The following is a 143,643-nucleotide window of genomic DNA, read 5'->3' on the forward strand; positions in this document are numbered from 1 at the left end:
TTCTCTCTACAGCTTAGCTAACATACAGCTAACAGCCATCTTATTGGACAGCACAGGTATAGAGCATTTCTATCACACACAAAGTTCTATGGGACACTGTTGTTGATCTAGAGGCTTCTAGAGACTTGTCTGTTCCTGGGCTGGGATGACTGGAAGGCTGGGCTTAGCTAGGACACACCCAAATGAGGCCTCTCCCAAATGAGGCTTGGCTTCTCCCAGCTTAGTAAATGGATTGAGAAAGAAGAGACAGAAAGAGAAAGAGGCCCTGGAGAAAGAGGATCATCCAGAAAGCAGGGCTTCCTCTGGTCTATACTGGGAGGGTACCTCCCCACATCACTTCTGTCCCCTTCAATGGTTTAAACAGGTGTCACTAAAGCCAGCTCAGATTCAAGGAGGCAATTCCCGTGACAGGGCAGTGGCAAGGTCACATACAGAGCACAAGGGACTGGAAACATCATCTTGGAAAGTTTTGGAAAACACCTCCTTTAGGACAGGGATGGCTAATCAGGCAGGACCTTGTCCTTTGAAGAACTTGGGCTTTTCTGTTGCATCAAACGGAGTCATGGAAGGGAGAGAAGGGTCTTAATCAGACATGGGTTTTAAAATATAGCATAAGGGGTGAAGGAAGGAGCAGGGGTGGGTATCTAGCACAGAGCGAGGCTGCGTACCAGCCCCTGGCAGGACCCTGAAGTAGGTGCTGCAGGGCCGACCCACGCTCCTCCCAGCCTTCCCCATGGACCCTTGCAACACACCACAGGGCGTCTCCATTTCCAGGCAAGTCACTTCCGGTCAGGTCCTGTCCCCTGCCCCTCCTAGTGGGACGAGGGCTTCCCAGTGCAAAAGGGGTGCAAAGCACTGCAGACACAAAGCAGACCTTAGGAAAACACTGTGCAAGGCCCGTAGGGACTCAGCAGGTATTTCCAGCATTTTCCTCTGCTGCCCAGACGGGATTTCCTGTCTTCTGGGGCATTCACTGAGCAGGCCAAGATCAGCTTCACGGAAGGACTGGGGCTTTATCCTTCGCCTATCTGCGCACGCTCCCTGGCTCCTTCTCCTCTGGCTCCCTGAGGATCCGGTTTCTGTATTCTTCCTCCTCCTGCCCCTTTGTCTGCCCCCAGACACAGGCTCGGCCACCTGGCTTCCAGCATGACCAAATTATGGGCTCATGTGATACAGCCAGCAGCAGCTCCAAGGAGCAGAGGCCCTGGGAGCCACAGCTGGAGCCAGCTGGAATCTCGAAGGCTGACTCTGGCTCTAAGTTTCCACACTGAGCAAACCGCTTTGCAGAAATCTCCCTTGCGCTGGCAGGACGGCAACGGGAGTTGTGACTTCCACCAACTATGCTAAGAATGACCCTGCCTATCAGGCCCAAATCAGGAATCACTGGTACTAGCCTAACGCCCCCAGCAGCACTTTCTCTTTGCTGTTCTGGAATCTTGCCTCATGTCTTGGGTTCATCATCGGGGTGTGAAAAGTTCCTCCTGTGGGTTTGTGGTGTGGAGGGGACACGGCAAAGAAAGGACAATCTCTCTTCCTCTGCAAACAACTCTAAAAGTGACGGGAGAGATCTGCGACGTGGCAGCTAAAAAAAATAAGACCTGTCACAGTTCCCGAAACACAAGCTGCCAGCCAGCTCCAGGCTGCACTACGTAATTCTGGCAGCAAAGTTCAGTGGGAGTCCTACGCCCCGACCTCCAGATGCCTCCCCTCGGAATTGAGGCTAAAAATCCCCCCGTAGTTTAGGGGGCACCAGATGAGTTAATGCAAGGGCTGGAAGGCAACTGTCAGAAAGAAAAATGGCCGTGGGCTGGGATCATGGGTCTCCCTTTTCCTGTTTTCAGTATTACAGGTCCCACAGTTTAACAAGCTGTAAGGAAGTTTTGTAAAGCGGAAAACTAAGACCCAATTAAAATTAAAATCCTCTAAAAATGGCCACTGACTTCATTCACAGTCTAAATTAACAAAACCTGTGCGGGGCAGGGCGGGACTGTCTCCTGACAGAGGGCGGGCAGTCAGTGGAAAGACAAGATGCCAGAGGTGTTCAGGCGGCAAACCCATGGCGATCAGTCCAGAGATACTTAGCAGCTAGGAACCTCCAAGAATCACAACTCTGGCAACCCTAAATTGTTTTCCATAAACAACACTACGTGTATGGCTCAAAAACAAACAGAAACCCGTCTAATAGCTTCTTAAAAAGTCTTTTGGTAGGGATCCCTGGGTGGTGCAGCGGTTTGGCGCCTGCCTTTGGCCCAGGGCACGATCCTGGAGACCCGGGATCGAGTCCCGCATCGGGCTCCCGGTGCATGGAGCCTGCTTCTCCCTCTGCCTGTGTCTCTGCCTCTCTCTCTCTCTGTGACTATCATAAAAAAAAAAAAAAAAGTCTTTTGGTAATCTCTATACCCAACTCAAACTTATGACCCCAAGTCACACACTTCCCACTGAGCCAGCCAGGTACCCCTAATAACCGACTTTTATAATATAGAGGACTTTCTAGTTTATACATACATGTATTGTTCAACATGTATATATTATAGTCTGAAATAAAAATCAGAAACAAAAAGCAAATACCTTTGGTGACAAAGCAAACTTCAGATGAGGAATCTGCTCTGCCCACCCAAAGGGATCCGTGCATTCAGGGGAGGAGATGTGAAAAGGGTTCTCCCGGCCTTCATTCTGGGTAGGTCACTTGGTCCAGCTCTGAATCACCTCCCCCATGCTCCCTTACCCCCACGCGTTACCCCACAACTTTGTGTGACACCAGTCCCGGAAGGCAAATTCCAGAACCGGAGCAGCTTCAGCAAGACATTGTCTTGGGTCACCAGGGACCAGAGGCCCACGTCCTGAAGAGGACTGCTGGTCTGGGAACACACCATCCAGAGTAACTTGAAATCTTTGGTCCCATGACATTTCTCTTCCTGCCTCAAGATGATCCTTTGAGCAGCCCTGCAGGACGACCAGGCTTTCCCCCTCAGCTGCCCCGAGGCCCCGCCAGAGGGCATGTGGCTGCCCTGGGAGCATCTGCCGCCTACAGGCGGAAGCCTGATGGTGCAAGGTGCATAACTTCCCAGTCTGCAGGAAAGAGCTTCCAAGTGAAAAGCCAGAGTTTCAGGGCTGGGTCTAGGCATTCTCTAACCTTGCAAACCCAAAAGGTGGGCAAGGCAAATGCTGACACTCAAAAAAAGAGAGGTGGGTCAAGTGAACCTGTGGGGAGGCAGCTAGCCCACAGCTACTGCTTAATGACCAAAATTTACAAACTATGGTGGTCTTCCCTGGGCTACCTGTAGGGAGGATGCATCACCTCTGAACAGTGGCTGCATACGCTACAATGCAACATCCCTGCAATCACTAGCGGTCAGGCTCACTGAACACCCCCACAGATCATTCTGAAGTGACCCCAATTCACCCACTGGGCTTACATTTTGAAATGCCCAAAGCCCACTGTCCCTCCTAGGTTCCTCAGCAGCTAGTCTCCCCCTGGACTTTCTCCCTGCAGAGGCCCACACAGAAGTGGCCTTCCCTTTGCTCTGTACCCCCCCTCCCAAGCTCTGCAGCTGAGTGACACACCAGCACACCGCCTGCCTTCAGGTTTCCAGGTGTCAGCTACTGCTGCCCGTCGGCCTGGTTCCTCAGGAATACTGAGCTCAAGACGGCACAAAGGCAGGGTTGGCTCTGTGGAAATACTCAGAACCCAATGGTCTCATGGAAAGGACTGGCAGATCCAATGCGACTCAACTATCCTTGAAACCAAGAGACTGCAGAAGGCGCACACCTGGAAATGTACTCAATTGTACTTGAAATCATTGGTATAAAATTGAGAGGTACCTGAAGAATTGCTTCACTCAGCATGCAGGGCCAAGACTGAGGACCCCAAGTGTCCTGGCTGCTTATCTGACACCCAACCAGACCTAGTTCAAAGTGCAACAAGGCCCCAGTGAAGCATGGTGGATCTACAGCTGGAGCTCCTTAGACAAGCTGTGACCCAGGGACAGTTACCCACCTCAAGCACACATAATAGTCTTTGTGCTACCATCAACAATATGGGGCTGCCAGGTAAGCAGGAAGACAAATGCAGGCGGAAATCCAGGCCAGAGCTACCGCTGTATATAAATCCACTCATTTTGTGTACCAAGCTGCCTAAATATTAACAGAGAAGCCAGCTAGGTCTGGCCCATTTAGTACATTTAGGTACCTGGCCAATTTTAGTTAACTGGCTGGGTGGGGAAGCAAGGCTTGAATGCCATTTAATAAAAAATGTTCCCTGTCGTGTTCAAGTATCAATATTCTGGTAACCCTCCTACCAGTTACAACTAATTAAAGAAAAGGGTAAAAGTGGTAGGTAAACACCTTTTAGTCTCAAAGATCCTCCCAATAGTTACTTACAAAGGCTAAGACGTGAAACTTCAGGGAACCCCTGGCAGGCACTACCTTAAAGAGGACAGACAGAACCTCTCTGAGGACACAGCCATCACTTACTCTAAGCCTGTCAAAAATGCAAACTTGAATCAAACTGAAAGCAAACAGACAAACCCAGATCTGGGGACCTTCTAAAAAACTGGCCATCGACAGTCTCAAAAAATGTTAAGATCAGAACAGAGGCTAGGACAATGGGCAGAGACCTCGGAGCTGTCACCACCATCAAGGTTTAGCACCAGCTGCATGCTTGGGGCACACCTGTGCTTTGTTTTCCACAAAAACACTCCATATGGTAACATGATTATTTTATTATACACTTTATAAAAAGTCCAAACACACACATACCCTCCTGTTATGATCAGGAAGGGGGCTCACATCTTTAATGTAGACTGCCCATCTTCTGAAGTAGGCCATATATTTGTTTTTACACAAGATACTTCTCTCCCCTAAAATATTTACAACCCAATTACACGCACGCGCACGCACACACACACACACACACACAAAATGACCTGTAAAGGGTATATAAAGACAAATGAAATTTTCTTGCTCTTGTTATAGTACAATCACTTAAGATGTCTAACATACCATAAATGTAAGAAGGGGAAAAAAAAAATCACCTTAATTAAGGAATGGAATGTTTATGTTACCTGCAACTAGCAGCAGGCATATTCGTTGTCATTGGCACCTACTCTAAATTTACTGGTTTGTAGGGACATGAGCACATGAAACAGTGAGACAACATGTGCCAGGCATTGCTTGTACTTGTTTCCAGAAGGCACATGTTTCCTGCACTCTTTAATAACTAAAGACAAGTTACAGGAAAACTTAGCATTTAGATTCTGCCCACTTTGAGGTATTAAATGCCTAAGGAAAATATTAGTTATGTCCAAGTAGCATGCAATAGAAATATTTTTAAACCAACATGGTTAAGTGTTAAGATTTTAGAAATCAAAATATTTATTCACATCATTTTTAACTAAAGTGAAAGGTAATAAATCTTCTGTGGTAATGATTTAAGTGCAAGTGATACTGGCTTTCTTTCACATTCTTGTCCTTCATTCATAGAAAAGGCAGATCAGTTGTTCTTGAACAAGTCAATGCAGCTCTGCAGGAGGGAGACATTGTTCTGAAAGAAAGATAAAAGGTAGACCAATGAATCTCTGGAGTCCAGACCTCCTACATATCTCTAAGAATTCAAATCAAAACCACTGACAAGCTTTTCACAAGAAATTTTTTTTAAAGCCAGTGCAAAACTGGGTTGGTCCTTTTCTTCATTAAATCACAACTGAACCTCAACCTACAACCTGCACCCTCTCCTTCTGAGGGTCTAAGACTGCAGCCTGGAGAGGCTCAGAGCTCCACCCAGGTTTGTTCTCAAATGCAGTCACACTAATTTTGCTTATTGTGACTTAACCTAAATGCTATTTAAGATTTGTGTTTTGAAGTTGAAGGCCTTGAGAAGACCAGATAAAAAGGTGCTAATTATAAGATTATAAATGATAAATATCCATACAGAACTTAGCACGAATACCGTTACAAAATTCTCTTTAAAGGAATTGAGAAAACTCAGAACACCCAGAACATTATGGGTACGATTCACGTATACATGACACTCTAAAACCCCAGATGAAAAAGTCGTAAGACAATAGGACTTGGACTTAATCAAAAAGTAAATGTTGTAGTCAAAATAAGTTCTAAGTACATATGTATGTTCAAAGTCTTTCTGCATAAACCAATGTTGATTGGTCAGTGACAGTTCTCTCCTACAGCAGCTTCCTGCTGATCCTGCTGCCCTGGGCCAGACAGCACTTCTAGGCTCCCATGCACTATACTGCAGGAGCCATGCCCAAAAACTGAGTGAATTGGTCTGTGCACCAAAAAGTCCTTAAAGTTCCTTAGTTTTAGTATGTACCCAACACTGAAGACCATTTTTCTCCATCTTTTCTGTACCAAATTAAGCTACACACATTAAATATAGAAAGTTCTCCCTTTCTAAATAAGAAATCGGTATTAGAAGACACTAATATGCTCTTCTCAAAAGCAATATTTCATCATTATCTTACAGAATTTTAGTTTGCAGCAGAAAAAAATATTCCAACAAGTAACTCCCACCTATGTCACAGGAGATTAAAACCACAAAGGAAACCCCATCTGCCCAATGACATTGATATGGTGAACTGGGAAATAACTTGGGAAGGGGGAAACCTAAAGTTTCTGGCTTAATTTGAAGGAAAACACTCACCCTGGCATGCTTTATTTCCAGTTCAGACATTTCAATTAGATTCTTTCTAAATGCTGCCACTCTCTTTCGTTTGAAATTGATTAGTTCTAGAAAAGAAAGTTTACCAATAAAAGCTGAACAATTCTTAGGCTTAACCCCAAATATCATTCTTGCATATAATCTCCAGAGGCAAACAAGTTAAGACCCATTCATCACTATGTTCTACAGAATAGTGTACTTTTAAAAAATATAATATACCCAAGTTTACATCTTTAATAAAGAGTATAAAAATCTAACACAGGGACAAATCTTAGGCAAGAACGACAGGCCTAAATTGTGCATTCAACTTTGCTTTGTTGCTTTTCTTTAATTTGAATTTGTCAGGGCTACAAAACTCTGGCCTGTATAATAACCTAAGATTTCAACTCAGTAGTTTCAAAGTCTGTTCTTTTCCTTATAAATCTTTCCTTTTTGCTGACACATCCGAGGGCCGCTGAGAATTGCCAAGCAGTGAGACCCCATTCCCCAAAGAGAAGACTACAATTTAAACTCCTGTTGTGAAAATGAAACACTATCTCCCAGATAAAGTCAAGACATATTCCCCTACTCTGGACTAGGGTAAGACAAGAAACTCCAGGCTATGGACTTGGATTTGGGTTGCCACCATGGACTCATGATTTCTGAACAGTGAGTTACACACCCCTCTATTCCCTCAAGGTCCTAGAAGCAGACATACCCCAGGAGGAATGAGCAGAGCACTCACATCTTGTCACAATTCTGTTAAGTAAACAGAATGTGGGCTTCTGGAAGAAATGGTGATTTCCAGGGCTAAGGAAGGACAGAAAACCTCTCTAGTCTGTTCAAAACACTGGGGGATATATCATAAGCACACACCAACCTAAAGGTGCTTCTAGAGTACAATAATGAATTTAAGAACTATTTTCAAAAATAGAAACCCACGACTCTAATAATGACAAGGAATGGAATGTGGGAAAGAAGGGAAGGCTTGCGCTTAAAGGGTAATGATGCCAAGGGCTTGGAAAGAGAATGCTAGAACTGGGGAAGGGGAATCACCTCTCCACAACCATCACAGTAAAGGCTGGCTAGGGCAAGAATCAACACAGACTAAAATTTAGGGAGAAGGTATGAGATGAAGGGCAGGCTATTGGCAAGGTCTTAAATTATTTCCCCATACATTGTTGATTAGTGACATGGGGGAAAAAAAACTCACTACCCAGTGGAGAAACTGGGCAACACCTTGATTGGGTAATCAAATTTAACACCACAAATAAGAGGAAAATGGAACAGAACATGCCTTCAGATATGACACCTGAGAGACACATTACTCATTACTCTGCTGGAAATGCATGACTACAACCTATCCATGAGAGAACAGCGCATCCAAAAATGAGGAATACTATTTGAAGAGAAACTGTGGTCCCCAAGAAGCGTTCCTTTCAAATTAGAGACACAAGAGCTATGGAAACCTAATGGGAACCCTATATGGGAGAATGTTATTGGGATAAACAAAATGAGACTATAGAGAACAGGCTGGAAATGTATTGTACCAAAGTTTACCAAAATCAGTAACTGTTTAGGGATAAAAGAATGATACATACAGCTTAACTTCAAGGGGTTGGAAAAAAAAAAAAAAAAACAACCCATGCCATGCATTTATAAATACATACGTGGCACCATGAGTGCATATACAAGTGATGAAACAGAAAAGGAAACTGGACAGCTAAGGGATTCGAATAAAGAATGCATGGGTGTTCTCAGCACTATCTGCGCAACTGTTCTCTGTAAGTTTAAAATTATTAACTAAAAAGCAAAAAGTAAAGAATAGCCCTGTTCAACCTTCTTTCGCAGATTCAGAAAGCTGTTCAAATTTCTGGCAGCATTCCTGCTGATGTGACTCAGCCAACTTGACATCTTTGCTTTTCAACCGGGCCTTATCCAAGGCTTTATTTGAGTTCTCATAGTCTGTGAGGGCTTTGGTGCGTCTATATAAGAGATCCTGAGAAGAAAATTAACAGATATGAATGGTAGTTAAACTTATCCTGGAAAACCGTCAGAGAACAAAACAGGAAGACTAAATATCTAAACTACTCTATTAAAAAGCAAACGATGAAACAAGGCCCAAGTACCACGGAGTCAATGCACTGCCTGAAATGTCAGAAGGCAACAATCTAGTTCACTTCTATTTCCCCCTTCCATTATGAGATTTTTTTTTTTTTTAAAATATCAAGATTAGCCTGGGAACAGCAATCCTCACTGCACTGTTGAGAGCTTTTTGGAATTCTTTATATGGACCAAAACAAAGACAAAACAAAACCCCAACAACTGAAATCTATAAGGACTAAGTCATTTCCATGATTCAATCATGGAAAGCAGTTTCAGAAAATTAATCACCTTATACCAAAAGCAAAGCTGGCCATGTCAAATGATGCTGCTAGAATGCAACTGGGCAGTGAGGCAGAAAAAAACACTCTACTAACCCCAACAGCCACAAGCCCATGTCTGGAATCTGTCAGAGGATTTCATCTGAAATAAAGACTATTTGCAGTCTTCAACAAAGTACAAGTTACCTCCGTATTTAAAGTAAATATGGGAGTTTGACATACAAGTTACGTGTTTCTGTGTACACTCAAAAAACTTGTGCATCATCAGCTCTCAATTCCATTACAGTACAAAATAAGAAATATAGTCTAAAGCACATTTAAAAAAAATACCCAAATAGAAGACTAATAAGGAAACAGACCAAAATGACAAATTAATTAAAGATGAAAACTATGCGGAAAATAATGAATTTCTACTTCCTAATGACATCTCTAACTTCATGTGGCCTGATTATATACATTTCATAGAAAAGTAATTTAAAGATTCCTGTTCAGGGCAGTGTTATGCCCTGCAAATGCAGGTTTCATCCCCAAAGGTCATCCTGCTTACCACTTCGTCTTGTTTTTGGTAAATAATGGTTATAGACTCAAAAACTGCAATTCAATAAAAACACACAAACCCTATCTTTTTTTTCCCCTCAGAAATAGTCCTTTAGGAACGTATTCCATTACACCCGTTTACAATAAAGTCAAATTCCCCAAATAAGTATCTGTCCACTTAGCACCGCCCCTACTGATGATACAAACTAGAGAAACAATGCCACAAAAACGTATGTTACTATAGAAAGCTTTCAGTCTGAAAACGGAACCACAGGCTATGAAATGGAGATTCTCATGCACATGCCCTCAAAAGAATGGAACCTAAAATCTAAAGGACTTGTTTACAAATGTCCAATTTATAGGCGACCCAGAAGAGACAGACTTATCTTCTGATTGATCAGATCACTCACTCACTTCTTGGTACAAACATCCTCAAGCCAATGATTGTACTCATCAGATTCTGGCTGGATGTCCCTCTCTTCACACTCCTAAACACAAGCCCAGGCCAAACCCTTAAACGCACGTGCCCATAGCTGATAGCATGTGTTTCGGGCACTGCAATTCCTTTGCTATTCCAGAATCAACTCAATTTCTGGTCAAACTGGTCTCAGTTTACCTCTTTATTCATTTATTCAATCAGAGTTTGTTATACAAACAATCCTGATAAATTCCTATCTTCTTTAATTTTTGACAAAAAGAAGTCCTCTCTAACATGAGACCTCTTCTGGGTCACAGCAAGGTGGTCTTGCCATTACTCCAGCAAGTTATAACGACTCCTGCCTTACCTTAGCAGCCTCTATGTTGAGCATATAGTATCGGAGAAGCTCTGTCAGCTTTAAGTCTTCATCTGAGGAGACTCGACTTTCTACTTTCTATTTAAAAAGAAGTAAAGGTCACCATCATCTAAGCAGAAATCTACAGATTAAATATTATGAAGACCAATATAAAAATGCTTACCCTAAGTTTTTCAAATAGCTCAGCAACCTTCAATAGGTACCTGAAAATATACACGTGATTTTAGTTTAAGGTCTTAAAATCATGTATGAAATAGGACCTTACAGGACCAGAAGACATGAATGAGTGAATGCAGGAGACCTAGCCTTTGGTGCTTTAGAATTATCAAAGCAATACTTCATCATCAATTGGCCCAACCTAGTAGAGATGATGGTAACAGAAAAGAGCACATTTACGTAAAGTGCTACACCTGCGGCTATCAGCCTCTCTTGGTAGCTAAGCCCCCCATTCACCTTGCCATGCAGTGTCCCAAGATGGTCTTTAACCAATGTCAAAGCTATGTTAACCAAGGACAGATTCTAGTGAGCTGTCAGAGCTGTCACTGTGGGTGTCTCAAAGACATAAACATGCTATTTAAATGAAAATAAAAATCTTTAAATTAAATCAATAAAATAAAGGCTTTGACAACAGCTATCCTGTTTGGTACAGAAGTGCCCCCTGATTACCCTACAAACACCTTAAATGTTTCTATGTTCAGAGGGTGTGCAAGATTTGAGTGCTGGAGACTATTATCTAGTCTTGATGAGCTGATACTCAAAAGTAGAAGTGAAACTATACAGTCATTCCTCATTATACCACCCAGGAATTTTCAATTAAGGGAGAAAGGAAATGCTTTTCCAACAAAAACCTACTTTTTGATGACTGTTGGCTCTTCTAAAGCCAGGCTATGCAGGCAGGCTGCAGTGTGGATATAGTCATCTGCAACATCTGCAGAAACAAGGACAGCCCTTTTTATATGAACAGAGCTAGCACATTAACAAAGCTAAGTGGCTGGTGGGTGAATGGTATTTACTTTTATGAGATCGAGTCATTTTGTCAGCTTTTGCACATGAATCCTTGATCCTATTATAATAGTTAATGAGGAAATTCTTCTCTTGCTCAAAGAAGTCATCTACTTCCTAAAAGAGGAAAAAAGAAATTTAAGAAGCCAAACTTTTAAAAATATGAATGTATTTTGTATTTGTATTAGAAGGAACATTAAGGAAATAAAATAAGTTCATGCATAAGAACTTTAACCTCTATGGACCAGGGAAACCCAAGCTGACAAGATAGCATTTCATATCCAAGATTGCAGAACTCAAGTGCTGTCAGGAAACGTCAACAGAGAAAACCATTTTCAAGAACCATTCAACAGTGTCCAGGAAAACTCTGGTATTCTCTGACATCCAGCAATCCTGGCAGATAAGTGATTCTGCCTGGTAGGCTGCAACCTAACGGTGGATACCCACATATGTGCATATGGGTGGGGGGTATACTTGGTGGGTGCCAGTCAGGGATGGATATACAGGTGGGTACAGGACAGCCCCATACACCTTAAGAAAGCACCAAGGAGAAATTACCCTCCAGTTTCCAAATTTCTGACAATGCCCTCTACTCAGGAGCACCTGTATTCTGGGCTCCTTGCTCAAGCCCTCAGCAAGTGGCAAAATCAGACACAAGATGGTAACTCACTTAAAAAGTGGCTGGGGGCTGAGAAGTGAGGAATTATCACCTATGAGGGTAATGAAACACTTGTATAGTAATTTAGTCTTTTAAAACAACTCTGTCCAACGGAAATAGGTAAGCCACATGTGCTATTTAGAAATTTTCCAGTAGCCACATGAAAAAGTGAAACTACTTTTAGTATCTTTACATTCTTTTCTTCACATCAGATCCTTAACATTTTACACATAAATAAAACTGAAAATCTGGTGTGGCTTGGACTACCAAAATGGACACTGTAGTTCTGAAGAATGGCATGAAATATTAATCTTCCCAGGGCGCGATCCTGGAGACCCGGGATCGAGTCCTACATCGGGCTCCCGGTGCATGGAGCCTGCTTCTCCCTCTGCCTGTGTCTCTGCCTGCCTCTCTCTCTCTCTCTCTCTCTCTCTCTCTCTCTATCATAAATAAATAAATTAAAAAATTAAAAAAAATTTAAAAAAATTGAGTAATCACTCTATTCACAGAAAAGGAGAAAACGAAGAATTAAAATTAAGTGTGAGAATGTTATCCCCTTCTCTTAAAAAACAAAAACAGGGATCCCTGGGTGGCGCAGCGGTTTAGCGCCTGCCTTTGGCCCAGGGCGCGATCCTGGAGACCCGGGATCGAATCCCATGTCGGGCTCCCGGTACATGGAGTCTGCTTCTCCCTCTGCCTATGTCTCCGCCTCTCTCTCAATGTGTGACTATCATAAATAAATAAAAAATTAAAAATAAAATAAAATAAAAAATTAAAACAAAAACAAAAACTAACCACAGGGTATTTGAAGCATGTAAGTGAAAATTCAAGGAATAGATAATAACTAAAATTTGGAAAATTTATATTTCTGTGAAGTTTTAATACCATATTTCACAAACATCTCTTGTGAAGAAATAAAAAAGCCACGTATTCACATGAAGTCAAAAGTTTCCTATAACAGCTAAAAGCCCTTACCTTAACTCCAGAAAAAAGGACCTCATCCGCACTTTTCACCACACTTTTGAAAAAGCCACCAAACATCTCTTTGGTATTTTTCCGCCTAACACTTAGCTGAAAAAAAGACATAATAATAATACTAAAAAAAATCCCCAAAGAACAGTTTATGGTACGCATGTTTCTCTAAATACCTTAAGCCCGAAGTACCTTCCAAGTGATACTGTCTACTACCATACGCACACACATGAGATACCTTTAATTTAGCCACCAGGTCTAAAATACAAATAAACAAGAGTGCCTGGGTGGCTCAGTCAGTTAAGCATCTACCTTTAGCTCAGGTCATGATCCTGGGATACTGGGATCGAGCCCCACATTTTGGCTCTCTGCTCAGTGGGGAGTCTACTACTCTCTCTGCTCCTTCTTCCCCCCATGCTCATGCCAACTCAAATAAACAAAATTAAAAAACAAAACAGAAAAAACACCCCATACTACAACAAAACAAAACAAAACTACAAATCAACAGCAAAACCTAAGCACAGTCCTAATTCTAAAAGCACGGATCTAAAGGTATTTTGGAAAAATAGTTGGCACCAAGTCTCAGTGGCTTTTTAAAAAAAAATCTTTTAAAGTAGGCTCTACACCCAACATGGTGCTTGAACTCAGATGCCAAGATCAAGAGTTGCATGCTCTTCCAACTGAGCCAGCCAGGCGTGTCTTAGTGGTCTTTAAAACCTTGGCTGAATTATTTTACTGTCCTATGCTGTTCATTGAACTTCATGGGTTAGAAGATACTGAGGAATTTTTTTTTTTAAATAAGAGCTTGCCTTGGGACGTCTGGGGGGCTCAGCAGTTAAGCGTTTGCCTTCAGCTCAGGGCATGATCCTGGAGTCCCACATCGGGCTCCCTGCATGGAGACTGCTTCTCCCTCTGCCTAGGTCTCTGCCTTTGTCTCTCATGAATAAATAAAATTAAAAAATATATATAAATAAGAGCTTGCCTCAAACATAATCTTAAAAACATTAAAAAAGAAAAAAAGGCAAAACCCCTCCCACTAAACAGGTAACCAGGAAGAAAACAAATGTGACCTGAAATTCCTCTTAATCCCAAAACTGGGTTGCTTGGGTGGCTTAGTCGGTTGGGGATCTGATTTCAGCTCAGGTCATGATCTCAGGGTCCCAACACTGCACACCCACCTCAGGCTCCCTGCTCAATGGAGATTCTGTATTCCCTCTGTCCCTCTTCTTGCTCTTTCCCCCTCTCAATAGTCTTTAAAAACAAACAAAAATCCCTAAATCAACGGAGAGCAAAAAACTGGTCCTTAGAAAGGAGTCCTTAGAAAGGAAAACAAGTAAAAATCTTTAAGCAGCATTTTATAAAAAGGTCTTAAAATGTATCTATGGGGGAGATGGAAACAGTATCTAAAAAAGGATTCCATTTGCCATTAAAAAATTCAGTTATTTTAAAAGTCAATTTTCCAGAAAATGTATCAGGCCATCAAGTATGTATTTTTATTTATTTTAAGAAAATCTCTAAAAAAATAAAAAAATAATAAAACTTTATTATTAGCACCCAATGTGGGGCTCAAACTCAGGACCCCAAGATCCAGAGTTGCATGTTCTTCCAACTGAGCTGAGCAAGCCAGGGACCCCTCAAGCATATTTTTAAAAAACAGTCATGGAGGGGGTGGTTACCTGGGTGGCCCAGTTGGTTAAGCACCCACATCCAGCTCTTGATTTCAGCACAGGTCATGATCTCAGGGTTGTGGGATCGAACCCAGCATCATGATCTGTGCTAGGATGGGAGTCTGCTTGGAATTCTCTCCTCCTGCCTATGCCCCACCACCCTCCATAAGGGAAAAAAGGAAAAAACTACAGTCATGTACATTTTCACTGGATCATGAAAATGGAACAAAAATGCCTTACATCCTGATCATATTCCAGGAACACATGGAAGTTGCGATCTTTACTGAGAACAGGGTGAGAAGAGAGCCGCTGCAGGAAGACTTCATGGGAAGATACAGTCTTCTTAAAGACCGCAAGATACTCACTGGAAAAGAAGCACACAAGGCCATCAGCTGGCACCACTTGACTAAATGACCAGTATTGGTCCAGGTTATCACCACCGTTCTGCTCATGCCACTAAGCAAAACCCCTGAACCAGACCAAAACATTTTGGTATAACCTTTTGTCTAATTAGTAACAAGGCATCTGCCATTTGGGAGCCTGTGGAATAAATCAAAAATAGGGAAATAGTAGTATTATAATTGGAGTTCAGAGAGCAAGTCTAAAAGCTCAAGCCTACATGCGATTATTGCTAGTATTTAGCAGCCACAGAACATTGGTTTCTGTAGAACAATGAAAATCCCTTTGTCCTGCAGTCACATACACAGCACTGAAGTCTATTAAGGCTTGTAATTAACAGACATTATTAAAGTGACTTTATCTCAATCTAGGCATTGAAAATCACTCAACTTCTCAATGGTAGGACTTCAGTCTGTTGCATTCAGTACCTTATCCTCAGAACAGGCCAATCAGGTACTACAGCATTTTACAGGATGACTTAGTACCTGGAGGCATGTGAACACTGGCTCTACACAATATGGAAGTGGGGCGCAGCACAGAGAACAACTGCTGCGATGGATACCACGCTGATGGTAGAAGGGGAGGGAGGCAAGATAAAGAAGTACAAGGCAAATTTCCTAAGCAACTTTAATGCAAATCTCCAACTGGGATACATTTTTGTTTGAAATAATTATAACCCAATTAAAATATGCTTCCTAGGGACCTGGACTTCTTTCAAATCATCACTATGATTATTATTCAGAATGCTTCTTTGTGACAGCATCATTGCAATCTAGTTTCAGCTATACTCCTGGTAACCAAACTTCACAGAATAAGCCTTTGTACATTATCAGCAGCCTGAAGAGTTCTTTATCTATAAAGACACAAAGGCTTACTTCTTCACTATGACAGACCAGCATTCCATAACAAGTATGGTCCACATGGGGGAAAACAATCAGTCTATGCAGTATCAGTAGCCACCGGGGAATTAACATCTGAAGTAAAACTGCAAAATACAGTTCTACAAGAAAGCACTAAGCAACTAGTTAACTGCCATAATTTAAGAAACTGCCAGGCTTTCCTGATTTCTGTACACATCACTACTTGTTCTCAAAAGATACAGCCTCATCAAGAAAACCCACTTACGCTTCCAGCTCTTGCTTCATCTTAGCGAATTCTTCTTTGGTCATAGATCCTTCACCCTCTCCCAACTTCTGCATTTTTTCTCGAGGGCCATCGAAGTCAGGCTTTGTAGGAGCAGGTGGGATCTGTAGGAGAGGCAGGTTAACTCGCGAGCATTCCTGCCCCAGCAACCATCTTCCACTCAGTGCCAGTGTATAAGGAGGCAGCCGCCAGCCCAGTGGACTAACAAGTCAACCTCTGTTTTTCTCTTAACTTTATCCCTTTTGGCCATTTAAAAGAAGTCTCCACACAACTGGGCACTCAGATTATAATCATTTGTTCAGGTCACCCATTATGGAGGATTTTAAGGGGATAACAGCGTTTTTAGCCTGGTCAATGTCAGTTACATATATACATATAGGTTTTATATATTATATATTAAAATATTATACATTAAAATAAATTAAATACTAATAATCAAAATCATTAAAATATTATATAATTATATATTAAGACTACATAGTAATACACATGTTTCATATACTATATATCAAAATATATAATATATAAAACAATCAGTGCTAAAATGAAATCGAAGCACCATCAAAATTTGTCTCTGCACACGAAGGTAATTTTTAATTCCAGACGATAATCAAAAGATTCCAATTTTAAGTGAACACAGTATTCTCAAACACAATCTTTAATACTACTCTTTTGTACTTTTGTCAGCACGACTGCTTCCTTTACTCCTTGAGCAGACTACAACACTTTTAATAAATCTATTGTACACCATCACCACTACTATTGTTTCCACAGAAATCAATTCTACTTGACGCCTGAGGTAAAGTACCAGAGAAATATCAAACCCAAAGGTAGAGAAGATTCAAACTATGAAACCATTTAGCCTCTTATATTGTACAGGTTGTAAGACTATGTGCTTCACCTCACAGCTATAACCCAATTCTTATGTGTTTCAGCCTTTACTAACAGCACATGCCCTAGCTGGTAGATAAAATCAGACAGTTTTCACAATCTATTATAAAAAATGTTTTGGTAAAAGTCTGTTTAACCAAAATGAATAATAAGGTAGAAGAAACTGGCTTGAGTACTTATTTGATTTTCCAACATACACTTACAATAAGCCCAGCATAGTCTGCAGTTTCAATAAGAGTGTCATGTAGCCACACAAAGTCTTCATGTTGCCTTGTAACAGAAAACTCTGGGCTCTGAAACGTGGGCAGCGTGGTCTGTAAAGAATAGAGTTAAGAAGTTAACTGGTAACCACCACTTTTTGATAAAGTGGTTTGGGTTTCCTGGGCTGCCCTATGGGAACACTCTGCATAACAAAACATTTCAGTGAGACCCAGTAAAGAACAAAGCAACACATGATCTCCCCACTAAAAGTCATCACAAAAGATTCAACATGTTCTTTTAAAGAATTCTTTTCACAAAACTACCTCTCAGTCAACTCAGGCAGATACAATCACGTAGCTAATCAAGCCACCAAGGCATTAAGAGAGGATCTTACAGATAGCAGGTCCATATGCTGGAGATGGCACGTAACCCAAAAGCTTTGTATAGCATCAAACTGCCTAATTCAAATTGTGCCTCAGTCATTTATTTTACTTAAACCTGAGGATAATGCACTATCATCACAAGGTTATTATAAAGAGAAAATTAATCTTTTTTTAAGATTTTATTCTTAGGAGATAGCGAGCGAGCAGCAGAGACACAGGCAGAGGGAAAAGCAGGTTCCCTGTGGGGAGCCGAATACCAGAATCAATCCCAGGACCCCCAGATCATGATCTGAGCAGAGGCTCAACCACTGAATCACCCAGGTGCCCTACAAAGAGAAAATTAAATCCATGCAAACCTTTGTAACAATGTCTGGCATAAGACAAAGATTCAATACATTTAAATTACATTTATTCTCCACATTTTTCAAATTGGCATATTGCCTTCCTCAAAAATGTCAATTTGTGTATGGGATACTTCGGTGGCTCATTGGGGGAATCTACTGGAGATTCTGTCCCCCTGCTAGTGCTCTCTTTATCTGAAATAAATAAAATCTCTAATAAACTTTGGAGGGACGTCTAGGTGGCTCAGCGTCAGGTTAAAGTGTCTGCCTTTGGCTCAGGGCGTGGTTCCAGAGTCATGGGATCAAGTCCTGAATCGGGCTCTGCTTCCCCCTCTGCCTAGATCTCTGCCTCTCTCTTTCTGGGTCTCTCATGAATAAATAAATAAAATCTTTTAAAAAACTGTGGATAAAGAACAAAGCGTTTTGAATCACAAAAAACAGGAGGGGGCAAAGGCCAGTAACTTACTAAATATGTGGGAAAAAGCAAGCACTTCTCACTCATGCAAATAAAAACAAAGGTGGAAGATTTCAGCTGTGCAGGTAGGTGGCTCTACACATCACTATGCCTAGTTTGTTTCCTCATGGAGAAGAGTATATATAAGCCACACAAACATCAGCAATACTCACAGCCCTAAGGCTTCACAACAGTAGAAAATGCTGAAGCAAGAGCTTATCTGATGCTCACTACAAGCCAAGATGAAGATGAGGGCTGTTCTCACTCAGCAGTAGTGCCATACTGCAAACAAGCAGCAACCATTTCATTCAAGACATCTCTTCTTGCCCACTATGAATCATAAAGTTGCAGTGTAGCATTGCTTTAATTATTGAAGTCATTCTGTCACTTACCTTGGTGTGCACTGTAAATTTGACCTTATCTCTCTCACTGAGTGCATCAGGTATGTCAATCTGAAGTGAGGGATCAACATTCAGGTCCACAGATACAGATCTCAGCTGAAATACATTTTTTGGCTATTAGTCTCAATTTTACTGTAGTGTTAAACCACATGATTCTATGTCTATGTGAAAAATATATTTAACCAAACAAATACTTCAACTAAGGTGGCTTAGAGCCAGAATGAAATCTTAAACTTCTCACATAAATGCCCCAACTACAAAGAATATTCAAGAAGCATTACCAGAGAGGACACCACTGAAAGAAGTCAGAGAAGACAGAACAGTCATGTGGTATGGGATTCTGGAGAAGAAAAACCAGCTCAAGAAAACCAATTTATATTCAGGAATTGTTTCAAAGAGAGAAAACTAGACACAAGGTGTGGATTATAAAAACAAAGGCCTCAAAATTAGGAGAATCCCATTGTGGTGACACAGGAGGACAAGTGTGAACACTGCCCTGAAAGCAAAAGCAACTTTGTGATTTGGTAATTCAGAGGAAAAGAATACCCAGTTTCTTTTTGCCAGTTTAAGTATTTTGGAAGAACTAGACTATTTGGGGGGGAAGGAGTGTTAAAACGATTTTCCTACTAAATTTAAAATATGATAAAATTTCCTAATTCTTAAAGCATATAAGCTGATGGTCACTCTGAAGATCTGACACACAGCATGACAGTATGCAGAACAAGCAGCTCATCTTCCTCTCACCCAACTAGTAAGTAAGTGTCACAACTCTCTACATTACTGAACCTAGAGAATGCCAAGTGAAGACTGGCATTAACAGGATTACAGAACAGGAAATATGAAAGTATTTCCCTTTGGATTCTTTGCTTCAAACTTAGAAGCTCAACACCAAGGTTTAACTTCTGAAACTAGAGTATCTGGTTCAATCAGGTCTTATAAACATATTCATATACAAAAAAATGGATTACTGCTCTATCTTGGAAGTAGTCAGTACTCTCCTTTTCCTGAGAGCACTGCAACTCAACTTTAAATTGCAAAAACCACTCAGCCCTAGAACAATAACTCTCCTCTAATAAGCCTCAAAGAATAAAGGATAAGTAATTCTTATTCAAAGAAAGACTTCAGGTATTAATAGGACCACAGCATACTTAACAGTCCCTGACATCTGAATCTCAATACACCTTCTAAATGGATTCTTGATGACTCCCATGAAATATTTGCTTGTTTGGCTTAATTTTCACATGTCCGTTTATGAAACCTCTGCAGAGATAAAGCCTCAAGGTCAGGGATACTTAATTTTAGCACATCTGTGACTCTAGCACGGACATATTTCTGATAAAAGCTTCCTTCCTTCTGTTCATTTCCTATTAGGCAAATACGTGTTGGAAAGAAAACACCTCAAAATACTCACAAAATTTTTAAAAAAGTACACACAAAATTTGATTGCAGAGAATACTGACCATCCCACCTATCTTATGTTTGTACTCTGTAGACCAGAAAATAAAGTAGGCCAGATGTAAAAGAGGCAAGAGACACTGCTGGAAAGACAGGGTAGCCCATGGGACCGGTCAAAGGTGCATTTAAACAACTGCTGTTGGGATGCCTGGGTGGCTCAGCGGTTGAGCACCTGCCTTTGGCCCAGGGCGTGATCCTGGAGTCCTGGGATCGAGTCCCACGTCGGGCTCCCAGCATGGAGCCTGCTTCTCCCTCTGCCCGTGTCTCTGCCTCTCTCTCTGTCTCTTATGAATAAATAAAATCTTAAAAAAAAAAAAAAAACCTGTTTCCTAAGATTCATGAAGAATCCCAAAGAAGTCACAAATACTGGTTCCTAGCCAGCTCTCAATTTCTGAACACACTGACGATCCCATTTTAGCTCACTACAAGTGAAGCCTACAAACTCCACACAAACTTTTTGAGTTAGGATTGAAGAGAACCCAAGAGGAATGTAATCTAGTAAAAATGGGGTTCAATTAAGCACCACAGTCAAAACTGCAATGGACTTTCCCAACTGCTTTTTGTTCCACTCAAATTATTCTGGTTTCCTCTCTTCCCATACTCTCAACCATAGAGGTAAAATCCCAGACTATTTATTACTACCTTCCTTTCTTGTCAGCATAGAAGTATCATTTTTTTTTTTGCAGTGAAGACAAACAGCGAAAACTACCAGAGGTTTCAAGGCTTTCCACCATAGCAGGATATCAAGCATCCAAGCTTCACCAGCCAAGTAATCATTTTTGCCAGGACACATCACCCTAGAAAGGGATTCAAACAAAAACCCAACCACCTGATATGATAGTCTTAGCCAAACACACACACAAAACAAAAAACACCAAACAAACAAACAAAAAAAAAACACCCAGACAATACATTAAATCTGCATTTGAGCCTTAAAGAACTGTTGTCTGAAAAAAAGATTCTAGCATAATTCTAAGCATCGAGGCCATCACCAACTCAAGAGGTCCCCCCACCCATTAAATGAACTTTCTTGTATTGAGGAAGCATAGAACTCTCCAGATAATAAAGCAGATACATCATTAAGGAGTAAAAAGTTCTGAAATGTTCAAAGTTCCTAAGTCAGCATTGTATCCTAACTCCAGAAGCACAAGTATGATTAAAAGGTCAGCATTCCTTCTTCTGCATAGTCAACAAAACACTCCACAGCCCCATGCCACAGTACTTGCTAAATAAACCACCAAGATGGAAGGTATAAGGAGATGGCATCTCTCCATAAACTTTCCCCCATTCACCCACCTCCACCCCCTACTCTAAATAAGTATTGAGAGTACTGCTTAGCAATGCAGGCCAACACTGTCAGTCTTTGACTTGAGCCACAGATATCAAAATACCTAGAATGGCTGTTTAAATCAGCAAGGAAGCAGACTTCAGAACTATCTGACCTAGGCATTATTTTTTGTTTCCCAGTTCCCTTAGGTACCTGAGAATGGAATTTAAAATGTATCTACTCTCAAACAATGTAGTTTTAAAACTTTCTTTTGAAAAAAAAAAAAAAGAAAGAAAGAAAGAAAGAAAACTTTCTTTTGTAGGTTTCTACTGCATCACATATCCAAAGTTACAGATAGGAGTTTCCGCCCCCAAAGTACTTCCCTACCAGATTCTTTTTTTTTTTAAACCAGATTAATTCTTACAATTAGGATTACAATAATCTTTATGAGAAGGGTAAACAAGCACTGTTCCATTTAGAATGCAAATTTTAGCTGTTTTTTTAAAAATCGGAATGCCTGGTAAAAGAACCTGGAAAGGAAAAAAACTGATTCAGAATCCCTGTGCATTCCCTCACCTGCTCATCACCTTTAGAGCTGGGGTGATGAGCCTGACACTGCTACAGGACAATTCTCCAGAGTCCTGAGATGCTAAGGACTACTTTTGGTCCAAATCTTACTTACGATTCACCCTGGTACAAAATACCACCATCTATCTGCAAAGCTCCTTCCTCAAATGGTTTAATGGCTTACAGATGGCAAAGGGTACCTATGTGACTGGACAACACAGAAAGCTGGATTCTGAAATTCAGAACCCACAGGGCGAATAGGAGAAAATACCTACAGAAGGTATAATAAAGGTTAGGGGGACTACAGATTCCAGTATACATTAGCGCCATACAACCAAAACGACAAGACAACACAATGGGAAAAAATTATCTCCCAGTAACTGTTCTGCTAGAATGGGGGCTAGCTGAACAGCCATTTACATGAAACTCTGTTGGGGGCAGGGAATGGGCTAAATAAACGATGAGTATTAAGGGAAGGCACTTGTGAGGAGCACTGGGTGTTATTCTAATCGATGAATCACTAAATTCTACTCCTGAAACAAAAGTTACACTTTATGTTAACTAACTACAATTTAAAAAAAACTTGAAAATAAATAAAACCTGTTTTGCACACAGGAAGAAGTTGAATATGCTAGCATATGTGACATGTATCAGGGAGACCTGTATCAGGGAGAGGGTCAATATGACCCATCACTCATGAATGATCTTTTAGCAGCATGGAGCCAATACAGAGGCAAGAAGCCTGCCTTGTAAACTAGATTTTAATTTTAATCATGAGAACCAAGAAACAGGCTATTTCAGCTAGAAAAGTATGCATACCTTGACTAACCCAATACTCAGTAGTGAGGAAATAAAAAAATGCTCAGCTACAGACTTATTCTAGATTTGCATTAGTTCCAAAAACAAGACTCACATGGATCATACTTATAGATGCTTTGCTACTGTTTCAATTCATTCATAAGAAGTACTGTATTAAATTCTATTACCATACCCTCCTTGAAAGCCCTCTTTAAGATTCAAGTATTACTACTCCCAAGTGTTTGTTACTGTTTTCTTCCATCCTGAAGGGTAACCAAAACCTGCTTATTATCCGTGTTCAGTTCCAGCTTTTTATCATAGCACTGGCGCATGAAAAACAATTCAACCAACTGTAAGCAATGTATAAGCACTGCTTTTACAGATACTTGTCTTCATCTCCTGTCTCCCTCCCCCACCAAGTGGATCTCCTCTTCCTGTAACTCAGGGCTGCCAATATTAGTCCTCAAAAATAAAGGAATCGAAGACTTCTGGAAAATTTCAGTCTATGAACACAGGTAAGAAGTATGGAAGTTAGTCAAATGCTTTAAAAAGTAGATAAAGGGCCGCAGCAAGTGATCAGATTTCCACCACTCATCTTGGTGAGATGGGACCCAGAGGGACCCCATCCCTACTGACACCAACCATTCTAACCAGTAGTCTACCAACACACAAGCTGTCCACGGTAGAACACCGCAAACTGCAGGGCATTTGGAGGCTACGTAGCCCCGAGTTCCTAGAACAGGAACCAAGGCTTGGAGAAGGTCAGTACAGTGCACTCAGCGAATGGATAAACTGAATCATCACTTCACAAAGCTGCAACCCTATGAACAAGTCAAATTCCAACAAGGAATCAGAGATTAAATTGAAATACTGGTGTAAATACATTCATTTCAAGAAACCCACCTATGTGCCAGATACCTGAATTATTTTTCAAATTAGTTCACAGAGCAAATGGGTTGAACTGTATGATCTGTAATGATCTTCTAGCAGAGTCTACTCAGAAGCAATACACCAATGCTGCAGAGGAGCACCAACAAATCCATTCAAAGCTCAAGTCCTCTGCCTCCCCACCAAGGCTGGGTCCAGCAGTTCCCAGGTCTATCAAGTCTAGGGCCCTCTGATACACACCTGACATTCTATACTTTAGTCCTGTTGATGAGGGTGTTTAGAAACATCCATTACCCAATCCTCAAGATCTTACTTTATGATCAACCCAAGATGAAATGGACATAGGTTCAAAAAAAAAAATTTACTTTCGCCACCAATGAAGATGGTTCAACATGGGCAGAGCTGAGTTAAGCTCGTGTCATCTAAATTTGAGATACAAATGCTAGCATACAAAGAGAAGGCAAAGGCAGCCTGTTTCATGGTTGGATTTCTGCTTTGAGTCAGAAGTAAAGCACATTTCCCAGATCGTTCAGATGTAAAGTTTACAATACCTTATTTACCAGCTCCGTGTTTCCATCCGCGTAATGTTTAAGCTTTGTAGTGCTCTCCACGATAGGTCAAGCAAAAGCCTTGGAAACTGGGGACATCTGCATTTGTACTCTTCACGATTTACAGACTAGAATGAAAACTTACAGGCCTGCCCCCCTTCCCCCCAAACAAGTAAATCATAAACTCTTCAGGCAGAAAATGTACACCACAGGTTAACATAAGCACCTATCTTGAGAAAATTACCCTCTCTCTCTCCAGACCACAAGTAGTACCTTAAAAGGTTACACCAAATGTGAAAGGAAAAGCAGGAGGGATCAAGCCAAACACCCAATTTCTTGGGACACTTGGGTGGATCAGCGGTTGTGTCTGCCTTTGGCTCAGGGCACGATCCTGGAGTCCCGGGATCGAGTCCCACACTGAATGGATGGTTGGATGGATGAGTGAATTATATTTGCCTGAGCAACACTGAAGTCTAATAGTTCTGCTGTAAATCTCAGTCTGCTTTGTGTGTATATATCTTTTAGGTATTTTTATTTAAGGAATATGATCCACTGATAGGCTTTAAAAAACAATAAGAAGGTTCAACTAATAAAAATGGAAGGATAGGAATGTAAAGTGGAAAATTCTATTAACAGGAGTCATGTTATTTGATCGTGTTCTCCCGTCACTCTAGTATATTTTAAACGCTGTATGTAGAGATTTTGAAAATGAAACTAATTTCTGTAAAGTTTAATTCTTTTACCAAAATCATGTTGTCCTTAACAATTTCATTATAGATCTATCCTTTACATGTTTAATGAGGATTATATATTGTTGTAAAGATAATTTTTGTATAGAATGGCAAAAGACCATGATCTTGCATGTATGTTAAGCATTCTTGAGGCCATCTTTGTCTGAAAGGAAATAAAACAGTGCTGATAAATGTTAAATGACCAAGAAAAAAAATCTATTCATTTAATAATAAAAAAAATCTTCAGAAAAAAAAAGACAAAATTTTTTTAAAAGACTATTTATTTATTCATGAGACACAGAGACAGAGAGAGAGGCACAGACACAAGCAGAGTGAGAAGCAGGCTCCATGCAGGGAGCCTGACGTGGGTCTCCAAGATCACACCCTGGGCTGAAGGCGGTGCTAAACGGCTGAGCCACCCAAACCGCTGGCTGCCCAAAAGACCCAATTTCTAAAGGGAAGGAAGTCCAGTCCTTTCTCTGTTCCTTAACTACAAGTTACACAATCCCCCCCTCCATGTATTTATGGTTTGCATTTGCGGTATGAAACCGCAGACGAATTCCACATCCCTCTTTTAGGGGGAAGATCTCTTAAGAGTAATCATTGGCCAATCATAAATAGGTGTTAAGAGATGAAGAAGCAGCTTTTTAGAAAGCTAGATCATGCAGAGAAATTTCAATTTATACTTGTGAGGGGCAGCCCCGGTAGCGCAGCGGTTTAGCGACGCCTGCAGCCCAGGGCGTGATCCTGGACACCTGACGACGCCTGCAGCCAGGCGTGATCCTGGACACCCTGATCGAGTCCCACGTCGGGCTCTCTGCATGCAGCCTGCTTCTCCCTCTGCCTGTGTCTCTGCCTCTCTGAATAAATAAAATCTTTTTTTAAAAATTTTATACTTGTGAGAAGTTTGCCACGTTCACAGGAGACAAGATGTCCTACAGCGGTCTTCTTACGGTTTCAAAGACTGCAGGCAGAATTTTATAAAGCTCTAAAATACTTTCCTCAAAAAAACTGGGTTCATTACAAGTTAGGTTGCTTCCTTAAATACTACCTAACTGTCATGAGCCTTTCACCATAGCCACTTGAAGCATGGAGTGCTAACCACCTACTGAACTACTCGTCTAATTTCCTCAAGCATTCAAGCCCCGACAAAGCAAAGATTTTACACAAGTTCTACCCACAGCACACTTCTCTGTGAGCTTGCATCCGGGTCCACAATGCTCTGAGAGCAAGTGCTGTGTCAGAGCCTTTGCAGTCTCAGGTTTCCAAAGTGGTATTGAACTCCACCATGGTAAACACACAGCTGACCTCATAACCTTCAATTGTCCAGAACCTGCTAAGAAAACCATATTTTACCATCTTTTGGTAAATATGGTTCCTCAAAACTGAGGAGAAAACTAATTCCAAACACGGTCAACAATGCTTGTTTCATACAGCATATTATTTCCTTAGGATTAATCAATCCTAAATCTGACAAAATTTGAAATGGGTTTACTAATAATTAGCCTCTGGGACATGACCTAACCCACACACACCATATCATCTTAGGGAGAAAAATTAACAAGTGATTCTCAATTAAGGGACACTTGACAATGCACAATTTTACTCACTACTGGAGGGAAGGGAGCAATCACCTAGTAGAGGCCAGCAATACTGCTGAATACACTACAATGCACAGGACAGTTCAGAACAAAAAATTATCGAGCCCCAAATGTCCACAGTTCTTTAAGCTGAGAAACACTGCTTTACACTAAAGCTCTATATTAGATGTTTAGGTCTCACCAAATGAGAATTCAATCTCAAAATCTAGATAATTCTCCCTTGGCCATTTCTTTTCATAGCCAAAAAACTTGAGCAGATTATGACCTACTAAACTAGAATTCACAAATAAGGATAAGACATGATGTACAAGTTACTGATCCAGAACTAAGGTCTGGGAGGCTCTGATTAAGTCCTACTTCTGGAGCATAGAAAATTAAGGGAAAAATGAAGTCAACCATTTACGTATTAACTTCAAGTCCACAAAAATTAGTAAATGCGGACTTGCTATATATCATTAAAAGTTCAAGACCGTTCCTTTTTGTAACACAAATTCTAAGTCACTCTTCACCAAAGCTGAGAGTAGGGTCTCTACAACTTCCACACCAGCTAAACACACACACACACACACACACACACACACACACACACACACACACACAGCACCTGGGAGGCACAGTTACACATCTGACTCTTGGTTTTAGCTCAGGTCATCATCACAGGGTCCTGGGATCAAGCCCCACACTGGGCACCACACTCAGGGTGGAGTCGGCCTGAGATTCTATCCCTCCTTCCCTTCCCCGTCTAAGATAAATAAAACTTTTAAATAAGTAAAAAAATAAAAAATAAAAATAAAAAAACAACTACCTGCAAGCTAGAGCAGCACCATAAACATTAATGACTGGCTGAGGAGACACCATCCACCCAAAGTCCACAAAACCAACTAGTGAAAAGGTCAAGCTGTAATAGCGGTAGTGGGGAGGGGTATCACCATGCACAGCTTTTCTTAGGTGTTAAAACTTAACCACTCCAGCAGCAATTTAAGATTAAAAAAAAAGTGGAGAAGCAATCAGGACCTACATTCAATTTACCATAGGTTTGCTAAACTAGCAGGAAAGAGATTCGTCACCTTAGAAAGATATACAATGAATCTGTTAGTAGAAACTCAAACATGCTGCCCACCTATTTTAAGGACTTCGCAAAAAGGCGGCCCAGGTTAACTATCTCGGCAGGAACAACTTTCTGCATAATCTTCGATTGTATTCCCCTACCCACAAAAAAATCCAGATAAATACAATCTTTCCTCTCAGTAGAGGAGTTAAAAAAAACAATCATGTATCTTTTCTCCCAAACTGCTTTCTGGGAAAAGAGATATATCCTTACACCCTCAACTAATGGATATAACTAAACGGAAGTATCAGGCTACCAGATACAAACCAATATGCCTTTTAGTTTTGCTAAACAAGCAGAAAAGAGTACTTACTACTCAAGCATTCAAAATACTTGATTATGTTCCCTACTTTATTAGTGAATCTAAACTCCATGAACCCCCATCCTCATGTAAATCCCTAAGTAATTAGGGGGGAAAGTTTATATGTAAGACATTTTTTTTGTAAAAATATAAAATAATTCAGTTGATTAACAAAGCTATATAATGGAAATAGTTTGCCTAAGATTTGACTTCCTGTTATTACACATTTGTCCCAAACTCCCTTTTGCTGAAGAGTGAAAACCACCTAGACTTGATCCACAGCACAGAGCTACTAGCATCAGATACAAGAAAGCAAAATGAAGCCAAGAGTTAGAGTAGTAGGGATCCCTGGGTGGCGCAGTGGTTTAGCGCCTGCCTTTGGCCCAGGGCGCGATCCTGGAGACCCAGGATCGAATCCCACGTCAGGCTCCTTGTGCATGGAGCCTGCTTCTCCCTCTGCCTATGTCTCTGCCTCTCTCTCTCATTCTGTGTGACTATCGTAAATAAATAAAAAAAAAAAAAAAAGAGTTAGAGTAGTATTTTATTAGGCTTCATTATTTCCCAATTTCTGTAACTTAAAAAAAATAATCCTTTCCTGTATCCACTAAAACAGAAGGAAATAGCCTTTACAATCCTTCAATTCTGTTGGGAGCATCACAGTGGTAGGAAAGTTATTTTAAAAGCCAGCTACAGGGGGTCCCTAGGGGGGCTCAGCGGTTTAGCGCCTGCTTTGGCCTGGGCGCGATCCTGGGGTCCCTGGATCGAGTCCCGCGTCGGGCTCCCGGCATGGAGCTCTATCATAAATAAATAAAAATAAATATTAAAAAAAAAAAAAAAGAAAGCCAGCTACAATATACTGTAGTAACAAAACAGTTAAGTCCTTTTAAATAGCTGTATGAAACAGATTCCGGATCAAGAGGAGAGGTTACCAGGTGGGGAAAAAAATATCGCTGTCCAAAATCCCTGAATTTCTATAGAGAAAACTACAGAACGCTACAAAGAATCATGATCTCGAGTTTCCACTTCTAGTTTGGTCAAAAACAAAAAGCAGAAAACACTACTTCAGCTTGGGGTGTTTAGATCTCCTTCGCACATAAAGTCGCATTTCCAGAACGCAGCACGGATACTCTTGTTGGAAGGATCCCGCTGGCCGCTGGCCGGGTTACCTGCGGCACCCACTACACGTGCGGCGGATCAAAGGTCGCTTTCAACCTCCGAGTAGATGTGACTAAAATGCCTTCCAGATTACTCGCATTTGAGAACGCTCTGTATTCTTAAGATTTTTTTCATTTTCTGTCAGGAACACTTCCCTGGTGATGATTTTGCACCTAACGTGGCTCGTACCCACCTCTATCAACCAATGAAAGTAGAGACCTCTCCTAATCGTTAACCGGCTATAGTAACCTAAGCTCACGCCTCAAGATTTAAGGGGCGTGCGGGCAGCTTACGTAAGCAGTTTTCAGAAGGAAAAAAATAGTCCAAATATTCGAGCACCTACTAAAAAAGGGCAGAATTCCCGCAGTGACGCATTTGGTGCTGATAAAGTTCTAAAGATGTTAACATGCTTCAGATTTGACTTGAGGTAATTTCCCCAGTATCTGGGCCAACAAGAGCTTCGGGGGGGGGGGGCACAGCTCGAAGGCGAAGCAACCAAAAGCTGCCATATACTGCACGTCAAGCGGGTTTCAGATTCCCCGCCCAGTCTTTACAAAGCCGGAGGAGTTTTCACAACTTTCTACGTGAGGGCACGTCCTCGAGCCCCCCGAGAGAAGCTCCGGAGACTCAGCCGCGCGCCCTCGTTAGCCGGATCCCCGGCCGGTCCCGCGACGCTGTTTCTCGCCTCGGGTCTGCGGCCCTCGAAGAGAAGGGAGCAAAGGGCGCGCGGGGTCCGGGGAACGGCTCTCGTGGGGGCCCAGGGCGGCACGACAGCCCCCGAGGCACGGGGGGGGGGGAGGCGAGGCTCCAGGAGGTCGGCAGGGCCTCCCGTCCTGGAGCGTGAGGGCGAGGAGGGCCTCACCTTGCTGCGATCCTCCTCTTGTTGCTGCAGCAACTCGGGAACCGCGGCCATGGCGACGCGGGCCTCGAGCGGGGGCAGCCTGGCTGTGCGAGGAAAGAAGAGGCTGGGCCGCCGCCGCCTCCGGAGAGCCTCACGGGGGCGGCCGCGGCCCCGCCTCCGCCAGCCTCCCTGCCCGGTGGCAGCAGGAGGCCTCCGGACTCCGCCACCATCCCAGCAGCCCCGGGAAAGGCCAGCAGCGCGCGCCACGTGCTCCCCCAGAGCGGCCTCCCCCGTCCCCGCAGCCGTCCATCTTGGAGCCGGGCAAAAAAAAAAAAGCTATGCGTGGCCTACCCTCGCTCCGGGCCACGCGGAAACCGCCGTCCGCAGGGCCGCGAGAAGGACTCGGAGCAAGGAGCACTCCAGCAGCAAGGCGCCTCTCAAGAAAGCCCGCGCTCTCGTGCGGGGGAATTTATCACTCAGCCAGAGTCCAAGATGGCGACGGGCTGTGACGTAAAGAAGATCTCGTGAGAGAGTGAGGGCGCGATTTGGAGGAGCCCGCGCGAACGCTCGGGGGGAGGGACGCCCCAAGGGTCGCGGGAGCGTCTCCAGTGGTGAGGAAGGGGCCCGCAATGGGGCGTGAGCGCCGCAGCGCATGCCGGGATCGCCGCCCCTTAGGCGGGGCCTAACTCGAGCTCAGAGCGCGGGACGGAGGAAAGTTGTCGGCGCTCTGGAAGTCGAGCGAAGTGCGGCGGCTTTGAGGTACCTCCCCGGGCCGTGAGCGGTCTCTTCCCTAAGCCTGACTTCCACACGAGGGGCCCGGCCGTCCTGTCCCGCCGCGCTTCTGCACGCTGGGCGGAGCGGGAGGCCCCTCCTGGGGATCGCGACGGTGGGCCCCTCTGACCCCCTCCCCCGCTCCTCCCTGGGGCGGCCCTTCTGGAGCTCAGTTTCCGCGACTGTAACGCGGTGACGGCGCGGCCCTCGTCGAACCCCCTGCCCAGGCGGACTGAACACCGGGGACGTCTGGCCGTTCAGCAAGTGCTGGTTCTTCCGGCTCTTTTTTTTTTTTTTTTTTTTTTTTTTTACTTATTTATGATAGTTACACACACACAGAGAGAGAGAGAGACACAGGCAGAGACACAGGCAGAGGGAGAAGCAGGCTCCGTGCACCGGGATTCGATCCCGGGCCTCCAGGATCGCGCGCGCCCTGGGCCTTTAAAGGCAGGCGCCAACCCGCTGCGCCACCCGGGGATCCCTCTTCGCGCTCCTGAAGAGAGTTTTGCTTTGGAAATAGCTTTGTCCAAACATGTCGAAAAATGTTAATGGAATGCGGTTGAAGGCACCTTGTACCGATGCGGCCACATCCTCGCCGTTCACGTATTTAATACACCTGGTATCTAATGACATTTTTCTCTCTCATAGGAGTGCAAAAATAAAACGCCTTCGATATTGCAAGTAGATCAGAGGGAAGTGAGAAAGCTTCTAAAGATGAAGGCGTTTCAGACCATCTGCAGGCAGCTCAGAAGCTCAAGGTGGTTTTCTCTAGAACCAACCGCCCATGTGGATTTCTCCACTTCTTCTTGCGCGTGTAGCCGAAAGAAAAAGGTGAGCCCTTATGAGGAAGTGGACCAAGGAAAGTACTCCGATTTAGTACAGTCTGTCTTGTCGTCCAGAGGCCTTGCTCAGACTCCAGAATCCTTGTTTGAGGAAGATGATTTACTGTATGGCCCTGTGAGTAAGTGTAAGCCCCCAAAGCAAGATGAGAAAGCAAGAGTTCCAGGAAACTGGTGTCCTCTCTTCAACCCAGAGAGAATAAAGCTAAATGCAACAAGTACTCCTACAATTCCTTTGAAAATCCCTCTGCAAAGAAATAAGATACCAAGTGTAACCAAGATCCTTCAGCAGACCATGACATCGGAACAGATTTTCTACTTGGAGAGGTGGAAAAAGCGGATGATTCTGGAACTGGGAGAAGATGGCTTTGAAGAATATTCCTCAAGTAATTTTCTCAGTCCTGGTTCTATATAGTTACTGTGTTTTCTAGAATATAGAGCACTAGTGTCAAAAAGAGTAAGGGTGTTTTTTGACCTGAACCAGGGAGGTGCTACCTTCAAATGATAATTAGCATTAAATAGCACTCTGTGCATATTTTTTTTAATTTTTATTTATTTATGATAGTTACACACAGAGAGAGAGGCAGAGAGAGAAGCAGGCTCCATGCACCAGGAGCCCGATGTGGGATTCGATCCTGGATCTCCAGGATCGCGCCCTGGGCCAAAGGCAGGCGCCAAACCGCTGCGCCACCCAGGGATCCCGCACTCTGTGCATATTAACTAAAAACCTCATGAAAGCCCTATAGGTATATTATTCTCATTTCACAGATGAAACCGAAACACGGCGAGCAAGTAATTTGACCAAATGATGTAGAAAATCCTTTTATAAACTGCAAACTTAAATATTAGAGCTGCTTGTTTTCTTTAAGGAAAAGAATCAATCACCTGATAAATGGAATTCTACTTGTTTGCCAGGCATTCTAGTCAGAAGGTAGTAAATACCCCTTGCTCTACTTATCCTCATTGACATGTAAATTTAAACACTAGCGATAAATCGGAACACGTGGTTTGTATTTCGATTTTGGTAAATTGAGATAATCTGATGCTCTTGATTAGTAACAATAAACTTCAGCTTTCAACTCCTAATTTACTAACTTGTTAGGCAAGGAGAATAGCTTCCTTTAAACAGGTTCCATTCAAAAACAAGGTGAAAGACCATTGGTACAAGTGAATTAGCTGGTCCCACTCAGGATTATATGGTTGTCTTTTGTTAAAGCTAGGTTTTACATTGATCAATCCGTAGCCCCATGCTTCTCAGCAGTACGTAATAACCCTAGTGGTTTGTACAGAGCACTTTTAATTTTAAGAGAAATGCACTTATTTTGTACCATCTTAGAAAAAACTGTCGGTAATACAGTAAATGTGTGGTCACGTGTTTCAATAAGTATTTATGTAGACAGCACCTGGATATGGCAAAAAATGGTCAAGGTCCGAACATTCCTCAGCTGTGAGGAGGGAGGAATCTATGCAGGAGCTAACTGCCTTTAGGTATTAAGTAGCAACCATTAAGCTTTCTAAACAACATAAAATGAAATCTTTTAATGGCATCTCACATTTTTTATTTGTACCTCTAAGACTTAGAATTGACGTTGGTTCCTCATGGGAAGTTGTTTTTGAGTTTCCTTAAAGCTGGGTTATCAGAACTTGTGGAATCCTGAGATCACTGAGAAGAAAAGTAAAGGCAGAAACCTACTTAGTACTTTGGGAACCTAGGACTTGTATGTAGCCCGTGGCACAAAGCAGAAAAGTACTCTGGAGGCCCCCTTGATATAGAGAGAGTTTCTTTTGGGAAGGTGAAGGTGCTCCACTATCCCAAGCAGAGAGAAAACTGGTTGTTTTCCATATAATCAACTTTGTTGATCTCGATTTCTCTGATGTGTTTCTCAGTTAACTCAAGATCAATTTTAAGAAACGGGCAGAATCACTTTTTCCCCCCCTGTAAGAGGCAGTCATAGGAAGATTAGTATCATGCTCTTCCCCAAACGATAAAAAAGGGAAAAAAAGAAAAACCATGTCACAATCCACTAAATTGATGAATAGGTCAGGAGAGACAGGTTTTAAAATACTGTATTCATAAATCCTGTCCTCCTGCTCTCCCCAAAGGCTAGATAGAGCATAGAGATATGCCCAGAGCTGGCATTCTCGAAACATTTAGTCAATATCACAAGCATCAGCTTACCTTTTGAAGATTGCCAAGAATAAGAAAGTCTGACTTGGATTTTATATTTAAAGTGTTGATCATAGTGGAAAGGGCTTGGGTTTATTTTTTGTTTTTTACTGCAGTGACTTTTTAATCTTGAAATATTATCCATCATGCCAGTTTATCAGAATCTTGGAGATTAATGGAATATTTTTTTATGCACTTTATAATGCTGGGACTGGAAAACATTTCACTTTCATTCCTTTTATTGAATGAGTATTCTGACTTGATGCTATCTGCAATAAATCTTGTGCCTTTTATTTTTTTTTTTAATTTTTATTTATTTATGATAGTCACAGAGAGAGAAAGAGAGAGAGGCAGAGGGAGAAGCAGGCTCCATGCACCGGGAGCCCGACGTGGGAATCGATCCCGGGTCTCTAGGATCGCGCCCTGGGCCAAAGGCAGGCGCCAAACCGCTGCGCCACCCAGGGATCCCTCTTGTGCCTTTTAAATTTTACTTTGATAAATTCAGTTATATTTAATGTTCTGAGCCTTACAATCTCGCAGATCCTATAATCTAGATTCCAGTGTTTGTTGCCTCTTATATGTGAAGGACCCAGCCAAGGGTTAAGCCTGCAGTGGAGAATGAATTGTTTTTTACTTGGCATTAGATAAAGCAGTTTGTTTTCTTCCTGTTTTGACTATGTTTGTGTTCTGCGTCATTAATCTAGTTTATAGATGAATACTGTACTTTTACTTAGGTTTTAATTCCATCTGTCTTAAATTTTTGTAGGCTAATAATCCAATTGAGCCAGGTAAATTTGGAGTGTAATAATTCAGTTCTTTAGCTGAATTTCATTTAAGTCCACAAGAAATTTCCCAGAAGTGATTCCAATTTTTTGCCAGTGGTAGAAGAACTGACCTTTCAAAATATTGGTAAAATAGTATTTGACAAATGTAATGTGCTTGAAATTACCCGATTAGATGAGATTTTCCTTATTTTCTGGGGGTCTTTTTCCCTGCATGAATATTTCCTACTCTGCTTCTGTATATATGTAAATGATGGTCCCTAATTTTGCCATCCTCACTCTGCTGTATGATGGACTGGAATTGAACATGGTCTCTATTGCCAGGCTGCTAGTCTACCTTTTTTGCTTTCAGGCAAATTAAGAATATTGTGTGGGCCTCACTCGTTAAACTGGGAGTAATGATTCTTATATCTTGCTGGATTGTTGTGTTTGAAAGTTAAATAATATTTTGAAAGCGCCAAGATCACTGTTTAGCACAGTGCCTCCTCTTTGTTTCCTTCCCTTTTCAGGGGTCAAGTGAATATGTAGAATTTCTTGGATTTGTTTGTGTTGTCTTCAGAGTGTATGAGGATATACAGATATCAAATCATTTTGTTGTATACCTGAAATAAATACAATCTCATGTCAGTTATACATCAAGTTTTTTTTTTTTTAAAGATTTTATTTATTCAAGAGAGACACAGAGAGACAGACAGGCAGAGACATAGGCAGAGAGAGAAGCAGGCTCCATGCAGGAAGCCCGATGTGGAACTTGATCCTGGGACTCCAGGATCACACCCTGAGCCAAAGGCAGACGCTCAACTGCAGAGCCACCCAGGGATCGCTCAAAAAAAATTTTTTAAGCATATGAGGAAAAATTTCAGGACAGAGCTACTGTTTAAGCTGTTCTAGTCCCCTCGAAAAGTACAGAAGAGTGTTACATATTTCCTCTCCTTGCCCCCAAGTCCCAAAACATCCAATTTGTTTTTAATTTGTATAAGCCTTGATTTTCATTCCTTGTCTATTAGTAAAAAGATTCCCTCTACCTATGTTCATTAACTCAGTGTTAGTCATAAAAAGAACTGTGAACAGAAGCCCTGTTCCTTCTTTCTAATAATTATCATAACTAGTTAAGTTACTAAAATGGATACTTAAATTCATAGTACCATACATTACGTGTGGTCTTGTTATCCCCAGATCTTCAACTGCAGCTTTGGCCTAATTCTACTAGAAATTCTTCATTTTAACTTATTTTTTTAATTCAAACCATTTTAATCCCTTTGGTTTTCTTTTTTTCTTTTTTTTTTAAGATTTTATTAATGAGAGACACAGAGAGAGATTGGCAGAGACATAGGCAGAGGGAGAAGCAGGCTCCATGCGGGGAGCCGGACGCGGGACTCCATCCCCGGTCTCCAGGATCACACACTGGGCTGAAGGCGGCGCTAAACCGCTGAGCCACCCGGGCTGCCCTCCCTTTGGTTTTCAAAGTATATTCTTAGATTTCACAGGCTAAAATGTGATATCTTAGCAGTTATCACTTAAAGATAATTTATGGAGGCAGCCCGGGTGGCTCAGCAGTTTAGCACCGCCTTCAGCCCAGGGCCTGATCCTGGAGACCCACGATCAGGCTCCCTGCATGGAGCCTGCTTCTTTCTCCCTCTGCCTGTCTCTCTCTCTCTCTCTCTCTCTCTCTCTCTCTCTCTCTCTCTCGCTGTGTGTCTCATGAATAAAAAAAAAAATCTTTAAAAAAAAAAAAACCCTAAACATCTAAAAAAAGATAATTTATATAATTTCTAATTTTATTGTTCAGAGGGTTTTAAGTATTTGTTTTTTAGTACTAGCTTTTTGTTTGTTTTTCTTTTTCCCCTGATTTCTTTTCAGACATATTTTTACAAGGGAAACGGTTCCATAAAGCCTTGGAAAGCATACTTTCACCCCAAGGGGACTTGAAAGAGAGAGATGAGAATCTTGAATGTGGATATGTTGAAAGTGTTCAGCATATTCTGAAAGATGTCAGTGGAGTGCGAGCTCTGGAAAGTGCTGTTCAACATGAGACCTTAAAATATGTGGGTCTACTGGACTGTGTGGCTGAGTATCAGTAAGTATCAGAATTTTTTTTCCATCAAAGTGTGGAGATAAATTAATGCGGGTAGGACAGATGATGCCTGTCAAACAGTATTTTTTCTTCTAACCTGCTGTTTCAAGATATAGCCATGTGAAATAAAAACATGTGATACTATAAAAGAGTTGGGTATGGGGCAGGAGGTAAAGACATACAGGAGGAAGAGCCTCATAATTGTAAATCTGTGTTCCAAAATCAAAGTGTGTGTATGGTGGAGAAAAGGTATAATTTTTCAATATCCAGCATGTTCCTTCTCCCCTAACCCCAAGCAAGCTACCAACCACTAGATCCAATTTGCTGGGGCACCTGGGTGGCACAGTTAAGTGTCCAATTCTTGGTTTTGGCTTAGGTCCTGTTCTCAGGGTCCTGAGATCAAGTGCTGTATTAGGCTCTGTGCTAAGTGTTGTATCTGCTTAAAACTCTCTCCCCCTCTCTCTGCTCTCCCATGTACTTGTATGCACACGCTGTCTCTCTCTCTCTCAAATAATTCTTAAAGATCCTATTTGATTTCTGCATTCTCTTTCCCATTTCCCTAAAAATAGCACCTTGATCTGTTAGCCCTGAAAATCATTTCTTTCCCTGGCTTCCATGCAGCGTTTGCTGTGGATAGGAACTCTGAGCTTACTTAAGCTTCCTGTGGTTTGTAAATTGCTGCTGTGTTACTATTTTTCCCACATACTCCAGATTCCAAAAAAAAGGTTGTAAGCCACACACCATGATAGGTCAAAAACCTGTGAATGTAACTCTTGGAACTCCAGTTAAAATTTAAACTAAAACAAATTGACAGTGTTCAAGCCCCCTAACAGTTTTGTGCCATAGCTGCCTCATATCTGAAGAACTCTATGTGCCTAGAAACTCAGTAAGCTATTTTTAGTTGCCCTGTAACCAAGGTGGCCATGCCATCCGTTCTACCCAAGGCCTACAAGAAGTTCGTGACACCAGACACTTCACACAGTGCTGTCCACAGTACCAATGTACCTCATGTGGGTGGAATCAAAATATTTGCCTTTTTGTGACTGACTTATCTTTATCCTGGCTTTTGATGCATAATATTTAAAATTTTTGCCTGTAAGCCAGTTTGTCTATTTTTTTGTTGCCTGTGCCTTTGGTGTCCTATCTGGTAAAGAGGAGGCAGAGACACAGGAGGAGAGAGAAGCAGGCTCCATGCCAGGAGCCCGACGCGGAACTCGATCCTGGGACTCCAGGATCGTGCCCTGGGCCAAAGGCAGGCGCCCTGGGCCAAAGGCAGGCGCCAAACCGCTGAGCCACCCAGGGATCCCCATTTAGGTCTTTAATTTCTTTCAGCAATGATTTGAAGTTTTAATTGTATAAGTTTCAGGATCCTTGATTAATTCCCAAGTATTTTATTCTTTTTGATGTTATTATATGGAATTGTTTTTGTAATTTCCTTTCCAGATTGTTCATTGTTTATGTATAGAAATGTAGTTGACTTTGTATCCTGCTATTTTGCTGAATTTATATAGTCCTACCAGTTTTTGTGTGGATTCTTTAGAGTTTTTAACATAAAAGATCATATCGTCTGTGAACAGAGATAGTTTTACTTCTTCCTTTCTAATTTGGATGCTTTTTTATTTCTTTGTCTTGCCTAATTGCTCTGGCTAGAACATCCAGATGCTGTTGAATAGAAGCAGTGAAAGCAGACAGCGTTGCCTTGTTCTTGATCTTAGAGGAAAAACTTCCAGTCTTTCATCATTGAGTATGATGTTTGCTGTGGGCTTTTTATATATGGTTTTTGTTATGTTGAGGTAGTTTTTTTCCTAATCCCTAGCTTGTTGAGTATTTTTTTCATAAAGGGAATTTCATTTTGTCAGATGGTTTTTCTTCATCAATAAAGATGATTATGTGGTTTCCTTCATTCTGTTAATAAGGTATATATCACATTGGTTGATTTTTGTGTGTTGAACCATGTTTGCATTCTAGGACTAAAGTTCACTTTATCATGGTGTATAATTCTTTTAATATGTTGCTGAATTTGATTTGCTAGTATTTTGTTGAAGATTTTTGTATCAATGTTCATAAAGATTAGTATTCTGTAGTTTTCTTGTGCCTTTTTTTAAAAAGATTTTATTTATTTATTTATTTATTTACTTACTTACTTACTTACTTACTTATTTATTTGATAGAGCCCTGCTGCGGGGCTCAATCCCAGAACCCTGGGATCATGATCTGAGCTGGAGCAGATACTTAACCAAGTGAGCCACCTAGGTGCCCCTCTTGTAGCATCTTTGTCTGGATTTGGTTTCAATCTATGCTGGATTCATAGAATGAGTAAGAATGCCCTCCTTTTCAATTTTTTCAGAAAAGTTTTAGCATTGTTATTAGTTATATCAATGTTTGGTGGGGTTCCCCCATAAAGTCATCAGTCTAGGGCTTTTACTTGCCAGGAGATTTTCGATTAATGATGAAATCTCTTTCTAATTACAGAGCTGTTTAGATATTCTATTCTTCATGATTTAATTCTGGTAGGTTTTGTGTTTCTAGGAATTTGTTTATTTCATTTAGGTTATCCAACCTGTTGGCATATGATTTTTCATAGTGCTCTCATCCTTTCTATTTCTGTAGAATTAGTAATAATGTCCCAGTTTCATTTCTAATTTATGTAATTTGAGTCTTCTTTCTTTTTTCTAAGTCCATCTAGGTAAAGGGTTGTCAATTTTGTTGATCTTTCCAAATAACCAGTGTTTAGTTTCATTGTTTTTTTGTTCTGTTTTGTTTTGTTTTCCTGTCGGTTTTCTCTTCTGAATTTCATTTGTCTCTTCTCTCATCTATTTTATTTCTATTCTACATGCTTTGGATTTACTTCTTTTTGTTTGTTTTGGATTTTTTGTTCCTTAAGTTGTAAGGTTAAGATGTCGAATTGATTCTTCCTTGCTTCTTAATGTAAGTATTTATTCCTATAAAGCTGCCCTAATACTGTTTTCACTGTTCCCATAAGTTTTGGTGTGCTGTGTTTTCATTTTTGCTCACTCCAAGTATCTTCTGATTTTCCCTGTGATTTCTTCTTCTTTTTTTTTTTTTTTTTTTAATTTATGATAGTCGCACAGAGAGAGAGAGAGAGAGAGAGAGAGAGAGAGAGGCAGAGACACAGGCAGAGGGAGAAGCAGGCTCCATGCACCGGGAGCCTGACGTGGGATTCGATCCCAGGTCTCCAGGACCGCGCCCTGGGCCAAAGGCAGGCGCTAAACCGCTGCGCCACCCAGGGATCCCTGTGATTTCTTCTTTGGTTGATTTTGTTAATTTTCACAAATTTGTGATTTTTTTTTTGTTTTACATCTTTTATTAATTTCTGACTTCATCTTGTGATTAGAGAGGATACTTTGTGTGGTATCTTTTTAAATATATTGAAACTTAATTTATGGCCTAATGTATGGTTTGTCCTGGAAAGTGTCCTGTGTCTACTGGAAAAGATGTGCATTCTGTTGTTGGGTAGAAAGAACTATATGTCCATTAGATCTAGTTGGCTTATTGTGTTGTTTTAAGTCCTTTATTTCCTTACTTACCTTCTGTCTGGTTCTATCCATTATTGAAAATAGGTATTAAAATCTCCAACTAGGGGATCCCTGGGTGGCGCAGGCTCCCGGTGCATGGAGCCTGCTTCTCCCTCTGCCTGTGTCTCTGCCTCTCTCTCTCTCTCTCTACTATCATAAATAAATAAAAATTAAAAATAAATAAATAAAATCTCCAACTATTATTATAGAACTGTATTTCTGGGGCACCTGGCTGACTCATTCAGAAGAGCATGTGACTCTTGATCTTGGAGTTGGAGTTAGAGTCCTATGTTAGATGTAGAGATTACTTAAATAAAAATAAAGTTTAAAAAAAAAACTATTTCTCCCTTCAATTTTGACGGTTTTGCTTCATATATTTTGCTAGTCTGCTACTAGGTGCATAAATGTCTATAATTGTTATATCTTTTTGGTGTAGTGAACCTTTTTATTAAATATGTCTGTTTTTGCCTCGTCTTTTTTTTATTTAAAGACTTTTGTCTGCTGTTAGAGCCATCTTTGCTTTCTTCCAGTTACCATTTGCACAGAATATTTTCTGTCTTTTTACATTCACCCTATCTGTGTCTCTTGTAGACAGCATGTAGTTGTTGAATCGTGTATTTTATCCATTCTGCCAATCTCTATCTTTTGATTGAAGAGTTTAATCTATTACATTTAAAGTAGTTAGTGATAAGGAGAGACTTCTGTCATTTTGTTATTTGTTTTCTATAGGCATTCTAGCTCTTTCGTCTCATTTCCTGTAGGTTACTGTCTTCTTTTGTGTTTTGTTTCCCTTTTTGTAGTGAAGCATTTCAATTATTTTCTCATTCCCTTTATGTATATTCTGTAATATATTCCTTGTGATTTCCTTGTGATTACCATAGGGATTACATTTAACATCCTAGTTATAATGCTGTAATTTGAATTTGTACCAACCTAACTTTGACATACAAAAACTCCTTTAACAGCTTTGTCCCTATCCCTTTCAATTATTGATGTTACAAAATTGTCTTTATATATTATGTGCCCCAAAACATAAACTAATAATTTTTTAGGCTTCTTAATCTCTTATATTATGTAGAAAACAAACCACTGACCCTCCACTCACCCATCCATGGGCCCCTTCCTTTCATTGCCAGCAACAGAATACTACTGGTAGGATAAGGTTAAAAGTTAGAAAGGGAGTCAGTATGTCTTCAAAAGTACTTTGGAACATGTCTAACTCAGGATCTTGCAAAAGTGGCAAGAATTCGCCTGGTGGATCCAATAGAATGTGTAGTATTATGGATATACAAGTGTAAGGAAATGGACTGGAGCAACTGAGACAAAAAAAAACTTGGAGCATAAATGAGAACTAGCTCTGATGGGGCAGGAAATGATGCAGAGACTCAAGTCAGAGGAGCTCCATTTCAGCAGCAATAGCTGATACTCCAGCTGGAGTTGAAAGTGCAAGAAAAAGCCTAGGAGAACTGCAGAGAGCTCAAGAACAATTAGAGAAGGAGATGAGTGGGGCACCTGGCTGGCTCAGTTGGTTAAGCGTCTGCCTTTGACTCAGGTTATGATCCCAGAGTCCTGGGATTAAGCCCCACATCAGGCTCCCTGCTCCACATCCCTGTCTGCTTCTCCCTCTCCCTCCACCCCTACCCATTCCCACACTTACATACTCTCTGTTTCAAAAAAAGAAATAAAATCTTCAACAAAGAAAGGAGGAGATAAGAATGAGTATAGAAAATAAGAGCTAGGGATCCCTGGGTGGCGCAGCAGTTTAGCGCCTGCCTTTGGCCCAGGACGCGATCCTGGAGACCCGGGATCGAATCCCACGTCGGGCTTCCGGTGCATGGAGCCTGCTTCTCCCCTCTGCCTGTGTCTCTGCCTCTCTCTCTCTCTCTGTGACTATCATAAATAAATAAATAAAAATTAAAAAAAAAAAAAGAAAATAAGAGCTAGAGCACCTGGGTAGCTCAGTGGTTGAGCATCTGCCTTGGGTTCAGGTTATGATCCTGGGGTCCTAGGATCAAGTCCCACCCACGCTGGGCTTCTTGCAGGGAGCCTGCTTCTCCCTCTGCCTATGTCTCTGCCTCTCTCTCTGTGTCTCTCATGAAAAAATAAATAAAATCTTAAAAAAAAAAAAAAGAGCTAAGGTGTTTCCCATAGAGAGGATACAGCAGCAGAGTCTGGCCAAACACTAGTTGAAATTTGTGATATGGGGCAGCTCACTTGAGCAGAGTGGAAGAACATGATGAACCAGTGCTATCTGATGTTTCATTAAACACTGATCAAGATTTGTATGATCAACCAACCTAAGAGTAATAAATTTTTCTCCTTGTTTCAAGTTTAAAAAGAAACTGTAGAAAATAAAAAGTAGAGTTAACAAATCATTGTTAGGGCAGCCTGGGTGGCTCAGCGGTTTAGTGCCGCCTTCGGCCCAGGGCATGATCCTGGAGACCCAGGACTGAGTCCCACGTCGGGCTCCCTGCGTGGAGCCTGCTTCTCCCTCTGCCTGTTATCTCTGCCTCTCTCTCTCTCCTCTCTGTGTTTCTCATGAATAAATAAATAAAATCTAAAAAAAAAAAAAAATCGTTGTTACAATAATACCGCTTTTATAATTGCTGATGTATTTACGTTTATTGAGGTCTTTGGGCATCTTTAAGACTAAAAAGGTCTTTTTCTAGTAGATCTATCACATCTTTTTCAGGGACAATCTCTGTTTTATTTTTTTTCCTTTGAATGGGACATACTTTCCTGTTTCTTTGAATGCCTTGTGATTTTTGTTGTTGAAAACTGGCTATTTGGGATGCCTGGGTGACTCAGTGGTTGAACATCTGCCTTCGGCTCAGGGTGGTCTCGGGGTCCTGGGATTGGGTCCCACATCAGGCTCTCTATGGAGCCTGCTTCTCCTTCTGTCTGTATCTCTGTCTTTCTCTGTGTTTCTCATGAATAAATATATAAATTTTAATTTAAAAAAAAACCTGGATATTTGAATCTAATATGTAACTCTGGAAATCAGGTTCTCGCTCTACCCTACAGTTTGCTGGATTTTGTTCATTGTTTTTGTTCGGGGTTTTATTATTCTTGTAGGCCATCTCAGTGCTAAGGATCAGCCTGAGTTATAAGCGTAAGGTCTTCTCAGGTCTTTTTTGAGCCTGTGCCTTTCCCTGGACATGCACAGACACTTGCTGATTTTCCCCATATATGCAGTTTTGTTTTTTTTTTTTTAAGATTTTATTTATTCACAAGAGACACACACAGAGAGAGAGGCAGAGACATAGGCAGAGGGAAGAGAAGCAGGCTCCATGCAGGGAGCCCAATATGGGACTTGATCCCGGGACTCCGGGATCATACCCTGAGCCAAAGGCAGACGCTCAACCACTGAGCCACCCAGGGGTCCCTATGCAGTTGCTTTTGGATGTTGTAGTCTTTAGTATCTAATTCCCAAAAGAAGAAGAAGAGAAAAATGAAGGGTTAGGGAAAAAATGGGCATTGGTCCTTTAAATCTTCTGGAAGTCATTCAGCTGGAGGAAGAGGGGCTTGCTGCAGTGAGTGGAGGTACGGTAACAGTGGCCACCCTGCTCTGGTCTACTCTCTGTGAACAGAAACATCAGTGATGAGAGCACAGATCCTTGACATTTGGAGAATGGGGTCCTTTTTGTCTGCTCTCCTTCCCACAAGTTGTGTGCATGCTGCTCCAGGATCGTGTGCAGAGCTACCAGCCCCATGAGAAGGGGTGGGGAGATGGGTAGCTATTAAGAGCCGAAATTGACCAAAATGAACCACAGTTTACAATCCAAACCTTCACTAGGCTCTAGATTTCCAATAATTATAACAGACATTCTGCCATTGCCGTATTATTTAGGTGGGCCTACAGATTTCTGGTGCTTCCTAACTCTTCCATCTTCCCAGAATCCTCCACTCCCACTCTGATTTTAAATTCTTGTGATCTTGTAGTACCTGGGTGGCTCAGTCATTTAAGCATCCAACTCTTGATTTTGGCTCGGGTCTCCATCTCAGGGTTGTAAGATTGAGTGCTCCATGCCGAGCATGGAGCCTGCTTAAGACTCTCTCTCTCCCCCTCACTCCCTCTCTCCTTCCCTGTCTAAAAATAAAGTTCTTGTGATCCTTTTTTTTTTTAAGATTTTATTTTAGTTATATATTTATTAGAGAGGAAGAGAGCACCCAAGCACATGAGTAGGGCAGAGGGAGAAACAGACTCCCCGCTGAGCAGAGAGCCCCATGCAGGCCTCAATCCCCAGACCCCAGGATCATGACCCGAGCCAAAGGCAGACACTTAACTGACTGAGCCACCCAGGCACCCCAGTTCTTGTGATCCTGAGATATTTTATTTTATTTTATTTTTTTCTGAGATATTTTATGACTGTATGTACAATCATTTGTCCCCACCCCCACTTACACAGAGTTCCATTTTATTTTAGAGGCCTTTCCTTATTAGTATATAGATCTGCAGTATCCTTTTCTCTTTTAATAATTTTCCATTACTCAAAATTAACAGCTATTAACAGTCACGTTTGTTTCCAATTTTTTTTTTTAAATATTGTAAATTAAGCTCACACACTTGTAACCATAACCACATCTTCCCTCCTCTCGCAGTCCCCTGGCCAAAGACAATCACTGTGATAAGTTTGCTACTGTATCTTTTTAGGCTACTTCCTATACTACTAAATACACCCACAACACTATATAATGCATGCCCAACACATTGCCAATCTACTTTCTACATACACATACCACACTATAACACACATACACAAAATACCATGTATTGTTACCTGCATGTCTATGAGAGTCACAATATATAGACATTTCTCTATGCATAGTATCACAAAGCTGGTAAGATATTAGGCCCTAGAGCCTGGCCGGCTGGGTTTGGTTTCTGACTTTTTAGCTTAGCCTTAGGCTAATTAGCCTCTCTGTACTTCTTTGTTCCTCTGTAAAATAAAACAAAAGGACTTACCTCATTGAGTTGTTACAGAGATTAAATGAGACATTCTCTGTATAGTACTTAAAATGCATACTATATACTCAACAAATGTTAGCATGATGATTTTGACCTTGTCCTCTCTTTTTAACTGTTGTTTGGTATTCCTTTATATTAATGAGCCATATCCATTTCCCTTTTGGGAACATTCAGTTTATTTCTAGTTTTTCACAATTACAAACTGTAGCAGTGTTCATGGCTCCATATATACAGTGTTGTGAGAGTTTTCTGTAGGCAGGAGCACTGGTTCATTTGTTGGTTTGTTTTGGTAGATGATATATATAGTTTGGATCAATTCAGTTGGTCTGAAATAGGTCAGGATAGGAATACTTAAATTTTTCAGGCACTTGTCACTTGCACCCAGGGTATCAAACCATTGCTCTCTGTGCATACCTAAAAGGGAAATTGCTGGGTGATGAAAGGGTATGAGCATTTTAATTTTTCCCAGGTGTGAGTGTGCTGATTTGGGCACACCTTTAATGACACAGTGTTAAACAATTTATTAACATTGTCTTCAGTGGTTTCGACTGCATTTGACTTAAGTTAGGCTGAGCATCTTTTCATTTTTATGAACTAAAATGTTTTAATTTGGGTTTATACTAAAATCTCTTTTCCACATTATTAAGTTCTGCAAGTTATAATATATTGCAAGAAACACTGGTCCATGTAAGAAATCTTTATTTTTAGGGGTATTTTGATATATTTTAGGTTGAGAATTAAGAAGTGTCCTAGGGATACTGGGGCCTTCTCTTTATTTGCATAGATTATAATTGTTTTGTAATATTGCAAAGTTTGACAAAGCCAATAAAACTACCTCTAGACCTGCACTGTCCAAGAGGGCACCCACTAGCCACATATGGCCATTAAATACTTGAGTGTGGCCAATCTAAAGTATGCCACATTTATAGCGTATAAATATACAAAATAGTTTTCAGTGCCTTAGTACAAAAAAGAATATAAAGTATCCCATTAATAACTTTTTTACATTACATAATGAAACGATAATATTTTTGGTATGTTGGGTTAAATAAAATATTAAAATTTCACCCTTTTTGATATGATTACTAGAAAATTTGAAATAACATACATAGCTTGCATTTTCTTTCTTCTAGACAGTGCTACTCTAGGTTGACTTTATAAAATACCTTGCAAAAAAAAAATACCTTGCATAAGTTGTAATTCTAGAGCCAAGTTGATGGTGGGTAATGTGCATACTTTGTACAAAATATCGCTCTAAAATGGTTTTGAAATTAAATTTCATGAAAGCCAGAATGAACAGATAGTCACCAGTTATCAGTTTGCTCACCCTGTGATCCTTCTGATAGCTGCACTTCACAAGTATAAAATCCTACCAGGAGAGGGGTAGTGAAGAGGAATGTACTAGTTACATGACTTTTTTAGAAAGTGGCGGGGATCCCTGGGTGGCGCAGCGGTTTGGCGCCTGCCTTTGGCCCAGGGCGCGATCCTGGAGACCCGGGATCGAATCCCACGTCAGGCTCCCGGTGCATGGAGCCTGTTTCTCCCTCTGCCTGTGTCTCTGCCTCTCTCTCTCTCTGTATGACTATTGTAAATAAAAAAAAAAAAAAAAAAAAAAAAAAATTTAAAAAAAAGAAAAAAAAAAAAAAGAAAGTGGCAGGAATTTTTTTATTTTCCCAATATCCTTCATAGTAAGACACCCTACCCTGTGTGTAAACTTTTAGGGCAAGGACCAGGTCTTCTTATTTGTATTTCTGCATATAATTGGTGCCTATTAAATGCTGATAGATTTGAATCTCAGCTTTGATTTCTGAGCAAGAGAATTTCTGAAGCACCATGATGCTTTGTCCTTTGTGATGGGGACTCTGCTACTGGTCTATTGTAGTTCACCCCGATAGATATTTTAAATGAGATCAACTAAGATAGTGATAGACATAGTTTCAATTCCCATGTCAACTGTTAAAGGAAACAAGGCCATGGAGGTCCAAAGGAATTTTAAGACAAGTTTAGAAACTGGACTGTGGAAATGTTCCTCAGCACTTCCACATGGCCATACCTGTAGTTCTCACCAGTGTACTTCAGGAAGCACTTCCCATCATACCCCTGACAGGCCCATTACTGACCTGAATATAGGGCTCAAAGGAACGAGAACATCACACTTCTCTAATACTCAGAAGTAAAGCTCAGAAGAGCTGTCTTTTTGAAAAGTGGAGAAGAGAAGTAAGTCATTGGGTGATAAGTAGTAAACCATACCTAAGATGCTTAACCTATTAGAGTTTCTCAGTTTGAACTATTACCTATGAAGACTTCTTTGGTGTCTCTTTAGGGGCAAGCTGTGTGTGATTGATTGGAAGACATCGGAGAAACCGAAACCTTATATTCGAAATACATTTGACAACCCACTGCAGGTTGTAGCCTATATTGGTGCCATAAATAATGATGCCAACTACAGCTTTCAGGTCAGGACAATGAACCTCTACCTATGTAAAGCTTTGCTTGATGCTTATTTATGGCTACTTAACTCCTTGTGATTTTTTTTTAAAGATTTATTTATTTATTCATGAGAAACAGAGAGAGGGAGAAGCAGAGACACAGGCAGAGGGAGAAGCAGGATCCATGCAGGGAGCCTGAAGCGGGACTCAATCCTGGGTCTCCAGGATCACACCCTGGGCTGAAGGCAGCGCTAAACCGCTGAGCCACCGGGGCTGCCCACTCCTTGTGATTTTTATTGTTTGTGTCCCACTGCTTACTGTTCCTTGTCTTTCTACCACCTTAAAAAGCACTTCTCCCTGTTGTGAGCCTTCTGTCATTGCTAATAGTGCTTTAGTGTTTATAGTCCAATCTTCAATATCTTCCTTGTCATCTTATATATGTTCTTATATATCCTGGTGTCCCTTGTCATCAATCCCTCTTAGAAACAGTCAGGAGATATTACTGTAGATTGTTTTGTTCTGAGTTTGCCCCAGAGGAAGAAGGAAATGAACCTCAACTCTGATCCTACTATATAAATATTGGAACTGCGCTGTGTTTCTTCCTAGGTTCAGTGTGGCTTAATTGTGGTGGCCTACAAAGATGGATCTCCTGCCCACCCACATTTCATGGACACTGAGCTCTGTTCCCAGTACTGGGCCAAGTGGCTTCTTCGACTAGAGGAATATACACAGAACGAAAAGAACCAGAATATTCAGAAACCAGATCAGGGGACAGAGTGATGTTTGGGAAGCTCTATTGCTGTTTACTATAGAGATGCCACAGGATCTGAGAGCTACAAGTGGAAGTATTTGTTGAAATGTATTACAACTAAAAAGTTCGAAAGCCAGAAAAGTTTAGATCTTAAGGATTGGACTTGGGCACAGGAAAGAAGCACAAGTAGGCAACGTCTATCATTTACCTGGAAAAGGGCAAGCAGGCACTGGTGGCTCTGGGACTCCCCCTTAGAAGTTTCTGTATCCCAAGCAGGATGCTCAGTCCTTGAATTGAGATTGGAGGGTGGGAGGTTTGGCATGCAAGGAGTTCCCCAGGGCACCCCAGGAGGGAAGGGTCTGCACACCCCCAGGCTATGTATAGAGGGAGAACATAGGCCAACTCCTTCTGTCAATGTGGTTTCCTAAAACTAGTTTTATTATGTTGAAGTTTTCTATATATTTGGGGAAGGGGGAAATTTTCATTTAACATTTTTGAAAAAATTCATTTTTTTCATATTTAATGTGATTCTTTAGCCTTAAGTAAACATTGTTCTCTGGAAAAATGGAGCATTTTCACGTGGTTGACAATCCCCTTAGCATATCAGTAAATAACCCCCAAGAGTAGCCAGACCCCAGTCTTGAGATTCATAATTATGGATATTTTAGTAGCTCTATTCTGGTTTGAGTCCATGAGCCATGTACATAAAGTAAAAGTATCATTTGTGAGATTCTTCAGCTAGGGGGAGCAATAATTTTTTGTGTTTTTGGTAAGTAATAAAAAGTATTAGTTGTCACTGAGATGCCCACAATAAATCCCCACTATAGCTTTGGGGAAAGACTCCCTGTTTTATGGAATGGGATAGCATTTAAGTTACAGTGTGGTCTTAGAATACTAGGGTGCTACAATTAATTTTTTCTTTAATTAGCTATTATAAGAAATAAAATACAAGATGTGAGTAAAGTAATGAGGCTTTGGTTCTGTTTCTTTTTTATTTGGATTTGTTACATATAGAGTGATCCCATAAACCTGGAAATTGTTTACATTTTATATTTAGAAGTTGAGAATTCACAGTTTTGCCACTGGCCCAGGAGCATTGGTGTGTGTTCTACATAAGCACATACAAGAAGAAGGCATCCTCCACCAGGGTCACCTGGCAAGGAAAGTTAAGGTTCAGGTGGGAGGGAGGATTATGGGGGACCTTTTACTGACTGTACACCTCTGCATTCTCTTCAAGCAGCAGGTACTCATGTAGCCTGTAATTTCCAAAGTCAGAAATCAAGTGAGATCATTAAAAGTTGCAACAGCAGATTTTTCCACACTGCTTTTAATAAGCCCCCCTCCAGAATTTAGGAGACTAGGCTCCGCAAGACTGCATTTTAATACAGTTCTCTAGGGTTCATATAAATGCACCTTGGACCTGTCACTTTGTACCTACTCTTCCAAGCTAATGGCATGAGGAGTTCCATGTAAGACCCTCAGAGTCTGACCAGGCAGACAGGGTTGTATGAGAACAACCAGAGTTAATCCCTGGGCAGGCTTCTCAGAGACAGAAACACACCAGTTTCTCACTATAATCTTGACATTCCTTGGATCTCACCAATTAGAGAAATCTCAATCCTCTTAAGAGGGAAATGTCAATGAAAAGTTATTTTCCCTAGAAAGGCATAGGAGGAGAAAGCCAAATCTGAGTTTCTAAGTGAGACAACTTTTCAAGAATTACCAGGTATGTTACTAAATTGTGGGTACCACTTTTTCCCCCTAAGTGATATGGCATATTAAACTCCAGTGAAATGAAACAAGATTTATGTAAGGAGGGATTCTCTAAAATAATTTTTTAAAATTTTGAGAGAGAGCACAAGAGGGAGGAGGCCACAGGGGGAGGGAGAAGCCGACTCCCCACTGAGCATGGAGCCTAACATGGAGTTCGAACCTAGGAATCCAAGATCATGACCTGAGCCAAAGTCAGATGCTTAACTGAGCCACCCAGATGCCTCCAAAAATTTTTTAAAAGGAGGTAGAAATTGCTTTTGTGGAGGAGGCTCCCTCACAGTATAGGACATAGTATTACCATTTTGGGCTTTGAGACAATCCATTAAGTTCAAAGCTATCCACATACCCTTTTCCTCTGCAGTTCTACATTCTTAGTGCATTCAGCAGCTGACAAAAGCTCCATGCCAGCCAGCACTAAAAACCAATTTTCGATTTTATACGAAAAACTTAACACCTTCTGCCCTCCCATCCTCACCCCCAGACCTGGCCTCTTGCTCAGAGCCATTATCTCCTTTTAATCTAAGAGCATTAACCTCTATAAACCTATTATAGTTCTAGGAAAACTTGTCAGCGTATGACCTCTGGTTTCATATGTGTTGACTCTAGTAAATACAGGAAGAGAGTTGGTTATGTCATTGTGCTTCTAGGTAACCAATTTGCCTACCGGCTTTAAATGGAATTGGAGAGGGGTAATTTGTTTGAATCACCGTGTCTTTCCACCTGAACAATTACACATTTGATTATAACCTGCCTTCCCCTCCTGCACAACACGCAAAAAAAGTGAAGCAAGGGAATAGTCGGAACTTTACCTGAAAAGAAACACTTCATTGTTTGGAGCTGGTGCCCTACGGAGAACCACTGTCTTAAATCAATCACTAAGCACAAGGCAGAACTGACTCTCCCTGTCTCTCTCCCCCTACCTTCTCTCCAGCCTCAGAGGCCCACTGGTTTGCCTGCAGTAGGAAGTTTGATGTAGGGAACCTCGAGTGATAGACACTGTAAGCAGGAGCTTGAGAAAAGTGCTTTGAGGAGATGCCCCTGATGGAGGAAACATTTGATGGTTGCTTGACAATAAGAGTTGCCAGGTTTGAGGAATGCACTTATGAGGATCCAGTCATAAAATGATATTCTGTATTAGATTAGGGTTGGAGCTTTTACCTTTTTGCCAAAGAGACAGGTATATGACAATCATACAGATAAAAGCCCTTGTCTGTTGTTTGCTGTGTCCTATTTCCCTCACCCCTGAGACACCATCATAAATTTGGTATGTATCTTTCCAGTGTATCCTTTTATAGTTTTACTTTTGCTGGTCTCCATGAATAATATACAGTTTGCTTCCTTTTTTATTTTTGCTTGCTTTACTTTATCTCAACATTTGTTTCTGCCGGTTGACCACTTCTAGATCTAGTGCATGGCTTTAAACTGCTCTGCAGTATTCCCTCAGGTTTTCCTGTCTCACTAATACAGTTAGGCTAACACTGTTTTGCAACTACAGACACTGCTGCAGGGAGCACCCTCGTGTGTGTGTGTGTGTGTGTGTGTGTGTGTGTGTGTGTGTGTGTGTGTGTGGTGTGTCCAGGTGTACACGAGGCATGTGCAATATAGTGGAAGCAGGGTGAGCACTGGGGCTCCTTCACTTAAGAGCTCTGTAACCTTGGTCAAGGTGCCTGACCTTTGTGTGCAAATTGGAAGGGAAATAATTGTACCTGCTGAGAGCTGGGAGGATTAGATGAGGTAAACACTTAGAGCAGGTCCTGGCACATAGTTGGAACAAATGGTTAGCCACCATCATCATTCTCAGATGATCAAATCCAGACCTGTCGGGGCTGGGTCACACTGTGCACAGCGTAAATGTTACTACGAAATTCCTCCAAAATGGTGCTATCAACTAAGGCTTCCACCAATGCTTTCTGAAATTCCCTGCTTTCCCACATACTCACTGACACAAGAGTTTTAAGACTTTTTTTCCATCAACATGATGGGGTGAAAACAGTTACAGCTTTATTGCTTGAATAAAATTTGCTTTAAAACGGGATTGCCATCTAGCGGTAGGAAAAGTAGACTGCTCTTACATGGCACAAGCCAAACCCGGTGGACCTACATGTATCTTGGCATAATCTGGGCATTCGAGTCACTACCTCAGGTTTGGTTGCCCATAAGTCCCCTGTGTAGAGGTTTTTCTATTATCTTCCCCATTTTTAAGCAGCTTGTGATTTTCTCCTCATTTTCTCCAGCGTGGCAACATGGAGACCTGTCTGTACAGCCTCCTGTGTGTGGCCTCCCAGTGGAATGAATCTGGGTCACTGGCTCAGAAAAGAGGAGTGAGATAAATTAGGAACGGGGCTATTTACAAACTGGCAGGAGACTGTGGCTCCCAGCAGGGCGGGCTTTCCTCGAGTGAATGATCCCAACTCCCCAGTGGAGAGGTGGTCAAGTGCCTGCATCAGCCACGTTCCCTCAAACCTCCACAGAGGTCTGAGCAGAGTCCCAGTGAATGTCCTTCCAAATCAGGGGCTTGGACTGTCTGCTGTGAAGACTTAAAATCATAGTCTACAAAGATTTAAAAGTACATGACAGTGTTAGATGTTAATCATCAGAGACGTAGGTATATTTTTAAAGATCTGTACAAAACTGTTCCGTGAAAGAGAAAGAGGTATAAATAAAGCTATATTATTGGAAAGCTTATACATCATGTGTTTAATTAAGTACTGTTACTAAACTAATGGGATATTAAAAATTAAAGAAAAGTCTCAGTAAAAACAAGCAAAAGTCAGCTGTGATTAGAACACCGACTCAGGAGTGCCTGGGTGGCTTAGTTCGTTAAATATCTGCCTTTGGCTCATGTCATGATCCCAGAGTCCTGGGATGAGACCCATGTTGAGCTCCCTGCTCAGGGGGGAGCCTGCTTCTCCCCCTGCCCCTACCCCGCAACTTGTGTGCACATACTCTTTCTGTCTCAAATAAAATAAAATCTTAAAAAAAGAAAAGAGGGTAGCCTGGGTGGCTCAGTGGTATAGCGCCGCCTTCAGCCCAGGGCGTGATCCTGGAGGCCCAGGACTGAGTCCCACGTTGGGCTCCCTGCACAGAGCCACAGAGCCCGCTTCTCCCTCTGCCGCGCTCTGTGTGTGTGTGTGTGTGTGTGTGTGTGTCTCATGAATAAATAAATAAAATCTTTAAATAAATAAATAAGAAGCCCACTCAGGCTGATCTGACTGTCCCTCAGCACCAGGCTCATGCCCATTTCTAAGCTATTATTCGTGTGCCTTTGCCTAAAATAACTTCCCTTCGTCCCTTTGTTCAGCCAGATCTTAGTTTTCTAGTGCTTGGGCCTGAACCCCAGTCCTCCCTCAAGTCTTACCAACAGGAAAGGAGATGGTGTAGTGTAGAAGGCACGAGTCTCAGAAGCAGGCAGACCTTGAATCCGGCCTGCTGCCTGTTTCTGTACAATCTGAGCTAACACTTGTTTTCACATGTTGAAATGGTTGAAAAAAGTTAAAAGTAGACTATTCAGTGACACAAGAAAATTACAAAAATTCTAATTTCAGTATCTAAAGTATGATTAGAGCATGGCGTCACCCACTTGTTTGCATATTGTCTCCGGCTGCAGAGTTAAGTGATTGCAACAAAGGCTGTAGGACCCGCAAAGCCTAAAATATTTGCTATCTGAACTTGTTCAGAAAAAATTGGCCAACTCCTGGTCCGGATGAGAGCTGAGGGTGGCTTGGGCAAGAGAGGTGGCAGGAGATGCTGGTCAAGAGCCAGGTCTGAGATGTGGCTGAGAGGGGGCCCTGCCTGGCTGTTTGATGAGTAGGATGAGGAAAAGGTAGGTACAGAGGTAACTCCTTGGTTCGGGGCTTGAGCAGGTGGGTGTTACCTGCTGGAATGGGAAAGACAACTGAGAGAACAAACCAGGCAAAATCCTAGCTCTTCCCCTTGCTTACGTGACCAGCTAGTTTTGCTGTGTTACAAATCACCCCCACATTAGTGGCTTAAAACTTACTTCTCATGAGTCCAAGGACAGGCTCTGCACTTCTGGAGTGTGTGGGGGACTCAGCTGGGGCAAGATGATCTGGGATGGCCCACAGTTAGCTCAGCACCAGCTGGAGCCATGGAGATGCCTGGCCCCGAGTCTCCTGTCCTCCACAGGCTAGCCTGGCTCGCTCAGAAGGCAGTGGTGGAAGGGTTCCCAGGAGCAGCAGCAGAACAAGCCCCAGAGCACTGTGCTTTTCAAACTTGTCTGGGTCATGTTCACTGCAGCCCCAAGGTCCAAAGCAAGTCATGTGACCAAAACAAGATGGATGGAGGGGGACCGTTAATTGCATTTATAGCCTCTAGGTGAGAGAAGCCAAAAAAGTCACATTGCAAAGGGGTGTGGCTTATTTACACAATATTTTTCTTTAAAGACGTTTACTCTTTATTTAAAGAAATTTATTTCAAAAGCAAACTTTATCTCACTACCACAATAAAATAGGCCATGGCTTATCATAAATAGAAGGCAACCATAATATACAGTAAAAACACAGAGTGCTCTGATTTCAGCTTAGGTCATGATCTCAGGGTTGTGAGATCAAGCCCCTCATCAAGGTCTACACTTAGTGGAGTCTGCTTTCGATTCTCCCTCTCCCTCTCCCTCTGCCCACAAACTCTCAAAAAAAAAAAAAAAAAAGGGAGGGGATTCAAGAAATAGGTGCCAAAGAAAACCTACAGAGGTTTTCTTCTCCATATAACCAGCAGGATGGAAGACTCTTTCGTTGTGTGCTCCAGTGTTATCTCCAGAGCAGCACTTAGAATGTGCAGTACAGGAATGGTCTGAAGTCATTTAGGAAACACAAGGGCAGACCAGAAACAAGAGGAGAGAATTGTTTCCCACCCTCACGAAGGCCCATAGGCCTCTGAAGCATAGTAAGAGGAGGGAGACAAAAGGAATCTGGGGCAAAGACCCAGGTGTGCTTCATGGACCTGCCACTTCCCACCCATATAACCTATGGGCCTTTGGGGCCAATTGATTGGTATTTGGGGGACCTTGGTTTCCTCAACTGAAAAACACAGTAGGAACATCATACCTGCCTCATAGCGCTGCTGTGAGGCTCAATCATGAGCCTGTGTGTCATGGTGCTTCTCAGTCTACAAAATACCATATAAATACAGCAGATGATAAGCCTATTCCCTGAGGTGAGGCATGACGTGGGCACGAAGAGGAGGGTTGTAGAGGAAGGGAGAGGTTATCAGCCACCAACAGGGCAGATTACCACGTGTTGGCACATTCCCCTCGACATGGTCTCAAAATCAAGGAGCCAGCCAGTTGTAGAGCAGGGGTGGTGGGAGAGGGCCAGGGGCCTCCCCAGCCACCTCTCAACTCTGGAACCCTCTGATTCATCACCGGGGCCATCAGCCAGCTGTCCCTTGTAGCCTGGCATCTTGGATGTTACCAGAGGACATGGCGGTGACCAAGTAGGCCTCGGTAGCCTTCTGTGCTGAACCTCCAGGAACAGTTTACTGGTTAGGAACTCCAGGTGTCTGACATCACAGAAGGCAGCCACCACCTGAGTGCAGTACTAACTGTGTGTAACCCCAAATTCATATCCGGCTCTCAAGATGCCACCCACGTTCCCTGCTCTGCAGAGGTTCCGGGACCCTCAGTGGTGATCTGCCCCCCACAGCATTTGACCCAGGCGTCTGCGTCAGTCACCAGATCCACTGTATATCCATCTCCCCCACTAGACCACGAGCCAGGGTCCAGCTTAATATGCGTAGCACATGACCAGGACAGGTGACAGTAGGCCCTTGGCACTCACTGTTCCAAATGATGGTGCAAGGCGCTGAGGGTTTCTGTCCCCCCAGATTCATATGTAGAAATCCCGACGTGATGGGATTTGGACATGGGGCCTTTGGGAGGTGATTAGGTCGTGAGGGTGGAGCCCCGTGAGTGGAATTATCAGTGCTCTTCTATTTTAAAAATTTTTTAGGGATGCCCAGGTGGCTCAGGGGTTGAGCATCTGCCTTCAGCCCAGGGCGTGATCCTGGGGTCCCCGGATCGAGTCCCACATCGGGCTCCCTGCATGGAGCCTGCTTCTCCCTCTGCCTGTGTCTCTGCCTCTCTCTCTCTCTGTCTCTCATGCATAAATAAATAAAATATTTAAAAAAAATTTTTTTAAGATTTTATTTATTTATTCATCACACACACACAGACACACACACACACACACACACACAGAGAGACAGAGGCAGAGACAGAGACAGGAAGAGGGAGAAGCAAGCTCCATGCAAGGAGCCCGATGTGGAACTCGATCCGGAGACTCCAGGATCATGCCCTGAGCCGAAGGCAGATGCTCAACTGCTGAACCACCCAGGTGTCCCCTATCAATGTGCTTCTAGAAAGAAGCCAGACAGCTAGCTTGCCCTCTTTCCACCAGAATACCAGAAGTCAACAGAAATCTGTAGCCTGGAGGTGGGCGCCCCCTAGAACCTGACCATGGTGGCTCTGTCTTTCAGCCTTCCAGCCCCCAGGACTGTGAGAAATACAGCTCCGCGGTTTACAAGCTGCCCAGGCTATGGTGCATGGTCCTAGCAGCCTTCTTCTGAGAACGTGACAACTGCCTGAAGGTTTGGTCTGGCTGCAGGGGAGGCCAAAGTGCCATGAACTAAGGTCCTCCGGGGCCACCCTTGGCCAACAGGAGAAACAGGAGTTGGTGGATGAACACATTGGGATGGGACAGCCTGTGCGTGCTGTGCACAGCCGCCCCCAGTGGTCACTAGCCCGCTGACACGTCCCCCCCCCACGCCCCCTCAGACCATGTTGCCTTGCTTCCCTCCTGTTTCCCCTCCTTGCCACCCGTCTCGGGGTCGGCTTCTGGGACAGTTGGTGAGTTGGTTGATGGAATGTAGAGGATGTAGCAGCAAAGGAAGAAATGGAAGCCAGCTTGCCCAATGTCCCCAAGCACATGTTGCTGCTTCCGCAGCGTCTAGACTACGCTGGAGCACGCGCACAGCCAACAGCTCTGGCACAGGAAAAAGCACTTCTCAGCTGTCCCCACCATCCTGCTATTTGTCATCCCATCCATCTGCTGTCCCCACGAAACGCTCACCCACGTCAGCTAAAATGGTGCACTGTGCTTGGAATCAGTTGAGAAAATGTCAGGCCGATGGAACAGAGGAGAGAGAACGGAAATAGCAACTGCACGGACCATGGGGACGGCACAAATCTGCCCCTTCGCCCAGCAGGCAGGACTCCTGGAGCTCAGAGGCCTCTCCTGGGGGGTCGTTATGGGATTGGGGTACAGGGCAGGCCCTGAGAACCACGAGGAGCAGGGGCAGGTCACTCGATCCTCCACATGGCACCTGGGTGCTCTTTGCTCCTTCCTAAGCCCGGCTTTGGGTCAGCTCCTGCTTCTTGCCCCCTCTTGGGGGCCACGGGTACAGCAAGGGAGGGGCTGGGGGGTTCCCCAAACACAGAACTGGATTTGTTTAAAGTTGCTGCTTATTTTTCAGACGTTCATGTTAGTCTTTCAGAGTTCCACGTAGGAAAAGTTCATTCAGTAAAGATGTGTAGATTCCACGCCCAAGGTCCGTCGCCAGATACGTCTCCCAGAACTGGGTGTGCCCTTGTGCCCCTTATGTGCTGGGGGTCGGATGTTCTCTCTCAGAGGAAGAGGGCCCTTCTGAAAGCAAGGCGATTCTGATCTCGGAAGAGTGGATACTTACCACGTTCATTCAACACATTCATTCATTGTCATCCATTCACGGGTTACTCATTCATGGGAGTGCGTCTCACCAGCTAGACCCTGTCCTGAGCTCCAGGAATAAAAAAGCAGTGAGCAAAGCAGAGGTTCCCCACCTTGCAGAGATCACTGTTGGGTGGGAGAGATGGCAGTAAACAAACGCACGTAGCAATGTCAGGAAATGTGAAGTGGGGTGAAGGAAAAACAGAGGGACGAACGGGACAGAGGCCACAACTGGAGTCGGATGCCCAGGGAGTGTTGCGCGCATCTACCGCTGCGTGACAAACCGCCTCAGAGCTAAGTGCTTGAAACAACTATTTTTTTTATCATCTCCCAAAATTCTGTGGACTGAGTGGGCCCAGCTTGGGGGGCTCCTCCAGTCCCCATAGATTTGCACTCGGGCTCTCGTCTTCCGAGGCCTCACTGAGTCAGAGCATCTGAGAGGACCCACTCATGTATTCGGTGCCCTGACAGGGAGGCCAGGGAGGCCAGGCTCCACTGAATGTCAGCACGGCTGGGCCCCTCTCCTTGGGTCACCTCAGGGCCTTTCCCTGCCCAGGTGGCCTATCCGGACAGCCCTTCCCTTCGGCCTTTCCAGCAGGGTGACCAGACTTCCTCCACAGCAGCCCAAGGCTCCCCAGATTCAAAAGAAGCTGCCAGGCCATCTCAAGGCTCTGGCCCAGAGCTGGCGCAGCCTCACCTCTGACACACTGTGTTGGTTCAAGTGGGTCACAGGGCCAGTGGCAGGGATTCGTGTGTGTGTGTGTGTGTGTGTGTGTGTTGTGCATGCACGTGCGCAGGGGGCTGCACAGGGCACCGGGCGCAGGGAGGCATGGATCCCTGGGGGCCAGTCACCCAGAAGGCCTCACTGACCACCTGCCATTTGAGCAGACACCACAATAAAGTCAACGAGTGAGACATGCAGCTACCCGAGGGCGTACCAGTGCCCGGAGACAGGAGTGTGTCTGGGCTGTGTGACAAGAGCAGAGTCCACCATGGCAGGAGCCGGGCAGTGCACCACGGAGCCAAGAGGCAGCTGGAGGCTGGACCACCTCGGCAGCACAGGCCAAACGGAGGGACCCGGGAGCAATCTGCCTGGAAGCACGGGCCGGCTGTGGTGCAGTGTCACCTGATCTCTACGCTGCCAGGTCCTCCCCTGGGTCACGACTCCCCCTCAGCTTCTCACCCTGGTCTCCTAGGATCACCCTATTTATTTATTTATGTATGTATGTATGTATTTAAAGATTTTATGTATTATTTGAGAGAGAGAGTGAGAGAGAGCATGAGTGAGGGGAGAGGCAGATGGAGAGGGAGAGGCAGACCACTGAGCAGGGAGCCCGACATGGGACTCGATCCCAGGACCTCAAGATCATGGCCTGAACGGAAGGCAGATGCTGAACCGACTGAGCCACCAGGCGCCCCGGGTCACCCTATTTAAACTGCGACCTCCCTCCCTTCCCGGCACCTTCTCTGCCTGCTGATTCCTCCCCAGCACTGAGCACCAACTGCGTACTTGATGTTTACTCATTTATCTTAGCTATTGTCTACTGTGATCTAGCCTTTCCCTCTGGCGTGCACCTCAACACAGGCTGGGATTTTTATCTGTTCTACCTGCAGGCCTGCTGCCAATATTTGCTGTATGAACGATAATCAGCTGGCTCTGGTGCAAGGATCCTGAGGGAACCGTGTGCCTGGTAAGTACTGGACCACTGAATTAATTTGGCACCAACTTTTATAGTTCAACTGCACTTATCTAGAAGTTACCTTCCAGTAAGCAATTATCCAGGGAAAATGAAGAAGAAAGGAAGAAAGCCTTCAAAGCAGCCTCACTGGTGACCAAAGGTCACAGGACAGCCCCTCATTTTATGATTCTGGTGCACTGAATGATAAGCCAGTTATCGACCAGTTGTGGCCTGGCAAGATCTGGATTAAAGAGGGAGGGCCTATGACAGGACAAGAAGGAAAGGGACACCTGCCAACAAGGGGGAGTAGGAAAATGCAAATGCACACAGAAGGTTCGGAGCCAAGCAGTTCCACCGGGCTGCAGGAGCCGTGTCTACACATGGTATGACAACAGGCCACATGCATAATGACGACTAAGTCATTTTCAGAGGATCAGATTGTGCTCAGTCTTTTGTTCAAGATGAGGGGGTACACCTGAGCAAGATGTTCCTTCATAGCACCCCTACTGCCTCTCACCGCATCCCCCCTTTCCTAGGCAGCCCCTTCTTATTCTCCATGGGAGTTCTTCTTCACACCCCAACTTCTGCACTGCCGTGCCCAGGGTTCTTCTCATGGCCAGAGGACGACCATGGCAGCCTCCTGGATTCTTCATTCATCTTTCTCTAGTCCAGTAACACTCACATTGCATCTCCACCTCAGACACCCCACCACCTACTCACCTAGTCCTTGTGCTCACAAGACACTTGGACATCTCTGATTCCTCCTGATGCCACCCCTCTATGACCAGCAATTTGCGGTCACTCCGTCTCAGTAAATGGCAGGCACCATGATGCTTCCAGTTGCTCAGGCCAAAAACTTTTTTTTTTTTTTTTTTTTTTTTAGGATTTATTTATTCATGAGAGACACAGAGAGAGAAGCAGAGACATAGGCAGAGGGAGACACAGGCTCCCTGAGGGGAGCCCTATGTGGGACTCAATCCCAGGACCCTGGGACCAGGACCTGAGCCAAAGGCAGACACGGCCAACCACTGAGCCACCCAGGCCCCAGGCCATACACTTTAAAGCCATTCTTGACTCCTCTCTTTTTCTAACTAGAGTGCCATGTCATTCATTATATAAACTAGCACTGTCCGAGACAAACCAGGATGTGTAGTCTGTCCATTAACCCACATCCAATTCATCAGCAAACCCAGTTGGTTCTATTTTTAAGTATGTATCTAGCATCCGGCCATTGTCCCACCTCCTACTTTATTGCCCTTGGTCCAGGCATTCATCCTGTCCTGCCTTGATTTTTACAATGGCCTCCTAACTGGTCTCCCCACTTCCACCCATGCCTCCCACCTCCAAATCTGTTCTCACAGCAACCACAGCAAGCCCATTAAAACATGAGTGAGATCACATTACTCCTCTGCTCAAAAGTCTCAATGGTTTCCCAGTTCATTCAGAGGAAAAGCCTAGGTCTTTATACAATAGCTTTGCCTTTGCTGTTCCTTCTGCCTGGAACGCCTCCACCAGGTAACCACTAGGCATGCTCCCTCACTTCTTCCAGCCACGTGTACTCACTCTCTATAAAAAATGTCAAAATGCCAATAATCTGGGATCCCTGGGTGGCGCAGCGGTTTGGCGCCTGCCTTTGGCCCAGGGCGCGATCCTGGAGACCCAGGATCGAGTCCCACGTCGGGCTCCTGGTGCATGGAGCCTGCTTCTCCCTCTGCCTGTGTCTCTGCCTCTCTGTGTGTGTGTGTGTGTGACTATCATAAATAAATAAAAATTTATTTAAAAAAATGTCAATAATCTCCACCAACATCACTTATGCATCCCTAACCCAGCTCTCCTTGCCTGATGCAACACACTGCATTTTCTAAAAATGGCCATAGAAATTTGTATGGTCCTACAAACTCTTCTAGAACCACTTCTCTCATCAAAAGGGAGTCTTATTCCCCTCCCCTTTGATATGAACCAGTCTTAGGAACTCCCTTCTAAACAGATAAAATGTGACACTACAAGCCTCCGGAGGTGGGCTCCTCACAGGTGCTTATCCTCCTCCTGACTCTGTCTCTTGGGACCTTCTCCCTGGGAACCCACGACGCCAGAGGAAGCCCAAACTAGTGCACACAGAGAGCCCAGAAGGGGACGAACCAAGGCCCCAGACAACAGCCACCATTAACCACCAGCTGCATGAGCGAACAAGCCTTTAGATGGTTCACAGGCCCCAGGCCTCAAGTCTTCCAGCTCAGGTCCTGGACATCATAGAGCAGAGAAAAGCTACCCCCTTGCCCTGTTCTATGCCTCCAATCCAAATCCCTGACCCACAGAACTCCTAAGTTTTCACACTATTTGTTACACGTCCTAGTAACCAAAACATCAAACTTGATTTTCCTCTCTATTAGCTATCGCTGTATATATTTGCTTGCTGATTTCTCATGTCTCCCCGGAAGAGAATGGGAACTCCTGGAGGTCAGGTACTTGTGTCTATTTTCCCCTCACCTCAGTATCTATAAAAGTATCTGGCACACAGTGGGCCCTCGGTAAATACTTGTTGAACAAATGAATCTTTGCTAATTAAAGAAAACTGCTCCGTACTATAATTGCAACACCTTCTGCTGAAGCACGCGACCTTTTCCTGAAGAAAGCGTTCTCTGGTGTGTTTTGGACCAGCTCCCTGTTAAAAAATATCTCTTGTCAGCCATCTGGAAAATGATAAAGTTGGATCTATACCTCCCACTATACGCCAGGAAACAGTCCAAACGGATCAAAGATTTATACGTGATAAAACGAAACCATTAAAATCCTAGAAAAAAAGGCACGACAGGATTCCGATATAACCTTGGAGTGGGAAGGCCTTTCTAACGACGACTCTCTCACAGCCATAAAGGAAAAAGATGGATCAATTCAAAGTACATAAAAACCACAAAACTTCTGTTTGGCCGAGGAAAAGCAGCATGAGCAAAATCAAAAGATAAATGACAATCTGGGAGGAAAGCCAGTAGCTTCCATCACAAAGAGCTAAACTTCCTGATGTATTTAAACAAACAAACAGACTCCTAGAAGTTGACAGAAAAGGAGGCCAATAAATCAGTAGAAACATGGCCGGTTCGAGGCAGTTCACAGGAAAGGGAACAACAGATGACCCTTAATCGTAAGGAAAAATACACAACATCCTTTCTCTCACATATAATGAGAGAAATATGAAGTAAAACTACCCTGAGAAATTATTTCTCGCCTAACACATTGGCCCAAAATCCAAATCATGGCAAACGATGCTGGCAGGGTAGTGAGGAGAGGGCTGGTCTCACGTGTTGCTGGTGGGACGGCAAACCTGCCGTGTCATCCAATGTTACGGTGGGTATGCCCTGTGGCCTAGCAATGACATTTCTGGGAATTTAGCCCAGATCAGTTTGCGCATATGTGAAATGACATATATATGAAATCACTCATCTAGCATTCTTCATAGTAGGCAAACACAGAAACAGCATAAACATCCATCAGTAGAAGACTGATAGCCTACATGATGATACATGTGTGCATACAACACAACACCAGAGAGCTGTAAAGAAGAATGAGAGCTTTGTTGTCCTATTATAGAAAGAGCTAACAGATGCATCATAAAAAAGGAAAATGCAAGGTTCCAAACAGTATGCATAATGCTATCTGCTAATTAAAAAAAAGAAAGAAAGAAAAAAACCCAGAGAACAACAATACTCATATTCCTGTTTGCTCATATACGAGCAAAGAAATTCAAGAAAGTTATGCAAGGGGCACCTGGCTGGCTCAGTCGGACAAGTGTGCGACTTTTGATCTTGGGATTGAGTTCAAGCCCCATGTTGGTTGCAAAGATTACTTAAATAATAAATAAATAAATAAATAAATAAATAATCCATGGAGAAACAGCCAGAGCCTACAGACTTCAAGCTTTTTCACCCCTAATAATCCATTCCTGTGATTAAGCACTGGAATCACAGTTGGTTAGAACACTGGCAGCTAAATAGCCCAGTGATCATGTCCTTTACCCCCTCCCCACCAGGGATTACCCAAAGGCAAGGACTGGTTTCCCAGCCTCAAGGAGGACCAGCGTCTATGGTGCCATTTACCCTCCAAGTCCCCATGAGATCAGGCTGAGGCTAGACTCCAGCTGAGCCCACATCTTTGCCTGGTTTCTTCCTGTTGTAACTGGTTTCGATTTGGTCCCTACTGGCTTCTCCTGAGAACCTCCCCCAAGAAATCACTCAGCGCAGAATCCCTGTCTCAGGCTCTGCTCCTAGAAACTCAACCTAAGACATCAACCAAATAAACCACATTAACTGATAACAGATCCCTTCCTCCAAAATGCACCACCAGTCAGCATTTCTGACCAGCACATGCATAATTTTCCACACTGTGCTGGCCTAATACCAACCAAAAGCAAAGATACTGCTGGTGGGACTTCATACAAGTTAATACACAGTTTCTAAGGAGGGATATAAAATGTTGACTGTATTTTTATCCCGACCACCCATGGACCTAAGGTCCTGGGAACCCCCAGCCTGAGAACTCGTTCTGGCTAAATCATGATTCCAGACATATTAGCTGGATTTCCTGACCACTGGCTGAGAGCAGGAAAGGCAAACAGCTGGCTTTGCCTGCCGTCGCAGACTTCGAGATGTCCACCCCAATTCATTCCCTGGTCCTGGCACACAAGAGCGTAATCCCTGAGAAGGCTGCATTTCCCCCCCTTAGGTAATACAGCAAAATCCTCACCGTGGAATGGAAATGGAAGGGCTATATGCCGTGTCTGGGCCAGCAGCCTCGGATAGTGGGTGTGACCCTTTCACACCTACACCAGACCCATGCCACATCCCATACACCCCACTCAGGTCTCAGCATTCAGCTCTATGCACTGAAGACTACTTACAGTCAATCCCCGTGACTCTGCAGAGCTTTTCCAGTCATGTGAAGCATGCTTGACCAGGGCAAGTTGGAAGGGCCCGGAAGCGCCCTCAACTAAATCCCAAAGGACGGGAAGGTAGTGGACAGATGGTTTCCTATGCTCTCAAGTGGGGTAACGCCAAGGCATGTCTAACTGTTTCCCAAAAATCCCCAGTAGGGTCAAGCTCCAGTTGCCACAGTAGTAACTTCCTTGATTATATTCCCCTTATCAGCTATCTGCTCTTTCTCATCATGCTTCCCTACTCCCACTACAGATGCGTCCTGGGATTGCCTCCTAAGCAGTTGCCTTGAACTTGAAACCTTGCCTCAGAATCTGTGGCGAAATCCAAACCAAAAGGATTCTACCAGCAGATCTACACAGAGATCCAGTTTCAACCATGCATATGTTAAAAGCACCCTGGGGCATGGTAGAGCAATGAAGGAAAGAAGTCCAGGTCTCTGAGTGATGGCATGAGGAGAGCCACCGCCAATCCAGAACTGCTAGGTGAGAAACAATCTTCTCTCTTCTTTAAGCCACAGAATTGGTGGGGAATCTTTGTTACGGTAGCTGTGGCTTGTGCTAGTTAGGAAACCTGCCCAACATCCATTTCCTCTCTGGTCATGGCACGGCTTTTCTGCTCAGGAACCACTTTCCTACTCCCCTCCCAGATATAGCTGACCTGCTCATGCCACCCCGGCTTCAGGGGAGGCAGGAACATATGGCTTAGGGGAGGACCCAAGAGCCAAATCAGGCCAATCAGAGACAAGAAGCATCAGCCAAGATCTTTGGCTGAAAGACAAACCCTTCTTCTGCTGAGCTACTGTCCAATAGGACAGAAGTCCAGAGCAATGAACCTGCACTTGAGCCTGTCTGGGGAAGAAGTCACCTGTGGGAAAACTAGATATATAAGACAGAGAGAAAGATGAGTGATAACATTATTTAGGCACCTAGATCCAGCTATCCGTGAAGCTGGACAACCCTAGATTTGTCAGCCAATACATCCGCAACCAAGAATTCTATTTAATAAAAATCTGCCCCAGGGTGCCTGGCTGGCTCAATCAGTGGAGCATAAGCCTCTTGATCCCAGGATCATGAGTTCAAGCCCCATTTTGGGCATAGAGCTTACTTTAAAGAAAAAAAAAAGTCTCAAAAATAAATAAATAAAAAATCTATCCCTAAAGAGAATACCATGTCCGTTAGTTCATAACTCTCTGTGCAAAATAGGCTACGGGCCAGCTGCTAGTCTTTTAGATAATTCCCTTATAGGAATACTCATTTTTGTTGTCACAATTATCCAGATAACTGAGGAAAGCAAATCAAATGCTTTCTAGACTCTCTCATCTGCATCAAGTGCTAGGAGACACAACGTGATGTCAGCAATTGGCCCGCTGCTGCCAGGGCCAAGCCCTCCGTGCCAGCTGTCCCAGGAGGCTTCACCAAGTAGCCACCATGCCATCCCACTCTGCTGCTATGGGTCCCAAGTCCATCCTCAGCCACTGCAGATTCTTGAATGTGGCCTTAGCCCAAGCACCTGGACCTTTACTCGAGGCAGAGCAGGACTGTGTCGACCCTTCAGGATGGCTCTGTGCCACTGAGCATTGCCATTCAGAAAAACCCCAAAGGGGTGAGGACTGAGGATCCCAAAGCCTGCCCTAGTCTCGTGTCTGCCTCTTGTGTAGTCCAAATTGAACCTGGGGAGTTTTCTTTCCTTTCTTAAGGATGAGGAGAGGGAAAAGGGATTTTGACCAGATTTAGCTGGCCCTCTCTTCTGGCCACCAATGGATGGCCCCAGCGGCTGCCTCATCTGCTCCTGGGCACTGGGATGCTGACCCCCCCAGGTGTGCTCCGAGAATTGTTCCAGAGAACACTATGCAGACAGCAGTGCCCAGCTGGGTGCCCAACATCATAGGTGCTCAACAGAAGGGTTTATTTCCTCCTTCAGAAAGAAAAAGCTGACTTGCAAGAGAAATGCTAACTCAAGTTATAGGACATGCCACTGAAATTGTCCAGGTCTTGGCAGAATGCCTGGCCCACGGTGTGGGAAAGGAGGGGGCAATGAGAAACCAGGAGAGAGGTGGAAGCAAGCAGAAGAAGGAAAGGAACAGAGGAGGAGGAGAGAGGAAATTGGAAATGGCCCCATCACCCACATGTTCCCCAGACCAAGAAGCAGCCTGGTCCTAACGCATGATTTCCTTCCACTTCCAGGGTGAAGAGGAGGCTGGGGACCTCAGACCCAGGGCACCAGAGGAAAGCAGCCGAAGGGCCATAGGGCGGGACAGATGAGCACTCAGTTTGGGCAGCAACCTGGGACTGGGGAAACTCTCTCTCTCAGCCACCATGATTCCCTGACGGTTTGGGCCCTTCCTGCTATCCCCACCCCCCAATCACAGAAGGACCCTGGAAACCACCTCTCATCCCCATAGGCTGCTGCTTCTCTTTTACCCTATCTTGGGCTCAGGTCTGCTTTATCGTTAACCTCCTGGGCCTCTGGGGCCAGGCCTCCCAGGTGAGGAGATGCAGGTGGCCAAAGGTCACAGCACTCAGCAGTCACATGACCCAAAGGAGACTGCTGTCCCTCCCACAAGAGCCCAGTGTGCACCAGGCCGGCAAGCATTCCTCACGCTCCAGCGTTTGCCACTTCTCCACCACTGCCAGACTCAACAGAGGGACAAGTACTTGCAGCCAGCAAGTCCCAGCCCCAAAAACCCAGAAGCATCTCCACAGTAACCCCAGGATCGCAAAAAGTGACAAAAGTGTTGGTGAGTCACCTTCCCTGTCCACCCCAGGCATCTCTGCCCATCAGCCTTGAGGCACCTGTTCATCTGCTCTGCTACCCAGGGCTCAAGATTTGCTTCTTTGAACTCACCCGCCAATACACAAGCATCCACCCCAAACAACCTCAAGCGAATGTCCCAAGAAGCCCTAAACAGGGAGCTAGCCCTCAGTGCTCTGTTTTGTTTTTATAAGGGAAGTTCCATGAGAACATTTCATTTATTAAAATAATTCCTTTAAACTCTTTCAGAATAATAAAATTCATTTTCCTTACTTGAGTAGCACTGCAAGTAGAAGTACTTTTATTTCAAGGCACCATAAATGATAGTCTCTCTAAGAACACCTCTGGCTCCACATATGAAAATACTTAAAAAAAAAAAAAAAAAAAAGAAAAGAAAAAAGGAAAACACCTCACAGCAATCATGATCAACACAAACTTTTGTTAATGTGACTGTTCAACAGGATGTGGGTTACGGGGGGCCTGGCTCCTCTATGATCATTGACAACCCTTATTAGAACAGATCCCCCAGTTCAGGCCCTGGAAGGACAGGGGAATGAACGAAACCCACGTAAGGTGGGGGACCTTCCAAACCCCAAATTCCTATCAACGTGCCAGCTCTGGAGTTTCTCCCAGCTCCTCCTCCTCTTCACTTCTCCTCCTCGCTCAGGTTGGCATTCCCCTGGCGTGTGGACATCAGCTTGGTTTGCAAAAGAGCCGCTAGTTTTTTGGACGTCTTTTTGAGAAAGGCGCTGCCCGGGTGGGCACTGTTCACGTGCAGGTACAGGTCCTCCTGGGTGGGCCCCGTGTAGCCACAATCCTCACAGACATAAAGCTTGTCCCGACGTTGTTTGTAGGCGTACTGCTGCTGCACCCCGTGGATCTTCTTCAGATGCGACTCCAAGGAGCAGCGCTGGGTGAAGGCTTTGTTGCAGATGTCACATTTGTAGGGGCGAATGCCTGCAAAGTTGATGGGCAGACACATCACCAGTTGGTCACCGCCAAGCCAGAGCCTCCCAACCATGAAGCCATTTAAAATCATGATGCACAACCCAATAGCAGAAAAACAAATGGCCTGATTCAAAACCGGGCAGAGGAACTAAACGGACCCTCTTTCAAAGAAGGCAGGCATAGAGCCAACAGGTACATGACAAGGTGCTCAACACCGTTGATCATCAGGAGAATGTGAGTCACAACTGCCATGAAATATCACCTCGCACCTGTTAGAATGATTATCATCAAAGACAAAAGATAGCAAGGGTCCTTGAGGATGTGGGGGAAAGGGAACCCTTGTACACTGGTGGTGGAAATATAAACTGGCACAGCCATTATGGAAATCAGTATGGAGTTTTCCCAAAAAATTAAGAATAGCACTACCAGGGACGCCTCGGTTGCTCAATGGTTGAGCGTCTGTCTTTGGCTCAGGTCGTGATCCTGGAGTCCCGAGATCGAGTCTCACATCCAGCTCCCCGCAGGGAGCCTGCTTCTCCCTCTGCCTAAGTTTCTGCCTCTCTCTCTCTCTGTCTCTCATGAATAAATAAATAAAATCTAAAAAAAAAAAAAAAAAAAAAAAAGGAAGAGCACTACCATATGATCAGAAATCCCACGTCTAGGATATAGATCCAAAGAAAAGGAAAACAGGATCTCAAAGAGACATCTGCACACCTGTGTTCACTGCAGCATTATTCACAACAGCCAAGACATGCACATAATCTAAGTGTCCATCAACAAATGAATGGATAAAGAAGATGTGGTGTATTTATACAACGGAATATTATTCTGCCATGAGAAAGGAAATCCTGCTATTTACAACATCGTGGATGAACAGTGAGGGCATTATATGAAATAAACCTACAGAGAATGATAAATACAGCATGGTACTACTTGTACATGGAAAAGTCAAACCTGTGGAACAGAGTGGATAAACGGTTGTAGGAGGGGTAGGAAAAATAGGGAGGAAAAAAAATCCGCATGACCAGGGATTTGACGTGAGGAAAATGATTAAGACAGGAAACAAGGTGTGTCTACAAAGGTTCACAACATCCCCATGAGCAAACATAAAAAGGGATGCCAACCTCGCAAAGAAACACCACCTGGCTTTGGGAGGAAGGGTTTTGGTCTTCCCACTTGTATGCCTTAATGTTTTGGTTTTATAATGGGCAAAGCAAAACTTGTTTTTAGTTTAGTTGTGGTTTTCCGGAAACAGACCCTCTGACAAAGATTCCAGCAGCGCCTATAAGTGAGCGAAGACATGGGGGCTGGGAGAGGAAGGAGTCCTATGAGGTATGGACAGCAAGGCGGTCACTGCTATGGGCAACCAGAGTCCAGTTCCCCTGGACAAGTTAAGACATTGACCTCTGAGTCATCCTGCCCCTTACAGCTAGGGTCCCCCCCACCCCCAGCAGCACTGTCAGGGGCCGCCCCTGGGTGGTGCTGATTCTCCCTCCCCGGCTTGTGCCAGCAAGAACACTGTCAGGCAGAGTTGCAGGTGTGGGCAGTCACAACGTCAATGGGTGTGCCCAGAAACGGCAGGAGCCGGGGGCGTGGGCTGGACATGGGTGGCATCTGCCACAGTTATGAAAGCATTTCCAAACGAGATCTCATGCTGGCCTCAGCATCCGGCTAATATCCGTGGGGATTGCCTTCTAGATGGATAGTTCCCATGTGCCATCCACACCAGGGAGCTCAGCCTCATGAAAGCACAGACCTTCCTATTTCACGAAGGGCACTCATTCTGACTCTGAGGTTAGAGTGTCACATAAACTGATGTGTGTAAGGCCTAACGTAGGCTGTAAGGGATGAGTGTCATGCCAGGGGTACCAGGAACAGATGGGGGGCAGCCACCACCATCAGACCATCTTAGAGCCCAGAGGCCGGCAGAGTCATCCCGCACAGGAATCGCCAAAGCAAAATTTAAGGACAGGCTAAAAACTCATCAATCAAGTTAGATAATGTTTCAAAAATTGAAACACACTGAAAAAAAAAAAATCCCTAAGAACAAGTTATCAAAATCTTAAACAAGGACAAGACCCGACAATATCCTCCTGGAGCTTTCAACGAAAGGAAAGACGTGCACTCCAGGGAGATTTTACGTGTATTTTTTAAGTGGTTATTCTTTTTCCCCATCCTGTTCTGATTGTTGAAATAAATATACTGAAAAATTGAAAAGGAGCTGTATTAAAACTCCCATTTAAAAATGTTTAAATATTTTTGTACACAAACATAGGATTTATCATGCTTTTACTATCCTGGCTTTAGTGGAAGCAAACTTATCCTAAGATATTTTCAAAATCTACTTTTTTAGCTCCACAATAATCTGGAGGATTTTTCCATGTTGGTGCTTACAGCTGGGTTTCATTCCTTTTCAACAGCACCAGGGTGTTTTGTTGTACTGCTATACCCAAATGCCATCTTTCACAAGCCAGAGATAGACCGACTGCCTTGTACAACCGGGTCCTAACATGTGCTCCTCAGACGGATAATCGAACTGCACCACTTGGGAGCTTGTAGTGAATGCAGAGTCCCAGGTCCCACCCCAGCCCTAATTGGACGTGGTGCTGTGGTCCTCCAACCCAGGGTGGGGGGGGATAGGGGGGCAGGGTGAGTGAGGGTTTGCCAAAACACAGATTCCTGGCCCCAGCCCTGGTGGTTCTCATTCTGGGATGGATAGGGCTGGGACTCCCAGGTTTCTAGCGCATTCCCAGGTGATGCAGAGGCTTGCTTGTCCCGGGACCTCTTTGAGAGTCACAGGTCTAAAGACACACCAAATTAGGCATGACCGATACCGAACAGGAAGAAAACAGAACATTTGAATACACCAATTACCAGCAAGGAGATTGAATCAATAAACAAAAAACTCCCAACAAACACATGTCTGGGACCAGAGGGCTTCACAGGCAAACTCTACCAAGTGAGGCATGAAGACAGCACTTCGGGGGGTCTGCAAGCAGTCCTGGTTCCAATATTTTCTCTCCAAGGTTAAAAGTCCTCACTTCCTTAATGGTGGCTCACGGAATTGGGCAAGAGAGCCCCTCCTGTTCACGAAGTACACAGATGATAAAGGAAGTTGAAATGAAAAAATATCCACTCCCCGGCCCCCATCCAACAAACTGAACAAACCAAATTGCTTTCATTTTTCATCCAGTCCACATCCAGAAGTACACACATGAAACATATCCTGTAACATTCAGGTAAAAAGTGTGTTGGATCAATGAAATTCTACTCAAGCAGAATGCAGGTCTATATTATGTTCCACACATTCTAGAAAAACTGCCAGAACGTAAGAAATTCTTTTACAAGCCTCGGCATTCAGCACATAATAGGTGCTCAGTAAATAATTTTTAATGAAATAATTTTAAATGAAGGAATGAATGAACGAACGCCTACTGGCCCTGGCCCGGAGAAAAAGATTTAAGAAACAAATGTAAGGAAGAGGGCTGCTTTGGGTTTCATGCTCACGCCTGTTAGAGGGCTTTGTATCTCTTTAGGCCTTCTGTGCCATGCCAGCAGCGGGCTCCCCCAATCTCTGGCAGATCAAGCAACAAACCTGATTTCAAACCCACAGCTCATCACAACAGAAATTCACCCAGAGACCAGTTACTCCTTTCAGCAGTTATCGGAAATAACCCACTACTGTCTTAAAACATCAAACTAGGGGGGATCCCTGGGTGGCTCAGCAGTTTAGCACCTGCCTTTGGCCCAGGGCATGATCCTGGAGTCCTGGGATCGAGTCTGGCGTTGGGCTCCTGGCATGGAGCCTGCTTCTCCCTCTGCCTATGTCACTGCCTCTCTCTCTCTCTATCATGAATAAATAACTAACTAACTAACTAACTAAATAAATAAATAAAATCTTTTTTAAAAAAATAGATCTTAAAAAAAAAAAAACATCAAACTAGGGACGCCTGGGTGGCTCAGTGGTTGAGCGTCTGCCTTGGGCTCAGGTCGTGATCCCAGGGTCCTCGCATCAAGCTTCCTGCAGGGAGCCTGCTTCTCCTTCTGCCTGTGTCTCTGCCTCTCTGTGTGTGTCTCTCATGAGTAAATAAATAAAATCTTTAAGGGATCCCTGGGTGGCGCAGCGGTTTGGCGCCTGCCTTTGGCCCGGGGCGCGATCCTGGAGACCCGGGATCGAATCCCACGTCAGGCTCCCGGTGCATGGAGCCTGCTTCTCCCTCTGCCTGTGTCTCTGCCTCTCTCTCTCTCTCTGTATGACTATCGTAAATAAAAATAAAAAAAATAAAAAAAAATAAAATAAAATCTTTAAAAACAAAACAAAAAAACCCATCAAACTAAACATGTGGCGAGAGTGGCACATTTACACACCCGCCCCCCCCCAACCGCCGCAAACTCCCAGGCCCCAGGGAAGATGAGGCTTCCAGTCCTGCTCTAGGAGACCCTACCCCCTTGGGGACACAAAAAGGTGATGGGAAGTGACTGTGGACCAGGACTCTCCTGGATCCCTGCCCCCTGGCAGAAGGGAGCATGCCAGGAGCACACCTGCTTCTCCTGCATCAACAGGTCAGCTGAGCACCTTCCACAGGCAGAACACCCAGCAAGGCCCAGACAGCAAAGGCTAGAGATTCCAGAGCCTTGCATCGTCCAGACAATAGCTTGAGGATGACTGCTGCAGGATGGCTTTTCTCAGGGAGGGTGGGATGTGAGCCTGGCTGGTTGGATAGGGGACTTGCAGACACCAAGATGTATGGAAGAGAGCAGGCACCAAAAGTTCCAATTGGGGCAATTCTGGCTTTGGCACACCTGCTTCACCTCCCCTCTCTGGAAATACTACATTCATCCCTTGCTCACTGGTGCAGACGCTGTCATGCAGCAGCCTCCAGGGTGATCCTTTCTGGGCTTGAAAACAAACCCCTTCCTCCTGCAGCACCCATCCCCCCATGAACTCGGGGGTGGGTGGAAGACAAAGGTGGCCAGAGAGAATGCCTGGGCAAAGAGGACAGATGCCAAGGCCTCCCCAACTTTGGAGTCTCACCCACCTTAGTGCTCTGGAGGAAAGGTCAACCTTGCTCAGCCTGCAATGGGATACCAGGAACGGGAAAACATCATGCCCACACCAACCATCAGTAACCTACGGACACCCACACAGCAGGAGGCCTCTGAAAACCCACACATCACACATCAGCTACTTGTTCCATGAGCACTGGATAGATGTGGCTGAACCCCTCCAAACCTCAGTGTCTCTCGTGAGTAAATAAATAAATGGGGATAACATTTATACCCCCTTGTTAGGTTGCTCTGAGGATTAATGGACCCATCACCTTCAAAGGGCCCAGCACATACTAAGCACCCAGTGGAATAGAGCTCTGAGAGTTTACAGGACACAAATACGTCCTATTCATAAACTGGTTGGTGGGGACATGCATGGTATTTGTCTTTACATAGGATCTGTATATACACTTGTATTTGCATGCACTTTGGGGTTTGTTGTTTATTTTACATTGAAAGAAAAAGGGGATAATTGCTTTCAATGTAGTCATTAGGTGTCTGGCGGGAAGAAGGGTGGAGAGACCTCCTTCGCCAGCAACCCTTTTGAACATTGTACCCTATGGGCTCTGACCTCATCCAAAAAATACTGCATTGGGTTATCCAAAAGCGTTTCTTCTCCTCAAATTGTCTTTCCTATTACCAAAATCAAGCTTCAAATCACACACCTCCAAAGAAAATTCTTTGCTACTGGTGCTTTCTCCTTGCTTTCCATGCCTTAGCTACGTGCTCCATTATTAATACAAACATGAACTTTAGCAAGAAGCTCCTTGTGGGAGTGAGTATTTAGGGCAGCCTCCTTGGGAGGCAACGTGGCCATGCCCATCAAAGACTGTTGTTTGTCTACCCTCTGGCCCACTTTAGGGAAATTATCTACAGAAAGACTCACACAGGTAGACAAAAGATGTATAAGAATATTCATGGCAGGGATCCCTGGGTGGCGCAGTGGTTTAGCGCCTGCCTTTGGCCCAGGGCGCGATCCTGGAGACCCGGGATCGAATCCCACGTCGGGCTCCTGGTGCATGGAGCCTGCTTCTCCCTCTGCCTATGTCTCTGCCTCTCTCTCTCTCTGTGTGTGACTATCATAAATAAATAAAAATTTTTAAAAAAAGAATATTCATGGCAGTCTGACATTTTAAAAAGGAAGGAAGGAAGGAAGGAAGGAAGGAAGGAAGGAAGGAAGGAAGGAAGGAAAGAAAAGTCTGAGAATGGAAACAAGTTGCTTAGTTGGGACAAGGGGAAATGATGGTGCCTCCACATTTGAAATTGATATAATCTCTTATTAAAAAATGCTCTGACAATTATTTAAGAGGTGTGTCTACCCGTGCAGATATAATACAGTGTCCAAGATATATATGACATGAAAAAAGCAGTGTATATTAACAACTTCTGGGAGAAAAACTTAAATGGTGGTTTGCTTTCAGTGTGGAACTGGGGCTTGGCAGGGGAGGAAGGCTTACTTCTTTTCCCTTTCATATTACTTTTTCAGCTAAAAGGGAAGCCAGAATGAAATAGAGCAGGGACAGCCTGATGAGTGAAGGAGGTGATCCCACCACACAACCCTTCAACTCCCTAGGGGTGGAGTTTACTTTCTTTTTTTCCTACCATCTGCCCCACTCCAAAATTCTCCCAATCGGCATTTCCCCCCTTCCCCCCTACCAGTCAATCCTACCTGGTGGCTCCAAACAAAGACACCATTGTTTCCTCTTCTTCAATCAAGATGGGATTTGTTTGCCTTCCTGGCCCTCTCAATGTGGCCGATGGAAGATCAGGCCAGAGGGCGTCTCAGGGGTGGGGCAGATACTAACTTCAGCTTTGACCCGCGCCCCCTCCCCACTTCCCGGCCCTCGAATCTACATTCCTCAGCTTCTCTCTCTGGAACCTAGAAGCTAGCACAGGTATGGCAGGCGCCTTGAACGGGCTTCTTTATTCCAGAGTCATAAAGTTATGACTAACGTGGGTGCTACCTCATGGCACAACCCCATAAAGTCTGAGCTGGGGACCCCACAGGTGTGTGTGCCCTTTACAGCTCTCCCCCTAAGAAACAAATCATTTCCTTCCAAGGGTGGCCAATCCTAGGATGCATCCTGGTTGGTTCAACCTAAACATTTAAACAAATCCAAAAGAATTGCCTCTAAAAAAACAGGCCCATGATGTTTTTCCCGGGCAGCAAACTGAATATCCATTTGTTTCTTTAAAGCTCATGGCCCCCTCTCTCTATTTTTTAAAATATTTTATTTATCTATCTATCTATCTATCTATCTATCTATCTATCTATTTATTTATTTATTTATGAAAGAGGCAGAGACACAGGCAGAGGGAGAAGCAGACTCCCCACAGGGATCCCGAAGTGGGACTCGATCCCAGGACCCTGGGATAACGCCCTGAGCCCAAGGCAGTTAGTCGCTCAACCACTGAGCCAGCCAGGCATCCCTGCCTCTCTCTCTCTCTCTCTCTTTCTCTTTTTTTTTTTTTTTTTGCCTCTCTCTATTTTGACCATAATCTCCCACACTAGCCTTAGTGGACCTGTCAATCCCACTCAAATACAGCAGTTTCCTCCACTATGTGTGTGGTGGCTGCTGCCAGTCCCTTTGCAGACCCTGTTTCTGAGGCACTTCATTCTGCATCTACCATGTGTGTTGCTAACAGCTCCCGGCAGTCCCCTTCTCCAAGGAATGGGCACGGGCAACTGACCTCCCAGCCCAGGGGAGTGGCTGCCCTCAGCCAATATCTGATGGCATCGAAATGTCCCCACTTGCCTATAGTGCCATTCACACTAGAGAACGCCCAGGGGACCAGACTAAGGCCACATCTCTGCTCACCCCCTGCCCCTGCCCTATCCTGCTCCCCTCCCCCACCCCATTCACAGGTTTCCTCTGACAGCCCTCCCCCAAGAAATCATTTTATAAGAATCACCAGCTCAGAAGCTGCTTCTAGGGAACCTGATCCAAGACAGTCTGGATTGAAAAAAGCCCCTTGTTTGCTCGCTGATCTATTTTTACAAATCATTAAGTGTTTTTGGTGCATCAGTTTCTGTTTTCCAACCTTGAATCAGATGTCATTTGACTAACATCTCCTCTCCCCATCTCTCTCTCTCTCACACACACACACACACAAACACACACCCTCTGAGTTACTTTTTTCGGTGAAGTCATCCAAAAAAAAATCTTAATCTTTTCTTTCATCCACTTGGATATTAAGGTAAGACATTTACAGGCTCTGGTTTCCCTGGGTCTCTTTCAAGAGGTCTCCTGGTATTCTGAGTCTTTCCTTAGATGCCCTGTCCCTCTCAGCACAGGACAGGAGATGTGGGGGAGGAGAGGTTCATCCTGGCTCTCTGTGCCACTCGCTTTGCCCACTGCATGGATACTGATCTCAGGTCAGGCTTTCAATCAGTCATGACTGGTGTAATCAGACTGTAAACAAATGTAGCCTTCACTCAACTGTGTCTACCGTATTTGTGTTCACACATCTTTGCTTCTGCTCTAAATACATTTACTTGTTATCGTCAATAGCAAAAAATCCAACCTTCATAGCTTAATCAAGACCCAATTCGCAGAATTCTGGTAAGATCTTTGGAACCAGTGAGGTTGTTTGCACAAACTTTAAAAATGTGGAGAATCCCAAATTTTTGACCTTTTAACTGATTAACTGTTTTGTGTAGAGCTCACCAGGATGCTGTGGTGGGTCCTCCAGCTGCTGGCATGACCACACCCCCAGAGCCAGGACTCCTTTTTCAGTTTGCTGAAGCCCTTTGCTCCTCATTTTGGTCCCTTATTACCTGGAGGCACATCTCCAGCAGCAAATAAGCCCAAGGCAGGAAAAACAGGTTCAAGATATTTCTGTAATTCTACTTGTTGATCACTTTAAAAGTCAAAACTATGATTGAAAATTTTTTAAATCGTTATCTCTAGATTCGATCTTTTTTTTTCTCTAGATTAGATCTTACAGGCTATGCTATCCAACAGAAATTAAAATGCAAGCCATTTTGTAATCTCACAATGCCCAATAGCCTCATTAAAATAAGTAAAAAGCGGAGCACCTGGGTGGCTCAGCTAGTTAAGTATCGACTCTTGATTTTGACTCAGGTCATGATCTCTCAGGGTCCAAGCCCCGCATCGGGACTTCACGGTGGGTGGGTGTAGAACCTGCTTAAGATTCTCCCTCTGCCTCTGCCCCTCCCTCCCCACTCCTCACCCCCCTTATGCATGCATTTTCTCTCTCTAAAAAGAGGTACAAAGAAGGACTCCTGGGTGGCTCAGCAGTTAAGCATCTGCCTTTGGCTCAGGGCGTATCCTGGGATCAAGTTCCCCCCCTTCTGCTTCTCCCTCTGCCCCTGTCTCTGCCTCTCTCTCTCTGTGTGTCTCTCATGAATACATAAGTAAAATCTTTTTTAAAAGGTTAAGTAAAAATAAGTAAAAAGAAAACAGATGCAATTTTAATGATATATTTTGTTTAACCCACCGTCTTCAAAATATTAGCATTCCAGCGTGGAATCAACATTAAATACTGAGGTGTTTTACATTCTTAATTTGCATTCAATCTTCAAAATCTGGCGTTGGTTTTACGCGTAACAGCACATCTCAGCCGGACCAGCAGCAGGTTGGGGGCTTGGAGGCTACCTGTGGCCGGGCCTGCTGTGGCTGGGATGGCTGCATTTTCCCCCTCTTAGATGCCCCCCTTCATGGGTAAACTGTGGAAAACACTAGGTGGAAGACATTATGATTCATCAACTTCAGTAACTTTCAGCCGCTCTATGAGTCACTAGGAATGTCACCTTTGAGGAGAAAGAGATGGAGGAGCTCAGTCAGGAGTCTGAGTCTTCCTCGCTCACTGAATGGGTATGTTGGCGCCACCAAACACGCACACTTGGGCTTCTGTGCAACCTGCTCACTGCCAGGCTGCAGGGCGAAGTCTGTGCCACGCCTGAGTGTCCCCTCACCTCACATTCTTGCAGAGCAAGTAAGCTTCTAGTAACTGGAATGGGGCGGGCTGGTGAGCCCCCAGCCTCAGGGAGAAAACTGAGTGAGGAAGGCACTGGGAGGTGAAGGGGACAGAGAAGGGGACTGACAAAATGGAAAACTGTGAACTCCAGCACGGAGCTGGTTCTCAACTCCACCACCTATGGTTATTTGACCACCCTGAGCCTCGTCTCCTTATCTGTGAGGTGGGGCTTGTGAACTCCTTGGGGTTGAGATAGCAGGATAAATGCTGAGGGCCTGGCATGAAGGCAAGTGACTACTCGCAGCTTGCTGCCATCTGAAGAAGCTGTGTCACCCTCTGCAGAGACTCCCAGTCTCTGCCAAGCCATCTTCCTCACTTGCTCACTCCCCAGCCTTCCACTGGGTCACCTCAGTTCCAGGAAAGTCGGTGGCTTCCTGCATCTCGCTGCTGGGGGGGAAGAGGTGCCTAGGAAATGAGGCCCCAGGATGGATGCCCATCAAGGAGGGATGGGAGTTGCTGGATAAATACCCCAGCTTCATCATCCCTGGAGCAATTCTCTGGTGCATTCTATGTGGTTCTCCAGGGCATCCCCAGTGGGGTTGAGCCCCAGTTACTCACAGTGATATCCTGCTCATTAGCTTGCTCCTATTGGCTGTCTCCCCCCCTCCCCTCTGTAACTCTCCACAGGGCCTCCTGAGATCACCTTCCAAATAAACTGCTTACAATCAAATCCTTAGGTCAGGGTCTGCAACCCAAACTCAGACACTTGGCATTTGCGAGGCCCTTCCTCCTTCTATCTAGCTATGGAGATCTGGCTCATCCTTTAAGACTGGCCAAAAGGACACCTCTGAGAAGTCTCTCTGGTGCCCTGGCAGAAACAATGCACTTGCCAAGCCCCCCAGAGGCTTGGGCTACTTTTTCTTGCTTAACACCTCTGCAGTTTTTTCTCCTGTGACAGTCGGATGTCTGAGTTATTTCACCCCATGCTGGCTGAGCTCTCCATGAGCACAGAGGGGAATCCTAGGGCCTGTCACATAGCAGGGTCTCAGGAAACCTCTGCCAATTATTTGAATGTTTACTACTAATAATAGTTAATATTTACTAAGTGCTTATGATGTATGAAGCACTTTATATGCAATTATTATCCTGAAACCACACAACCATTATTTTCGGTGATCGGTACTAAACCTATGCCCACTTTAGAAATGGACAAACTAAGATACCCCCCCCCAAAAAAAAAAGATTTAAAAAATCGAGACAAGGTTGCACAATCAGCTAGCTCTGATCTGTAGTTTTTAAGCACAGTGCAACTGACTCAACCTGCAAACTCTTCTCAGAGAAGCAGTCAGTCCCTGATATTTCCATTAACAGAGTCAACTCAGTCACAGATGAGGCAGCCCCATGGGCTCAGTGCTTTACTCCAATCAGCCGGCAATGACCCCTGAGCCCACTTCACTTTGTCTTAAAGGTCAGGGTCAGGGGGTAATCACTGCGCCCACCAGGCAAAGAGTTTCAGGAGAAGCAGGCCACGTCCTCAAGAACATCTTCAGACAGAGATGGAAAGCCAAGAAACACTCCAGGACAGCCAGTGACAGATGACTGAGTGAGGAGTCCCCAACTTCCTCCAGCCCCTTGGGTCGGCTGTGTTTGAGCCCAGCCACTTGATGGATCCACTGATAGCCTTGGACCTTCCACCACATACAGGACTCCCCACATCCTACAGAACGCTCCACCTGCCCCCCCTCAGGATGCTCTACCACCCACAGGACCCCTGGCCCACCACTAAGTATTCTCCTTGTGCCACCCTAAGGAGCTAGCCTGGCCACACAGAGATCAAACTTTCACTGATTCCCTGGTGCTAGGGACTAATAAAGAAGCTTTACAGCCAGACCCAGAAGAGTACACACTATATGATTCCATTTCTACCATGCTCAAAACCAGACAGTCATCCATGCTGTTACAAGTCACACTAGTCGTGCCTCTTGGAGGAAAGGTGACAGCGACAGAGGGAGAAGCCGTGACTTCTGGGGGCTGGAAGTATGGCAGTCCCCCTTATCAGTGGCTTTGTTTTCAGCGATTTCAGTTATCCATGGTCAACCGCAGCCCAGAAGCAGATGATCCTCCTTCTAACGTATCATTAGAAGGTCAGTAGCCTAACATTACATCACAATGTCTGCGTCACTCACCCCGCTTCATCTCATCTTGCAGGCATTTTATCACCTCACATCATCACAAGAAGAAGGGGGAGTTTGGTATAATAAGATATTTTGAGAAAGAGAGACCACATTCACTTAAATTTTATTACAATATACTGCTATAATTGTTCTATTTTATTACCAGTTATTGTTGTTAATCGCTTGCTATGCCTAATATGTAAATTAAACTTGATCATAGGTGTGTGTATATATATACGTATATATATGAAAAAGCATAGAATATATAGGGTTTGGCACTACCTGGGATTTCAGACATCCACCGAAGTCTTGGAATGTATCCCCGTGGATAAGGGGGACTGCTGTATTCTGTTTCTGGATCTCAGTGCTAGTTACGTGGGTGTGTTCATTTTGTGAAAATTCCTAAACTTGTCAAACTGTACATTTATGATCTGTGTGCTCCTCTGGATGCATGCTACATTCAAATGAAAAATCCACTTGAGAAAAGGTTTCTTAAAAGGAAAAAGAAACTCTTGGGTGTGCCAGCCCACTCTCTCAGGTGGATGACACTCTGGCCTGGGAAACAGCTCCTGGCCAGCACAAAACAGTGTGATAAGAGCTATAAAAGAAATCTGAATACGGAGGATCAGAGAGGGGGGCCCTGTGTGAGAATTAAAGAACAGGGAACTCCATCTGGAGGGAGGAGTGGACACTTTCCTATCCCAAGATGCCAAAGGAAACCCCAAACTCTGAAAGGGTTTAAGGATCAGGAGACTATAGATAATAAATGCTATGGGACTATCGGGAGAATGGGTCATGACCAGGACGGGGTTGAATGGTTAGGAAGGGATGGGTTTAAATGAGACGAAATGGGATAGGATAGGATGGGACAGGACAGGACGGGGATTTGAAGATGCAACTCAGATTGTAAGGAGCTTTACATGAAGCCCATCAAGATGAGGAGTCTGGATTTCATCTGACCCAGAGTTGAAGATTTTTCAGCAAGGAAATGGCATCCTTAGAATCATCCTCCAAAGAGCCCTCTTTTCAAGTGGGCCTCAAAGGAGAGCCTTTGAGGAACTGTGGACCTCAAAGGGCAGCCTAAAGGTCAGATGTTTCCAAATGACAGCTAAAGAGGCCTTAACTAGTCAGGGGGCTGGGAGAGAGATCAATGGGCACCTCTAGGATTCTCTGTAAACTGAGCTGGTAAGGACCCAGATCCATGCTTTGTAAGTCAGGAAACTGAGCAAGAAATGAAGGGAGGAAGACACTTGCCAGCCTCACATACGAGCCGAACATTTCCTTCTCTTTTTGAGCTCTTAGGAAATCATTCTGAGACAGGCTTGCATCCCAACAAAGGAGCAGAAGACACCACCAGTGGCATGAGAACCCACACTAGCAGTCAGTTGGATGAGGGCTGAGCTATGCCCCCAGCCTTGCGTCCAACTTCACAAATCCTCAGAACACTCCCAGCCAGTGATCTGTCTTGAGTGGTCCTAGAACTTGGACCATTACCACATCTTACAGAGGTGAATGAAAACTGTCAGAAAAGAGGCTTGCCGGGCACAAGGTGACTCAGCTGGTGCTGGCACAACCAGGAGGTGAGCCCAGAGGTGCTGGCCTCAAATGCCCCCAGCCTTCAATCTTTCCTGAAATTCGATACCGCCCCAAGCTCTTGATCTGGTTCTTTGGTGGTGAAGGAGCAGGAACTCCATTGGCCAGGAGGACAAAAGCAGCCGCGAAGTACACGCCCCCTTCCTCACCTGTATGCGTGCGGACGTGCCTCTTCAGGTCAAAGGTGTCATTGAAACCCTTGCCACAGAAGGTGCACAGGTGCCTCTTCACCTGGTTGTGGCACTTGAGGTGGCGGTTGAGCATGCGCTGCAGGCGGAAGCCCTTGCCGCACAGATCACAGTTGTGGGCCGCTGGGTCGCTGCACGTGCCTGTGGTGAACTGGGACAGGGAGAGAGAGAGGGTGAGGGTCCTGGTGCAGAGTGGGCACACCAGGTGGGCTCAGCCTGGGAATGCACCTCCCTATGTCTCCAGGCTTGCCCAGCCTGGGGTTCCTGACTCCTAACACTTCCCAGAGGGTCTTCTTGGCTTTGGGGAAGGCGAGAGAAACAACCGGCAGCTTTCCCCAGCATTGATTCTCCCCTTCTTCCTCAGAATAGACTTCTGATTTCTGGGTCCAACAGCCCCCAGCTAAATGTCTACACTTGCCAGCCTGACAGCAAGTCCCTAATGAAATATACTCCTTCCATAGGGGAAGGTGGTGCCCTCATTCTCCTTTACTCCTTCCCGCTGGCTAGAACTCCAGCAGCCAGCCTGGACGATTGAGAGGAGGGCCAGGGCTGAGGAGGAAGAGCAGAAAGGAGTCCAGGTCCTGGAGACGTCGGGGAGCCTGTCCTACAGAGTCCCCAAAGACAGACACAGTCAATTCCCTCCTCCCTGCCTGCATGCTGCTCCATCCATCAAGAGATGGAAACCATTTCCTCTCCCCTGGGATCTGGGCAGGGCCTGTGTAAATTCTAGGTCTTAAGAGACTTAGCAGCTGGGGCACCCGGGTGGCTTAGTCAGTGGAGCATCCGACTTGATCTCAGTTCAGGTCATGATCTCAGGGTTGTGAGATTGAGACGGTCTCCTTGTGGCCCCCTGCTGAGCAAGCATGGGGCCTCCTTGGGATTCTCTCTCCTTCTCTCTCTGCCCCCTCCCCCAGCTCATGCACATTCTGCTATCTCTCTGTAAAACCAAAACCAACACAAAAAAGACTTTAAAGTTTCCACACATTCCCTCTTGGAAGCCAGCTGCCATGTAAGACATCCGATGCTTCGAGGAAGTCCAAGCAGCCATGTGGAGGGCAAGGCCACTCAGAGGGGCACTGAGGAGCCAGCTAAAACCTCTGTGGCCTTCCAGCTCAGCCCATGGCTGCCAGCCCCTAAGTGGCTCCCGCCACTCCTCCCAGGGTAGAACTGCCTTGCCGGGCCATGCTTCAGCTTCTAACCCACCAGAGTATGAACAAACAAAATGATCATTTTGGAGCGAGCCTTGGTCAGCATCCCACAGCTTCCAAACCCCAGGCCCTGGGCTTCTGGTCCCATGTTCCCTTGACCATGTTAGCAGCCTCTAAGGAAGAAAAAGGAATCTATAAGTAAGTGGTGAAAACACCAGATCTGATATATTTATCAAAGGTTTCCAAGCTACCAAATCAAATCCTTTAGAAGCTTGATCCAATTGCTCTGCTATTTACAAAAGGGCCTAATAACTTTATTTTCATACACACATCATTAACAGGAAGAGTTGGTCATTGCCTGCCTCAACACCTCCATCACCACCAACACCCTTCTGCTTCCCTCCCCCCTCAGTATTGCCCCCCCACTAAGACCCAGCTCAACTGTTCCCTCCCTGATGCAGCTTCTCCAACTACTGCAGCTAGCTTCTTGCCCAAACTGTTGTCTGTATCCCTCAGACGAGGGCCCTCAAACCCTCGTGTGTGCATGAATTCCCTGGGGGTCTTGTTAAAATGCAGGTTCTGATTCAGGAGGTGTGGTGGAATCTAGATGCTGTGTCTCTAACCAGCTCCCAGGAGAGGCCACTAGGGCATGGATGGTACTGAAGATGTGAAGCTCAAGTACTGGCCCACACACAGTTTGGTACTTTATTCCACTCGTTCCAGAGGGTTCCATCATGCACAGATGTTTCCTCAGCGTTCTTCTTGTTTCCTCAACTAAATGCCTTTTGCAGAAGTTAGCAAGTGTTTGTGCACATTCCTGCTCCCCATGCCCCAAGCTCAGACTTGGGCTGGTGCATAAAAGAATGTTGATGGGCAGTGGCTCACAAGTGGCAAAATACAAAGAGACTCAGGGAAGGCAAAGGACCCCAGAACACAGTTACTCAGTCGGCCTCTTCATCTGCATGGAGCTTAACGTGTCTCAGGTGGCATATGGAGTGCCCAATCGGCAGCAGGCCCTGTGCTCAGAGCTGGAGGCAGTACAGTCACGAGGATGACTTATCCCCAGGATACTGCCAGTCTATTGGGGTAGCAGATTGGTCAAAAGGCCTCCGACATCTGGACAATGGACAACTCAGAGAGGGACCTACTGCACATGTATAGGGTGTGAGGGCAGGTGCTTCCAAGGAAGTGAGCCCCTTAGCCAGGCAAAGATGAGGAGGAAGAGAATGACAATGGCAAAGAGTAATTCCAGAAAAGGGCAGTGGGAAACGGAGGACTGTGTGTGGTTCCATAGGGCTAGCCTGAGCCCAAGAAAGTAGTTAAGGAAGAGAGGGTAGTATCCTCTGTGGGGCTCTACCTCAGGGCTCTATAGAAACTCAGCTCTATTCAAAAGGCAGAGTGGGCATGAGAAGGCACAGAGGAGTTGGGTTGTTGAGTGGTGGCTAGATATCCTCGGCCTCCAACTGCTCACATCCCACCTCTGCCCTGCAAGCCCACAGGTGTAGGGCCTGGCACTCATCCTGAGGGAGACCCAGATGAGCCCAAGGCTTTCCTATTTCTGTCACCAGGTCAGGGCAGGTCTTCGCCTTGCCCAAAAGTCCCCATTCTGGGGACTGAAGCCCTTGAAAGGATGTGAAAAGACTAAATAAGACCCAGGGCACCTGGGTGGCTCAGCTGGCTAAGTGTCTGCCTTTGGCTAAGGTCCTGATTCCAGAATCCTGGGATCCAGCCCTGCATCAGGCTCCCTGCTCATCAGGGAGTCTGCTTCTTCCGCTCCCTCTGCTCCTCCCCACTGATCGTGATCATGCTCTCTCTCTCTCTCTCTCTCTCTCAAATAAATAAATAAATAATAAATAAATAAATAATAAATAAATAATAAAAAGACTAAATATGACCCAAGTCTTGGCAACTGAATATACCCGGAGCTTCTCAAGGCCAGTCTACACAGGAGAAAGGTCACTGAGAGCTGGTGAGTGCCTAATAAAACAGAACATAGACAACCGATCCAGATAATGTGATTACGAACATGGAGAAAGCTAGACCTGTACTCCTGCAGAACATTCTCAAAGACTTGCAAACTTGTAGTCCAAACCCGAACTCCTGTTGACTTGAAGCCTTTTGGTCAATTCCTATTTTTAAAATGCTCTACACGTAAAATGGATACCTTCTATTACAGCCCCAGATGAAAACCTCCAATCACTGGCACTATTTTGTTTGAAAAGAAACATCTTGAAGGGTAGAGAGAAAGGAGGTGGGACACCTGGGTGGCTCAAGCAGTTGAGCATCTGCCTTCAGCTCAGGGCGTGATCCTGAAGTCCAGGGATCAAGTCCCATGTCGGGCTCCCTGCATGGAGCCTGCTTCTCCCTCTGCCTATGTCTCTGCCTCTCTGTGTGTGTGTGTCTCTCATGAATAAATAAGTAAAATCTTAAAAAAAAGAGAGAGAAAAGAAAGAAAGAAAAGAAAAGAAAGGAGGTTAGTGACAATTTAAGGGAGTGCAGGGCCAATAGATCATCTGACCAAGATGATACACAAAGTCTTTTTACACAGGGGAGAACATGAGAACAGGGGAGGAGACTGGGAACTAAGCCTCCCCCCTGCCCCCACCCCAGTCCCAGGGAGAGTTTTCCTCTGGTTTTCTCGGAACACAAATAGAAACTCCCCACGTGTGCTTCAACAAAGGCAATTTTTCCATTTCTCCACCTTCGTATACATCTCCATTGCACAGAATAGAAAACTGAGCCAGCACCAGGGGGCTCATTAGGGAATTTCCCCAAGGTGCATCCTCCAACCCATGAAGGACTGTTTGCCACCTCCCTCTCTCTATGACAATCCAGCATCCAGACATCAACAAACTATATTTGAAGCCTTAAAAGGGCCCTATTGAAAGACATAAGGTTAATTACATGGCAAAAGACCATGGCTGATGAAGTCAGCTTCTGCCAGACTATTTCAATTCTCGGAAAGGAAGGAATATTTATAGGACAAATTCCTAAATGTGAGATTTATTCCAGAGTGTATTTCACATATCTGTAATGGCAAAAATTCTGTCTATAATAGCAAAAGACCAGGAACTACCTCTATGTCCATCAATAGGGGCTTTATCAAGACGTAGAACCATATCATTAAAGCAGCTAGCAAAAGGAAACAGTTATCAGCTGTCAGACACGTGATCCAGGCCAGTCAAACCCCCAGAGGGTTCCAATCGGCTGCCATCTGACCACAACCACAAGAGAAACAGCAGGCAAGAATGGCCCAGCTAAGCCCAGTCATTCCACAGAGCTGGAATACAGAATGATAAATTAAGCTGCGAAATGTGGGGTTATTTGTGAAAGAGCCATAGGGAACTGAATAATAAGAAATGTATTACATTCTCTCCAGAGCACCAGACCTGCCACGTTTCCTAAGGTTCTCTTCCAGGATGGGCCAAAGGATACAGACAGCACATCTGATGTCTGGAATGACATCCCACGGGTCAGAGCACCAGCAATCCCTCCCCGGGTCACAAGTTGGCTCTCTGGGCCAGTTCTGCAATGTCTATAGAGGTTTATACCTAACACCGGACCCCCTAAAAGTTCAAAATAAGGTTAACCAATCTTACCTTGTTATACTACTTTCCAAGTAGTCGACCCAAACTAGTTACATCTTGGGCATCTTAGTTCCAAAATGAGAGAGGAATGAACAGAAAAGGGATGCTGAGGATCAAGTAAAACCTACACCTGCCATCACCGATTTGCGTGATGTCATAGAATATCCCTGAGCCACAATTTCCCACATATAAATAGGATAAAATGGCAGGGTGCCTGGCTGGCTCAGTCAGTGGAGCATGAGACTCTTGATCTCAGGAACATGAGTTCGAGACCCACACTGGGTGTAGAGATTACTCTGTTAAAAAATGATAAAATGGGGGATGCCTGGGTGGCTCAGCGGTTGAGCGTTTGCCTTTTGCTCAGGGTATGATCCCGGGATCCGATATAGAGTCCCACATCGGGCTCCCTGCATGGAGCCTGCTTCTCCCCTGCCTGTGTCTCTGCCTCTCTGTGTCTCTCATGAATAAATAAATAAAACCTTAAAAAAAGAAAAGGAAAGAAAGAAAGAAAGAAAGAAAGAAAGAAAGAAAGAAAGAAAGAAAGAAAGAAAGAAAAAGAAAGAAAGGCTACTTAAAAAGGACCTCAAGGGGGCGCCTGGGTGGCACAATCAATTAAGCAACGAACTCAGTTTCGGCTTTCAGGCAGGGTCACCATCTCAGGGTCCTGAGGTCACCAGGAGCCAGACTCCATGCTCAGTGCAGTCTGCTTATAGCTCGTTCTACCCCTCCCACTCATTCTCTCTTTCTCAAATAAAATAAATAAATCTTTTCTTTAAAAAAAAAAAAAAGGACCTGGAGGTCAATAACTCTTAGAGTTTGACCACCTCCAAAGTTCTGTGATCCTAATAAAAGATAATTGGTCAAAATCCCTTGAATCCCTTGTTTCTCTGTTGGCCTTTTGAGTTTTCTCTCTCTGATGGAAAAAAGGGGAACTGATCTTCAGTATGAGCTGACAACCCCCAGTCCTTCACCCATGACCCTGAAATCCAAAAAGCTCTGAAAACCAACAGTCTCACGTATCTCCCTTTGGAAATAAAACTGGACGTGAGCAGACGTGGAGCTATGCAGATTTCATCCCATTTGGTGTCAATATTCATGTGTTTTGATATGGAAATTACTAATGTGTTTAATTATAGGGTACTGTTCCAGACCTACTGGGGGTGGTATAGACACCACGCTACCTTCTGGAAAAGCTTCACCGTTAATCCAAAATTAACACTTCGAAAGAGGCTTATTAATGAAATGGATGGTGGGAGGTGACATAGGTCTGGAGATTAATTCAGGGCAGGAAAGATGAAGAGAGGCCGAGTGATTATCTAACTACATGGCTTGCTATTCTGTTTTCTGCAGGATCTTGACTTTCATTTTAAAAAACACACAAGGTTCCCCTCTAGTTCTTCCAAAAAAACAGGTCTTTGCAGCAAAAACAAAACAATCATTGTATCAGGGCTGCCAAAAACTGCAGGAGTGTCTGGGGAGGTAGGGACCTTAGCTGGCCCTCTGACCAACTTCCAAGCTGGCTAAGGTCACTTACCTATCAAACTTCTAAAGAAAAAAAAAAATCCTTTATTTTCTGTTGATACTTCCACCAGACAAGTTTATTAAATTATTAATGGTCCTATTTCCTGTGGGAGAGTACTGTGAAGGTGGTGGCCATTTGGATAAGATTTCCACTGACACATTTGTATGCTTCAGCATTAAAACATGCTAAGCTAGGGGCACCTAGCTGGCTCAGTTGGTAGAGCACGGGACTCTTGATCTTGGGGTCATGAGTTGGAGCCCCATGGTGGGCACAGAGATTACTTAAAACAAACAAACAAACAAACATGCTAAGCATATTGCCCGATTCCCTTGGGGAAAAAAAATCCCCTCTTGCTCCATGTGCCACTTCTTTGGGATTCACAACTCTACTATAGGGTAGAATGGAGAACCTTCTCAAATGCAGAGATAATGAAGAGAACATGTCCCTATAATCCAGAAAATAAATGAGGCTCCAAGAGATCTAACCTGCCCTTGTAGGTTACATGACTTGTAGGTGCCCACACTGAAATTTTGGGTGTGGCCTATTGTCCACAGAACTAGGGCCTACAGCCCCCTGGACAGGTCCATGGGTCTGGACATGATATGGGGGAGAGAGAGGGGATAAATCCTACTGTTTCTCATATCATGGTGAGAAACAGCTTCCAGTCAGACTGTCAAGGCTAATGGCTAAAGAGTCAAAGATACCTCCCCCACAGTGTAATACAACAACCCTAAAACAGTGAGGATCCTTGGGTGGGGTTTTGCTACTAAAAACTGTGCCAAATTCAATGAAACCTCTCTGGGTTTTCCCCTTCATTCCTTGAAAATGAAGGGATTGGACCACACAAGCTTTAACGGTTCGCTGGATGGACACTCTTCAAGGCATCTATTCCTACTTTTTCTGGTGGACCTTCTTGTACTGCAGAGGCTAAAAAGCTACAAACTACATTTCCCAGACTCCCTTGTAGCTATAGGTTTTAGATGTGATTTGGGTGCACTATCAGGAGATTTGTATTTGGGCCTGAGTTAATGGGGCAGAGGCAGATGCATGGCAATTACTCTATACTCTGCATTAGCAGCAGCAGCGTGATGCAGGAGCAGGCAGCCAGAGAGGCTGTAAGTGTAGCTTCCTTGGTGGGCCGGTTCTGCAGTGCGGCTCTGGGATTATATTCTGGTCTATCTTTAGTCCATTTATTAACCTATCATTAACCAGGCTCAGCTGGAGCTAACTACAATGGATTCTGTTGTCTGCCACTAAACCTACTTCACCTGTGTTCAAATGAAAAGCCAGTGCAATTCAGTTACATAGTTCTCCTATTCCTTTTCCCCCTTTTAATTAATTTAGTCTTTTTTGAGCACCTATTCTAGATATTTCCCAGATCTACGTTCTCTTCTCTCTCTTTTTTTTTTAACATTTATTTATTTATGATAGACACAGAGAGAGAGAGGCAGAGGGAGAAGCAGGCCCCATGCCGGGAGCCCGACGCAGGACTTGATCCCGGGGCCTCCAGGATCGTGCCCTGGGCCAAAGGCAGGCGCCAAACCGCTGAGCCACCGAGGGATCCCTATGTTCTCTTCTTACTTCCCATTTTCCTCCAAATGTGTTATTGACATCCAGGGAGTGCTGGCTCCTCCTTTCCCGCCTATACTTCTGTTCTATGTTGACCTATGTCCTCCTATGAGTCAGACATTACTGTACCAGGTGCTGGGGATACAAGCCCGGTAGGAATGTTCTCTGCCGTCGGTAGGTCTAGAGTCAAGAAGAAGAGTCTGGTCAGCCAAATGTCAGGCACATGGTCAGTGAGTTATAATGGGGGTGGGGGTGAGGGGCATCCAATTCAGTCTCGGGAGAAAAAAGACAATAGGCAAGGACTTAGGGACAGAGCTTATATTCTCCTCCAAATATCAAACGGATGAGTTTTTAAAAACTGCTAAAATCCGTGATTCGCAACAATGTTTTAAAAATAAACAAGTTGGCCACTGCTGTAGAATTCTGGTGAATCAACAGGTTAGCTTGAAAACTGGTAAACAAGGGAATCTTATTTGGCCTTTCCTAAATGAACTGTCATACTGGGAACCAAACAACAGATGAGGGGAAGTATATCTCTAAACAAGATTATCAGCTCAGAAATGAAGGACAGAATATCACAACCCCTAATAACCTAAAATAATTAGACCGAGTATCAATCGCTGCAATCACAAGGAGACACCCAATTATTGCTTTCTTCTTGATGTTAATAGTTGACCCTCCCCCCTCGACACACTTTTGAACTAAAATGAATATACCTGATCAAATATCTAAAGCAGTGTTGTCCAATTGAACTTTCTGCATTGATAGAAATGTTCTAATCTGTTCTGTCCAATACAGTAAGCCACTGGTCACACATGGTCACTGGGCACCTGAAATGTGGCTTGTGCAACTGAGGAACTTAATTTTTAATTTTGCTTGGTTTAAATTTAAATAGTCACATGTAATTTTGGCTGCCGTAGTGGATAGTGCAGCTGCAGAACCAACTACCCATTTAGAGAAAACACAGAAGATCAAGGAGCATTAGATTCTGATGTGATGCATTCCTCAAAATCCAGATTGTTAGCAACTCTCCAGGCAAAATTACTCATCTCTTTAATAATTAGCTTGTAAGGACACATAAAAGAGATAGAGGGAACATGGACAAATTACAAGAGACCTGAAAGACATGTCAATCAATTACAATATTAGACACTGTGTGGACCTGATTCAGCAAACTGAAAAAAAAAAAAAAACAAATTTACAAGACGATTAGCAATGTGAACATCGCTGTGAATGTATGATCAGGTATTTTGGCCTTTACCTATTACAGGCACATTCTGAGGTATTTATGGTTGCAATAATATGATAACTGAGATGTACCTCAAAATCATGTGTCTGGGATTGGGTGCCGGGTGGATGGGCAGGAACAGCCACGGTTTAAATGGTTGTTGGGGCTGAGTGATAAGTGACGGAAAGAAAGAAAAAAAAGACTACTGCATGTTCCTATGTCTGGCATGACTCAAAGACCTGGACTACAGAGCCAGGTAGAAGACCAAAACTATTTTAGAAGGAATTCTATACTCAGTTCCTTTTGAAGCATCCTTGGAAGAGGCCAAAGGAAGAGAATAGAAGGGGGAAAAGGGAGAAGATAGATTCACCTGCTACCCTGTACTGGGGTCCTGCCAGTCAGGAAGGAAAAAATATCCATCAACTACCTAATTTAACTTCAGAGTTAGTTTCTAATAAATCTTCAAAGGCAGGGCAATGGTGATCAGATTTTCTGGGGGGGGCTCTACCCCACACAGCTGGAGTCCTGCAAATGGTACCAACACAAGAAAGGCTTAGAGCCACCTGGACCTGTCACTACTGCCTTCTTAGATACACACAATCTCTCCACCTCAATCTGTTTGGAAAATTACGGAGTTCTCAGGAGTAAAGAGGTGATTTTGCAAACTGCCCTGAGGCAGTCAAAAGGCAGATAGGCTGGAAAAGGTCAGTTTCCTAACCAGCACCTACAACTCCTAGATCCACTCACCAGCACAGCCAGATTGGCAAATCCCGTGTCCATAGGCAACAACATATTGGACATTACGGAAACCTGCCATACATCACTGTTAGCTAATTAATTCCCTCCTGGCGGTTTACACATGCACAGAAGTGCGAGACACTCTGCACCCCTTATTTCACCTAACCAACCCTTCTGAGAGGTCAGTTCCATTGCTTTTCCATGCAACAGGTCCAGGAACTAAGACTCGGGACAGATAATGTATCCCTAACACAGCTGGGAGAATGGACCCAACTGAGGTCCTCCTTCTTCAAACCTTTCCAGACCCTGTTCTGCCTATGAAGGGGCAGCCACACCTCTTGGCTTAGCCCCTTCACCATCTTGTCCTGTCCTAGCTCCCCACCTTTCACACTTCCCTCTAACTCCAGCAGGTGGATTTTCCATCTTCAGACACCAGAGTTTGAAGTCCTTTACTTACTTAACCTTTGGGCAAAGCCTGCCTCTCCCCCCTTCTCCACTGCCCTCAAATCTACACCAAGAAATCTTCCCTAGCTCATAATTTATTACATCTTTGTGTGTGCTTCAGCATCCATCCCCTTTGCTGTAACAGAGTTAATAATTAATATTTGTGTCTCCCCACCAAGCCGGAAAATTCTAGCTAGAGTTAATGAGCACCTACTACCTTCCCTTCTTCATTCATTTATTATGTTCACCACTCTATGAGGTAGAGGTAGAGGTGTCATTATTATTCCCATTTCACAGACAAGGAAATTGAGGCCCAGCGGGATTAGCAACTTGCCCAAGGTCATGCAGCTAAATGACAAAGCCAGAGCCTAGGGGCTTAACTGCTACAGTCAAATGATTCTAGACCGCCAGGCTGGGAACGTTATCTCCTTGAACACAGCAGATGCTCCAGAATAGTTAGATGGGAGGATGCCTCTCTCTGGGGGGTCACTGGCTCAAACCTGCTCCTCCCCTAGTCCTCTGAACTAACAGCTCAGTGAGTGTCTTGAAGTCATTCCAACTTAGTCATTATGCATCAATATATGGGCCTCATCCTGGAGTGGCATTCCTTTTCTTCCAGTTAAGAAACTAATATTCTTTTCTTAAGGTTGTATTTATTTATTTGACAGAGAGAGAAAGAGAGAGAGAGAGAGAGAGAGAGAAGGCGAGAAAACAAGCAGAGGGAGCTGCAGGTAGAGAGAGCAAACTCTCCACTAGGCAGGGAGCCCAGTGCAGGGCTCCATCCCAGGACCCGAGGATCACAACCCGGGCAGTAAGCCACCCAGGAGCCTCAAGAAACTAATTCTTGAAAACAGCAGGTTTTGTATAGAACTCTAAAATTACACAATGTCACAGGCAATTTGGACAATCATTTGAAAACAGCCAATACCATAGATGATAATTCTGGAAGCTTGGAGCATCTTAATACCAAGATGTCTCCTATTTATGGATGAAGGCTGAGAGGGAAAAGGAATCTAAACATCCTCTGTGAACAAAATAAAACTTCTCCGGAAGCTGTGCTAATAGGGTCACAGAGCAAAGCCCCCCCCCCCACCCCTGGTCCTGGGGGCAGCATGTAGGCAAGATCCTAGAAATAAGATCGTGGTTTATTTATTCCTTTAATCCAGGGCTCCAATGGCACTGTTTGCCTGGGACGAGAGAGCTTCTGAAACGTTAATTAAGGGACTGGATCTTTCTCCCCTGCCGCTTTCTTCCCGGGGTAATCTGGGAAGTTGGGGGACGGAGGAGCAAAACGACTAACAGTCAATCCCAAAACAACGTTGCAATTGTCCTTCCAGCCTGGTGATAAATATGCAAGTGGGACACTTTGTAGAATTTCCTGGAGGGGAGAGCTACCAGCCTCGGGCAAACTGTCCCCTCCCACTTAACCCCATCTGGCCCAGAAAAGCCTCAGGCCAGCTGACTTTGAACCTCAGCAGCACACTTAACACCAAGCACCGCGCGCCGCAGCAACCTTTAAAGAGGTCTTTCCTGGGGATTTCTGCTCCAGCCTTTAGCCTCAATTCATAACCAAATGCACCTTTAGCCCGCCCCCAAGCCAAACCCCAGGAACCAGGAATATGCATAGGGAGGGATAGCCTCGCCCAGGAAAAGAAACCTCGTTTTACCCAATCCACAGCAAACACCAGAGTTCCTCCACCCCACCCCCCCGCCCCCCGCCCCGGCAGCAGGGCTCCAGGGCCGTCCGGGCGCGCGCGGGAATGATCGCCCCCCCACCCAGGGCCTGGAGCCCGCAGAGTCCCGCCAGGCTAGGAAATGGGATCATGTGATTCCTAAAACACCACTCCCTGGCTCCAGCTGACTACATCAGTGGAATGGGATTCCTTAATCTTGCGGGTAGCGGATTCATTTGAGCAGACGAACATGGAAGTTCTCCCCAGTAAAGCCAGGTGATGTCCCGATAAGATGTCGCCTACAATTCTAGAAGGGGCGAGGTGGGGGGGTACGAAAGAATGATAGTGGAGGGCAACAAACACTGCAGCCTGGGGCGGAGCACTGAGGCAGTTGCAGTTGAACCCCTTTATCCATCAATTCACTTCAAGGAGTCGAGAGACGTGACAAATTCAAAGTGCCCCGCACAGACCTCCAGTGTAACGGGCGCTCCGTGCTCGTCAGTGGGGGCAGCTGTTACGGGGTGGGGGGGGGGTCCACCGTGTGCCGAGCTGCCGCCACTGTCTCCAGAACGCCAGGAAGTGTGTGAAACTGACTGCACCGAGCGCTGGGAAAGGCGCCGCAGGGAACGGAATCCCGGAGAGCCTGGTCCCCCCCCCCCGCACCCGGGAACCCCGACGGCCTGGTGATTCTTCCGGGCCCGCACACAGAACAGGGGCTGCCGGAGGCAGGAAGCCGGGCCCGGGGCTTCGGGGCAGTAGCAGAGGCCACGCCGGCTCCGGAGGCGGCCTCCAGGGCTCAGCGGCGCGGGCCGCGGGCCACCCAGCGGGCGAGAGGAGGCGCGGAGCCGCCCCCCCGAGACCCAGAAGCAGGTGCAGGAGCGGCGCGGAGGGTGCGGTGCGCTCGGCGCCCGGGTGCGCGGGTGGCCGGTGCGCGGGCGGCGCGGCGGGGAGGGGCGCGGGCTCCGGGAGCCCGACGCCAGGGCGTGGCGCGAGGTGGCGGCGGGGGCAGAGTCGACACCGTACCTTGATTTTCGACCTGGCGCCCGGGCGCTGCGTCGCCGCCAGGTGTCCGCCGGGGCCCTCGGCGTCGCCGGGTTCGGGGATTTCGCGCTCCGGGGCGCGCGGGGACGAGCTGCTCTCTGCGCCTCCAGGCTCCCCCGCGCTGCTGCTGCCGCCGCCGCTGCTGCTGCCGCCGTCGCTGCGGCAGTCCTCGGGGGGGTCGTGGAGCAGACGGCCCAGGCCCACTGCGGAGGGAGGGGCGGCGCCCCGACAGACACGCGGCGTCAGGCCCGGGCGTCCGCGGCAGTTTGACCTGCGGGCGGTGCTGCCGCTGCCGCCGCCGCCGCCGCCCCGCCCCGCCCTGGACCTGGGCACCCGGCCAAGTGGGCAACACGCGCGAGTGGGCGAGCGAATCCCGGCTCGGCCTCCGGGGCGGGAGGGGCGGCCCCTCGGTCCCAGTCCCCGCGCCCACCAGGAACCCGCGCGCCAAGTTTCCTCTCCCCGGGCTGGGGGGTCGGGGTCTGACCTCAACCCACCTAGCCCGCGGGCCTGGCGGACCCTGGAGCACCCCCGTGAGGACGTGGGACTGAGTAGCCCCCAACTGGCCTTCAGTCTCCCCTCCTGGGCCACCTGGGCCACCTGGGCCCGCGCGGCAGTCAACGGTCCCGCCGCCGGGCAATTACGGGCGCCCACTAGGGGGAAGGGGGCGCAGGGCGTCGCAGGTTCTCCAGCCTCTCACTCGGTCTTCCCGCGCCCGGGACCTCCCCCACCCCAAAAGAGGGGGCATGCGGTGGGGAGCCCAGCCCTCGCCGAGGAGCCGGGGGGACCCGGCGCCCCCTGCCCCCACCCCGGGAGTCCCGCGCCCGGGCCCGGCCCCCGCGCGGCGCTCACCTGGGATGTAGGTGTCGGCCCTTTCCTCGTCTGGGAGCTCATCCCAGCTGCGGACGGAGACCCCCGGGCTCCTCCTCTTCACCAGGAAGACTTTGGGCATCGTGCGGCCCCCTCCTCCCCTGCTCCCCGCTACAGGCTGCGGCGGGGGCTCGGTCCCCGGCTCCCGGCGGCCAGAGCCCACCTTCCCGCCTCGCTGGCCCTCTCCCTCCAGCCCCCGCCGCGCCGCGGCCCAGGCCTCTCCCCCGCGCGCCCGGCGACTCCCAGCCTCCAGGCTCGGCGACACCTATGCCTTAAATCGCGGGTGAGACCACGCCGAGGAAAAAGTTTCATAAGGTGGAATAGAAAAGGCACCAGGAAACTTGGGAGTGAGCATGCGCCCTGCAACATAACGGTGTCAACAAGCTCGCTACCTGTCCGACCGGTTCCGGCGGCCGGGGCTGCCTGTTCCAGCCCTTCCTTAGGCATGAATGTTTGCAAAAGAATTTAACGTCTGATTCTCTCCCCCCTCCCCTTTTAAAAAGGGAAGAACGTTTTTTTAAATCAGCCTCTAGCTCCGGTCCCCCTCACATGAACCTCAGGGCAAATTCTTAGAGGGGAGTCCCCAGGCCCGCCTCCCGGGGCTTCCATCCGAAGAGTTGGAGCTTCCTGCCACCCCCCCTCCCCGCCCCCAGGTGGATTTGTCTCCGACAGGCAATCAAGAAAATGGCTCAGTCCCTCCGGACTTGGTAGATGGTTTTCCCCGGCTAGTTGAAAGCTCGGCGGGCGGAAGGTGGAGGCGGCAGAGACTCTCCAGGACTCTGATCTGGCAAAGGGGGGGGGGATTTGGGGGCTTCAGTTTACCATCATTTACAACACCCCCCCAAATAAACACAATAGTAATAAGATTTAAAGTCCGGCAGCTTTAGAACACGTCGTTATTGCCGATTTGTGCCATACGATCTAGGAAAACCAAGTCGGCTTGTTCTGCTAAAGCAGCTGCCACCCCAAGACCTACCACCCCAAGAGCCCCACCAACCCCCAAATAAACACACAATGGAAACAAAAGCCAAGGGCATGTTATACAAACGCGGCTTCGTCACAAATCTCTCACCCTTGCCCCCTCCCATTAGCTAGGGTCTCCCCCCTAACCGCCCGCTCCCCAAATCCCGAGGCTGGGAATCCGTTTCCCAATAAAGTGAAGATGGGCTGCTACTGGGGAGGTGGCTGCAGAGCTTTCTATTTATTTTTGGTTTTGGCTTTTCCTCTCTGTCTTTATACCTGGAGGGGGAGTTGGGAGAGAAGGACGAGGAGTTGGTAAGAGAAAGATGCCAAGTTTCCCAGAGCCGCAGAGCCGGCTCGTGGGGCGCGCGCGGTCCCTCTCGGCCCCTGCTCGGGTGCGCCCGGGGACGCGCAGCAGTGCCCCCACCGTGGCGGGGGGCGCACCCCTCCGTCTCGTGCGGCCTCCGGGGACTGCGGGGCGCGTCCGGCCCGGAGTTCCCCGGCGCCCGCGGCTCGCCCTGCGGCGGGACTCACCTGTCTGTAACCTGACCCGCCGCGCGCCCAGCCCACAGGGCCGAGGAATCGACACAGCGGTTCGCCCGGTCCTCTTCCGCCCTGGAATGGCCCGTGGGGACACAGCAGCCTGGTAACGGATTTCTCGGCTCAGCTCAGTCCTCTCCCCGCGCGCGGAGAGGGGGCGCAGCTCTCCTGGGTCTGAGAAGGGAAGAGAAGCGCCCTGCCGCGGGGTCTGCCCTCAAGGGGTCCCCCTCTCCTGGCTCAAGCCAGTCTGGACTCCAGATTTTCCGAGAACAATCAACGAAGAATAAAACAGACTTTGATCCGGTGAAGCCCGGCGAGGAGAAGGAAGACATTGCTCTAGCGGCACGAGGAAGCAGGGCTTCTTTCTAGTCTATGAGGCTGATGGCGCAGCTTATGGGAGAATCAGAACGTATTTTTATCTACCAACAAACTGAAGATATTCTAGAAATTGGTTGAGTGAAAGTAAAATAGAGAAAACTACGAAATCACAGAAGTGACTCCCATCTCATAAAAATCTTTAAAACTTGCCTTCTTCAAAATTCCTCATGTTGTGAAAAAGGCGGTCAACCCCATTAACAGATTTTTTTCCTTTTATTGGATTTCAAATCAATGAATGCCTGACCACTTTGTCCTTTATCTAAAAAAAAGTATAAAATGACAGGATATAAGGCTAGAAAATCAAGAAGCAGTGCATCGTTTAGGATATTCGGGATGAAAAAAATAACTACACTTTTTTCTATGACGGTTGTTTGCACGCTTACCTTGATATTTGCTGGCTGTTTCTTTGGGAGAAAGGAATTCTAATGTGTTAGCTTTCTTTCTTTTTTTTTTTTTCCTTGATCCGGACTCGAGAGGGATTTATCAGTATTAACATTTTCTATGTTTTGCTTTTGTTGACTCTTCTTTATTTTAGGGTTACTTTTCTAAGTGTTATGGGGAGATAATAGAGCATCCCCTAAAAGTAGATTAAGAAATAAGCTCAATTCTTTAAAAACCTCAAAGCTGGTGGTTGAAAGAGACAGCAGTCCTGATCTGGCCCACAGCCTGTCCCTCACCTCTCCACCAGTTGGGGGGGCCCTCTCTAGAGACATTACTGGGGATGTGTCCGGCCCTCTTTGAATACCTACAGTGCCAGGAGCTTACTTTTTCAAAAATCTATTCTGGTTAGGCAACAGTTGTTAGAAAGCTTTTCCTTCTGCTTTGTGGAAGTCTGTTTGCCTGCACTTCCATCTCTCCTCTGCATTCTGCCCTCTGGGGGTGCTGAGACTATGCCTGTGCCCCCTCCTCCTGGCAGGTCTTCAAATGCATGGAAATAGTTATGGGTGTTCTCACTTAAGACTTCTTTTCTCCAGTAATGTGTAGTCAGATTGAAAATAGACAGGTACAAACCTGCTCAGTGGTATCTTTAGTGGGTAAGGAGAGGTTAGGATGATGGGGAAATGGTCCTAAAAAAAAGTTTTGTTTTGTTTTGTTTTTTAGTTTTTACCAAAATATAACAGTGTTTTTAAAAATGTACGAATCATAAGTACACAGCTTGATCAATTTTTACAAAAATTGTAGGAGGCAGCACCCCAGGACAAGACCAAGCTACCTACTCTCAACACTCCACTTCGCATGAGACTGACCGGCTCTTTTATGGATAGAGGAAGACAGAAAAAGAAATAAAGATATAAAGATCATAAAGGAAAAAGCAAAACTCTCCTCATTTGTAGTCAGTATGATTAGCTTTATGGGGAACAGAAGAATCTAGAGACAAATTATTAGAATTAATAAGAGAGTTTTGTAAGGTTGTTTTATAGAAAATCTGCATGTCAATTGCATTTCTGAATGTCAACAACATTCCAAAGTCATCTGTGGATTTAATACTCGAAAAAAAGATCTTTTTCGGAGATCTGACAAACTTGTTCTAAACCTTATGTGAAAGAATAGCCAAAAGACTCCTGAAGAACAAGGTGTATAGATTCACTCTATCAGATATCAATAGTAATTAAAATAGCGTGCACAGCTAGACCACCGCACAAGAGTAGAGAGCCCAGGAACACACTACACACATGTGGATTTTTGATTTATGAGACAGGGCATTGCAGAGGGATGGGGAGAGATGTGGAATGGAAATGATAGGTTATCCATTTGGGGAAAAATAAAGGAAATTGAATAATGCACACACATACCAAGTTCCAGTGGATTAAATGTTTAAATGTGTATGTGTATACATATGCATAGATAGATAGGTAATGGAGAATAACTTTATGATCATAACTTAGAGCAGAATTTTATTTTTATTGAAGTACAATTGATGCACATGGAGAATTTTTTATTTTTTAAAACTTATTTAAATTCAATTAATTAACATATAGCCATATTATTAGTTTCAGAGGTAGAGTCTGGTGATTGATTAGTTGCATATAACACTCAGGGCTTGTTACATCAGTGCCCTCCTTAATGCCCATCACACAGTTACTCATCCCCCTACCCTGGAGCAGAATTTCTTTTTATTTATTTATTTATTTATTTATTTATTTATTTATTTATGATAGTCACAGAGAGAGAGAGAGGCAGAGACACAGGCAGAGGGAGAAGCAGGCTCCATGCACCGGGAGCCCGATGTGGGACTCAATCCCGGGTCTCCAGGATCACGCCCCGGGCCAAAGGCAGGCGCCAAACCGCTGCGCCACCCAGGGATCCCCTGGAGCAGAATTTCTTAGGACACAAAGAACAAATCACACACACATACACACACAAAAAAATTTATAAATCTGTCTATGGAAAAATTAAGAATGACCATTTATCAAAAGACACAGTAAGGAGAATGACAAACTAAATCATAAATTGAGAGAAATTTTGCAACACATTTGGCATATAAATGATCAGAATTCAGATGACATAAAGAATTCAAATGTCAGAAAAAGAAACATATTTTTGAAAAATGGCAAAAGACATGAACAGGCATTTTCCAGAAGAGAAAACATGAATGACCATCAACATATAAAAAGATGCTCAATCTCATTAGTAAACAGGGAAATGCAAATTAAAATGATAATGAAATTCCTTTTTTTAATTAATTAATTAATTTATTTATTTATGATAGTCACACACACAGAGAGAGAGAGAGAGAGGCAGAGACACAGGCAGAGGGAGAAGCGGGCTCCATGCACCAGGAGCCCGACGTGGGATTTGATCCCGGGTCTCCAGGATCACACCCTGGGCCAAAGGCAGGGGCCAAACCACTGCACCACCCAGGGATCCCTGATAATGAAATTCTATTTCATGTTTACCAGACTGCCAAAATTAAAAGGTTTGCCAATCCTGCTAAGTGTCGCTTTGGATGTAAGAACAATAAATTAATGCATTGCTAATAGGTGTAGAGATGGATTCAAACATTTTGGGAAAGAGTTGGATTTTATCTGGTAAAATTAGACATGCACATATTGAATAAGCCAGAAACTCCAACTTTTTAAATTTAGAAAAAGTGTTGCACTTTTGCCCCTAGAATTACAGGCAAGAATATTCACAGTAGCATCATTCATCTGAATGATGAATCTGAATACAACTGGAAAAAAAAAATCTGAATCCAACGGAATGCCCATCCATAACCCATTGGATTAATATATTGTGATAAATGCATCCAGTGGAAATGAGTGGCCCACACATTAACAAAGGTAAATCTCAAAAACATATTGTTGAATGAAAAAAAAAGCAAATTACAAGGACGCCTGGGTGGCTCAGCCGTTGAGCTGTTGAGCGTCTGCAGTTGGCCCAGGGCGTGATCCTGGAGTCCTGGGATCAAGTCCCGCATAGGGATCCCTGAGTGGAGCCTGCTTCTCTCTCTGCCAATGTCTCTGCCTCTCTCTGTGTGTCTCTCATGAATAAATAAATATTTTTTTAAAAAAGCAAGTTACAGAAGAATTGTGCTATAAGATTCAAATTATTATTAAAAATGAATCAAAGTAGGGACGCCTGGGTGGCTCAGTGGTTGAACTTCTGCCTTCGGCTCAGGGCGTGATCCTGGAGTCCAGGGATCGAGTCCCACATTGGGCTCCCCACAGGGAGCCTCCTTCTCCCTCTGCCTATGTCTCTGCCTCTCTCTGTGTCTCTCATGAATAAATAAATAAAATCTTTTAAAAAGTGAAAGTAAACAATATCTTGATATAGTAATTCAAACGCACCCATTAAAACCATTAAGCACCAACCAGCCACCTGGAAGAGTCTCTAGAGAGGTATGCTGAGTTAAAAAAAAAGCAATCCCAAGGTTATGTATTATCTGATTCCATTTATATAATAAAAATGGAGAAAAGATTACTGGTTAGTTTTCAGAAATTAAGGATTTATAAAAGGGCAACATAAGGATTTATATAAGGGCAACATATGTCCCTTGTGCTGGAAGTGTTCAGGATCTGTGGCAGTCGATACCTAAACTTGCACACGTGATAAAGTGTATAGAACTACACATACACACACACAAATGAGTATAAGTCAAACTATCAATCTGAGAAAGACCTGTGGATTGTCTCAATGTCAATATCCTGCTGGTTGGTGATACTCTACTCTAGTGCTATAAAATTTACTACTGAGGGACATTGAATGAAAGGTACACAATTGCATGTAAATCTACATGATCTCAAAATAAAGAGCTTAATTTAAAAAAAGTCAAAAGTTGCTGGGAGAGTAAATCTTAAAAGTTATCACAAGGAAAAAGATATATATTTATGTGTGGTGCTATTAACTGAGTTTATTATGGTGATCATTTTGCAAAATATACGTGTATCAAATCATGACATTAAACACCTAAAACTAATAAACTGTCATATGTCAATTATATGTCATATGTCTCAAAAAAACAATAGGCAAAGCAAGAAAATGATACAAAAGTCAGGATAGTGGTGGTCACTTGGAAAGAGAGAAAATTAGGGAGGGACAAATAGGGACAGCCGTTCCATAGTACTAATAATGCTGTTTTTCTCAACCGGGAGGATAATAATAATCATTATTATTATTTAACCATGTACTTATATTATAATCACTCTTGTCTGTGTGATGTATTTCACAATAATTTTTAAAAGAGAAAACCAGGGGCTCCTGGCTGGCTCAGTAGGTAGAGCATGCAACTCTCAATCTCAGGGTTCAAGCCCCATGTTGGGCATGGAGCCTACTTAAAATAAATAAATAAATAAATAACCAGATTAACTGGTGTGGTGGACAGGCACCGTGCTTGAAGAAACCCAATATTCTTTGTTCACCTTGACTTCTGGGTAGTTCTCTGTTATGAGTCTCACTTGCCAGAAAATAGCTTTTCCAGACCCCCTTGCTACGGGCTACAAGAATGTGACTCAGTTTCTACAACTGGGATATACCCACAGACTCCATTTAGGAAGGAAGGTCTGTGTGGCCATGTCCAGTGCTCTGTGCTGGGGTGCTCGAGGGAGGATGGTAGGAGCTCAGGTGCTCTGGGCCACAAATGGCAACGACAGAGCCCCTACTGGAGAAGCCAGGAACTGTTTCAGGCTTCTCCTTTCCCAGACTGATGGATTCTTTGGTGCCCTGGAGGTTCCAAGAGCCACCTAACATCCTTTAATGAACTGTTTTTCTGATTCAACTAGTTACAGTGGGTTCTGTTGCCACATATTGGCTCATCGATTCTGTAATTGGCATTGTCCCCCGCACAGCATTAAGACCTTTGGTTGGGGCAGCCCGGGTGGCTCAGCGGTTTAGCCCCGCCTTCCGCTCAGAGTGTGGTCCTGGAGACCTGGGATCAAGTCCCACATCGGGCTCCCTGCGTGGAGCCTGCTTCTGTCTCTGCCTCTCTCTCTCTGTCTCTGTGTCTCTCATGAATAAATAAATAAATAAATAAATAATCTTAAAAAAAAAAAAAAAAAAAAAAACCTTTGGTTGGTCGTCCTCTAATCCACGCCAGGATTATGGTGTCTCATCATCCCCGCTTCACTGTAATTCAGAATAAAAACACCACTAACCTACAAAATACGTGTGCTTATTTTAAATGTCTAATTTGCAAGGTACTGGTTAAACCCATTAAGGCAAAATCCACATCTCTCTCCCCCTAGTTCCCTGTCTTTCATATTCCTGCTTTTCTGGAGCTCTATGTGTATACCTTGTCTGCCTCCGTCCAAAATAAAACCACCCTTTGGTCACATGTAGGTAGCTGATCTGAACAAAGACGTGCTGTAAGTGTTAAATGCACACCAGATCTTGAAAACTTACTGTGAAAAAAAATCTAAAATATTTCGTTAATAGTTTTGTATACTGGGCAGCTCGGTGGCTCAGCGGTTTAGCACCGCCCTCAGTCCAGGGCGTGATCCTGGAGTCCTAGGATCGAGTCCCACGTTGGGCTCCCTGCATGGGGCCTGCTTCTCCCTCTGCCTGTGTCTCTGCATCTCTCTCTCTCTCTGTGTCCCTCATGAATGGGTGAATAAAATCTTAAAAAAAAAAAAAAAAAGACATGCATGTAATGCATGTAATAGAGAAGTCCCAGGTTTAAAAAAAAAAAAGTTTTGTATACTGATTTACACATTGAAATGATATATCATGGATATATTGGGTTAAATAAAATATAGTGTTAGATCAACTTCCACTTAGTTTTTTTGTTTGTTTGTTATTTGGGGTTTTTGTTTTGTTTTGCTTTGACTTTTTTGTGCGGCAACTTGAAAATTTAACATTACATCTGTGGTTCTTTTTGTATTTCTGTTGGTCAGGGTTGGTCTAGACTACGATGACTGGCATGAATAGCCTGTGTTGTTCTGGAAGGCTGTCCTTAGGCATCCCTACATTCTCTTGGTCAGCATTGTGATTTGAGGGTAACAGGGGTAGCATGGAGAAGCCAACAACTTGGCTTTAACTGGCTCTGCCACTGAGAAGCCCTAAGGATATGGCAAAATCATTTAAATTCTTTGAGCCTCCCTAAAATTCTTTGAGCATCCCAAAAAATGGGACAATAATGTGTCTCTCACCTACTGCACAGGGTTACTATGAAAATCTAATGGAATCAGATTTGCGAATGTGTTTGTAGGAAGTGTTTGCCTATTGTTCAAATAACAATGGCCAACATCAATCAAATGCCTTCTCTGATCAACACACTGGATAATATGCCCTAGACATATTGTTTCAGTAGACAATCTTTTGTGAGAGAGAAATGCTCATTTTGTACCCATTTCACAAGAGAGAAAACAAAGGTTTAAAAAAGTCAGGAACCCCTGGTCTTAAGCCCCTCATTAGGGATGCACTATGATGCCAAGAATGTGCACCCTGAGCTCAGCAGAAACCAGCAGTGAGTCCACCCATCAGGGCTCCCAGTCGGTTTGGGATGTGCTGTTGGGGCAGGCATCCCCTTGCCTGTGGGTTACTCAATTTGTAAACACACTGAGTTTTCTGAGAACAAGGTCTCAGTGTATCTTTCACACTATTGAGTTCTCCCTGGTCCCAGGCACATCTGTGAGTGTGGGGAAGGGAAGAGTCAACCAACCTAAGGAGGACACCTGGTGTTTTCACCTGCCTTCTTCAAGTAACTGAACATGCAGTTCTGGGCAGGCTGACTCCACCCTTTCTGTGGGAGGCAGGAATCTAACCTGGCTAATTAGAACCTTCACCTTGGCCACAGTGATTGCTTCAAGGGCAGACATAAGAGATCCAAACTGAGACCCTTTCCCTGAAGTTGAGAGAGGATGGGATAGGAGCCCAGGACAGCCAGCCACCTTTGCCACCAGCAGCTGCCTGACATTGAAGCCAACACAAAGAGAACAAAGCAATGAGATGGGAGAGAGACTGAGTTTCTCATGATAGTCCTGGCTCTATGCCTGCCTGGAGCAAGTCTAATGGTCAAGTAAATTCTTCTATCTTGGTCTCTTTCTTTTGCTTAAGCCAGTTAGAATTACGCATTCTCACTTGCTGCCAAGAATTTCAACTAAACACTTTTTAAAATGACACTGCCTTCCTTCTCTATACTCCCATGATTCATGGAAAAGGCAATGTATCCTTTCCCAATAAACTGCAAGCTGGTTTTCCAAGTCACCAGACCACAGTCACTTTTCAGCTTACTTCTGTGAGACAGAGGGCAAGTAAATTAATTGCATACATGTGAAACAACCAATCTCTATTATTTTGGGTACCACAAAAATATAAATGTAAATGGATGACTTGGGAGTGAATTGACTATCACTATAAAAGTTACTGACGTAGGGATGCCTGGGTGGATCAGTTGGTTAAGCGACTGCCTTCAGCTCAGGTGACGATCTCAGGGTCCTGGGATTGAGCCTCATACCTGGGCTCCCTGCTCAGTGGGGAGCCTGCTTCTCCTTCTTCCTCTGCTTCTACTCTCATTCTCTCTCAAATAAATAAATAAACAAATAAATAACATTCTTTTTAAAAATTACCAATGTAATATTCTTAAGATGCTTATAGGTATATATAAATCCAGATCCACAAACCAGGGTGGAAGACGATGTGACATGATTTTATTGTCTTTATTTTGACTCAAAGGTCCATCCCAATGTGGGGGGTTTGCCACAAAGCCATCTTATTCTCCCTCCCTTACCTCTAGCAGGAGGGTCCTCACTGCTCTCTGGATCCTGGATCTCTGCCCTCCTCTCTAACCTGAGTGACCCCTCTTCTCCCTTCATGCAGTTGCATGTGACACCAGCTGGAACAAGCCATGGGAAGCATGGCCAAGCCCCCAATGCAGTGATGGATTTCAGAGAGCAGCAGTGGGAACCCAGGGCTGACCACCTCCCTGTAGTCGGAGATGTGAGTAGCCCATTCTAGGGGCCACCATATGATGACATAGGTGTGGCATATGTAGAGCTAACATCCTACAGATAATGGCAGAAAGAATGATTTGGGGGCAATACTGTTCTGAAAGAAGGTGGCCTTTCAAGTGGGGGAGGGAGGATGACACAGTCATGTTCTCTCCTCTTCCTTTGTCTCTTCAATTGCAGCAGGCTGAAAAATGTTCCTGATCCTAAAGAAATTCATGCCCTGATCCCGGGAAGCCAGAATGAGATACTACTGGAAAAAGAGACTTTGCAAATGTAATTACATTAAGGATATTAAGATGAGGAGATTATCCTAGGTTATCTGGAGTGGGGGCCTAAATGCCATCACAAGTGTCCCTATAGGAGAGTGACAGAGGGATGTCACACAGAAAGAGAGGCAGAAGCCATGTGACCAGAGAGGCAGGGTCTGGAGTGATGTGGTCACAGCTGAGTAATGCCAATGGCCACCAGACCCTCCAAGAGGGCTAGAGTCTCCTGAGGGAGCATAGCCCAGCCAACACTCTGATTTCAGCCAATGGATACTGATTTCAGACTTCTGGACTCCAGAACTATGAAAGAATAAATTTCTATTGTTTTAAGCCACCAAATTTGTGGTAATTTGTTATAGCCGCCCCATGAAACAAATACCTCCCCTCCTTTCCTTCTTCCCTCTCTTTTCTCCCTTCCTTTTGTGCTTACTCCTCATTTTGATTTTCTTTAACCACTTTCTTTATCTTTTTTTATTATTCTTTTTACAGAATCAGCAAAAGTAATTTTATGTGCTAATATCCCTTATGCTCCTGTTTTTCAAGAAAACTTTGACTCGTCCTGATTGTTTCTTCTGGTTTGTTTTCTCTTTCTCTGACTTCCCTCACTCTTCCTAAGTAGGCCTTCTGCCCTCAAAACTTTCCTCAAACCTGTAACTCAGTATCACATCCATTTCCCCAACCTGTGTTAGGTGTTGAGGACCCAAAGTGAACAAATCCTGGTTCCTGACTTCAAAGGGTCACAATCCAGAAAAAGGAGACAGAAAAACTGAGTCCTAGTGCCTCCCAAATTCTTTTTTTTTTTTTTAAGTAATCTCTATGACCAACATGGGGCTTGAACTCATGACCCTGAGATCAAGAATTACATGGTCTTCTCACTGAGCCAGCCAGGTACCCTCAGTGCTTTGATATAAGTCTGTACTGGGTATTGTTGGGCAGAGGATGTGGTTGTTAATTCTGTTACAAGATGAAGAGTAAGAAACGTCCCTTAGTAGAGGTGACCTGGAGTCCTGACTTCCCAATCCTTGATGGCCACCATCTCACATCTACCACCCACCATGTACCCAACAATGACCTACACACATAAATGTGGGTGATATAATCTGGCACCATTTTTGTCAATTAAATATCCATTCCCTACTTTTCCTTGATAATGGGCCTCCAATATTGTGTGGCACAGTAATGTACCAAGCTCCATTATCTCTTTCTTAGGCTCCCTTTCAGGTAATTCTGGCCATGTGACATATAGTTTCATCCAATGAATGCTAAATAGAACTCTGCTCAGATTTGATGTCTGGAGGTGTGGCAGCTATTTGTGACCATGAGGATTCCAACATGATGTTGAAAGCCCAGATGCCGGGGATCCCTGGGTGGCGCAGCAGTTTGGCGCCTGCCTTTGGCCCAGGGCCCGATCTTGGAGACCCAGGATCGAATCCCACATCAGGCTCCTGGTGCATGGAGCCTGCTTCTCCCTCTGCCTGTGTCTCTGCCTCTCTCTCTCTCTCTCTGTGTGACTATCATAAATAAATAAAAATTTAAAAAAATTTAAAAAAATTAAAAAAATAAAAATAAAACTTAAAAAAAAAAAAAAAAAAAGAAAGCCCAGATGCCAATGTTAGCAGAGCAAAAAGAAAGAGCATGGCCTTTGAAGACAAACTTGAGCAGTCAAAGCAATGCCTACAACTTTTCCTTTTCATATTTTTTATAATGAGAGAAAAATATCTGCTACAGTTTAAGCTTTCCACTTCCTGTCTTCTTGAATGCTCACTCTGGGGGAAGCGAGCTGTCAGATAAAAAGTCCGAGTATCCTGAGAAGAAACTCAGGCTAGCTACAGAGGAGGCCACATGAAGAAAGAGAGAGAAATACCTGACCAGTTCTAGCTACTCTAGCCACCCCAGTTTAGGGCCAGACAGGTAAGTGAAGGCAACCCAAGCCCTGGGCACCATCTAACTGTGGCCACTTGAGGGACCCCAACAATAGCCACCCACCTGAGACCATCAATCCTCAGAACCATAGGAGATAATAAACAGTGTTTCAAATTCCTCAATTTGGGGGTGGATTGTTCCATAGGAATAAATACTGAAGAAGGTATATACTACTATTATCATCATCTTAGAGGTGGGAAGATGGAGAATAAAAGGGATTCTCTGGTAAAATCAAGCCAGGATGTGGACAGCCTGGGTGTGAGCCATTGTCTGACTCCAGTCATCCTGGTTTGCAGAGAGTTTAGAAAGGTGGATGTGGCCAACAGTGTCAAGGGAGTGCAGGTCCCAGGGATCTTGGCCTGAGCAGGTCTGGGGAAGGTACACAGGCAGAGGGAGGACTGCATGGCTAGAGGCATGAGCAAAAAGTAAGGATGCAAGAAAATCAGCAGAGAGAATTCAAGATTCTTGGCTACTAAATGAAGGAGGGATGCATATTTAGATCTAGAAAGAGTATCCAGTATAGAAGGGGTTATTTTTATTTAATGTTTTTATTATGGAAAATTTCAAATATTCATAAAGTGAAAAGAATAGTATAATGAAGCCACAGGTACCTATCACCAGCTATACTAATCATCAGATGGCCCCCTTTCTTTCTCTTCTTTCTCTTCTTTCTTTCTTTCTTTCTTTCTTTCTTTCTTTCTTTCTTTCTTTCTTTCTTTCTTTCTTTCTATTTAAAGATTTATTTATTTGTTTGAGATAGAGGGAGAGAGAATGGTGGGGGAGAGGCAGAGAGAATCTCAAGCAGACTCCCTGCTGAATGAGGAGTCCAGTGTGGGGCTCAGTTTCACAACTCTGAGATCAGAACTGAAACTGAAACCAAGAGTCAGATGCTTAACTAACTTCACTACTCAGGTACCCCTTTTCTTTTCTTTTCTTTTCTTTTCTTTTCTTTTTTTAAGTAATGTCTAGAATGGAGCATTTTTTAAAGCAATGTTCAAACTTGGAGCTTGAACTCACAACCCTGAGATCAAGAGTTACATGCTCCATTGACTGAGCCAACCGGCACCCCACCCTCTTCCTTCATTATGCTCCCACTACTGAGATTATTTTAAAATACATCCCAGATATATAGTTTCAGCTGATAATATTTCAGTATGTGTTCCTAAAATATAACAATACCTAACATACATAACCACCGTATCATTATTGTACATGTGCCTTTCCATCTCTTTTTCTCTCTATGCAATTAATTTGTTGAAGAAAGCAAGTTGTTTACTTGGTAGAATTTTCCAGTCTAGATTTTACTGATTCTATCTTCTTCATGCTAACATGTTCTGTAGGTTGGTTGTTGGATCTAGAAGCTTGATCAGTCTCAGCATTGATTTTTTTCCCCCAAGGACACATCAGGTGGTATTGGGTTCTTCCAGCAAGAGACACAAAATATCAAATATCCTGTCCTTTTTTGTGGTTTTAGCAGCTGTTAATGAGCATGGCTTATCTGAGCATTATTTCATCAGTGACTTAAAGATTGTTGATGCTCTAATTCTATCATTCTCTAGCTGGAGTGCTGTATAAAGAGAAACTTCCCCTTGTCAACAATTTATCTCTGGGATGGAATTTATAGAAAATCTAAGACAAGTGTTTTATTCTGTTAGGGTCATTTCTACATTTAAGGACACATCTGAGAGTCCTTCTGGCTTCATGGCTCCTCTTGTCTGGAGTCCAAAAGCAGACATTCAACAATTCTGTGTTATAATCACTCCATCCCTAATACCTTTGATGCTTTGGCCTTCTCTCCCTTCATCCTACCTATCTGAAAAAAGCTCATCCCAAATGCCCATATCACCTACATTCTCTGGGCCTGTTGCTGAACTGGTGAATGTTGATGGAGAAAAATCACAAACCAGGGCTGCTGATTTCTCAAACTTCAAGCACCCCTCCGCACAGCTCCACAGCTCAACTATGTCTCTCTAAGAACACACCATTGATCCTTAAGATGTAACTAGTGAGCCGAGGAACTATATTTATATTTTTATTTAATTTTAATTAAGTACAAATTGTGTCATGTGGCTGGCAGCTATTATACTGAACAGCACAGATTATAGAACAATACCTGATTACAGAAAGTTCTATTAGGCCAGTCTAGGAAAGTTGAAATCCTATCCCCTAAAATGACTTGTTCATACCTTCTCCCTTTGCCTCAACTCTCTAACGTTTACTGTACTCTCCCTTCATTCTTCCTTGAGAATATAGAGTACAGAAGCTTGCAGATAAAATCTCCATTCTTTATCAAGACTACAAGCAAACTTGCTCAATCTCCCACTGCTAATCTTCAAAATCAGCACACTTGCTGCCTTGGGGTAAAGGAAGCAAGGCCTACCAGAGGCCAAAGTCTCTACAATGATCCAAATCGTTGCCAAGGACTGTCCCTTCATTTGTCCCCTTCTGGTCTGCACCATCCATCTCCCCCACCCTATTGGCTGCTCCCCCTAGCAAGCAAATATGCTGTTACCTCTAATCCTTAGAAGTTCTTTAGGGACGCCTGGGTGGCTCAGCTGGTTGAAAGTCTGCCTTCAGCCTCAGGTCGTGATCCCAGGGTCCTGGGATCAAGTCTCCCATCAGGCTCCCTGCTCAGTGGGGAGCCTGCTTCTCCCTCTCCTTTTGCTATTCCCCCTGCTTGTGCTCTCACGCATGCTCTCTCTCAAATAAATAAATAAAATCTTTTTTTAAAAAGTTCTCCTTTATTCCCACTCCCTGCTGGTTCTTTCACGCCCATTCATACCCAAGCATAGTTCATGCTGACGGTGATTCTCAGGCTAGTGGCGTCAGCATCACCCCGGGAATTTGTTAGAATGCAGGTTCCCAGGCACCATTGTAGACCTACTGAGTCAGAAACTCTGGGCCCCAGCATATCAGCTTTATAAACCCTTGCAGATGTTTCCTTAGTTTCAAGAACCACAATCCATGTTCTACAATAAGTGCCTACACTTTTTCACTTTGTGCTCATTCCTCCTCCCGTGGAACCCCCTCCAGCCTGGCCTCTATTCTCAGCTCTTCCTGAGAGCTTGATCCTGGCTGTTTTCATCTTCCCTATTCTTCCCCAAGGAAATCTCACCTAATCCTTAATGTTAAATCTCATCACCTTCAAAGTCATAAGTGCAACCTCCGCCTTCCTTAGAGCTCCCCATTTCCCCAGATCCAGTTGTTTATTTGCTAATTCCATCTGAATATCCCCAAAATATCCTAGTTAGTTGGAAAAAATCTTGCTGTTCCCCCTCTACCTCTCCTTCCTGGTGTCCCTACCCCAGGCTGCCCCATCTCGATAAATGGCATTCATTCGGCATCCTCAGCCAGGAACCTCAAAGTTATCCTTGATTCCTCCTTTCCCTGACCACCCCTGCACATCTTTATTTGCTCTGCACTGTGTAACCCACTGACAAGTTCTGGGGAGGAGGACACAGACCTCTTGTTCTGGGAAGGGTGTTTATTCTGCCTTCTGCACCATTTTCTAGAAAATGAAGCATCACTCTCCACTCCTCAAGTGTGATTTCCTTCCAAAGGGGACAGTATAGAAAAGATTAACTTTATAGTAGAGAAATCTGACAAACACTGCCTCAACCAGGTGGTCAAGATCAGCATCAACAGTGATAAGTCATGCGGATAATATGTGCTGATAATAGTAAGACGCAATGAGAATGGCACTTTACCTCCATTATCTTTCCCCCCAAAACCCATATAGCTCCAGTCTAATCATGAGAAAAATCTCAGGTAAAGTCCAACAAGGAGCATTCTACAAAATACCTGTTTTTACCCCTCAAGACTGACAAAGCCATCAAAAACAAGTAAAGTCTGAGAAACTGTCACAGTCTAGAGGATCTTAAGAGGGGCACCTGGGTGGCTTAGTTAAGCATTTGCCTTCAACTCAGGGCATGATCTTAGGGTTCTGGATCGAGTCCCACATCAGGCTCCCTGCCCAGCGAGAAGCCTACTTCTCCCTCTGCCCCTACTCCCGCATATGTACACTCTCTCACACTTTCTAACTTTCAAATAAAAAAATAAAATCTTAAAAAAAAAGAGCTTAAGGAGACATGATCACTAGATGTAATGCAGTGTCCTGGATAGATCTTGGAATAGAAAAAAGGGCATTAAGTAAAAACCTAGGGGGATCCCTGGGTGGTGCAGCGGTTTGGCGCCTGCCTTTAGCCCAGGGCGTGATCCTGTCCACATTTCCCAATCCTGGTCCATGTGCTTTAGGTTGGAGATGTCTCAAACTCAGCTCATCTGTTCCTGTCAACTGAGTCCACCATGCCACTCTGAGATCTTTAGCTTGTGGCCCAGAACACTGTGCCTTCCTGCAAACTTTTTCCCTTGTACAGGGCAGTACCTCTGAAATCAGGTGTGCTGAATGTTCAGGGGAGCCTGGGTACTCTCTTATTTCTATGGTATGGGCTTGATGTTCTCTTTCATTTGTCAGAAGGAAGAATGTGTCCTGCCCAGGGGATCCCGAGAAGGACCCAACACCTGCTGTGGGAAAGGATCCCTAGCATGGGATGGGGGAAGGTTGGCGGATCCGTTGTCCTGGCATCCTGTGGCAGACGCTGCTGCCACATCACACACATCCCCTTGGCATTCACCTCTACTCATTGTGGCTGCTTGCTGCAAACAACTCCAAATTCTCTTGCCTGAGGACTTTTTTGTGTGGGAGGTGGGCTTTTTTTTTAATTTTTATTTATTTATTTATGATAGTCACACACACAGAGAGAGAGAGGCAGAGACATAGGCAGAGGGAGAAGCAGGCTCCATGTACCGGGAGCCCAACATGGGATTCGATCCCGGGTCTCCAGGATCACGCCCTGGGCCAAAGGCAGGCGCTAAACCGCTGCGCCACCCAGGGATCCCGAGGTGGGCTTTATAAGAGCAAGGTTAGCTGGTGTGTGGGACAAGCTGAAGTTCTGGAGAATTAATACCCTAGAAGAAGCTCTGTATCCATGATAGACGAGCTGGATAACTACTCCAGTTTCCTTGCCCCTCTGTTGGGATAGCTTTGAGGCAGGCTCTACACGGTATCCAGAGTTCCCCAGTGGGATTGGGCTTCAGCTGCCCCCAGAAGAAACTTGTTTGATAGCACGTCCTTTCTTTATTGGCTCTCTTCTTTCTTACCTTGCTTCCCCACTCCCCTGGGATCATCTCCCAAATAAACTGCTTGCGTTTGAATACTCAGCTCAGGGTCAGGTCCTGGGGGAACACAAACTAAGATACATCCAGGTCACTCTCTCAGGAACAGCACCCAGGTTTGGATTTTCTTAAAACACCTCCCTCATTCCCTCTCTCTCTCCCTCAGTTTCCATAATGTTCCCACTCCAACTCCAACACAATGGATGGATCAGACCTAGCCAATTAACATTAATCTTTCACTAGTCACACAGGGTAGCATGTTACCCATTCAGAGCCAATGAGATGTGATGAGATTTTCATTTCACTGACTGAGCCTGGGAGAATTCTGAAGTTCAATGTAATGTGTCAATTTGACTGGGCTCAGGGTGCCCAGACGGGTGGTAAAACATTATTTCTAGGTATGTCTGTGAGGGGGTTTCTGGAAGAGATTGGGATTTGATTCAGTAGACTGAGAGGTCTGCCCTCACCACTGTGGGCAGCATCGTAGCATCGCAACATCGTCCAATCCATGGTTGGTGGAGGCAGGGGTTGGGGGAGGGGTGCTGAATAGAACAGAGAGAGGAGGTGCTTGCTGACCTTGGCTCTATGGCACTAGTACCTGAATGCGCAGAGACATAGTGGGGATTATTCTCTGCTTACATAGCAGGGAAAGCCATATAGGCTGCTCTGGTCCCTAAGGGGCCAGGCACCCCCAGCCCAGGGCGGCAGCTTAGGGGAAAGAGGGATGGCCAGTTTGTTCAGCTGAAGCTCCTCCCTCCAGACTCTCTGAACCCAAAATAAAACAAGCTACCAGCAGCTCCCACTGAATACTGCAATTAAACCCAGGTAAAATTAAAGGCAACAGATTTCTACTTTCCTTCCAGGAATATCTGAGCCCAAACAGGCAGATCAGGATTTACACGAAAGCAGTCTGTCCCCTGAAGGTGACTTCAGGGAAACTGGAAGCCTTCCCCTACTCCAAAAACATCCACCCACCGATCGGCCCAGGCTGATATTGGGATGCAATACTTTCCCCCTGGCTCCAACAAATACTATCCCAAGTCAAAATGCAGAGGCAACCTAGGATAGGTGGCTCTATTACCTATTATCAGACTTTAATACGTAAAGGAAATTTATTACACAATTTCACAGATTGTCAAGATATCATGCAGGAGGTAAGATGAGGAACCTGGAAGGAAGGGCTCGGCCAAAGACGATAAAGAACTCATAACTAAGAGCCAGAGGGTGCCTAGTGTAGACTTCAGACTGACCACAGGGAAGATGGAGACTCAGGGAACATTCTCTTTCTCCAAAATTAAAAAAAAAAAAAAAAAAAAAGCAAAAAAAAAAAAAAAAAAAAGCCTTTGCCCTGCATTTACCTTATGCTCCAAGCATTCACCTGATTCTCTAATACCCAACTTAAGTCAAATCGTCAAGTCATGCCCCCTGGTTTACAGATCGCCTATGCCTGCTTAGGCTCTACAGTGGCATGCTGAATCATTGCCACAGGGACCATATGACCTGGAGAACCTAAAATATTTACTATCTGGCATTCTACAGAAAGTTTGCTGACCCTTCTAAGCCAATGGCTCTCAAATTTGAGCATGTGTCAGAATCCCCCAGAGGGTTTGCTAGCAAATTCACTGCCAGAGCCTTGTGCCAGAGTCTCCAGTCATTCCATCTCGGGGGAGGGCCCAAGAATTTGCATTTCTAACAAGCTCCCTGTGCTGCTGCTACTGCTGCTCTTCTTGGGCCCTACTCTGAGAACCACTGCTTTGACCTCACCACATCCACACTGAATATGATGTCATTTCTTTCAGTGCTCCATTCTACAGTAACGGCTGCAGAGGCCCAGACCACATGGCCGTTCTGAAGGACTGCAGCTCCTTGTCTGACAGCCCTACCTGGGGAGGTGGAGGAAAGATCCCAGAGAAGGACCAGCAGGCTGCCCAGAGCACTGCCCTATTCTCTATGATTTAAGAAAACAAAGGCTTTGTGGTCAGCACCTAGAGACATGTTCTAGGTTAATGCTGTCCTTTCGGATCCAGGTTGAAGAAGTGCTACATTTTTCAAATTTTGCTTTTTATTTTTTTTTTAAATTTTTATTTATTATTTATGATAGTCACAGAGAGAGAGAGAGAGAAGGGGGCAGAGACACAGGCAGAGGGAGAAGCAAGCTCCATGCACCAGGAGCCCGACGTGGGATTCGATCCCGGGTCTCCAGGATCGCGCCCTGGGCCAAAGGCAGGCGCCAAACCGCTGCGCCACCCAGGGATCCCTCAAATTTTGCTTTTTAAAAAATACTTTAAGATTTTCTTTTTAAGTGATCTCACTACCCAACATGGGTCTCAAATTCACAACCCTGAGATTAAGAGTCGCGTGCTCTGACCACTGAGCCAGCCAGGAGCCCCCCAAAATAATATTTTTAAAACATAGCATGCATAAAGAAAAATGCACAAATCAAAAAAAGGGCACTGTGGGTGCCTGGGCGGCTCAGATGGTAGAGCATCTAACTCTTGGTTTTGGCTCAGGGCTGTGGAATTAAGCCAGGTGTAGGGCTCCAGGCACCCAAGGGGAGTCTGCTTGGGATTCTCTCTCTTCCTCTACCCCTGCCTCTATCTATCTATCTATCTATCTATCTATCTATCTATCTATCTATTTATCTAATAAGGAGCACCTGGGTGGCTCAGTGGTTGAGTCTACCTTTGGTTCAGGTCGTGATCCCGGGATCCTGGGATCGAGTCCCGTGTCGGGCTCCTCGCAGGAAGCCTGCTTCTCCCTCTGCCTGTGTCTCTCTGCCTCTCTCTCTGTGTCTCTCATGAATAAATAAATAACATCTTTTAAAAACTTAAAAATAAAATAAATAAATATTTTTAAAAAGTGCACTGGAAACCCCCTTATGCTTCAGTCTTTACCACCACCCTGTCAAGACTAACCACTGTCATGCCTAAACATAGATTAGTTTTGCCTATGATTGAACTTTATATACCAAGTGTTGCTGGAGATGTGCAACAGCCAGGACCCTCATACGCTGTATATCATACTGTATGGACTCTTCCATGTTCAATTCCTTCATTTGGAATATTTTCATTTGGAAAATATTCCTTCGTAATATTTTATTTGTGAGATTTATCTAGTTATTGCATGTAGCAAACAAGCAATAAATGTTTATTGCTTGGGGTTTTGTTTTGTTTTGTTGTACTGCTGGGAAATACTCCATTGAAGAATGCCTTGTTTGTCCATTCTACCATTGATGGACGTTGTATTCCAGTATTTGACTATTACTAGTAGTGCTTCTATGCAAATTCTAATGCATGTCTCTTGGTGAATATATATTGCATTTCTTTTGGACATTTACCTTGAGTGGCATTTCTGGGTCATAGGGACAGGGTAGGTATATGCTCAGTCTTGGTGCTTATTGCCAGAGAGTTCTCCGAATGCTTGTACCAGTTCACACACCCATTAGCAGTGTGTGGGAATTGGGGTTGCTCCATATCCCCAACAACACTTACAACTTCAAGCATGGACTCTGATTCATTTGGACTTTGCTGGAAACAAACTATAGACAGACCATCATTCACTTTCAAAAGCCTCAGGATGCTTGGAGAGACACACGTGCAATGAATGACAAATATGACATTTCATCCAGTGTTCTCATTCACAGCATTAGGGAGCTCAAATTGGCAATCTGACACATTTTGTAGCCTGGGTATGAAATCTGGAGATTTCACATAAAAATATGGCTACTTTGCTTCTAGAAAAAAGTGGAAGATCCAGCAATACAAGGTTCCACGCCCCCTCATGACTGTAACTGGCTGCAGTTGAATGCTGGTGGCTCCCAACCCAACATTCCCACCTTTCCCTACACCTACTGTGACTGATCCATTTCATTCAATTACCTTAGCCTCCTGACCACAGTAAATCATTGAGTTTCTTTTTTTAAAAAAAAATATATTATCTATTTATTTGAGAGAGACAGAGATAGTGACAGAGATAGCAACAGAGGAGAGAGAGAAGCAGGCTCCCCTCTGAGCAAGGAGCTCAACGCATAGCTCGATTCTGGGACCTTGGGATCATGACCTGAGCTGAAGGCAGATGCCTAACCGACTGAGCCACCCAGGCACCCCGATAATTGAGTTTCAACACATGCAGTGAACTCCTGAGCTTCCTTCCTAGCTCTGATCACGGCATCTAACACGACCAACTGAGGCATGCTGTACCTTTCCTAGGATATGAGGAATGTGTCAAATATATCTTCTCTGCCCCCCAAATCTCACTTTTACAACTTTAACTTTGTATTCATGTTCTAGGGGTGCTGGGTGGCTCAGTCAGTTAAGCAACTGACTTGGTTGTCTCGGGATAGTTGGATTGCCTACAGGGGCTGGCTTCCCTTGGGGGCAAAAGCAAAAGCTGCCAGACCTTCTTAAAGCTTAGGCCTGAAATTGCATCATGTCTGCCACGTTCTATTGATCAAAGCAAGTCACAAAATCAGTCCAGATTCAAGAGTAGCAGAAATAGACTCTGCTCCCCACTTGGAAAATCACCAAGAATTGGTGGCCATCTTTAATCTACCCCATCTCCCTTACCTGCTCTCATTCTCTATCCTCCACCAGCCCTCCCTGCCGCTCTGCTTTCCACACAGGTGTGTGGAACTTTCCTAGCCATCATGCTAGTTGTAGAAATACAGGGATAACACATGGTCCTTGACCTCAAGAAGCTTATAATCTAATGAACAAGGCAAACCACAAACTGATAACTACAATAGAGTGAAAAATATAATATGTGTACATATATGGTCTTTATTTTATTTTATTTATTTAAGTAATCTCTACACCTAACATGTGCTTTGAACTCACAACCCTGAAATCAAGAGCCAAATGGTCTTTTGACTGAGCCAGCCAGGCACCCCCATACATGGTCTTCAAAAGAGAGGCCAATATATTATTTATATTTATAACCCATCTAGTTAAGGAGTCTGGATCAGAACCTCTGTAAACACTAATTGAACAAAATAATTAATGCATGTCATCAACACCTGGGTAACAAGTTAATTTGATTACTTCCTATGAAGAGAAATAACTAGAGGGACACCTTGGAAAGCTTAATGACATTAACTGTCCAGTTATTAATTTGCCAAGTGGTAAAATCTCAGGATTTAAATGTTTCTATCATTCAACATAAACTATTAATTTATGTGTCCTGAATTGCTGAAGCACCCCAGGAACCTGAAAATTCTCAGGGGGTACTGTTTGGAAAAGACTGGCTCGAGCATCCCAAGATCATGAGGACACATTGTAGGGGAAGCAAGCAGAAAGAAGGATCAATACAGGCACAAGGGGCCTGAAGACCCAGTGGGATGGTCAAGAGGAATTTCATTTAGCTCATAGTTCTGCCTGCAAGCCCCACAATTTAACTGGCACTTGTCACTTTGAGGTTAACATTGTTTGAGGAAACAAACATTTGTTTGTCTAAGCTACCGCTTATCAGGTTTTTTGTCAGTCTCGGTCAAATGTCAAGTTTTTTTTTTTTTTTTAACTCAGCATGTACACAGAAAGTGGAGCGTTTGGGCAGGGAAGATAGAGACATGGATGCTGCAAAGCTGTAAGCTGTCTTGGGGCAGGTTCCCTTGAAGGAGAGCTGAAAACAGGGGTTCTTGTCTGGGTGCTCACAGGAAAATCTTGTAAGGAAATAAGGAGAATGGGACCTGGCAGGAGGAAAAGCCAAACACAGATGTAGTTTCAGGTGAAGCTGGCCTCGCTTGATCCCATGGGGAGCTCTGAAGTATAAATTGCAACATTTTGAATCTGTCTGCCTTGAGGCAAGGGAACTGGGTTTTAGCACTCCATTATAGCCAGCCATAGGCTGGGACCACCCTGTGTTTCGGACCATCATCCATGCAGCAGCTCTAATGGCCCAAGGGCAATGGTGGATAAAGTTGCAGGTGTGAGCTGTTAGCAATAGCACCTGCAGCAGCTATGGGAGAGTAAAAGGGATCCCAGGGTATCCCAGCAAGGGACCAACAGCAACTGCTACAGAAGGTGACTAATTCTTTCCATGATTTATGACAAACCTTAAAATCTAATACATACCATACATACCTATAAGAATGGCTAATAGGTCACATACACGCTGACCAGAATGTTTCCCAAACGCTGGTGAAGACAGAGAACAATTGGAACTCTCTTACACTGTTGGTTCAATCACTTTGGGAAAATACTTGACTGTGCTTAAACAAACAAAGATCAAGAATTCTTCTCCTACATGTACCCAAGAGAAGTGAGTACTTATGCGCATCAAAAGGAATGTAATAAAAAAATAATAATAATAAAAAACACACAAAAAAACAAAAGGCATGTAATCATGTCAACAATACAAAGGAATGTTGATGGATATCAAAGGAATTATTCGAGTGAAAGAAGCCAACCTCCAACAGTTACATACTATATAACTTTATCTATAGGATATCCTCAAAAAGATAAAACTATAGTGATGGTGAGAGTAGGGTGGTCGTTGCCAGGAACTAGGGATGAGGGAGAGCAAGGAGTTCCCTGGGGTGATGGGACTGTACCTTGATTATTTGGCAATTGTATAAATCTACACACATGTTAAAGTTCATAAAATGACACCTTCCGCCCAAAATCAATCAACAAATGGAATTTTTAAAAAATGTGTATAAGAGTGTCATAGCACTTTATTTATGACAGCCTAAACTGGGAGCCTCCCAAGTGTCCATTCAGGAGAACGGAAATGTAAATCATAGTATGTTTGTATGACAAAATACTACCAAGAGCTGAAAAAGAAGAAACTACTGGCATGCACAACAATGTGGGTGAATCTCATATAATATTAATAGATACAAAACAGAACACATTGTATAATCCCATTTGTATAATGATCAGAAATAAGCAAAATCCATCTAAGATGAGCTAAGTCAGGAACGTCATTGGAAGGGGTTATATGGGAGTAGTCTAGGGTGCTAATGCTGTGTACCATCTTGACCTGGATGGCGGCTTCAAGAACTTATTCACTTGTAAAAGGTTATTAAGCTGTATAATCAAGATTTGTACTTTTACTGGTATATGTGTTTTTTTTAATATTTTTATTTATTCATGAGAGACACACAGAGAGAGGCAGAGACACAGGCAGAGAGAGAAGCAGACCCCTCGCAGGGAGCCCGATGAGGGACTCCTAACCTCAAGCTCATGCCCCGAGCAGAAGGCAGATGCCCAACCGCTGAGTCACCCAGGTGTCCCAGTATATATGTTTTTAATTGCTTAAAAGATTTAGACTATTTTAATCTGATTTGTCCATGTCTAGGTGGTATTGTACAAAGTGCTAAATTTCACTGTTGGCTGTTGGTTCTTTGTGGGCATGTCTCTTTTTATTTTTTAAAAGATTTTATTTATTTATTTATTCATGAGAGACACAAAGAGAAAGAGAGGCAGAGACATAGGCAGAGGGAGAAGCAGGCTCCATGCAGGGAGCCTGATGTGGGACTTGATCCCAGGACTCCGGGATCACGCTCTGAGCCAAAGGCAGGCACCCAACTACTGAGCCACCCAGGCAGCCCTCTCTCTCTCTTTTTTTTTTTTTTAAGTAAACTCTACACCCAATATGAGGCTTGAACTCATGACCCCAAGATCTAAGAGTTACATGATCCACCAACTGAGCCAGCCGGACACTCCTGAGACTTCTTACAGTAACTTTTTTTTTTTATTTTTATTTATGATAGTCACAGAGAGAGAGAAAGAGAGGCAGAGACACAGGCAGAGGGAGAAGCAGGCCCCATGCACCGGGAGCCCGACGTGGGATTCGATCCCGGGTCTCCAGGATCGCGCCCCGGGCCAAAGGCAGGCGCCAAACCGCTGCGCCACCCAGGGATCCCTTCTTACAGTAACTTAACAAGCATGGACAGGCACTTTGCTAGGCTCCAGGGACACAGCAGAGTGAAAATGCCATCCCTGCCCTCGATAAGTATTTGCTGTTGATAACAAAGGGGAAAATGCTGATATTTGGAATCCCCCAAATTCAGGATGACATTTTGTCCCTCTTGGTGAAAACACAGCTGCATGAGAAGAACAAATGACCATTTTCCTCAAGAGGAAAAGGTTTTTAAAAGTACCTATAATACCTCCCTGGGGGTTGGAGGGGATTAGACCATACTTACTACAGACCACTTCTAAAGGAAAAATTTTCCGCAGAGTGTAATAAAGTACTGATCAGAATTCATACCAGAATGATGAGAGGAGCAGGGGTTTTTGTGTGCCATTTAGCTTCTAGTGGAACTTCCTGAAAACATACTGCTCTTTCTCTTTGTCCCCATGTTTGTCTGACTTGTACTTTCTTTGTCTTATGCATTCATGTTCCTCACAAAAAGTTTCCAAATAAAAATGTAAGAAAAATACTAAACCTCAAATCCTTTATTTGAGGAGGTTATTTACATATGTTAGGTTTGTATGATGATATAATTTTTACACTTATTTTTTCAAGCTCCCAAATACTTCCAAATATAGCCTATCCTTAAAATGCAAAAAGTTGGGATCCCTGGGTGGTGCAGCGGTTTAGCGCCTGCCTTTGGCCCAGGGTGTGATCCTGGAGACCCGGGATCAAATCCCACGTCAGGCTCCCTGCATGGAGCCTGCTTCTCCCTCTGCCTGTGTCTCTGCCCCTCTCTCTCTCTGTGTGACTATCATAAATAAATAAAAATTTTAAAAAAATGCAAAAAGTCATTCCAAACAGAAAGAACCAAAGACAATTATATGTTTTCAACGATTATATATATATTTTTAAATATTTTATTTATTTATTCATGAGAGACAGAGACAGAGAGAGGCAGAGACACAGGCAGAGGGAGAAGCAGGCTCCATGCAGGGAGCCTGATGCAGACTATATCCAGGGTCTCCAGGATCACACCCTGGACCGAAGGTGGCGCTAAACCACTGAGCCACCCGGGCTGCCCCAACAATTTTATTTTTAAATGATTTAAAAAGCACATTTATGAAATTGGTTACTATTAGAAAAGGATAGATTATTGCATGCATTTTCCTAATATTACTTCATTTAGTCCACAAAGATTGGTTCATCATCTTTTTATTTTTTTTATTTTTTTTATCATCGTTTTAAATTTCATTTGCTTTTACTGACCATGTGGTAAACTCTGTAATAAATGATACATTGCCAAAAATAAATAAAACACAGCTTTCGCCTCCAGGAATTTAAAATGCAACACCAGTGAAGAAATCTATAAGTGTGGCAAATTCAATCATAATAATAATACAAGAATTATGCAAACTACACAGGAATATATAGGAATTTTTTAAGACTCCTACAAGAACATCAGAAACAGAGGTGATACCGGAAGATATAAAATGATTAAAAGCGATTGCACTAGGTTTATTTTATTGCCTTTTTGGTAAAAAGGAGGGAAAAATATTTGTAGTTGCTTACATACATTTACTCTGGAAAGATTCATGAAGAACTAAAACAGAGGTTATCCTGGGGCAGAAAGTGAACTGAACAAATGGGAAGAATAGCTTTCATTCACAGAGGGTCTTCTTATACTTGGAAATCTTGTGAAATGAACAAGTGTGTTTTAAAATGTACACAGAATTTGGTTTTTTGTTTTTTCTTAATTTTTCTTAAATATTTTTGTACATGAAATTTGTTTGAATCAGTTATTGTAGGACACACAGACATGGAAATGACTTCCACAGAGGAAGAAATTTGTACTAGTAGTCCCCTAGAAACAGGAAGTACAGCATGTAGGGGAAGCACTCGGGGAAGCACCAGAGTTGGTCAAAACGCAGAGGGAGACAAGAGGAAAATGTGGGCAAGCATCTTTACTGTGGTTTCTAAGGAACGAGTGAGGTAGGATCAGCAGGCTTGATATTGGCTAGTCTGATTATTTCAGTGGGCTCTGGGGCCTAGGGGCTGTCCCTACTTTCCTATTACCTGGCTAGAGTGTAAAAACCTGACAAAGAGGTGGTTGGGGTATGGACTCTGGATTGGTGGTTTACATGTGAAAGGCACACTTGCTGATAAATCCTTCACTAGCTATAGGAATGGCTAGCTCTGGGAGGAGAAGTATCTCTGGGTTCAGCAAGATGTCAAATCATCAAGAAATATAAAAAGTAAAAAAACACGTTTCCCACAATGTGTGAAATGATTAGATAATCATTAATGTGAATGTATTTGCTCCTTCTTGTGATAGCTGTCTGGCATACAGCTCCACCTTCTCTGATACCCAAGATGGCCCCTAGTGGTAGTGTCTTCAATATTACATGATGGTGCCTGGCCATGGCTGATTGGTCCAGAGGAAGCTCATGATGGACCAATGAGAGTCTCTCTTCTGGGGATCCCTGGGTGGCGCAGCGGTTTGGCGCCTGCCTTTGGCCCAGGGCGCGATCTTGGAGACCCGGGATCGAATCCCACGTCGGGCTCCCGGTGCATGGAGCCTGCTTCTCTCTCTGCCTGTGTCTCTGCCTCTCTCTCTCTCTCTGTGTGACTATCATAAAAAAAAAAAAAAAAAAAAAAGTCTCTCTTCTGGAATCTGATGCTTGAAACAGAGAGGCAGGCAAAAAAAATTCTGGAGCCGAGCTTTTTCAAGGACAATAACAACTATTTTCCATACCTAACTGCCCAATATGGTAGCCACTAGCCACATGTGCCTATTAAGTACTTAAAATGTGGCTAGTCTGAGTTGAGATATACTGTAAGTGCATCAGATTTTGAAGACCTAGTACAAAAGCAGAATGCAAAATATCTCATTAATAAATTTTTATATTATTATATGTTCAAAGGATAATATTTTAGGATATATTGAGTCAATAAAATATATAAAAATTAATTTCACCTGTTTTAAATATATATATGTAGGACTAGAAAATGTAAAATGATATCTATGACTCGTTCTGTCTCCTGGACATCATTGCTTTAGACAAAGGGAGATCTGTGAACATTCGGTGGATTTCTTTTTTCTTTTTATTATCCACTGAAAAATTTCTTTCATCTTCCCTTCCCCTATTTTGGTCATTCAACTCTTAAATTATGTGAGAAGCTCACATGCTTCATATATCTATGTGTATAGACTAGCTGGAGTTCATTTCTATTTCTTGCCACAAAATTAAATGATATGATGCTGTGAGTGCTCAGAAAAGGATTAACCTAATCAAAGAGGGGTGATAGTAAATTAAACATGTGAACACATAAGTTAAATATATGAACATATATATTTATCCCCATTCATCCCTGAGTGCACTGAAGTAATGACATAAGGATTTAAATGAAACCAAACCAAATCAAAACAAAACCAAACAAAGCAAACCCTACGAGGACACAGAGAGCAGAAGCAACAACATGCAGACAAGAGATGTCAACATGGTTTTGAAAGATGGAAAGTAGATGGACAAGCAAGAAACATCAGAACACTGGAAAAACCCACAAATTAGAACTACAAGAGATTGCTGGATAGGGGTATATTAGTTATCTACTGCTGAGTAACAAATTTATCCCTAAAGCTTAGTGGCCTAAAACAAATAGAATATCATTTGTCATGGTTCCCGTGGGTCAGGAATTCACACAGCACACTGTGAGGACAACTGGTCTGTGCTCTATAGTGTCTGGGACTCAGCCAAAAGACTAAAAGGTGGGGGCTGGAGTCACCTGAGCATTTATGCACTGGCAATTAATGCTGGCTGTTGGTTGGGACCTTAGCTAGTTAGACAGAACACCCACAAGTGGCCTTTCCACATGGCCCAGGCTCCTTCAATCTGGGTTCCATGGTAAATATCCCAAGAAAGAAGAAACTCCAGGATAAAGTCATATTACTTTCTGTGACCTAGCTAGGAAGCCACAGAGCATTACTTTTGCATGCATTCTCTTGTCAGTCAAGGTAGTTATAAAGATCCATCCAGACTCAAGAGGAGGGAATATAGACCCCCCCATCTCTCAATGGAGGTGTGTCAACATCAGTTTGTAAAAACTGTGGAGTGGGATATATATTTATGTGGCCATTTGGGGCAATTGAATCTGCCATAGGGATAAGAGATGAGACATATCACATGGATATCTATATAAGGAAGGTGCTGTTAGAACCATAAGTCCTCTCCCCTAGCCCATGCTGTCCACCATCTTGTTTTGCCCTCCCCTGAGAATGAAGAACTTGAATCACTCAGGGACACCAGGCACAGATGAGGCCTTACTGAAAATAGCAGACTTGAACAAAAGTCTACCTATGAATGGGGGATTCCTGGCATCCTTCTCCTACTGGGCTCCTAGGATGTTGACTTCCAGGCCTATTACCTCCCAATCAGGACATTAGAAGATTTTTTTCTGAAGAATTTCTCAACATAAGAGAAAAAACCTATAGATATAAACATTCAGGGTTCCCCAGTGAAGTGAAGAATGAAATCTTGTTAAAAAAAGGGGGGGGGCAGCCCAGATGGCTTAGCGGTTTAGCGCCGCCTTCAGCCCAGGGTATGACCCTGGAGACCCGGGATCGAGTCCCGCGTCAGGCTTCCTCCATGGAGACTGTCTCCCCCCCCCCCTCTCTCTCTGTCTCTCATGAATAAATAAATAAAATCTTAAAAAAAAAAGGATTGCTTGTAAATGAAAAAAAGGGATCTTCCCGTCCAAAAATGATGAAGTAAAGTCAACATTTCTTCTTTCTGATGTGAAATATCCCAAGTCAACTATGAGGCTAAGAAACAGAAATGCAAACTCATTGTCAGGAAAGATTAGACTACTCTGAAGCCTTAAACCAAAATTTGAGGTTATAACAGCCAAAGTGCAGAAAAGATATGGAGAAAGAATATTTACAACTGCAGAGATTAGAAAATAATCAGCCTTGAACACTTCTCTAAAATAAGTGTTGCATCTTGAGACTCTAAAACCAACAACCTCCTGTTGTAACAGCAGGAAAAAGTTCTATAGGCTGTTGGTAGCACCTTCCCTGTACCCTTCAGCCAGAAGTCTTGAGACACACTCCTCTTCAGGCTTTTTATCCCCATTGTTGGCATCAAGAGAGAACCTAGCATCCTTAGCTCTCCTTTCCTCCAGGGCTCAGGAAAGATCAGGGCTGAGGATCAGGAAAGATCCCCAAACCCCCATTTCTATCTATGCCCAACTTTTACAACATGCTTTTACAACATGTCTTGAATCCAGGACTTACACTCATGTCTCAGAAGCCCTGGAGGCCTAGCTCACCCCTCATCACCCACACTTCTGTCCCTGAAAAGCTCTGCACATTCTTTGTTCTGTCCTTTTCCCCTCTACTGCCTACTCAAACCTCTCTTCTACTGCACAACAAAACCCCCTGTATCCTTAATTTCTCTCAACAGTTCCTTCATTCCTACTCTAGTGGAAGTCTGACTTTCCCCTGAGGACATTGTATTCCCTTTGTCACTGTATCCCCTTCATCCCTTTCAAGGGTGGCTATTTTTTCTCCCACACTGGGGAGGAGGTAAGGTAGGTGTCCTCCTTGCTCCTCATTGCTGCTTCCAGATCATTCTTCCTCTTTCTTCCTCAAATCTCAGCTTTAAATATCCTCTATCACCTTGTATTACCCACTATCCACTATGGCTATCACCTATTACCCTGGGGGTACCCCCCCCATCCCTTATCTCTTGACAATCTTAGACCTTGGCTCAAAATCACTCTCTCTGAAACTTTTAACTCTGAGTGACTTCAATATACATGGAGGTGACCTTTCCAACCTCTGGACTTTCACTTTTCTGAACTTCTCCAACAACTTTGGTCATTATCTAACCTCAGCCACTCATTTCTATGACCACACACTAGACCAGTGCTACTTAGTGTGGGCCATGGGCAAGTGCTAGTGAAGGAATTCTTATCAGTAGTTCTCAAGAGGTAAGCACAGAAATTCTAGAAGAAGCATTTAGATACTTACATAGCAATTTGACATTGCTGTGACATACAACCATGTGACCAGTGCTTTTTTAGTCAGTGTATTTTATAAAATATCTTTTAAAAAAACTACATCTGTTCCAGCTGTGTGTATCAGGTGGGTGGGTGGGGTTGTTATGGATTGCATGAAGGAGAAGAAAGAAAAACATTCGCTGTATCACTGCAGCTGGCTAGCTGGCTTGAGATACCCTGCCTAGACCTTGTCACTACCAATAACCGCTTCTGTGACATAATCTCACTCTTTTTTTTTCTTTTTAAGATTTTATTTATTTATTTGAGAGAGAGAAAGAAAGAACAGGAGGAGGAGGGGCAGAGGGAGAGGAAGAGAGAATCCCAAGCAGACATCCTGCTGAGCAGGGAGCCAGTTGTGGGGCTCAATCCCAAAACCCTGAGGTCATGACCTGAGCTGAAGTCAGATGCTTAACTGATTGAGCCACCCAGGCACCTGCATTTTTTTTTCTTTAAGTGTGACATAATATCCCTTTTCATGCATTCCACTTCTTACTACCATCCCTTATTGTATCTCCAACAATCGTTTGACCCACTAGAACCCCCAATCCATTAATCTGGCCACTTGTTCACCTTCCCTCTTGCCTTTTGTTCCATCCCCACCCAGCTTACTTTCCATGACCAGTAATTATCATCACACCCTCCCCTTGCTTATCCCTCTTTCATTTCAACATACTCACTTGGCAAAGCCTCAAAACTGATTAAATCCACCTCTCCACTTATTCTGGCCATGTGCCCATGGAGCTGAACAAGCTGGAGAAAAACACTTTAAATGCATGTCAAGAGCTTTAGTTGGATCCCTGATGCTGCCCAGGATTCAAACTATATTTCCCTTGTCCATTCACTCCCCTATTCTCCTAGATGGCCATTGCATACATTCTCCTTGGTCCTCAAATATCTGACACCTCTCTCTGTCTTCACTCTTAACTGATGGCCTTGCTTCCTACTGCAGGGATCTTAAAATCTTAGCATGTAGCTTCTACATCTCCCACTACTCCATCTACCCACCCTTACCATTGGCACTCATATACTGTTGCCATGGATGCTGAATTCACTATTCATGCCCTTATCTAAAATAAATCCCTCCTCTTGAACATTAGATCCCATCCTCTCTTGTTCATTCGAAGAAATCACTCCGGTGATTCTCTCCTTCCTTTCCCACACCATCAGTGTTTCCCTCTCTACTACTAGATCATTGTCATCTGGACATAAGTAAGGTGTTGTTGCTCATACCTTAAAAAACAATACAAAACAAAAAGTTATCTTAAGTTTACTTTAATGATCATCTACCACTCTATCTCTTTACTTTGCAGCCAAACTCTTCTGAAGGGTCGTCTGTGTTACTGTCTTTGTTTTTTTTCTACATTCTCTCTGAAATCCTCTCTACTCTGGCTTTCACATTCACAGAAAAAATCCTTGAAGTGGTTCTTTTTATGATCACCAGTAACTTTCACATAGAGAAATACAGTCTTAGTCCTCTTCTTCCTTAAACTATTAGCAGTTGACACAGTTGATCACTCTTCTACTTCACTGGACCTTAGGACATCTGGTCTCTTGGTTTTCTTTCTACTCATTGGTCATTCTTAGTCACCTTTGCTGGTTCTTCATCTTCAACCACCTCACGCTGGGTGTCCGAAGATTCTTTCCTTGGTCTCCTCTATTTATGCTTATTTCTGCAGTGATGTCATCCAATCATATGACCTCAAATTCCAGGTGTATAAAACCCCCCAAATTTATATATCTAAATAGACTTCAGTCTCAAATTCCAGACTATGTACTCAAATGCTTATCCAACATCTCTATTTGAATGTCTAGTACACACCTCACAATAACCATGCACAAACTGAACCATTGATCTCTGCCCATAAGGTCCTGTATCCACAGCCTTTCCCATGGTGAACTCATCATTCCAATTAAGATGAAAACTTTGGAATCATTCTTGATGGTCTCCTTCTCTTAAACCCCACACTCAATCCATCAGCAAATCTGGTAGATTCCATCTTCAAAGCACATCTAGAATTGACCTACTTCTCATCATCCTTGCAGCTGCCATCCAGGAGTAAGATACCACCACTTCTTGTTATGATTAACAAGATGACTTACGACTGGCCTTTTGCTTCTACTCTTATAGTCTATTATCTACTCAGCTGCCAGAGTGATGCTTTCCAGTGGTAAATCTGACTGTGTCAATTCTCTTCTGAGAATCCTGCAATGGCACTCATTTCATTCAGAGTAAAAACCAAAATCTTTCCCATGTTCTACAGGGCACTAAATGATTTGGCTCCACCATTACCTTTCTAATTCCCTCTCTTATCATTCTCTACCTTGATCATTTCACCCTCACAACACTACTCTCTTTGTTGTGCTGCAAACATGTCAGGCATGGCCCCTCCTCAGAGCCTTCACACCTACTCTTCCCTCTGTCTGGAACACTCTTCTCTCAAAGGGCCACCTGGTTCTTCTGTCAGCTTCTTCCCATCTTTGCTTAATATCATACTGTCAGTGAGGTCAACACAGATCATCATATTTGTAATTGTAATCAGACTTCTCCCCACTGGCACTCCTAGTCTTCCTACACTGCTTGGTTTCTCTTACTACATTCCAACAGATACGCTATGTTACATTATCTGTTTTCTCCACAAGAATCTCTTAAGTTTAGATATTTATCAGTTTTGTTTATATACATATATCCCAAGTACCTAAAGCAGTACCTGACACTTGGTAGGCACCAAATAAATATTTGTTGGATGAATTTAGACTCATAGATACAGGAAATAAACCAATGAACACAGAGTGGGGGTGTGGGCAGCAAAATAGGTGAAAGGGATCAAGAGGAAGAAACTTTCAGTTACAAAAGAAACGTCAGGGACATGTAATGTACAGCATGGGAAATATAGCCAATAGCATTGTAATAATTTTGTAGGGTGATAGATACTAACTAGACTTATTGTGGGGATCATTTCATAGTGTATAAAAATATCAATATACATCTGAAATAGGATGTTATATGTCAATATTCCTTCAATAAAAAAATACTTGTTGAGTGAAGGAGTGATGAATGAAGAATAAGAACAGAGATGAATAAGAAATCACCAGAGAATTCTTATTTGCAGATTCAATCTATCAGTAAGGCTGGGGAGGATGAAGGGATAGAGAGAGATTTCTGACTGTGAGCAGTCAGTCTTGGTTGGTTGAGGAGAGGTAAAGGCTAAAATAATTCACTAACCATGAACCCTATGTTATGAGTAGAATTCTTCATGTCTTATATTATGTCCTGACCTTCTTCCATACATTTCTCCTGCAAATAGCACCACAGAGAACTCACTTCCTTCAAAGATTAAATGATGATGATAATAATTACAGGAGAAGAAGAAGAAATGGTAAAGGATGTATACAGATACGCACAAAGAAAAAAAAAGGAGAGGGGCGGCTCAGTCGGTTGAGCATCTGACTCTTGGTTTCAGCTCAGGTCATGATCTCATGGGTTGTGGTATCTAGCCCTATGAGCAGTATAGTGGGCTCCTTGCTCAGCAGGGAGTCTGCTTGAAAGGTTTTTTCCCTCTGCCCTTCCCCTGCTTGTGCTCATGCTCTGTCTCTCTGCCTCTCTCTCAAAATAAATAAATAAATAAATAAATAAATAAATAAATAAATAAATAATTTTAAAAAGGAGAAAAAAACAGGAAAAAATGGTAGATGAAGAGCTTTTGCTCTTCCAGGAGTAGACCAAAATTTGACCATATGTAAGCTCAAGAGCATAAATTAGAGCTCCACAATATTAAGTAAGCTATAATGAGACAACAAAAGGAAATGAAGGTAGTGACATGGGTAAAATGATGGACTAGAAAGCCCTGCTTCAAGGAATCTCATTTACCTACAGAAACATTGAGAAAACAACCAAATGCTGTCTGAATAAACATTATAGGAGCTTTAGAAACTAACAGAAGGTTTTCAGCAACGAACCAAATATTCAATCAAGTAAAAACACCTTCTCAATGGTGAGAAAGTTTTGTGGTAAAGGTAAATACATAAATAAAAATAAAATCCATATCATGATAGTATTTCATATTTTATAATATATTAAACTTTAACATTTTACATTTTATAATTGCAACACTGTAACTCCACTTTTTTTTAAGGTTTTATTTATTTATTCATGAGAGACACAGAGAGAGAGAGGCAGAGACATAGGAAGAGGGAGAAGCAGGCTCCCTGGGGGGAGCCCGATGTGGGACTTGATCCCAGACCCCAGAATCGTGCCCTGAGCTGAAGACATATGCTCAACTGCTGAGCCACCCAGAATCCCATGTAACTCCACTTTTTATTTCCTGCAGGACTTAAAAGACAAACGCATAAAAATAATTATGTTAGAGTGCACAAAATTACATAAAGATGTAATTTGTGACATTAAGGCATAAGAACATAAAGAAGAATAAAGCTTTATAGGAATAGAATTTTTGTGTGTAATTGGGGTAAGTGGTATCAATTCCAATTAAATAAATAACTATAAGATGTATGTAATCCCCAGGGTACCACAAAAATATCTATAGAATATACATCAAAGTAAATGAGAAGGACATAAAAATATGCCATTGCTAAAAAATTAACTAAACACAAAAGAAAGTAGTAATGGAAGAAATGAAGGACAAAAAGGTTATAAGACCTACAGAAAATGAATAGCAAAATGGCAGAAGTCATTCTTTATCAGTAATTCATTTTTTAAAGACTTTATTTTGGGGGGCACCTGGGTGGCTCAGTGGTTGAGCATCTGCCTTTGGCTCAGGCTGTGATCCTAGGGTCCTGGAATTGAGTCCTGCATCAGGCTTCTTCCAGGGAACCTACTTCTCCCTCTGCCTATGTCTTTGTCTCTCTATGTTTCACATGAATAAATAAATAAAATCTTTTTTAAAAAAAAAAGATCTTATTTTTAAGTACTCTCCACACCCAACATGAGGCTCAAACTTGCAACCCTGAGATCAAGAGTCACATATTTTACCAACTGAACCAGCCAGGTACCCCTTATCAATAATTACTTTAAATGAAACAGATTAAACTCTCCAATCAAAAGGCATAGATTAGCAGAATGAATTTAAAACATGATCAAACTACATGCTATCTACAACAGACTCACTTTTGATTTAAAGATGCAGAATAGGGCAGCCGGGGTGGCTCAGCAGTTTAGCACCGCCTTCAGCCCAGATTGTGATCCTGGAGACCCAGGATCGAGTCCTGTGTCAGGCTCCCTGAATGGAGCCTGCTTCTCCCTCTGCCTGTGTCTCTGCCTCTCTCTCTCTCGTGCTCTGTGTCTCTCATGAATAAATAAATAAAATCTTAAAAAAAAACTGTTATAAGAGACAAAGAAGGACATAATATATGATAAAAGGGCCAATTCACCAAAAAGATATAACAATTATAAACATATGTACATCAAACATTAGAACATCAAAATAGAAGGAAACATTGGCAGAATTGCAGGGAGAAATAGACATTTCTATAATAATAGTAGAAGACTTCCACATACTACTTTCAATAGTAATAGACACTCAATAAGGAAATAGAGGACTTTAACAATGCCATTAAACAAACATATATAGAACACTCCTCCCAACAATAGCATATACATTTTTCTCAACTGACTTCCTGAACACTTTCCAGAAAGATCATATATTAGGCTGAAAAACAAGTCTTAATGAATCTTAAAGGATTAAAATTGAAGTATCTTTTCTGATCATGATGTAATGACCCAAGAAATCAATGACAGAAGGAAAACTGGAAAAGTCAGAAATAATTGCAAACTAATCATCATGCTTTTACATTAAATTCCACACCAGAAACTAACATTACACTGTATGTTAATTAACTGGAATTTAAATAAAAACTTGAAAAAAGAAAAAATAAACAGCGTGCTTTTATACAAGCAATGGATCAAAGGAATAATCACAAGGAAAATTAGAAAATACCTTGAGACAAATGAAAACAAAGACACAACATACCAAAATGTATGGGATTCAGTGAAAGCAGTGCTAAGAGGGAAATTTATAGTGGTAAAAGCATACATTGAAAAAGAACACATACCTCAAATCAATAACCTAACCTACACTGAAAAGGAGAGCAAACTAAACTCATATCTAGCAGAAAGAAGAAAATAATAAAGATTAAAGCAGAGATAGAAATGAAATAGAGAATAGAAAAACAATAGAAAGAAACAGGAAAAAAACACTAAAACTAAAATTTCTTCAAAAAAAAAATCAATGAAGTAAACAAACTTTAAAAAATATCTAGGGGATCCCTGGGTGGCTCAGCGGTTTGGCGCCTGCCTTTGGCCCAGGGTATGATCCTGAAGCCCCAGGATCGAGTACCACGTCGGGCTCCCGGCATGGAGCCTGCTTCTCCCTCCTCCTGTGTCTCTGCCTCTCTCTCTCTATGTCTATCATAAATAAATAAATCTTTAAAAAAATAAATAAAAAATATCTATTTTATTTTAAGTAATCTCTACCCTCAATGTGGGGCTTAAATTTATAACCCTGAGTTGAGAGTTGCATGCTCCACCACCTGAGCTGGACAGGAGCCCCTAAACAAACTTTTAGTTCAATTGACTGGGAAGAAAGGATATAAAAGACTCAAATCATCAGAATCATAAATGGAAGTGTGGACATTATTACAAATTTTGTGGATATAAAAATGATTGTAAGAGAATATTATTAATGTTTATATGCCAGTAGACAGGATAACCTAGAGGAAATGGACAAATTTCTGGAAACAATCTAACAAAACTAAATCATGAAGAAATAGAAAATCTGAAATTATTTTCAGAAAATCTGAAAATCTGTATTATTGAGATTGAACCACTAATCAAAAACTCCCAACAAAGTAATGTCCTGTGTCAGATGACTTCACTAGTGAATTTTACCAGATATTTAAAGAATGAACACCAATCCTTCCCCGACTCTTTTAAAAATTGAAGAAGAGGGAATACTATCTCACTCATTCTATGAGACCAGTGTTACCCTGATACCAAAAGCAAAGACACTATAAGAAAGAAATTTACAGGGGTAAAAAGAAAAAAAGAAAAGAAAAGAAATTTACAGACCAATATCCCTGATGAAAATTGATGCAAAAATCCCCAATAAAATACTAGCAAACTGAGTACAAATGATACTTAGCCATGCAAATAAAAAGTTGGATATGTTAAAGAAAACATACTAGCAAACCAAATTCAGCAACATATTAAAAAAAGATTATCCATCTTGACCAAGTAGGATCTATTTTTGGAATGCAAGCCTGGTTCAATATACAAAAATCAATCAGTATAACACATCACATTAATAGAATGGAGGAGAAACCCACATGATTATGTCAGTTGATACAAAAAAAATTTGATAAAATTTAACACACTTTTTAATAAAAAAAGAAAACCACACTTAATAAACTAGGAACGGAAGGAAGCTTCCTCAACAAGATAAAGGCCATGTATGAAAAACCAATAGCTAACATCACCCCCAATGGTAAAAGACGGAAAGTTTTCCCCTAAGATCCGGGACAAGACAAGGATGCCTTTTTGCCACTTCTACTCAACATAATACTGAAGTCCTAGCCAGGGCAACCAGGCAAGAACAAGAAAAGTCACCTACAATGGAAAGGAAGAAGTGAAATGATTTCTATTCACATATAACATACTTTTTTTTTTTTTTGATAGTCACAGAGAGAGAGAGAGAGAGGTAGAGACATAGGCAGAGGGAGAAGCAGGCTCCATGCACCGGGAGCCTGACGTGGGATTCGATCCCAGGTCTCCAGGATCGCGCCCTGGGCCAAAGGCAGGCGCCAAACCACTGCGCCACCCAGGGATCCCTATAACATACTTTTATATGCAGACCCCTACAGAAGTTATACACAATAAAACAGAGCTAATAAATTCTGCAAAGTCACAGATACAAGATCAATGTAAAAAATCATGTGCATTTAAAAAAAAGATTTATTTATTTGAGAAAGCATGAGTGTGGGGGAGGGGCAGAGGGAGAGGAAGGGAGAGAATCTCAAGCAGACTCCCCAATGAGCACAGAGCCCCATGCAAGGCTTGATCTCAAGATCCCAAGTTCATGACCTGAGCCAAAAGCAGGAGTCCAACGCTTAACTGAATGGGTCACCCGGGCACTGCTCACTGCAATTCTATACATGAAAAATGAACATTCCAAGAAAGGAATTAAGAAAACAATTCTGTTTAAAACAGCATCAAAAGTAATAAAATACTTAGGAATGAATTTAACAAAGGAGAAGAAAGAGTTGTACATTGGAAACGCAAAATATTACCCCCCCTCAAATTAAAGAGATAAACCAATGGAAAAACATTTCCTGATGAATTGAAAGACTTAGCACTGATAAGGTGACAATATTCCCCTACGTGATTTACAGATCCTATGCAATCCCTACCAAAATCCAACTGGTACTCCTTGCAGAAATAGAAAAGCCAATTCTAATATCCCTATGCAATCTCAAGGGACCACAAATTGCCAAAGCTTGAAAAATATCAAAGTTGGAGGATTCAGATTTGATTTCAAAACTTATAAACCTACAGTAATCAAAACAGTATTGTACCATCTGGTATTAAGACAGACATACAGACCAATGGGATGGAATAGAGACCCCAGGAGTAACCCCTCACATGTATGGTCAATTTTTAATAAGGGTGTGAATTTTAATAATAACACAACAAATGATGCTGGGTGAAATTGGGGGAAAGGAGAGTCTTTTCAACAAATGATTCTGGAGCATCTTTTTAAAAAATATTTTATTTATTTATTCATGAGAGACACAGAGAGAGAGAGAGAGGCAGAGACACAGGCAGAGGGAGAAGCAGGCTCCATGCAGGGAGCCCGACATGGGACTCCATCCCGGGTCTCCAGGATCCCGCCCTGGGCTGAAGGCAGCGCTAAACCCTGGGCTGCTCAATGCTGGAGCATCTTGTTGTGCCAGAAAGTAAGCAAGTGTTAAAAAAAAGGAAAACCCACATTGGTAGGGACGTGTCACGAGTACAGGAGCTAGCTGAAGGAGCTCTCAGTGGTCAAAACTGGAACAATTTGAGCCACAAGATAAGGTGATGCTGCGTTATGGCTCAAAGTGTAAAATAAATATGTGTGTGAATCCATACTGATATAAATAAATGATTGAATATGTTACTAAATGGGAGAGAAGACACAAATCTCCTACACAGAATTCCAAATAAATTAAACAGCTCCTTTACTGAATTCACAGCAATCAGTTTCAGTGCTAGAGGAAACACTGGGTTGGGCTTATTGAAATGAAGTCTATTGTCTCCAACATATTCCCTCCTAAGGGATTTTCAAGGGCAATTTCAACGGTGATTTTTGCTTTCCATGCTTTCCATGCTGAGGGCTGACTTTAGAAGTTAAACCTGAAGAAGATCGGGCCCTATTATAAACACTGCCTGTTAAAGCCCACTACAGGGCCATACTCGAGGCAGGACTCCACGTTTGCTTTTTAAACAGTCCTAAGGGTGCTTTATGGGGTATCATGTGATGTGATGTTTCCACAGTCATTTGGTGCTGAGACTGGAACATTGACCCCAAGATCAGTCGCTGGTACCAATTCAGCTGACAGCCTCCACCTTCTTCCTAAACAAATCAGCCCCTGGCTGCCTCCTCTCTCTATCAGAGCCCTGCCCCATACAACCTTCTCATTCATTGCCTTAGGTGTCCAGCCTCGCCTGTTACATTTGTGCTCACCCATCTATCCCACTTTATACCTATGTCTTCCTGTGAACACTTCCCACTAGAGGACTGATGATTAATAGTCCCTAAAACAGAAGTGACTTGGAAACCTGGCTTTCCCATAATAGCTGCAAAGACCTGGCCCCGATTCAAGCCCACAAAACACGAGCCAAATTACACACTGAGTGGTGAAGGCATTTTTTTTTTTCCAAATCTCGCCCTTGTATGAATTAAGGTGGAACAAGCATTATGTGACCACATTGTTCAAATGTAGGGAGATGATTGTACTCCCCTCCCCAAATTTGTTTGCATTTCTTGGTTCTTCTCCAACCCCCTGATTTGCAACTATACTTCTTTTTTTTTAATTTTTTAATTTATTTACGATAGTCATACGGGGGGGGGGGGGGCAGAGACACAGGCAGAGGGAGAAGCAGGCTCCATGCACTGGGAGCCTGACGTGGGATTCGATCCCGGGTCTCCAGGATCGCGCCCTGGGCCAAAGGCAGGCGCCAAACCACTGCGCCACCCAGGGATCCACTATACTTCTTTTTGATGCCCCTTCTTTCTTAGAAGAGGCCAGAGGGGAGGGTAGAAGGCAGTGTGGGGCTTCATCCCCTAGGAATGCAGAGCCAGTGAGAGGTCTTTAAGGAGGTCAGATTTATATTTTTGTGTTAGAAATCAAGCTCACTCTGATGGCAGTTGTTGTGCCTCCCAGTGATTTTACATAGGAAGAATTATCATGCAAGCAATCAATCTCAAAGGGACGTCAAGGGTTGAAAACTCAGCGAGGGTAGAGTATCCTGAAACCCACAGGCTCCAGTACACCTGAGTTTGAGCAGATATACTTCTGAGGCTTCCTGTTTTAATATCATCACTAGCCCCCTTTTTTCAATCAAAACTAACATTGAAGGGACAGGAATTGTGAATGGAGCACCATTGTCCTTTTATGGTGAGAGGAATAGAGAGCAGTGGTCACTCTGGTCATATCTGGGTCAGTCCAAAGTTGTGAGAGGTGGGAGCTCATGTGAGCTCAGGATACTAGGACACTAGAAGAAAGGCAGAGACATGAGGTTCAGACATTCTGGTCCACGAAACAAACTGTATTAAACTAGCCACGTTTCCAAATCTTTGTCCCATCCTGATATACATAAAAAAGGGATATTTGCATAGCGCACTGGGATCAACTTGAGGGAGCTTGGATAATTCTAAACAGAGCTTCATGGAAGGGAACCTGGCTAGCTCAGTTTGTAGAGCATGGGACTCTTAAATGCAACTTCACAGACAATAATTATTTACAGAGTCTTTATATATATTCTTATAAAAATAAAAACAAAAAATCTATGGTATTGTATGAGAAGAAAAATGAAAACAAAATGTTGGGGCAGATTTAAATATTGAATCCATGTAAAATTTCCTGATAACAACTCTGTGTTGTTGTTGTTGTTGTTTTTATTTTTATTTTTTTGTTTGTTTTTTGTTGTTTTTAAATGAAAAACTATAGCTTGTTTCTCTGTGTCGTTTTTATACCAATTTTTATGTTTAAACCTGCACAGAGGGGTGGCTGGCTGGCTCAGTCAGAAGAGGGTGTGTGACTCTTGATCTCAGGGTCATGAACTCAAGCCCCATGTTGGGTGCAGAGATTACTAAAAAATAAATAAGCCTTAAAAAAATAAAAATAAGGAAATGAAAAAACGTCTGCACATAAATCCTGATCAAGACATTTTAAATGATAATCTTTTCTGTTCTTGATAGTTACCAGAAAAAAATTTCCTTGGCACAAGAAGCAACGATGATAAGACATAAAGCCATGTTTTTCTATCATTTCATACTTTTATGTAAGACTTGTATAGACGTAGGTCATATAGTAAAATCTATGTGCCACTTGATTAATTTTCATGAACTCCCAGTACCACAAGCAGATGAAGAAACAGAATGATACTGGGGCACCTGAGTGGCTCAGTGGTTGAGCGTCTGCCCTCAGGTCATGATCCTAGGATTCCGGGATTGAGTCCTGTATCCGGCTCCCCGCAGGAAGCCTGCTTCTCCCTCTGCCTGTGTCTATGCCTCTTTCCCTCTGTGTCTCTCATGAATGAATGAATAAATAAATAAATAAATAAATAAATAAATAAAATCTTTTTTTTTTTTTTTTTTAAAAGAATGATATCAGCATCCCAGAAGCCCCACACATGCTTCTCACAGCAGATACTCCCTCTGCCCTCCCAGGAGGGTAACCACCATGCAGACTTCTGGAAGTGTAGATATGCTTGCCCCTGTCTTTTGGTGCACGTGTATGCGGTTCCGTTGAGCCTATATCTGGGGATGAAGATGCTGGGTCATGGCGTTCACATCCGTTCAGCTCCAGCAGAGATAGTTGAAGTGCTTCCAACCCACAGGAGTACAGAGCGTTCTAGCCGTTCCAGGTCTTTGCCAACATGTGGTAATGTCAGTTAAAGTCATTATTTTTTTTAACAACGATTTACAAATTTACAGCAGTTGAAATTATATTTAAAGGCTCTAATAGCTCTTTTCTTCCATTAACAATGGTAATGTTGACATTTTTTTTTTTTCTGATAATGGGACTGGATTTTGAATCCAAAGGAACTCAGTCACACCAAGTATTTGGAAATGATGAAACTAATGCATAGTTTGGGCAAGCTGGGTGGGAGTCCTCGCTGCCACCCCAGCTAAGATGTCACCGAAAGGCCCACTCAGCTACAAACAAAGAGATATTGCCCAAATATATGAGGCAGGATTCGGGGCCACTCTCGGCAGTAGTAGTGACAGGAGCCCGCCCCCTCCCCCCAGGGCCGAGGGGTTCCATCTTCAGGCTCCCTGGCAGGAATGCCCCAACTTGCATTATGGCCACATGCCTGGCTTTGGTGCAGCCATGATACTAATTCATTGTCTCGGTCAGAAAGCCATGGAGGTAGCAGACATATCATTGTCACCACAGTACAGAGGAGGAAACTGAGGTCCCAAAGGTAAAGGATTGTCCCCTGAGTGAAGCCAGAATCCTTGCTTCCCACCCCCACCCCCCACCGTTTATTCCTGCAGAGCCGTGCTCACAGTGTCCATCTTCTGAGAACAATATTCTGTTGGATGCTGCAAGGATCTCTTATCAAAGGGAGGAGTAGAAGACCCAAAAACAGAACTCCAAGGGGCTACATGAATGGGGCACATTTCTCAGAAGTCCACTTTCCAGTGAACATCCCAGGGAGGCGAATGCTATTGTCCCAGAACCACGGAGAGTTCCTGTCAGTTTTCCTGTTCTCTTCCGTTCTCTCTCTCTGCCCCCTCTCCCATCAGGTGCCTAGTTCTGTCTTCCTCTCTCTTTCCTCTCCCCCCTCTCCAGCCTAGCTCTCTCCTCCTATTTTTTAAATAGCTAAAATACAGGGCTGGAAGATTCTAGACACACGTGTTCTCCTTGTATCTATTGACAGAAGATATATGTTCTCTGTTTTAAACTTTAAACCAGGCACATTTAATCTTTTATGTCTTCGAAAATAAAATTAAAAACCAATTAGGTTGCTCTGTAACTTTCTGGCTGTGGATTCTGGGTGCTTTATGTACCGCTCTGTGCCTCAGTTTCCTCATCTGTAAAACAGGAACGAAAACAGCACCTATTTTGTAGAGTTGTTGTGAAGATGAAATGAGTTGATACTTATAAACAGCTTTTTTCACTTACTTGAACGGCTTCAGTGAAATAATTAATGTGCCATTAAATTTACTCTTTTAAGGTGCCCAATTCAGGGGTTTTAGTACAGTCAGAGTTGTGCACCCATCATCATGATCGAATTCTAGAACATAATTATTATCCCCAATAGGAAACTCATGTGCAGTCACTCTCTATCTCCCAAATCCCCCAGCCTTTGGCAAACAGTAATCTGCTTTATGTCTACAGATTTGGACACTTTCCTATAAATGGAATCATGCAATATCTGGTCTTTTATGTTTATTTTACTTTGCATACTGTTTTCAACGCTTCAAAGTTCATCTATGTTGCAGCATGTATCAATACTTCTTTTCTTTTCATGTATACATAATATATTTTTTCACCTTGGTACTTTAAAATTTTAAATTCAAAAATTTTCCTACAATTTATTTTCTTCCTAACTTTATTGAGGCATAATTCACAAATAAAAATAGTTTGTATTTACAGTGTACAATGTGATGATTTGCTATACCTATACATTATGAAACAATTACTGCAATCAAGCTCTCTCTCTCTCTCTCTCTCTTTTTTTTAATCAAGCTCTTTAATACACCCATGACTTCACATGGTTATCTTTTTGGTGTGTGGTGAGAACACTTAAGAACTATTCTCTAAGGAAATTTCAAGTATACAACACAGTGTTATTCACTATAGTCAACATGCTGTACTTTAAGGTCCCTAGAACTCATTTGTCTTATAACTGAAACGGCCAATAGGTAGATGAAAAGGTTCTCGACATCACTAATTGTGCAGGAAAACACAAATTATAACCACAAAGAGGTATCGCCTCACACCTGTTAGAGTGGCTGTCATCAAAAAGACAAGAAGTAACAAGTATTGGCAATGGTGAGGATGTGGAGTAAAGGGAACCCTTGCACACTGTTGGTAGGAATATAAAGTGGTACAGCCATTATGAAAAACAGTATGCAGATTCCTCGAGAAATTAAAAATAGAACTACCATTTGATTCAGCAGTTGCACTTCTGGGGTATACATCCAAAGGAAATAAAATCAGGATTTTGAGGAGCTATCTGTACTTCCACGTTAGTTGCAACATTACTCAAAATAGCCAAGATATGTTAACACTGTGACCACTGACAGATGAATGGATAAGGAGTATGTCATTCTCTCTCTCTCTCTCTCTCTCTCACACACACACACACACACACACACAGGAATATTATTCTGCCATGAAAAAGAGGGAAATCCATTTTCTTTTTTTTCTTTTCTTTTTCTGGGGGGCGGAATCCATTTTCAACAACATGTATGAAACTGGAGGGTATTATGCTAAGTGAAATAAGCCAGACACAGAAGGACAAATACCATATGATCTCACTTCTATGTGGAACCTACAAAAGTCAAAGTCACAGAAGAGAGAGTAGAATGGGGGGAATGGAGATGCTGAGAAAGGGATAAACAGCTTTGAAATGCACACAGCACGTTGATGTCCCAAGTGTCCTTCAACATCACGAAGTGATTTTCTTTAACCCTCCCAGTGGGTCCGTGGGTCTCAATTTTATGCCCTCTCACTTGTTGTAGGAGCTCTGCCCCTCCTTACCTCTGTGATTATTTCGGGAGCACCTCTTGCTGAGACTCTCTGATGGTTAAGCAGGACTCTTCCATCTAGTTTACCACTGAGAAAAAGAAAGCAAGGAATTCAAGACCACTAAGTACCTGGCTCCTGGAGGAGAGTTGCTAGAAGGTTCTGACTGAAAACTGGGTCTTGAATCTTGTATGTTAGATGATACTGACTCTGGAGCAGGATTCCACACCCATACTTGACTTTGGGGAACAGTTCATTGCTGTTTTAGCTTGGGTTGCTGTAACAAAAATACCGAAGACTGCATAGCTTAAACAACAGAAAATTGTCATTATGGAGGCTGGGAAGTCTGAGATCAGGGTGCCAGCCTGGGTGGGTTCCAGGGAGGGCCCTTCCTGGTTTACAGATGGCCATCTCGCTATGTCTTCATATGGTGGAGAGCAAGCTCTAGTCTCTTGCTCTTCTTATAAGGGCATTAATCCATTCTGCGGGCTCTACCTTTATGACCTTATCTAAACCTAACTACCTCCCAAAAGCCCCATCTCCTATACCACCCCACTAGGGGGTTAGGATTTCAACCTAAGAGTTTCAGCAGGGGGCACAAACATGTAGTCCATAACTACTGCTACTTGCCTACTTTTCCTGTCTTTTTTTTTTGTTGTGATTTTTGGATATAGGAGTCTGCAGTCATTTTCTCACATTCCAGTCATTTATGTGACAATGATCACACAAAATATCCTGCTGAGGTTCATAAATAATCAAACAGATAATCCACGTTTTGACACTGTTAACATATAAGTGATTCTTAAAAGTAGAATAAAACTACACTTCAAGAAGACAAATAGAAAAATTAGTCACGGTAGAACGGAAGGCCATCTAATTCTGACAAATTCTAAGGCCATGTAGGTCTGCTGAAGGCTCACTGGCTTACAGAGAAAAATATCTGGGGTCCATCACAAGTAAAGAGCAGTCTGATGTAGTTTGTTTTGTTTTTGTTTTCTATTTGGAAAGTATACAAATATACTTGAATTAAAGTGCTTCCAATTCCATAGTCTATTAAGGCAGGAACCCAGGTTTCCAATTCAATGGTACATCTTTCTCTGGCTGAGAA

General features: G+C 43.9%; 3 protein-coding genes and 1 non-coding gene across 7 annotated transcripts; 1 reads left to right on the forward strand and 3 right to left on the reverse strand.

The window, feature by feature from the left end:
- Nucleotides 1-4,703: 4,703 nt before the first annotated feature.
- Nucleotides 4,704-30,642, reverse strand: SNX5 (sorting nexin 5). Of its 4 annotated transcripts, none has more exons than XM_055344158.1 (14): nt 30,494-30,626; nt 30,164-30,246; nt 18,874-18,978; nt 17,306-17,416; nt 16,194-16,315; nt 14,910-15,033; nt 13,006-13,101; nt 11,384-11,489; nt 11,223-11,298; nt 10,534-10,573; nt 10,362-10,448; nt 8,495-8,654; nt 6,659-6,744; nt 4,704-5,542 (listed from the first exon to the last, which is right to left on the reverse strand). In XM_055344158.1, the coding sequence occupies exons 2-14, from the start codon at nt 30,212-30,214 to the stop codon at nt 5,492-5,494; spliced, it is 1,215 nt and encodes a 404-aa protein (XP_055200133.1). In that variant the 5' UTR covers nt 30,215-30,246; nt 30,494-30,626; the 3' UTR covers nt 4,704-5,491. The 4 variants fall into 4 exon arrangements, with proteins under 4 accessions (XP_055200133.1, XP_055200142.1, XP_055200116.1 ...); XM_055344167.1 differs by having other exon boundaries at nt 30,164-30,242; nt 30,494-30,599; XM_055344141.1 differs by lacking the exon at nt 30,164-30,246 and having other exon boundaries at nt 30,494-30,642.
- Nucleotides 23,542-23,778, reverse strand: LOC129498857 (small nucleolar RNA SNORD17). The gene has a single exon (XR_008662220.1). It is a non-coding gene; the product is annotated as a small nucleolar RNA SNORD17 (small nucleolar RNA).
- Nucleotides 30,643-30,763: 121 nt separating the features above from the next.
- Nucleotides 30,764-49,421, forward strand: MGME1 (mitochondrial genome maintenance exonuclease 1). Its single transcript, XM_055344181.1, has 5 exons — nt 30,764-30,901; nt 31,562-32,138; nt 36,562-36,778; nt 47,604-47,736; nt 48,316-49,421. The coding sequence occupies exons 2-5, from the start codon at nt 31,628-31,630 to the stop codon at nt 48,487-48,489; spliced, it is 1,035 nt and encodes a 344-aa protein (XP_055200156.1). The 5' UTR covers nt 30,764-30,901; nt 31,562-31,627; the 3' UTR covers nt 48,490-49,421.
- An 18,310-nt stretch (nt 49,422-67,731) lies between these two features.
- On the reverse strand, nt 67,732-96,604 carry OVOL2 (ovo like zinc finger 2). The gene is made up of 4 exons (XM_055305534.1): nt 96,005-96,604; nt 95,138-95,358; nt 82,167-82,356; nt 67,732-68,269 (listed from the first exon to the last, which is right to left on the reverse strand). Exons 1-4 carry the CDS (start codon nt 96,102-96,104, stop codon nt 67,959-67,961), a joined length of 822 nt encoding a protein of 273 aa, XP_055161509.1. The 5' UTR covers nt 96,105-96,604; the 3' UTR covers nt 67,732-67,958.
- Nucleotides 96,605-143,643: the final 47,039 nt, after the last annotated feature.

Source organism: Nyctereutes procyonoides, unplaced genomic scaffold (genome assembly GCF_905146905.1).
Source record: "Nyctereutes procyonoides isolate TBG_1078 unplaced genomic scaffold, NYPRO_anot_genome, whole genome shotgun sequence".
NCBI classification, from domain to species: domain Eukaryota; kingdom Metazoa; phylum Chordata; class Mammalia; order Carnivora; family Canidae; genus Nyctereutes; species Nyctereutes procyonoides.

Excerpts from the sequence above, each read along its gene's own strand:
- SNX5 (XM_055344158.1), bottom strand. The coding sequence starts at position 30,214 with ATGGCCGCGGTTCCCGAGTTGCTGCAGCAACAAGAGGAGGATCGCAGC. Across the intron at positions 13,102-14,909 it reads TCCTGGAATATGATCAGGAT|CTAAGTGTTAGGCGGAAAAA; the intron begins GTAAGGCATTTT and ends TCTTTTTTTCAG. Across the intron at positions 11,299-11,383 it reads AATGACTCGATCTCATAAAA|ATGTTGCAGATGACTATATC; the intron begins GTAAATACCATT and ends TTGTTTCTGCAG.
- MGME1 (XM_055344181.1), top strand. The coding sequence starts at position 31,628 with ATGAAGGCGTTTCAGACCATCTGCAGGCAGCTCAGAAGCTCAAGGTGG. Across the intron at positions 36,779-47,603 it reads GACTGTGTGGCTGAGTATCA|GGGCAAGCTGTGTGTGATTG; the intron begins GTAAGTATCAGA and ends GTGTCTCTTTAG. Across the intron at positions 47,737-48,315 it reads ATGCCAACTACAGCTTTCAG|GTTCAGTGTGGCTTAATTGT; the intron begins GTCAGGACAATG and ends GTTTCTTCCTAG.
- OVOL2 (XM_055305534.1), bottom strand. The coding sequence starts at position 96,104 with ATGCCCAAAGTCTTCCTGGTGAAGAGGAGGAGCCCGGGGGTCTCCGTC. Across the intron at positions 95,359-96,004 it reads GGCCGACACCTACATCCCAG|TGGGCCTGGGCCGTCTGCTC; the intron begins GTGAGCGCCGCG and ends CTCCCTCCGCAG. Across the intron at positions 68,270-82,166 it reads GCACGTCCGCACGCATACAG|GCATTCGCCCCTACAAATGT; the intron begins GTGAGGAAGGGG and ends TCAACTTTGCAG.